Source organism: Leptonychotes weddellii, chromosome 14, assembly GCF_054177405.1.
Source record: "Leptonychotes weddellii isolate Sample4059 chromosome 14, ASM5417740v2, whole genome shotgun sequence".
NCBI lineage: Eukaryota > Metazoa > Chordata > Mammalia > Carnivora > Phocidae > Leptonychotes > Leptonychotes weddellii.
The window spans coordinates 48,322,729-48,436,737 of NC_138382.1; the positions used below are offsets into that span (position 1 = coordinate 48,322,729).

The following is a 114,009-nucleotide window of genomic DNA, read 5'->3' on the forward strand; positions in this document are numbered from 1 at the left end:
TCTCTCATGGTTCATCTCTCCCTCTGATTTCCCCCCCTTCATTTTTCCCTTCCTTCTCCTAATGTCCTCCATGCTATTCCTTATGTTCCACAAATAAATGAAACCATATGATAATTGACTTTCTCTGCTTGACTTATTTCACTTAGCATAATCTCCTCCAGTCCCATCCATGTTGATAATAAAAGTTGGGTACTCATCCTTTCTGATGGCTGCGTAATATTCCATTGTATATATATATATACCACATCTTCTTTATCCATTCATCTGTTGAAGGACATCTCAGCTCTTTCCACAGTTTGGCTATTGCGGACATTGCTGCTATGAACATTGGGGTGCATATGGCCCTTCTTTTCACTACATCTATGTCTTTGGGGTAAATACGCAGTAGTGCAATTACTTTTCTTAAAAAAAAAATCTTTTGGTATCCTTTCATCTCTGATACCTTTTTAAAAAATCTTGTAATTTTGGGGCACCTGGGTGGCTCAGTCATTAAGCGTCTGCCTTCGGCTCAGGTCATGATCCCAGGGTCCTGGGATCGAGCCACACATCGGGCTCCCTGCTCGGCGGGAAGCCTGCTTCTCCCTCTCCCACTCCCCCCTGCTTGTGTTCCCTCTCTCACTGTCTCTCTCTCTGTCAAATAAATAAAATCTTAAAAAAAAAAAGAAATTAAAAAATCTTGTAATTTTTTCTTATTACAAGAGTAATATACATATCATTGAAAATAGAGTTATATAGGGGTGCCTGGGTGGCTCAGTCAGTTGAGCATCTGTCTTCGGCTCAGGTCATGATCTCAGGGTCCTGGGATCAAGCCCCATGTTGGGCTTCCTGCTTATGGGAGAGTCTACTTCTGTCCCTCTCCCTCTGCCCTTCCCCCTGCTCATGCTCACTCTCTCTCATTCTCTCTCTCTCAAATAAATAAATAAAATCTTTAAAACACATCTTAAAAAAGAAAAAATTCAATTATTTTTTTTAAAGATTTTATTTATTTGACAGAGAGAGAGACAGCGAGAGAGGGAACACAAGCAGGGGGAGTGGGAGAGGGAGAAGCAGGCTTCCCGCCGAGCAGGGAGCCCGATGAGGGGCTTGATCCCAGGACCCTGAGATCATGACCTGAGCCAAAGGCAGACACTTAACAACTGAGCCACCCAGGTGCCCCCTAAAATACAGTTATATATAAAAGTCTAAACCATACTATCCCCAAGAGATAGCCATTCTCAGCACTTGGATTTATACTGTTCCAGATGTCTACTCTGTGTGTGTGTATTTTTAATGAAACTTGGCTTGTTCCATACATGTTTCAACTTTCTGTTTTCACTTAGTGATGTGTGGTGAACAATCTTTGATATCATATATATCTGAAACAATGTTTAATGGGCTGCTCAGATTAATTATGTATGAATATAACAGTTTAATTATACAGTGCCCTATTATTAGAAATTTAGATCTTTCCTGATTTTTTTTTATTAGTATGAACAATGCTGTGTTGGGGATCTTTGAGGCTAAATCTATGATTGGTTTCTTTAGCTAAATTCTTGAAGTGGAATCGATGGATTAATGGTAAACATTTTTTTATTTTATATTTATTTATTTCGGTACAAATATTTTAAAGATGTTTGATGGAAATTGTCAGGTTGCTCTCTAAAGTTGTATCAGATTTAGGGGCGCCTCTCTGGCTCAGTCAGTAGAGCATGTGACTTTTGATCTTAGGGTAATGAGTTCAAGCCCCACATTGGATATGGAGCCTACTTTAAAAAAAAAAGAAGGGGCCCACCTGGGTGGCTCAGTCATTTGGGCATCGGACTCTTGGTTTCGGCTCGGTTCATGATCTTGTGGTTGTGGGATTGAGCCCCAGGTTGGGCTCTGTGCTCAGCGTGGAGTCTGCTTTCGGTTCTTTCTCCTTCTCCCTCCCACTCATTCTCTCTCTAATAAATAAATAAATCTTTAAAAATAAAATAAGAATGAAAAATTATCCTCATTATTGAAGTTGTACCAGATTGTACTCCCACAGGCTGTGTATGAGAGTACCATTTTCCTGCACGCTTGCTAATATTAGGTATCATTACAAAAATTTTTTCTATAGGTAAAAAAAGTAGTCCTTCATTGTTATTTCAATTTTAAAGCCACTCTAAAAAATATATGTATATGGTAAATATACTAGTGGTAAATACTTATCCTTTGAAGATAAATTTTATTTAAAAAGCTAAAAATTATTCTGAATTGATTTAATGAAGTGAATGAACAGTCTGCATGCTATTGTTTTTGACTGAATGTGGATGTTACTCTAAAGTGATCATATCCTAGTTCTGTCACTTCCTGGGTAGTCTTTGGGTAACATCTCTAAGCCTCAATGTCTTTACCAGATGGGGACTATAATAGTACCTGTCTTAGAGGATTGTTAGGCAGATTAAATGAGATACTAGATGCAAAGTTCATGGCCCAATAGTTGACATATGGCAAAAATAAATATTAGCAATAATTATTGGTGAGACTGATTTTCTTGTGTGACTCTTAAGCTGAAAGGAGCATCAAAAGTGGAGTTGCAGGAACACTTTTTATTTTTTTTTTAAATATTTTGTTTATTTTTATTTTAGAGAGAGAAAGAGCGCACAAACAGGAGAGGAACAGAGGGAGAGGGGGATAATCTGCAACAGACTCCATGCCGAATGCATAGCCCAATGCAGGGCTTGATCCCAGGACCCTGAGATCATGACTTGAGCCAAAACCAAGAGTCAGTCGCTCAAACGACTGAACCACCCAGACTGCCCCTCAGGAACAGTTTTTAAAGACATCATCTTAGGAGTAATCATCTAGACTCTGAAGGATAGTGTTCTTCCCATTAACAAATACTGCAGGTGCTAAGGGGGTCCAAAGATGAATAAAAAGTGTCTTCTGTTTTCAAGTAGCTTACTGCCTAGCAGGAAGAATGAGATATACCCATATTGCTCTTATATGAGGCCAAAAGTTAAAGCCTCCATGGAAGAGAGGCAGATAAAACACTGTGAAGGTTCAAGTAAAAGACAATTCTCTACAGAAGGCGGCACTTGAACCAGACTTTGAAGCATTAGGATTTGAATATGCAAAACGTGGGATGGGAGTGGGGAGGGTATTCTTGGCAGAAGGAATCACCTGAGCAAGAAGGCAAAGTAAAGTTGGACATGGAAATGTAGGCATTATTAACCTCTGGCACTAGCTAAAATCATGGAAGTGGGTAAATACGTAATTGCAGAGTCACAGACTTGGACATGCAGAGATTTTAACTTTTGTTTTTAGAACTGATGTCCTCCACCCCACCCCACCCCCGCCCCCCAACTGATAGAAGAAAACTTAGTGTTGTATGTTTCCGGTATATTTGGTTCAATTCAGTGGGGTGTGTGTGTGTGTGTGTGTGTGTGCGCGTGCATGCGCGCGTGTGTATGGAAACTAAGATTCATGATTTATAACTCCCAGTCCAATTCAAAGCTCCATCTCTGGGCTTTCTGCCTGTTCCCTGCCTATTTGGTTCTATCTGTCAGAACTTGTACACAGCCAGGTCCTTATAGGGGAGGCTTATACTCTTGTTATTGGTCTCTTCTTAGTTGTTTCCTTTCTCTCTGCAACAGCTTGTCATGCCCTCCCCTCTGCCACAGTTGGTTCTAAGATGATGGCCAGTGGTGGTTTTGATGGATGATGATTTTGATGGATGGTGCTTTAGCTTTTTCCATATATGGATAACCCTTTGGAAATATATCCACTGTAAACCTTACCACCAGCAGGTGACCCCTGCACATCCTCTTGCTCTTTCAGAGACCCTTAAGGTTGGCACACCAGCTGACCTTCCCTTCTAAAGCCCACAACTCCCTCTGGGCCCATGTGAACTTTTCCCTTTTCTCCACTCCTGGGTCCTCAGATGACTCAGCCTCCAACCCCCTGCACCCCATAGAAACCTGTGATGCACCATCCCCGAGAAGCTGGCCACTGGAGCTGTGGACAAGGCAGGCTACACAGAGTCATCACTGGATGACCCAATGGGCAGACTAAGTGTGTGCTTAGGATACCAGCAAAGCAGGGCTATCAAATAGATTTAGAGGATAAGATTTGATATATTTTTTAAAATGTGAAAGTAATTACTTTGGAAAGAAACCAATTTATTGTACTTCGTGTAAAGGATTGATTTTATTTATTTGAGGGGGGGAGGGAATGGAGTACTATAATATTTCAGTGCTTTGGGTTTCTAAAGGCCTTCTAAAGACCCTGTGCAGGTCCACTCTTTGACTCATCCCAGATTTTAAGGAGAGATTCAGTTATGTCCTTCAGCCCCTTCCCCATATTATCCTGAGGACCAGAAGTAGGAAACCCATAATGCTCCCATCTCTCTCATTTCCCCAAACTCTTTTTCTCTCCTGTGTTCTTTTGGGAAAAGAGGAAAATCAGTTCTTTCTCTGCACCTCTCTGCATAACTCATCTGGACTCACACTGATAGCAGTCAACTTTGAATTTAGCAGATTTTGGAATCAGGGTCTTTGCTCTCCATACCAGTAAATTCATTTTTGATTTAGTTGCCACATTTAGGGTCCAGCCGGGAAAACAGAAATCACTCTAAGTGTTTAAACCCCAGAGGGAACTTCATCCAGAGAAACAGCTATAAAAGTGAAGGAAGAGTTGAGAAGCCGTTCAAGGGAAGGTGAGGCAACCCAGAGAATTGCAAGAGCAAGAATCTTCTGTCATCCCTAGGCGGAAGGAACAAGAGGAGGAAGCCCAGAGGCCAGGGTGGGTGAGAAGCTGGAACTTTGGAGGGCCACCTAGGGCCGCTGGAGCCATCCACGTCATACAGCTTCTGTCAGAGCTGCTGGCCAAGACGCAGGGAGGAGGGGAACAGAAGTTTGGCTTCTGGCTTCCTCCCAACTCCAGTCTTCTGCCAGTGCCTCTCATGGACTGAATTTGGCATGGACTCAGTCTGTGAGTGCCGGCCTCACTGGAGAGGGAGACGAGTGGATCGGGTAAGAAACAGACCAAGGACTGACCGGGGTGGGTTGGACATAATCATGTAATCACTTTGCCACATAAATGGGCTTTTGTCTCTTCCTAGTTAGTACACTTCTTAAGGGTGGGTGAGGCAGGGAACTGCATTCTTACTTAACTTTGTATCTTCTGAAGGCCCCTCAACAAATATTTGTTCTATTGAACTGAACTTCACAGTTTCTAAACTCTTCTGGTCACGTGTCACTGACCAGCTCCTCTTTTCAGACTTTGCAACGAAGAGATGAAAAGTTGAAAACCTTGTGCACTGTTACAAAAACAAACACATTCTTTTAAAATACTTCACCTTCCAGAAGATGACCTCAAACTGCTGATGGTGGGGTCTAGTTCATTTTTGGGTAGGAAATATCCCTGAGAATTACCATCATAATTAACACGTATACAATGCTTGACAATTTACAAAGTACATTTACATTTGTTTTCTTTATGAGGAGGTTTTAGTCTGGAGATCCTGGAATCTGTTTATTTGACCCCTGTCAGGTTAGTGTAAAGCTTAGATTTGAAAGAAAAACTTTAGGGTTCTTTTCTTCTGAACCTCACATGATGGACAACCTTCTATGCCCTTTTTGTTAGACAGTTTAGTTCCTCTCAGTAGCTGATGAGGGCTGTTCTCAGCTGTCATTTGGCTGGAGACGCCCGCATCAGATTACCACTCCATTTTTCTCTTTCAGGGACCTAGCAGGTGTTTGAGGACGATGACTGACTCATCTACTCACATGGAGTAGTCATGTAGTCATACACATCACACTTGTTGTTTTTAGCGCCCTGTTCTCATCTGACTGTCCATGAATGTACTTACGTGTTTTTTTTTCTTTTTCTTTTTTTTAAGATTTTATTTATTTATTTGCGAGAGAGACAATGAGAGACAGAGAGCATGAGAGGGAGGAGGGTCAGAGGGAGAAGCAGACTCCCTGCTGAGCAGGGAGCCCGATGCGGGACTCGATCCCGGGACTCCAGGATCATGACCTGAGCCGAAGGCAGTCGCTTAACCAACTGAGCCACCCAGGTGCCCCGTACTTATGTGTTTTAATAATCAGGCTCAGTCCTCAAGAAAGAGTCTAAATCAGCCTTACAGTTCGTGTCCGGTGTTTGGTCAAGATTTGGTCTGTGGAAAAGCAGACTGCTTTCATGACTTTATTCTTGGGCCAGAGATACCCCAACCAATCTTAACTTTGTTTTTATCACATTATACATGAAGTTATCTAAATCATGTTTGGAGAGTTTAAGTACCCATTTCTTGTAAAACATTCTAGTCCTAATTCCAAAGATCTGCTAATATTGGATTATACTTATTTATTTACACTTATTGGATTACACTTACTTATTACTTTATTTTATTTTATTTTATTATTTATTTATTTATTTATTTATTTTTAAAGATTTTATTTATTTGAGACAGAGAGAATGAGAGAGACAGAGAGCACATGAGAGGGGGGAGGGTCAGAGGGAGAAGCAGGCTCCCTGCTGAGCAGGGAACCCGATGCGGACCTCGATCCCTGGACTCCGGGATCATGACCTGAGCCGAAGGCAGTTGCTTAACCAACTGAGCCACCCAGGCGCCCTACTTATTACTTTATTATCTTTTTGCCCCTAGTTACTGGTTTTCAGAAAAAGCCTCTTAGCTCTTGTCTTAGTGCATTCAGGCTGCTTTAACAAACCACCACAGACTGAGTGGCTTATAAACAACAAACATTTATTTATCACAGTTCTAGAGGCTGGGAAGTCCAAGACCAAGGTGCCGGCAGATTCTGTGTCTGGTGAGGACCTGCTTCCTCATAGACAGTGATCTTTTTTTTTTTTGTCAGTGATCTTTTTGTTGTGTCCGCACATGGGTGAAGGAGCTCTTTGGGGTCTATTTTTTTTTTTAAAGATTTTATTTATTTATTTGACAGAGAAAGACACAGTGAGAGAGGGAACACAAGCTGGGGGAGTGGGAGAGAGAGAAGCAGGCTTCCCGCCGAGCAGGGAGCCCGATGCGGGGCTCGATCCCAGGACCCTGGGATCATGACCTGAGCCGAAGGCAGACGCCTAACCATCTGAGCCACCCAGGCGCCCCTAGGGTCTATTTTATAAAGGCACTAATCCCACTCATGAGGACTCACTCTCATGACCTAATCACCTGCCAGAGGTCCCACTTCCTAATACCATCACCTTGGAGGTTAGGATTTCAACATAGGGATTTGGGAGGACACAAACATTTAATCTACAACAGCTCTGATGTCACCATTCCACCCTCTAATAATTTAAATATTCCTAGTGCAGTTATGAGGAACTCATACGTGGATTTACCTATTTAAGGAAATGCCATCTTTCTCTTTGATGTCCCATTACCTTCCTGTAAAACATTTAAAGTACCGAGTACCCTATATCAACATTATATTTTTTACATTTTTTGTTTATGATTAATATTAATTTTCAACTGAAGTTTTTGAGTAATACTTGCACATGTTACAAAATTAAAGAAATACAAAATGATATATAATAAAAAAAAAATCTGTCCCTTCTTGCCCCTTAGATTCATGGAGGCAATCAGTGTTACTGATTTCTAGTCTAACAACTATATTTAATTTTTTAAAAATTTTTAATTTTTTTAAAGATTTTATTTATTCATTTGAGACACAGAGATACAGAGAGAGAGAGACAGCATGAGCAGGGAGAGAGGCAGAGGGAGAAGGAGAAGCAGGCTCCCCGCTGAGCCAGGAGCCTGATGTGGGGCTCGATCCCAGGACCCTGGGATCATGACCTGAGCCAAAGGCAGATGCTTAACATTCTGAGCCACCCAGGCGCCCCTAACAACTATATTTTAAGGCATAATCAAATACTTGGTCCTTTTTCTGAAGTCCCTCAATTATTTGTTATATTTACTATATAGAAGGATGCATCATGGCATGATACTGAAAAGTAAGTTGAATAGTGTTAAGCAATCAGAATAGTTTGGATTAAACATTGCATTTAGAAAACTGGCATCTGGCATGGACTGCTTCTGGGTGTATGCATGTCCCTAAATGTCTGACCTTCTAGCATTACTTTACCTGCATAAATACCACTCCTTCCTCCTACATATACAAACAATCAACTGTTACCTTCCTGCTTGCTTTCTCTTAGCCTAAAATTTGTTTATCTGGGGTCCTTTGGCCCCTTCGGATGTTTTAGAGATCCTGGATCTATGTGCCCCTGAAATGATATGCAAAATTTTGTGTGTAATATGTATATGTGCCTTTATTTTTTTAATTGGGGCACCTGGGTGGCTCAGATGGTTAAGCACCTGCCTTTGGCCCAGGTCATGATCCCGGGGTCCTGGGATCGAACCCTGCGTCGGGCTCCTGACTCAGCGGGGAGCCTGCTTCTCCCTCTCCCTCTGCCTCTCCCCGTGCTCATGCTCTCTCTCTCTCTGTATCTCTGTGTCTCAAATGAATAAATAAAATCTTTAAAAAAAATTGGGGGAAAATTATCCATGGCTTTTTTTTTTTTCTTTTTTAGATTTTGTTTATTTGACAGAGAAAGACACAGCGAGAGAGGGAACACAGGGAGAGTGGGAGGGGGAGAAGCAGGCTTCCCGCGGAGCAGGGAGCCCGATGTGGGGCTCGATCCCAGGACCCCGGGATCATGACCCGAGCCGAAGGCAGACGCTTAACGACTGAGCCACCCAGGTGCCCCTATCCATGGCTTTTATCTGATGTTCTGTCCACAGTCTGTGTCTGTCTTCTTTATTCTGCCTGAACTTTTTTTTTTCTTAAAGATTTTATTTATTTATTTGAGAGACAGAGAGAGAGAGCTAGAGAGCACAAGTGGGGGAGACAGAGAAGCAGAGAGCCTGCAGGGAGCCTGATTCGGGGTTCGATCCCAGGAGGGATCTGAGCCGAAGGCAGGTGCGTAACCAACTGAGCCACCCGGGCACCCCATATTCTGCCTGAACTTTTAACTCCTGGTTCTTTCTCTCACTCAGAAGATGACCTTGCCTCCTTATTTAGGAATGCAGCTGAGCTGCTTATTTCATACAACCTTTCATTCAGTTCGGCATATTGTAGCAGATATTGAGTTGAGTCCTTCCTTTTGCCCTGTAATTGGTGACTAGGGTCCAAAGATGGGGACAAAGAAACACTAAGTAACACACATTCTAGAGAGAGTTGCTAGTAATTGGGATCAGTCACCCTCTCGAGGGCTTACAAAGAAGTATCAGAACTGGCCCTGGTACCTCCAACCACTAGCCCCACCCATTCCTCATTACCCCACCTCATTCTCAGTCTATATAAGATATAAGATGACTCAAGGGGGAGGGAGTCATGACCCTAGCAGGGAATACTTTCCCCTCCTTTAGCCCCCAGACCAAGCAAGAAGCTGTCAAAGAGAGTCTGCATAAAGGAGAGACTGATTTCTCATTTCCTGGTTAGATTGTTTGGACAGTGGATTTGTTCAGCTCTGCATTTATCTGAGAAGAGGAAAGGCAATTAGAGGTGGAAGGACAGGGAGGGGGGTTAGCAGTGGAATAACCTTTATTCCTTCTGTTTGGCTTAGCAAGGTTATTTGTGTTTCTTGTGGTCAAATGGACCTGAGAAGGATAGCTCACTTCATCCATCTTGCTGGTAGCCCATACAAGAGGCTGCCTACTGGACAGAAGTTAGGAGGGTTAAGGGAAATGACTTGGAACAGGATTGTCTACATTAGGGCACAACTCAGTGGAGAGTCCTCATGGGACTTTATAAAGAACTCACTGTATGAGAGATCTGGTATTTTGATATCTGCCAAGCAACAGGCTGGAATGGCCTGTCATCCACGGCCGGGAGTGGTTTGCAATAACTACCTCGTTTAGTAAAGAGACAGTTACTTCTTTCCTTTCTGCTCTCCTCCTGGTTCCCAACCCCTGAAGAGCTAGAACCTTCCTAGAGAACCTTCTAGAGAACTAGAAGAAGAGGAGAAGCCATAGAAGGGACCATACTCCCCTTCCAACTTCAGGTTCCATAAGCCACAGCTCAAGCTTGGGCTGGAAGAAGGGAGGAGATGAGTTCTCACTGGACCTGAGATGGGCTTTTAAACCAGTCGGATTGGATTGAGTTTTTACAAAACCTAAAAGGGAACAGAGAGTTATAGAATCTGTCCATGCAGGTGAGTGAGAAGGAGAGACATTTGTCATGGCACAGATCAAGACTGTGATAGGGTGGGAGGTTATGTTTATGCCCAACTGAGTTCAATGCTCAACAAAGAAGTTAAATTTACCTGCCTATCACTAATTCCATCCTTGAATCCATTGTCCCATCTTTCCCTGCCATCTCAGAGGAAATAACTCCTTTTCTTGTAAAGCGAATCCCTTTATCTGTACTCTTGTTTATTCATTGATAAAACATTTCTATGAGATCTAAAATGTCTTGCTCATGTTGAGGTACAAAGATTAACCATGACAGAATTATTTCCCTCATGGAATTCACAGTCTAGCGGGGTAGGTAGAAAGTAACTACCTACTTTAAAGACAATGTAGGCAGTGTTACAAAAAGTGGCCTGAAAGGCCTCAAAAGATGAGCGGTTAGTCAGAAGGCAAGGAAAGAGAAGACCTTTTAGGCTGTTGGAAAAACCGTGGGCATGGACTAGTGTGGCCCACTCAGGGAACTACAGATAGTTCTGTATGTTTCGAAGGCATTTTCGCTGCAGAGGAGGCTGGAAAGAAAAGCAGGCACCAGACAATGATGGGCTAATGAGCTTGTTCTTTATCCTGTAGGCCAGCAGTTTGTAACAGCAGTGCTACTGCTCGTGGAGGGGCATTTTGGACATTGGTGGGACATTTTTCGTTGCTATAGTGATGGGAGGTGGGTGCTACAGGCCTTTTAGTAGTTGGGGCCACAGATGCTAGACCTCAATGGGAGAGCAAATCCACCTAAGTAAGAATATTGTTTTTTTTGTTTTGTTTTAAGATTTTATTTATTTATTCATGAGAGACAGAGAGAGAGAGAGAAGCAGAGGGAGAAGCAGGCTCCCAAGGAGCAGAGAGTCCGATGCAGGACTCGATCCTAGGACCCTGGGATCATGACCTGAGCCGAAGGCAGACGCTTAACCATCTTAGCCACCCAGGCGCCCAGTAAGAATATTGTTTTAAAGCAGGTATTTCCTTTTCTAGCTATGCTACTAGGTCATGCATTCCACAAGAGAAGGAATTTTGTCTTGTCAATCTTTGTACTTCAACACTGGCAATATATTTTGGTTGTCAAAAGCCCTGGATTCTTCATGATTTAGATCTTCTGAGTTCTGTATGATTCGCAATTGTTCCACCAAACATTTGTGTAGGGTATCATATATAAATAAATTTGGTCTGTTATTAGTTATCCTAACACTGGTGTTTAATCTAGGTTTTTTTTTTTTTTTTTTTTAATGGGTTGGCTTCTGATCTTCTCTTAAATCCTTATTTACTCATTCCTTATAATTAGGTGCAAACATATGAGTGCTTCCTTGAGTGTTCTATCATAGTCCTGTCCAACCACTTATGTATTGAAATACCTATTATTTTACCACCAGTTATTGTCTTTTATTTGTTTTCTGTTACAGCTAGGACATTTTATTGGTGTTTGAAATTATGTGTATAGATAGCTTATATTATCTATGAATTTCATTTTAGGTTAGTAAGTTGCTGTTATTTAAAATATTTATTAGCAGAAGAGAGACTAACATCTGATAGGATCAAGAGTCACTATGTAGCTGTTGATTTTCAAAGTGTTGTTTTATTTTATTTTTTAAAGTGGGCTCCATGCCCAATGTGGGGCTTGACCTCACGAGTCACATGCTCTTCTGACTGAGCCAGCCAGGTGCCCTTCAAAGTGATATTTTGAGCCACAGACCTCCATCTTGTTTGCTTGTAGCTCCCTAAAATAATAACCCCCTTACACATTTTAAAGTTGAAATCTCACATTTATAATCCAAGCTTACCTTTATATATTGTTAATAGGCGATGGAAAACGTCATTTTACAAGTTGGAATGAACTGAGGATTGACTAATTGTAACAGATATCTCATGGCAATTCGATAAAGTAGACTTTTAACTATCTTATAAATAAAGCACACTAAATACTAAATAAGTTAACTGTTTACCCGTGGTTTTTATTTAATGTATCTGAATTTTTTGATGACCTGCAGAACTTTCCAGTTACAATTTTTTGGCTTATTTAAGTTAAGTTACTGGGGTATAATTTATATATAGTAATATCCAATTATTTTAGTGTATTTCAGTTACTTTTAAGACAAAATATGTCACTAATGTATCCTCTTTTGGCTAATGAATCCCAGCCTGGGCTAAACATGCCATTTCCTTTCTCTTTCCTTTTTTTTTTTAAGATTTATTTATTTGGAGGGGGAGGGGCAGAGGGAGATAGAGAGAGTCTTAAGCAGACTCTGCACTGAGTGCGGAGCCCAACGTAGGGCTTGATCTCAATCATGACTCTGACTGAGATCACGAACTGACCTGAAACCAAGAGTTGGACACTTACCCAACTGTACCACCCAGGCGCCCCTAAACATGCCATTTCCAATGCTTTTTTACCCTTTACAGAATTATGTGTATGGAGGGAAAAGGCAGGAAGCCCTATCAACTTAAGGCACCTTGATTCATCTTTAAAAGTTTTCCTAGATCAATGTCTTCATTTATATATCCCTTTGCTTGGTGTCCCAGCATTTTTCACACCCCAGAACAACTCCTCATAATTAGCTTTGGCATGAGCGAGGGACATGGCTTTCTTTTGTAAAGTGGGAGGTCTCTGTGAGCGCAAGGTCATTCTTTGGCAGATCAGTTTTAGGAAAGAGTACATATGGAAGACGAGGATCTGGAAGTGGATTCCTTGAAACCATCTTACATACATACACTTTGGAAAATCTGTGCTCCGCCCGTTTGAAGGGTAGAGGCCCAGAGGCTTGGGGGCTGTGTGTGAAAAGGCACTAAGGGCAGGCGGGAGGGAGTCTGGGCCTGCTATTGCATCTGGAACAGCTGTGCTTCATTTCTGTTTTACATTTAAGTTTGCGTTTGAAGGAAGAGTTTTGATGCTAAAAATAACAGTTTGAAAAACACATCTTCCATGGAGAACCATTTAAGGATTTTGAGCAGGGAAGCGACATACTTGGGTTTTTGTTGCAAAAGGTCACTTTGGCATCTGAGCACATTGTGGAGGATGGCTTGGAGGGAGGTGAGACTGGAGGCCCAGAGAGTTGTCCCAGAGGCTGTCGAAACAGTCCTAAGGAAAAATTATAACAGCTGACAACTCTGGGCTCCATCCCAGAGTGGGGGCATCCACATTAGATGGAGCAGGGGCTTCACGGTTTGCAAACCCCTACTCAGCTGCTTCTCACATTTACATTTTCTGCCTGGCCTTTGCCTGTGTGCCCCCGACCTTAGAGTAGTCTTTGACTCCTTCCTCTTCATCCTGTGGATCTAGTGTGCCACCAAGTCCTGTTGTTTCTTCCTTCATATTATCTCATATTTGATTCTCTCTCTCCATTACTCTTCCATTTTCCTAAATCAGGCACTTAGCAGTTCATGCTCAGATTTCTCCAGGAGCCTCAGAATGGTCTTCCTGCTTTTAGTCTGTCTCCCAACCAATTCTATGTTGCCACAGCTAGCTACTCTTTTTGTTTTTCATGACATATTGTAGCCATGCAAAAAGAGTACAGTTTTGTCAGATCCTGTTTCAGATTTCTCCTCCTCTTCCCAGTCTTTGGTTTCTCTAGGAAATTCTAAGTAGAGCAAAAGATTTAAAAAGTGATTAATACATTTCCATTCTCTAGAAGCTGTTGTGGTCATGTTTCCTTTGCTGCTTCTTTTTTTTTTTTTAGGATTTATTTATTCATGAGAGACAGAGAGAAAGAGAGAGAGAGTGAGTGGTGGGAGGGGGAGGGACAGAAGGAGAAGGAGAGAGAGAGAATCTCAAGCAGACTCCCCACAGAGCACGGAGCCCGATATAGGGCTCCTTCCCAGGACCCTGAGATCATAACCTGAGCTGAAACCAAGAGTTGGATGCTTAACCGACTGAGCCACCCAGGCGCCCCTCCATTACTTCTTTTTATGTGACGTATTTGTGGTGCAGGGAACATATGCCTCTTTTTCTCAGTGAAAGACTTTGTGAAGAAAGTAGACTTTTAAGTGGAGTGGAGAAAGAAATATAACAGAGAATATTATATCTGAAGCTTTATGTTAGCAGGTGCTCCCAGCGGGTGCTAAGTAATTACTGGGGTTGGTAATAATGGTGAAGGGTGGTATTAGGAACATAGAGAAGCAGTATATGTACCTGGGAAAACAGGCCATGTGTGGAAGAACAATGGAAACCACTGGGAATGCGTAGAGGTGGTGATCCAGGCTTTGATGGAGTAGATGGGTAAAAAATAGGGTTCACCTGGAGCTTGAATTATCATGAAGATAAACATATACAGTTGCTTCTCCTGACAATTCTTAAACTTCTCAGGAATTCCTTGAAAAACTACCCATGTGGACTGTCTTTTCACAAAACCAGTATTTCTGGCCCTCAGAGTATGGTACCAGTTCAACTTCCAGCATACATATTGGGACAGGTACCTTAGAAGCTGGGATCTGATTTGAAAATATTTTAAATTTAAAACCTTTTCGACTTATAAAAGAAAAAATGATGTGTGAATTCAAAGTAAAAACCCTTGATCCTTTAAACAATAATAGCTGCTCTTGGAGGATATTGAATATTATGAGAAGGTGAACTGGACCCAGGGTCTAGAGCCATCTTGTACACTGCTGTATAGAGCATGAGGGAAGTAAGGAGGTGGAGGGGAGTGGGCTACATGAGCAATAATGGGGTTTGACCTGTTTTCAGGATTCTGTCTCTCCTTTACTGGGGCTAAAAGAAACAATGCAGAATTTTTGTAAAGTCTCTCTTTGCCGGGCGCCTGGGTGGCTCAGTTGGTTAAGCCACTGCCTTCGGCTCAGGTCATGATCCTGGAGTCCCGGGATCGAGTCCGGCATCGGGCTCCCTGCTCAGCAGGGAGTCTGCTTCTCCCTCTGACCCTCCTCCCTCTCATGCTCTCTGTCTCTCATTCTCTCTCTCTCTCAAATAAATAAATAAAATCTTTAAAAAGAAAAAAAAAGTCTCTCTTTGCCTTCCGTATGTTTCACTTGTATGTATTTCTCTTTTTACACTGCCTCCTCCCCTCCCTTTATTGAAATGCTGCATTTGAAATGTATCTTTTCTCCTTTACTTTATCCTACTTTCCATGGCTGTTCTCTGCCCTCTGTTGGCAGGTTCCTTTGGACCTGTCTGTCTTGTGTGCAGGAGAAAGTTCACAAATAGTTAAAGCCCTTTTCTGCAGATCGGGTCAGTCAAGCAGAGAGAAGACTGGAAGGTGTGTGGTTTTTGTTTTTTGTTTGTTTTGTTTTTGTTCTTGTTTTGCTGGAATCCTTCAGGTCTGGAGGCATGGTCTGGTGTAGAGCAAACCTGGTGTGGTCCAGAGTTAGCTGTGAAATCAGGTAAGTTGTAAAACTGTTCGGTGCTGAACTGGGAGTCAGTTTGGGGCCTCAGGCCCTGCCATGGAGGGGATTAGCATGAGCCCAAATCCCATGGTGGTCCCAGAACTCAGCAAGGGTCTTGAGCCTCCTTTGGCCTGAGTGTGACTGGAGGTAGGATTTTTTTTTTTTTTTTTTTTTTCCTGCTAAGGAACTGGGCATTTTGGAAAACACAGCAGCTTCTAGCAGCTAGCTGATTTGATGCTCGGCAGTTTAGTTCTGAATGAGAAAAGAGGTGTTTGGGCTGGTCCTATCCTAGAAGAAATTATAGGTGGTGTCTGCGAAGTAGTGGAAGGCCATACCAACCCTATAGAGAGAAAGGTGGAGCCTGGCTGGGTGCTGCTCAGGCTAGCAGTGTCTTTAGATTTCTCAGGTTTTCTATGAATTACAGTGGGGTCACCAAATATTACAGCCAAAATCTTTTTGTCCACATCAATGAGAGCAGTGATCACTTAGATAATGGGAACTTAGATAATGGGAATATATAGATAACCGAAGTTCTCATTTATATAATATTTTCAGCCTGTCCTCAAAAATGAAAAAACAAAAACCTTTCACTGGATGTTAATAAGAAGCTGCATTAAGCAATTAACTTTTATTTCCCTGCCCTTTCCCACTTTCTAGTATTAGTGGCCAGTTGGAAAGAAGAGGGCAAGATGATTGAAAGTTTAATCCCTAACATAATCAAGAGTTGTTCTTAATATTCAGAATAATGACCTATCATGTACTTGAACTTGTGTGGGAATCTAGGCAACAGAGGTGTTGGTGCTCACTAGGGTCTGCAGGTGTTCCAGAGAGACTTGTCTGGGTCTTTGGTGGCCATTATCCTAAAAGCATGGCTTCATACCGTAAGTTCATGAGTTAGCACAGTATCTATACAGAGCCCCACCTTAGAGAATATCTATATAGAGCCTTGCCTGGATTCCAGTCTCTCCTGTTAAAAAGCCATGTAGGGTTGGGGGAGGAGTGGTTTCCCTCTCTGGGACTTAGTTTTCTGTTAACTTCTTTTTTTTTTTTTTTTTAGTAGGTTCTATGGCCAACCTGGGGCTTGAACTCATAACTCCTAGATCGAGAGTCACATGCTCTACCAATTGAGCCAGCCTGGGATCCCAGTTTTCAGTTATCTTTAAATAAGGGAATTGAACGATGTATTTATAAGACTCCTCCTAGCCCTGAAATTCAGTGATTCTGGCAAAGATTGTTTTACAGATTTGCTTCTCTTATTAAGCTGTGTATAGTTGCTTAAAACATATTTGGTTGATGTGATCTGAAGTTAGAACCTTGTCTTTTTCAGGTTGTCCCATCCCCTTTTGACTGTTTTGTCCTTCTCTTCCTTGCTCAGATAGGATGAAATTCCTTTTTACTAACAGTGTCAGGAGCTGGAATTGGAGTTATCATCCCTCTGTGTTAAAGAAGTCCTAAGGCTTCCATTTCTACTGCACTTGGGGCAAGTTGTTGCTGGGGGCTTGCCTTTGGCCTCTGTGCCCCATGGATTCCAACTACATGCTCCTCCAAGGTAAGGGCTGTGTTATTCAGCTTTTCTTGTATTCATCCCTACAGCTTGTGCAAGTCAGCCAGTGTTCAATAAAGAAATAATCACACCTAAGAATAAAATGTCATTGTCCTTCATTTCCCCCCCAAACCACTAGGTGTCGCCTTCATCTCAGAGAAACTAGGCCCCTCCTCTCTCCCTGCACACCTACACCCCTCCCTCTACTTTTGGAGCTCTCAGCTTCTTGGCACTGTGATTTCTGGAGGAGAGGCTTGAAGGGGGGAGACAAACTGTGGCGCTCAGGAGGGGGAGGAGAATGGATTTATATGCATCTCCTTTATGACCGTTTGAGAGAAACTCCCCAAGGTCCCATAGCAGTCCCTCCCAGCAACCATGATATCATCCCTCATAAGCTGTTCTCAGGATCAGATTGGCATGCCAGATATGGGGTATCTGGGGAGAGCCTTCTAGGTTGGAGGCTTGGGAGCAGGGTGGAACCCAAGGGGGATACAATGGGCTTCCATTGCCAGGGGGGAATGTTCTGCTTAGTCAGTCCATGAGCTGTTATCAGGTGCAAGCCTGGGCTGGGCAGGGAGACAAAAGAGGAGAGGCTGTTCCTGGCCTGGGTCCCTGGAGCAGATGGTGTGGTAGAGGCCTAGCAGGCTATGGAGGGCCTCTGAGGACTTGGGAGACTACAGAAGGGAGCATGGGGAAGGAAGAGGGAGGTTGGAGAGTTGAGTTCTAAGGAAGAAGGAGACCCACCCATGGACTTTGTAAGGACTCAGGAAAAATCAGTCATCGGAGTCCCTTGGTCCCGGAGGGGTCAATCTTCCAGGTAGCAGGCATGTCTTCCTGGTGAGGGAGTGAGAGGTTCCTGCAATGGGAAGTGTGCTATGGTTTACTAGGTGGAGGACTAGTGAGGATACCAAATATGTGGGGATTCCTGACTGCTTCCTGGAGACTGGAGTGTTGGAGGGACTCAGGGGAGTAGAGAGGGGACCCTAAGAACAACGGGATACGCGAGTGGGGAGAAGTTCTGGGCTCGTGGCACTGTGCAAGATGGGCAGAGAGTGGTGGAGTGGGCCAGGGGCTTGGGGGAGATAGGGGTAGGCCCTTAAAGTGAGAGGACGCCCAGGAACCTCGCCGGCCTGAGAGGCCCTTGCGCGGAGCCCCCGAGTTGTCACTGGGTGGGTATGAGACCTGGGATGTCCCTGGGCGCCAGGCAAGGGGGTGGGGGGAGACAGCAGGCGCCGGAGGGTGGGGCCGGAGGGGGAGGAGGAGGGGCCGCGGGGGCGGGGAAGGCGCGGGGCGGGGGCGGGCGCGGGCGGCCTGCCCGGGGAGTCACACTCGGCCGCCGCCGCCGGCGCAGCGAGCGGAGACGGGCCCGGCCGCGGCGACCTGACCTGGACGAGCGGCGCGCCTGGGGGCCCAGGCGGGGGGCGGGAGGAAGCGCCGGGCAGCGCCGGCCGCGCGGGCCCAGGAGGAGCGGAGCAGAGAGGAGCTGGGACACGGGCGGGGCCGCCGCAGCTCCGGATGGGACCAGCGCCCTGGGCCCGTTAGTCCAAGCAGGAGCTTCAGGAGAAGCCTTCACAGGGAGATTCACCCCTGCCTTTCCTTCTCCTCCGGCCCAGGCCTCGCTTCGCTCCCCGCCCGCCCATGGTCCCAGTCCTTCCGCGGCGCGGGCCCCCTCCCACCTTACCCCCTTGGTCCTCCTTTTTGCGGCTCTCAGCCCTCCTAGTCCCTTCAGCGGCGAGGTGCCCCCGGGCCTTTTCTTTGTACCAGCCTCCCCCCCACCCCCACCCCATCCCAGCCTCGGATCCCCCTTTCCTCCTCAGCTTTATCAGGCTCCTTCACCTCTCACTGTCCCCATCCCAGGCGCAGGCCCCCTTGGTCCCTCCCTTTTCCTGCCACCCTACTCAGCCCTCAGTCCTCGCCCCAGGCTGGTAGACCCACCCCCTGCCTCTACCGCTGGGGCTTCCTCCCATCGCCTCCTCTCCCGTCCCCAGCACTTTCTGTACCCCAGCCTACCTAGCTGCTCCGCACCTCCCTTCCTGGCCATCTTCCCCCCAGGTTCCAGGCTGGGCGGCGCTCGTGCCTCCCCCGGAGGCCAGAGTGGCGCCGGGGCCTGGGGGTGGCGGGGCTGCTGCTTCCTCCCCATGGCACTGCCATCCCTGCTGCTGGTGGTGGCGGCCCTGGCAGGTGGGGTGCGTCCTCCCGGGGCGCGGAACCTGACCCTGGCGGTGGTGCTGCCAGAACACAACCTGAGCTACGCCTGGGCCTGGCCCCGGGTGGGTCCTGCCGTGGCCCTGGCGGTGGAGGCGCTGGGCCGGGCACTGCCCGTGGACCTCCGGTTTGTCAGCTCCGAACTCGACGGCGCCTGCTCTGAGTACCTGGCACCGCTGCGCGCCGTGGACCTCAAGCTGTACCATGACCCCGATCTTCTGTTGGGCCCCGGCTGCGTGTACCCCGCTGCCTCCGTGGCCCGCTTCGCCTCACACTGGCGTCTTCCCCTGCTGACTGCGGGTGCCGTGGCGTCTGGTTTCGCGGCTAAGAGTGAGCATTATCGTACCCTGGTGCGCACTGGCCCCTCGGCTCCCAAGCTGGGGGAGTTTGTGGTGACCTTACATGGGCACTTCAACTGGACCGCCCGCGCTGCCTTGCTGTATCTGGACGCTCGCACGGATGACCGGCCTCACTACTTCACCATCGAGGGCGTCTTTGAGGCCCTGCAGGGCAGCAACCTCAGTGTGCAGCACCAGGTGTATGCCCGTGAGCCGGGGGGCCCGGAGCAGGCCACCCACTTCATCCGGGCCAACGGGCGCAGTGAGTGTGGCCCGGGCTATCTTAGGGTCAGGGGGAGGAGGGTCGCCGCATCCCTGGAGCTCAGCACTGGGAAATAAATGGTGCATGGACGTGGTGGTTGGGGTCAAGAGGCACCTGTGGACAGAGCACCTGGGACGAAGGTGAGGGCGTTGGATTGGGGGAGCCCGTGGATGGCACAGGCAGATGGAAACCAGGGATGAGATTTCAGGTAGAATGAGAAGCGACTCCTGTGTCAGGGAAGAATGTGGGATTGGGCAGAAATTGAATTTGGGGAGCAATATGAAACGAGTGCCCTGGCGTAGTGAATGTGTATCCATCTGTGAGCAGAGACTTCTTAGACTGGGGCACCAAGAGCCCTTGGCCGCAGAAAAATCGTGAGGACTCCATAAATGAACTTTCGGGTTCAGCAGATTTGTTTGGGAAAGACGGGGTAAAGCTGACACTGAGAGAAATTCTGAGCAGTCAGTGCCTTTGAGCCTAGGGAAAGGCAGGGCAGAGTGGGGCAGTGAGGAGGGCTGGGTGGGGGGCAACAAGCAGAGCTCTGGGAAGAGGAGGGGCTTGAAGCTGATAGCTCCCTTCCTCTGGGGTCTGGTGTCAGACTCTGACCTCTGCCAGATGGTCCATAAGGCCCCAGGGTACTTACGACATAGACTCCAAGGGGGAGGGTTGGGGAGCATATGTTGGGTGGTTGATAGGTTAGGGCACTCTCTTCCTTGCTAAAGATGGAAATGCAGATGGTTCAGAGAGGGGGCTGTGTGGGGACCGGATCCTTTCTCAGAATGCCCCTCTGTCTTGTACCTGTTCCCAGTCGTGTATATCTGTGGCCCTCTGGAGATGCTGCATGAGATCCTTCTTCAGGCCCAGAGGGAGAACCTGACCAATGGGGATTATGTCTTCTTTTACCTGGACGTCTTTGGGGAGAGTCTCCGTGCCGGCCCCACACGCTCAACAGGCCGGCCCTGGCAAGACAATCGCACCTGGGAACAGGCCCAGGCCCTCAGAGAGGCCTTTCAGGTATCAGTTGAGCCAAACTTGGAGGAGGGGGGAAGAGGAGCTTCTTTGAAGATTCTCTGTCTCTCATAAGACCCACAGAAACCCCGGGAACAGGGCAGGAATTATGAGCTACAAGGAGGGAAACGAACAGAGGCTTTTTGAGTTTCATATCGTTCTTTCTTACTTCTCCACTTTTGTGACTGTCCTGAGTGTCAGCGCTACCTCCCAAGATCCTGGAACACCCTCCTAAAGTCCCATTAGTAGACTATACTGTGAGGGAGAAAAGTTCTAGAAAAGACCTGGTCCCAGACCCCGAGAGGACTTCCATCCTTTCTGGATAAGCGAGGCATGATTGCGGTGCAGTTAACTACAAGTCTGCGAAAGAAAATGATTATGTGTCCTGGAACAGATACTAAGAACTTCAGGGGGTTCAGAGGAGGGAGAATCAATGTCAGCTGGGTTTAGGAAAGCCTTTTTATAAAGGAATAAGAATCTGCTGTGACTTGAAAGGTAGATGTCATATTCCTAGTCTGAATGGGAGACAGGATCCAGGCCGCCTGAGCAAAGAGAAAAAGATAGGAATGGGCATATTTGGGGGACCAAGAAGATACTGACCTGCCAAGAAAGAAGGGTTGGCTTGAGGCAGATATAGGAAATAATGTTGCAGAGGTATAATCAAATTAAGGAGAGCTCTGAACCTAAGATTAAGGTACTTGGACTTGAATGTGAGGTACTTGAGATTTTTTTGCAAAGAGAAATAGAGACAGAATTCAGGTTGGATTAGGAGAGGAGTACTTGGGTCTCGAATGGGGTGAGGTGATGCGGGCTCCCATGCCAGTGGCAGTGGTAGGAATGCAAAGAAATGAATTTACGAAACAATTTGTAGGGGTAATTGACATGACTCTGTTCATTTCACTCCTCTGCTCAAAACTGTCAATGACTTACTTTCTACAGAATAAAGTCCTGACTCCTTAACATGACATTTCAGACCTTCTACGGTCTGTGTTCAGCTCAGTTTTTCAGTCTTGCCTCCTGGTGCCCCTCATACCCTGTACTCCAGCCAACCAGACCTCTCTCAGTTCCCCAACCCCTGGGCCTCCCCGTCCTCTTGCCTTTGTGCTCTTTGCTCCTTTTTTTCTGGAACGCTCTTCCTTCCTCGTCCCAAATCTCTGCCTCTTCAAATCACACCCATGAACTGTTCCCTGATTCTCTCACCAATTTTTCACTAATTTATGTATATGTGTTTCTTTCTTTCTTTCTTTCTTTTAAGATTTTATTTATTTGACAGAGAGAGACACAGCGAAGAGAGGGAACACAAGCAGGGGAAGTGGGAGAGGGAGAAGCAGGCTTCCCGCTGAGCAGGGAGCCCGACGCGGGGCTCGATCCCGGGACCCTGGGATCATGACCTGAGCCAAAGGCAGCCGCTTAACAACTGAGCCACCCAGGCGCTCCTATATGTGTTTCTTATTTATTTATCCATATCTCTCCTTTTCCTGAAAAGGATTTGAGGTGGCCTATGGGATAACTTTAAGGTCTTTTCACCTGGGATTCTTTGAGTCTGAAATTCAGTAGATGTGTATAAGGGCTGGACTTTGGTGGTCATCATCTCCAGTGAGTAAAGTTTTATGTGGCTGTCATTATATATTTGGTTGTATCTGACTGTGAATGACATGTCTGGGTCTGAGTCCGTGACTGTCACACTTGAACATGGGCAGTGGCAGGACAGGTTTCGTTTATGCTGTAACTTTTGCCTGAAACGACCTTCTCACCTTTGTCTGTCTGGATAATGTGTGCGTATTCTCTAAGACTCAGATGAGTTATTTTCCCTTTGAGGAAACAATCCTCGAATCCCCAGGTTGGACTGAATTTCCTGTTCTTGTGCTTAACTCTGTCTCCTGTAGAATTTACCACATCATTCGGTCGATATTTGATTCATTTGAAGATTGACTCATTCTATTAGTATCTATCGAGTACCTCTTATGTCCCAGTCACTCTGCTAGGTGCTGGTATACAGTGGAGAACGTAACAGATGTAGTCCTTGCCTGGAACTTACATTTAATAGGATGGACAGACACTAAATAAGCAAATAAATACAAACATAGGGCAACTTGCGATGAGTGTTACTTAAAAAACCCACAAAAAACGAAGATCAAAACAAAACCAAGGCCTCTCACGTGAAGGGAATAACGAGGGAATTGTACTTTAGCTAGTGTGGTCGAGGAAGATCTCTATGGTGCTCCTAAATGGGATGACTCCAGAGCCTTTTGGGCTGTATTTTTTTTGGTGGAAGGAATACCTTTCTTTCTCATCTGGGAATTCCTACCAGTCAAGGGGCCCCAGCACTTCGGGTGGGGGAAATGAGATCTAGTCAGCTGACAGTTAGATAAATTAATTCTCAGTTTTCACACTCACTACAGGCATTATTCAGATAGAAAAACATAGGGAGATTTTGCTAGGACACAAGAGAAGGGGGGAATCAGCAATCAAGAATATGCTGAGGGGGGAATCAAGGCTTTGGGGTGGGGTGAAGGTTAGGGGGTAACGAGGTGTTCTCTGGAAAAGCTACTTATCCTGTTCCAATGCTGGAGCAGGGCAGGGGGTGAGGGAAGGTGGGTGGTCAGCTACAACCAAGGGTGAAAGAGCAGAGAGCCCTTACCCCAGAGATACCTGGCCTACTGGGGGGAGAGGGCTCTGAAATTAAGTATATTGATATGACTTTTCTCTCATTAAGCCATAGCTGCGTGATCATGCTCAGTTTTGTATTCTACGTGCCTAGCATGGACTTACTAAACTGCATTAAGGTGCGTGTTGGGGAGAAGTGGGGAGAGGACTAGGAATTCATTTACCGAGGAGTAGGGCTAGCAGGTACCGTAAACCAAGGTGATCAACCAGGATAGGGAAGAATAAGTGGATACAATAGAACTAAGTAAGCAAACGATGGCTAAACACGTTTTTGGCAGCCTTTGCTTGTTTTTCTTCTCACCTGGGGTCCACTGTGAAAAGGGCCACCATTACTTACCTTTACCTTCTTCTCTCTATGTAGCCCTGAGCAAGCACAGAAATTCTTTGGAGGTTCTTCTTTTTTCTTTTCTTTTCCTTTTTTTACATAGCTAGTAACCACAGCAAAAACAGTCTAGCATAGCAGTTTTCAAAATGTGGTCTTGGAACCCTGGGGGCCTCTGAAATCCTTTCAGAAGGACCGTGAGGTCAAAACTATTTAAAACATAATACTAAGATGTTTATTTGCCTCCTCACTCTTATCCCTCCGCGATTGTACAGTGGAGTTTTCCAGAGGCTACATGACATGTGATGCTCTTGTCAGCCTGGCAGCTGGAGAAGGTGTACTTGTGTATTCTTGTGTTCTAAATATTTGTAAGTTTTAATTTCCAAAATGTAAATATTGATAGATATAATCCGTGTAATCAAAAGCTCTTTGTGGTCCTCAGTAATTTTTAGTAGTGTAAAGGGGGTCATGAAATCAAAAAGTTTGAGAACTGCTAGTCTAGCAAACAGAGAAGCCTAGAGAATTATGAAGTGTCTAAAAAGCATTAAAAACCTGTTATCAGCCTTTATATTGAGATATAAATTGTGTTAAGCACGATCTTTTTGGGCTCTTTTACTGATTTTTTAACATTGTCAACAATATCCTACCCTTCTATTTTTCTTTTATTCTTGAAATAAGTGTTACTGAACAAACCCTTCCAACCCCATCCTCAGCCCCCTTCTCCTTTTAAATTTTACCTGAGGGTGGGAGAGTATTACAAGCGCGTGATCAAGGACCCAAATGCTCCAGGAAGAATAATTACATTATGAAGCAAACGCTAGTCTAATGTAATGACTACATATTAGAGATTAACTTTATTATTTCCTACCTAGAATGAGTTAATACAAAGTAAATCACATATATGTGATTTATCTAGTATCTCCATGTCCATACGTACTTTCAGTGACAGGAATGAACAAAACTGGTAGAAGTGAGTAGATTTTAATCTATCATTTCACAAAATGCATTGATCTGAATGAAGTCTTGCCCTGAAGTTGCGACGCCAGTTTCCCATCCAAGGCAAAGGCTGGTCTCAGTCACTGTGCAGGCCTGAGGTGTAGACAGAGGCCAATATGTCCATCAGCAAAGCAAGGGGAAATGTGTGAGGTCAGTGGGCGCCAGGAGGGCATCCCAGAGAGAGACAGAGATGCGCTGACCCAAGGCCAGTGATGTGGGCCTGGCTGAGATCACGTGTGTCATTTGCGTAGCTATGAAATGTGTGTGGGCATGTGTCTATGTGTTTTCTCTGTGACACATGTCTATTACTTAGTGACGTATAGGACCATGCCCGTATGCAGGACAGTGCTGCTTAGGGTGGGTATTCCACACGCGTTCAGTGAATGGGCCCCACAACTTTTCACTGATGGACTCATTGTCTCCAAGTGTTTCCCTCAGGTGTCCTGAAATCTGTTTAATTCACTGGGTGGAGGCACTGTGTCCAAGTGGCCCAGAGGAAAATATCAATACTTTACTGATCACCTTAACAGTAATTAACACCTCAGAGAGGAGCTGTTGATCCGTGTTGTCCTTGATAGTGAGTATGTCCCCAGAAAGGATGGGACAGAGCAGCTGTGAGTGCCGTGGCCGCCTGGAAGGGGGAGGGGACAGGGAAGACAAGGGCACAGGTTTGGGGGATGGAGCGGGTATCTCTATTTCCCAGGCTCCACCTTCCCAGAACCGTGCACTTTTCATGGTGGGTGCCACTCCCCTCTTCCCAGATGTAGTAAACGTGCACTGCACGGACCCCTCACACACACAGGTGCATGCACAACACAGAGCTTAGTGTCCTTTCAGCCTTCAGACTCATCTGTGTATATTTTGTATCATGAATATTTCACCGAGCTTCCCTGTCCTGCTTCCTCTCTTCCCCAATGCCTATCTTGAATCCTGTTCACTCTCCCCATGTGCTGTTGGTGCAGACAGTATTGGTGATCACTTACCGAGAACCCCCAAATCCCGAGTATCAGGAATTCCAGAATCGTCTGCTGATAAGAGCCCGGGAAGATTTTGGTGTGGAGCTGGCCCCCTCCCTGGTAAGTAGATCTCTCTTTCCTGAGAGTCGGGCCAGGCTTTGAGGAAAGGCTCTTCTCCCTAACTCAGCATCAAGCCTTGGCCTCGGAGCCAGCCCAATTTGGGGACTGTCTGCTGTCATCCAGGCTTTTTCCTTCTGCTCTTCTGTCCAGTGGAAGTAGGGATGGCATGTTAGGAATGACAGGAGGGAAGGAAGCAAACCAGAAGAGAGAGAAGAGGTAGAAGGAGACCCCAGAGACGGGAAAGGGGGCTGGGGAGGGGCCTGGCAGGACATTTGGAGACCCCTACTGAAGTTGCCACCCCTAGATGAACCTCATTGCTGGCTGCTTCTACGATGGGATCCTGCTGTATGCTGAAGTCCTGAACGAGACAATCCAGGAGGGAGGCACCCGGGAAGACGGACTTCGAATTGTGGAGAAGATGCAGGGACGAAGATACCATGGTAATGGAGAGGGTCAGGCAGGGGCCAGAGCGCAGCTGATGGGCCTGCGAGCGGAGTAGGCAGAAGAAAATACAGATGCCAGGGGCAGAGGAAGAGTTAGGAGGGGTCAGAGAACATGGTGGAGGTGGATGTGTATTAAGAACAGGGGCAGGAGGGATCTGAGGTAATCGGAGGAATCGGGGCACAGGAGAGGGGCCGAGGGTAGATCTCAAAGTAAGGGCTGCTCTTTTCTATCTTAGGTGTAACTGGACTGGTTGTTATGGACAAGAACAATGACCGAGAGACTGACTTTGTCCTGTGGGCCATGGGAGACCTGGATTCTGGGGACTTCCAGGTAATGGGGGAGGAGGCAGGGAAGAGACTGTGGGCCCTGAATATCCAGCTTTCAAGGGTTTGGTGGGGCAGAATCAAAGGTACTAGAGGCAGGGACTTATTTGCTGGACCTCTATCCTGGGTGGGTGGTAGGCTGGGGAGAAAAGCAGCCAAATAGCGGGGGTCTGGGGGAGAGGCTGGTGGGAGCAGGCCCGCGGGCCCAGTTTTCTCCTTCCTCACAGCCTGCAGCCCACTACTCAGGAGCTGAGAAGCAGATTTGGTGGACAGGACGGCCTATTCCCTGGGTGAAGGGGGCGCCCCCCTTGGACAATCCCCCCTGTGCCTTTGACTTGGACGACCCATCCTGTGATAAAAGTGGGTGTGTGCGGGGGCTGGGAGTCACCCTTCCTCCCCTAACTTCCATCCTTTCATCTCCTCTCCCTGACTCCCCACCCTTAGCTCTGTTTCCTCCTCTACTTGCAGACCCCCTCCTCACTCCTTTCCCTCAAGATATCTGTCTGCTCCCTGCACCCTGAGCACTGCCCCCTCCCGGTCCACAACTCCACACAGTCTTTCTCAGGGTCCCCTCTCTCCTTCAGCTCCACTTTCAACTCTGGCCATTGTGGCACTGGGAACAGGAATCACCTTCATCATGTTTGGTGTTTCCAGCTTCCTCATTTTCCGGTGAGTCCTGGGCTTCCCACTGACCTACCCCCTTCCCTCCCACTGCTCAGGCCTTCTGGGGGTTAGCGGGATTCTTAGTTTGATGGTTGTCTCTTAGGCCTAACACCTTCCTCTCTAGCCTTTCTCGTTAAGCTTTTAGCCTAGGTGTAGTTTTCCCACTTTTGGTCCAAGCCTGGGTGTCCTAACGACAGGTTTCACGTGGGGTCTTCTAAGGGCAAAGGTGAATTTTCCATGAATGCTACCATTTTAAGAAAGAACTTCTGCCTTCAGCCTCTGTGTTTTCAAATGAGCACAGGGCACGTATCCCACGTGTAGAGAATGCATCCTCCTCAGGCAGTCCTGCACCGAGTCCCACCTCGAGTGTAATGGTTGCAGCTTCTGGCGCTGCAGGGAAGCCCCCCACAACCCCACTGTTGGCTCCCGGGGTGGTAGGATCGGGCTTGCCAGTCAACTGAGGTGTGCAGTCCTTACAGAAAGCTGATGCTGGAGAAGGAGCTGGCTAGCATGTTGTGGCGCATTCGCTGGGAAGAACTGCAATTTGGCAATTCAGAACGATATCATAAAGGTGCAGGCAGTCGCCTCACACTGTCTCTGGTGAGCTCTGGTCTCAGCTGTCCCTCTGCTTCCCTCTGAGTGCCTGTCCTTTCGTGCCCTGGACCTTTCCCAGCACATTGGCTTGTAATGATAGCCCTTGCACTGCCACCATCATCTAATGTTCCTTTCATCCTTCCGCCTCCATGTTGCCCTTGGCCCCAGCGGGGATCCAGTTACGGCTCGCTCATGACAGCCCATGGGAAATACCAGATCTTTGCCAACACCGGTCACTTCAAGGTGAACAGTCATCCGCTTGTTCTGGTCCCCACCATTTCATCCTCTCATCCCCATATGTCACCCCTTGCCATGAACCTCTGCCCCTCATAACCTTCCTTTCTGTGTCTAGCTGAGCTCCTGGATGTTCCCATGCTTCTCCAGGATTTCCTAGCACCTGGGAACTCCTGATACTAACTTCCCTTTTCCTCTTTCACTCCCACCATCAGGGAAATGTTGTTGCCATCAAACATGTGAATAAGAAGCGCATTGAGCTGACCCGGCAGGTTCTGTTTGAGCTCAAACACGTATGTAATGTTGTATGGATTAAGGGTGAGGGGTAGATAGGGATGGAGAAGAGGAGAGGGGAATAGTAAAATTGGCTAGGGAGGCAAGGGGCCTATTTATAAGGGATTTTAAGTTGTAGGTACAATTAAGAGAAAGGTCCTGTCATGCAGTGCGTTATTTCTGTATCTGATTTTTAATCTCCTTAAATTCTTTTTTCCTTTCCCACCTTTTGTTGTTGTTCTTAGATGAGAGATGTTCAGTTCAACCATCTCACTCGCTTCATCGGTGCCTGCATTGACCCCCCCAACATTTGCATCGTGACTGAGTATTGTCCTCGGGGGAGTTTACAGGTAAGGGAAAGGTGGAGATTCTAGGGATAGGGCAGATAAGCATGTGATAGCTAGTGGGACTAGAATAGTCATATAATCTATTCCATGTCACTACCAGGATATTCTGGAAAATGACAGCATCAACTTGGACTGGATGTTTCGTTATTCCCTCATTAATGACCTTGTTAAGGTGAGTCTTCCCTGCTCTTCCATAAGAGTTCATTTGCTTTAAAATGCCTTTCTTTTTTTTTTTTTTTAAGGTTTTTATTTATTAGAGAGAGAGTGCACATGTGCACGAACGGGGCGGGGAGGGGCAGAGGGAGAAAGACTTCTCGCTGAGCAGGGAGCCCGATGTGGGGCTCCATCCCAGGACCCTGGGATCATGACCTGAGCTGACGGCAGATGCTTAACTGACCTAGCCACCCAGGCACCCCTAAAATGCCTTTGTTTCTTGATCTTTGCTTTCAATTTCTCCTTCTAGTCCTGTGAAAGTCCTGTTCTCTCCAGTTCCCCTTATTCCTATGGTTGGATAATAATGGGTAAAGGGTCTGGAGTTTTTAACTGGGGGAGATTTATCTGCCACAAAGAGTCCTGACAAAGAATTTTTGTCATCCTGCCCTAGATATCTCAGATCTCTCACCATCATCTTTTTTTTTTTTAAATCTCTAAGAGTTTATATTAAGATTTCTCAGCAGGAAAAAGATGAATGGGGTCTCCAAACAAACTGAAATTTAAAAAAAGAACATTTACTAGTAAAACTAAGAGAAATGAAGGAAAATTATACTAGACCTTTGGTATCTTCCCATATATTAGTTTTTAGCTATTTTCAGGTGACCCAGTGGTGCATGGATTTGCAGAGGTATGAGTTTGAATCTTGGAAGGATTGGGCAAGTGTTTAGAGCAATTCTTATAGCCAGTGAGCTAGCCTAGTGGATCACTTGTACCACACCTGAAGCTGGCTTTGGTTTTTCTGTGTAATTCTCATGAGGTTATTTAAAAAATTTTGTGTGTGTGTGCGTGAAAATTTGCCATCAAGTGAGAGATAAAATATTAGGTAAAGTTGATGTGGTGGCTGACTGTGATGATAAATATAAGAAAAACAGGACTCTTGAGAGTACCATGATTTGATGGAAAAGTGATTTAGGAAAAAGCCAGAAGCCTAATCCTTTCTGTATTCACAAATTTGGTGATTCCCAAATTTGTTGATATCAAAAGGAATAAAAAGGAGGAGTTCACAGAGACTAGAGTTATGATTTTTTAGGTCCAGAGCTAAATATTTAGACAGAGGTGTTTTGGTTAGCATACAGATCACTGCATCCTTTTTCTGTTCCACCTGAATTGACTGGGGCGGGCGCCCAGGGTTTCATTTTGGGAAGCACCACTCTGCCTTCTTGGGACCTGCCTGATAGTCCCTCATAGGCAAAGGTTTTTCTCTTCTGGCTCTGCATTGGCTTGGCAGCTGTCTCCCATTTTTTCCATTGTCCAGGGCTTTACTAATTTACTATTTTTTCCACTTTCTCTCTGGCCTAGCATTTTCTCTAGTAGATTGCTTTCCTCCTCCATGCTGACTCGCCTGCCTACACATGGCTATATGTTAAAGTTTACAGCTGGCTAGTCTTCCTTGGTGCATCTAGGTACTCTTGATACCTGGGTCTCTAGCCATGTCTTCCTAAGTAGTGGCCATACATTTGAGGCCATCATGGATGTCAGACATATAATTTTTGGAGTTCACCCTCATAGTTCTGTTTACTACTCAGAAGACTGACTGCCCTTTCCGGTCCTCCCCTTGTCCCTCCCCTTAAACATTTCTCCTGTCCCTGGTGCCATGGTGCCAATATACTGTTTATGGTACCAAGAAGGGATGACTCTCCTATTCTGCCTGCTTCTTTGGGTAGGAACTTACTGTAAAGGATGCCTTCCAAAAGTAGCTTATTGTTTTTATGGTCCCGAGATCTTTAGACAGCTAGCTAATGCCCATCTCATGGAGAGGGGGGTATCTTAAGCTGGATATAATCCAAACCCATGACTTGATCTGTATCCTGCAGGGCATGGCCTTTCTCCATAACAGCATTATTGCATCCCATGGGAGTCTCAAGTCCTCCAACTGTGTGGTGGATAGTCGTTTTGTGCTCAAAATCACAGACTATGGCCTGGCCAGCTTCCGTTCAGCTGCTGAACCCGATGACAGCCACGCCCTCTATGCCAGTGAGGCCTTCCCCCACAACCCCCTTTTATATTTCGCCTCTGGCCTTGATCATTTCCACCTAGGGAGGGTGGGAGAGGGAGATGGAATGACAGTAATATGGGGAGCATTATGGGCTTGGGGATACTCTTTTTGAGGACTTGGCCAGCCTTTTCCCTTTTCAGAGAAGCTGTGGACTGCCCCAGAACTGCTTGGTGGGAACCCACTGCCAACCACAGGCATGCAGAAGGCTGATGTCTATAGCTTTGGGATCATCTTACAGGAGATAGCACTTCGCAGTGGCCCTTTCTACTTGGAGGGCCTGGACCTCAGCCCCAAAGGTAAGAGTCAATCTACTGCCCATAGACTCCTCTACCTGGGGGACCCTGTTCTTCATCCAAAGCCTTTATCACCCTCAGAGATTGTCCAAAAGGTCCGAAATGGTCAGCGGCCATATTTCCGGCCAAGCATTGACCGGACCCAACTGAATGAAGAGTTAGTATTGCTGATGGAGCGATGTTGGGCCCAGGAACCAGCTGAGCGGCCAGACTTTGGACAAATTAAGGGCTTCATTCGCCGCTTTAACAAGTGAGAGGGCACTAAGGGGCGAGGGCTCCCCAGGGATAGAAGCCTCATCAGTGTTGGTGGATGAGGTGGGGCTGGTGGGGCCAAGAGGGTGGGTTGGGTAGGAAGCCCTGGGAGTCTTGAGAGTCTGGGAGCAGGTACCATATCCTGGCCTCCCTCCAGGGAGGGCGGCACAAGCATATTGGACAACCTGCTGTTGCGCATGGAGCAGTATGCCAATAACCTGGAGAAGCTGGTGGAGGAGCGCACACAGGCCTATCTGGAGGAGAAGCGCAAGGCTGAAGCTCTGCTCTACCAAATTCTACCCCAGTGAGACTTTGGTCACCTTCCCAAATTTTCCTTTAGTATTCTACTCTATTGGGTTCTCCCAGATCAAGCTCCTGAGAACTCACTTTCCAACTCTTAGAACCCTGTTTTGTTTCACCTTGACACAGTGAGCCTTTCTGGCTATAGACCGTGTGTTTTCATTCTGTCTCCAAATGAGCTATGCTGCCTTCTTCCTGGCTTCCCAACCCTTCCTTTTAGGACACGGCTCTACCGTGCCTTTGCTCTAGCAAGTGGATGTAGAACACTCCCAACTTGAGACATTTAGCCCCCATCCCTACGGGTCCCCTTGCAACCCCCCACCACTTAAATACTTTACCTTGAGCTAGTCCCAGTCACCTTCCTTCTCTTCTACCCGGCTTAGCTTTCATGTTACAACGCATCTCTGCTCCAGCCATGCACTCCTTGCCTCTCTCTCCTCCACCCATCCTCTCTCTCTGAGTTTGGCCCTTGCTTCCTAGTTCAGTGGCAGAGCAGTTAAAACGGGGAGAGACTGTACAGGCTGAGGCCTTTGACAGTGTTACCATCTACTTCAGTGACATTGTTGGCTTCACAGCTTTGTCAGCAGAGAGCACCCCCATGCAGGTGAGAACCAGAAGTGAGAAGTAGGGGGTGGGATAGGGATCTGGGGGAGCTTCGTTGGGGCATAGGGAGCCTTGATAGTAGGGGAGATTCATTTGTTCTGGAGTTCCCATATTTTGTTAGGGCTTATGGGTTAAGAATTCTTAGAAAGTTAGGCTCAAGTCTCAGGGGCTCTACTTTCCCATCCTTGTTAGGTGGTGACACTTCTCAATGACCTGTATACCTGCTTTGATGCCATAATTGACAACTTTGACGTCTACAAGGTGAGAGCTGGGGCTACCCTTCTCCTGAGACCACCTTGAAAACCCAGTCTCCCTGAACCCTACATGCCTTACCCCGCTCAATGGTCAGTTTGCCCTCCTGGGGGCCCTTTGTAGACAAATGAGGCTCTGGCACTCTTATTGTATCTTTCAGTCTGATTTCTTGTGAATCTGAGGCTGCCCTAATCAGAACCATTACAGAATTTAGCCCCTATCCGCCACTTTTTGCCTAGGAGTATAAACACAGCCTATCCATTTTTTCTCATCTCTCCATCCCTTCTAGACGTGGAAGAATCATATGGGATGTCGGTACAGAATAATTTATTAGGGTGAGGGACATGCTACCTTGTAAAAGATTTTGTTACGTCATTGAGTTGGCACAGAGTGGGCTTTATTGCACTTCAGAGTAAAAACCATTGGGATTTAGGTGTTGATTTTGTGACTAATTGTGTGGCCTTGGGCAAGTAACTGGAAAGCTCCTTGAGCCTCAGATATTTTACCTGTAAGTTGGGAATAATAGATTTATTGTGGAAAGTGCACATTGCACAGATAATACTATTCCTGTCTCTTTCCTTTGGACTTACTCTATCATGTCTGTTGTTACTATAACATAGAACTACCGTAAACCCTTTACCAGATTCACCAGTTATTTATATTCACCCCACTTGCTTTATTTAAAAAAAATCTATATATCTATGTAATTATTTTCTGGACTATTTGAGAGTAAGTTGCAGGCACGGTGCCCCTTTATCCCTAAAGGGTTCAGTGTCTGATTCCTAAAAATAGGCCATTCTTTTGTATAGCTTCAGCACAATTAACAAAGCCAACCGGCTGCTTTCTTACCTTGCACAGTTCAGGCTGTCTGAGGCCTAGTTCAGTGGGCCTGCCTGCCCTCCTCACTAGCCTCTGTGCTCTTCAGGTCAGCCCTGTTTTCTTGCTTCCCATTTCCTGACAGCAGAACCTATTTGTCCATGTGTTGTTGTAGACAGGGTATCCATTCATTCAGCAAACGTTTACTGGGTGTTCGCCAGGTACAGGGGTGGGGTAGGAGGATTTAAAGATTCCCTTAATTGCACCTCTCCCCCCTCCCCCCTCCGCCAATTCTCAGGACCATGGCACTTACCTTCTAGTCAGTGTTCTGGCCTCCCAGGCTGTTAGGATGACTCATAGTGGTGTTCAGCTTATCTCCTTCTACGCTTCCCCATTCCCACTGATCCACATAGAGGTGACATTTTCATCCCCATCTCAATCAGGTAGAAACAATTGGAGATGCCTACATGGTGGTGTCTGGCCTCCCAGGCCGAAATGGTCAACGCCATGCCCCAGAAATTGCTCGTATGGCCCTAGCATTACTGGATGCAGTTTCTTCCTTCCGCATCCGCCACCGACCCCATGACCAGCTGAGGCTACGCATAGGGGTCCACACGGGTAAGGCTGACTCTCACTCCAGCCCTTGTGTCTGCTTTTCCCAGGCTCTCCCAACCTGTTTCTTCTCCTAGGGCCCGTCTGTGCTGGGGTTGTCGGCCTGAAGATGCCCCGCTATTGTCTTTTCGGAGACACGGTGAACACTGCTTCCCGCATGGAGTCTAATGGTCAAGGTAAAACATTAGCCCTCAACCCCAGCCTCAGCCTCAATGTGTGTTGTCCTTTTCTTCTTTTCAGAGTTCCTCCAAATCTCTCAGTCTGAGAGATCACAGTTCCTGACTGCCCCATCCTTGGACATATTTTGGTTCTAGTGCATGCCCTGGGAAGACTGAGAGCCTCCTGAGGGGTGGTGGTTTGGTAAAGCTCTCTCCGATACCGCCAATTCTTCTATTGTCTTTTCTTTGATTCATCTTCCCACCATCCCTGCAACCTCATCCCACCCCCAGCCCTGAAGATCCATGTCTCCTCTACCACCAAGGATGCCCTGGATGAGCTAGGATGCTTCCAGCTAGAGCTTCGGGGGGATGTGGAGATGAAGGTGATGGCAGGCCATGGGGAGGGGTCATGGAAAGGGAGGATGAAAGCAATTATGGGAACCATGGGGAAAAGAGAGAGATAAAGAGAATAACATCAAAGAATTTGAATTATTTTCACTCCCCCACTTCTAGGGAAAAGGAAAGATGCGAACATACTGGCTCCTAGGAGAGCAGAAAGGACCCCCTGGACTCCTGTAAACCCTACTTCTTCCCAAATCAGACAGTCTCCTGCTGCTGGGACCTGGGTGGGCAGTGGTCACCATCTCTCCACACACCAGAAATGGACATTGTCGTGTAAGATGGAAACCAACGTGCACAAAAACCCGACCTTATATGGAAATTGTTGCTCTTTGCAGCTCAGCCTTGTACATATACCTGCTTCGCTCTGGCCTGGTCCCCTTCTTCCTTATCTTCTGTAAATATCTGTATCTAAACCAGAATATTTTGGCCAAATATAAAACAACAAAAAATTTCATGGTGTCAGAGTCTGGGTTAGGGGCAAGTCCAAGGAAAGGTGATGGGGTGTGAACATGGTAACGCCTAGAATAACTGAAATCGCAATCTCAGGACAAGAGAGAACCCTTTATGGAAAGCCCCTTCACCAAGTACAGACAGAATGTACTTCCTTCCCACCTCTCCAGTACAGACGGAAATAGATTCCATATTCCACATCCCTCTTCCCTCCTCAACCCTTAGATAGTGGTTCTACGCATTTCACCACCCTGTTCTCCCTGACAGGCAAGGGAAGATCTTTCTCCCAGTTGGTGGGAATAATTCTCAGGTTCATAGGGCAAAGGCTGCCCCAGAGACAAAGGCACTGGTGTTGAGAAACTGCAGTTCTTCCGGAATGGCGTGTCCAGTGTCTTGATGTTACTGACACCCTGGAGGAGGGCCAGAATGAGGACAGATCCTGCTCTGCGCCAAGCTGGAACAGAAGAGCCTCTTCCCCTCCTTCTTCTCCCGCACTCCCAACACCCTCACACACCGGTAGCTGTGGGGCCCTCTGCATCCAGAAGGTTTCAGGCTGCTCCTGACGGTAGTCATGAGGCTGTAAGGGAGAAAACCTGAAAAGTGCTTGGTTTGAATCTACCTCTCTTAACCTCTGCTACTTTCCCACAGTCCATTAGAGCCCAGCTGTACAAGTGGGATGGGATAAGCTCTCACCTTGGTTGGGGCAGGAGGCCCGGCATGTACCAGCTCCTTTCGGTAGTCACGGTGTGTCACAGACTCGACCTCAAAGTGCTTCCTTGTGGGTTCCTGCTCTGCCTGCACCTCTTTACTATACAGTTCTGGGGGGCATCAGAGCCATTCTTCCCAGATTTGTCTTCCCCCTCCCCTTTACCCTTCCCCCAGCCTCTCACCAGATCTGATGGTGCAGGAGCATCTCCATCATGGCTTCACGCTTTCCTGTGGGAGGGCAGGGAGGGAACAGAATGGGGGAGTCTGGTTAAAAAGCAGGCCCAGAAGAAACAAATGTGAGAAAAGGAAGAAAAATCATGGGGTTTTACCCTTTTACCCATTGGACAATCCATAGTCCTACTAGAAATTCCTTCCTCTCTCTTTTCTCTAATGGGCTCATGCTGGCCCGTTCTCTCATGCTTCCCACCTCGAATTGGCTGATAGTAGTTTCGTGGGGGCTGGTATGAGTCTTTCTGGGTGGTGCTGAAGGACATGGGTGACTGTGGCTGCAGGGTCAGCAGTCCCTGGTGTCCATGTCGGAAGAAGAAACTCTCAGAGCCATCCTGCATACTTGGAACTTGATCCAGGTGGTTGGTGGCTCTCTGTGGGCCCCAAGTTGAGTGACCATGATATCCTTTATGGTACCCACCCTCATCATAAACTACTGCCTCCCCCAAGAAACTGGGGGCAGTCTTCAGGAAAAGGGAGCAGGTCAAAACAATACCTCCTCCTCCCAGTTGTAGAGAAGGCAGTGGCCCCGTGGCAATGTTTCACTGAGAACCTTACAGTTCCCTTCAACCTGGGGGGTCTTCCATTGCCCTCGGGCACCAGGTTCTGAGACTTGCAAAAATTTCCAGGGTTGTTTCCGAGGTTCCCAGTGGCAGTAGTGATTCCAGGAGGCATAATTAGGGACCAGCTCTGCCCTGAGGTTTCTGAAGCTTGGGAGATTGGAGGGGCTGAGCTCAGGGTCATGGCCACCGTCTGGACTAGGCCCAGAGTCAGTGGCAGGACCAGGGCCAGAACCAGGACCAGTGCCTTGACCAGAGTCACAGCCAGGGCCAGAGCCATGGCCAGGACCAGAACCGGAGCCAGGAGCAGGGCCAGGACTAGAGCTAAGGTCATTTGTAGTACAGGGATCCTGGGTGAAACGGGAAACATAGACAGGCTCAAAGCCAAGTCTCCTATGGCCTGTCTTGTGGGTAAAGCTGGCTCCAGTGCAGGGCTCCCCAGGAAGACTGTCAGAGGAGCGGTCCAGGAGAACGCTCGGCTCAGAGTAGCGCGCTAGGGTCTTCGAAGATAACGCATCAGTTTTGGCGGTGGAGGCGGCTGCAGCTGCAGTGATGGCGGCTGCCAAGACCGACCCAGGACGGCCATCCGAAGGAAACGGTTCTGAAGCAGACCTGAGCCCTCCAGCACCAGGCTGTATGTCCAAAGATCTAAAAGAAAGCGAATGCGTCAAAGTCCTCAAAAGCGCAGCCCAGTAAGTCCTCTGACCCTTCTTGTTTACACCTGCAGCCAAAGCTGCCGCTCTCACCGAGACCGCGATCCCTTGGTAGACTCGGTGGTCTCCATCTTCAGGCACCAGCTACCGGGTTGCCATAGAGACGGCAAATAATTCCAGGAGACTGCGCAGAACTAGAGTTGGGCGGAAGTGTTGGGTGGGGGTGGAGGCAGATTCTCTGCGGGGCGGAAGTCTTCAACCTGCCGCTCTCTGGGAGGTTTGCTTTCCGTTCAGACTCCGTTCCGCCTCAGCCCAGCTTTTAAGGTTCCGCTGGCCTAGGGCCCTGCCTTCTACGCGTAAGCATGGTTCTTTTTTTTTAAAGATTTTATTTATTTATTTGACAGGGAGAGACAGCGAGAGAGGGAACACAAGCAGGGGGAGCGGGAGAGGGAGAAGCAGGCTTCCGGCTGAGCAGGGAGCCCGACGTGGGGCTCGATCCCAGGATCCTGGGATCATGACCTGAGCCAAAGGCAGACGCTTAACAACTGAACCTCCCAGGCGCCCCAAGCATGGTTCTTTTGAGGCTTTCTAAGGTGGTTCTTTGTGTTGGAGACAAGCACAGGGCTGGGGTATCAGAGTAAAGCATACCTGGTGTGCTTGTGTAGGGGCAACAGTAACTTCCCCTTAGTTCATTCTCAAAAGTGGAGGGAGTCTTTTTAAAATGTTTAAGGTTGAAAATACATCAAACAACTCAAAAGCAAAATGGTGAGACATGGGGATCTGTCAAAGGGTAGAGGCCTTTTTTGGTGTGATTAGTTCTCCTTCAGTAAAAGGCCCTCACATTGACCATCCTCCTCTCAGACTCCCTTAGCACTTGGCTTGGCATCTGAGTGAGTGCGAGGATTGAGCAAGGCTCACTCCTGGGTTTCAGCCTCTTCCTACTCACACAAGCTTATTCCTACTGCTACTTTTCTAGAAGCTTGATCCAGGTGGACCATTAGTCATGAGGACTCACAGATCTATAGGCAAATGCTTCTTTAACTGCAGGATGGGCCTCCTTAATGTCTCTCACTGACCATAGTCAAGAGAGATGATTATCTTTAATCAGTTTTCTTTCCTATTTGTGGTATCTTTATATATTTAAGACAGTGATCCAAAATCGAGGGAGAGTAAGTTTATTAGCATCATAGGGTCCCTTTCCCCCCACCCTCCAAGCATCCAGGTCTGAGGTTCTTGGTCAGTTGGTAGGTTCAACCTGGAGGCCACTGGAGCTGTCGGCCCCCAAGTACATGAATGTGCAGATGATACACAGACTGTGCGCCCAGCTTCCCGTCATTGATCACTGAAACAGAACTTGGGGTTAGGAGGTCAGGATCATGGAAAAGGTCAAAGATTAAAGATCATATTGAGGGGCTCAAGATCATTTATACGTGAGGGGCTCAAGGTCCAAAAGTCACTCACCAAGTCGGTATCCATCTCCCAGGCCCTCAGCCTTTGCTGTCTTCTTGGCCACAAGGAGAAGGTGTCCTAGAAGCTACAGGGAAAGGGGTTGGAGACAGGTGGCTTCATTCACAGGAAGCAAAACCTCTAGCTCCACCCCCCGAAGCCAAACCTTGGCCCTGCTCTTCCCACCTGCTGGTCCTCTTCTTCAGCCTGGCTAATCCGAGGAATGGGCTTCTTAGGAATGACCAGGAAATGCACAGGAGCTTGAGGGGCCACATCACGGAATACGAGACACTGGGAGTAGTGACAGGCCAGAGGCCACCATGTTACTTCAACAGGCTGATGGTATCTCAGCAGTTCCTAAGGGGATGAGTCCTAAGGGCACCCCACCTGCTGGTCCTCATATAGAATGTCAGCTGGGAGACTTCGATCCAGGATCCGGGAGAAGACAGTTGGGGCTGCTCCCCTAGGAGCTTTCTGCTGGGCCTTGGCCACTTCATTTCCGTCAGTCACACCTGCAGCTCCTCGGACCTGAAGGTGGGTCAGACATACCCAAGGGAGGGGGCTGACACTACCTATCCCATATAGTGAGTCGGGGCTGGCAGAGGCTGGGCTCTGTTAGTCATTAACTTCATCCTTCTAAGAACCTATTTGTGGTTCTCATCCAAAAGAAAAGTTCCTCAATTTCAGAGCATCAGTAGCGGAGAGTAGGGTCAGATAGTGCTGAGCTTGGTTAGATAAAGGCTGTATTACAGTGCAGGACTCAGCAGTGCAAATGATTCCTGTTCCTAATGTGTCTAGTAAATTTAGTTGCTGTTCAGAGGAAAGGACACAGGATGAGAACTGGAAACTTAGGTCCCAGTTCTCCTTTTACCACTGAATTACCTTAGATAAATCCCTCCTCTTGGCTTCAAATATAAAATAAAGGGAGTGGTCTGTATCACCTTTGAGAAGACTGGAGCTCTTCCCATTTACTCATACCTTGTTACTAAGTTTCCACTAATTTCCATTACTTGTTGCCTGATCTTTAAGCTATGTTACCCGTTTTATTCAGGTTTGACACAGCACGTCTAGGTGTCACATCCGACCTCTTACTGTGAATTTTACCTCCAGTCCCTTAAACCAGTGAAGGGAAGAATTAAGTGAACTCAGCACCCCCAGCCCCAGGGGATTGTGGGTAGGGAAGCCCCAGTTTCCCAGGGGCTCAGAGAAGGCTGAAGTCAGTGCTGTCACACTGTGGGAGAAAGAGCTGGGATGAACCTGACCCCTCTGACAAGTGGGGAAGATGAGAGGTTAACACTTGTGCTCAGAAGGCCAGGGGCCTGACAGAGGCTGGAGACTGGCTCCGAGAAGACAAACCTCACTTCCTGCAGGGGGCGCTGAGGAGGCTGCCCGGAGCAGGCGTTCGGTCAGCTGGGCTTCAGGTAGGCTTAGAAGGCAGCAGCCAATGCACTGACCCCGCGGCGACCTCGGCGCCCGAGACGGTGCACGGTGCTGCCGCCGCCCACCAGCCCGATCTCACCGCACAGCCCCGGAGCTTGCACCTCGGGAGGGGCGGCGTTCCCTGCCCGGCGTTCGGGCTCCGTCCCCGCGAGGCCGCAGGGCCGCGCGCGCCTGGGGGAGGAACGCCGATCCCCCGGCCCGGAGGGGCGGCCGAGCCCGCGGGACGCCCTCCGCGCGCCTACGGCCGCTTCTCACCTGTGCCCCCCGCGGCCCCGCCACCGCCACCGCCACCGCCCTGCGCGCCACGCGCACCCCGGCAGCCAGCACCGGGGCTGCCGCCATCTTGCCCCTCAGCCGCCGAACCTCTCCCCGGGCCAGTACGCCGGCCCCGCCGCCAGGCCGAGGTGGGGCTGCCACGGAGCCCGCTTGCTGCCCTTTAGCCCAGAGGGTGGCGCCGTTCACTGCTCTGGCTCCGCCGCCACCGTGGAGGTGGAATCTTTTCAGCCCATTGGCTTCTTCTGCCAGCTGGAGGGCGAGCGTTCCACTCCATTGGCTTAGACTTCTGGTCAGAGTGACGGTTCCTTCGCCATTGGGCCCCCTAAGTAGTTTCGCCAAGAGAGTGTCTCACTCCATTGGAAGGATTAAGAGACCCAGAGGTGGGGTTTTCCTCCAGTTGGCTCCGCTGCAGCACACTGGTGTGGCACCGAGTCCCGAAGGTCGTAGACCGTCTCCCGGCATTGGCCGGGGGGAGGGCGGGTTCTGAGGGCGCTCGGCGCTGGCTGGCTCCGGGAAGCGCCGCAAGCTGGGGAGGCCAAGGCCACAGAGGGGGGGGCCGGGCGGGGGCGCCAGGCGGGTGGGCTGAAGGTGAACTGGGACGGGGTCCTTTCTTTAACTGGTGGGACGGATACCCAACTTCTTCCCTACAAGGGCATTTCAGCCCCTTGAGCATTTCAGAGATTTTTAACTTACTCATCTAAGGGCAGTTCCTCCTTAGTTTATGTTCTTGTGTACATACTCCAAGATTGAAGATTCTGCAGTTTGTTTTCAGGGCATTTTTTCCCTTTCTTTTTAAACGGGGGTGCGGCGGGAGTGTCCTGTCTTTGCCACACGACTAATAAGCAAAGTAATAGGTATCCAGTGTTTTTTCCTTATCAGAAATGGTGTGTGATGCAGTTAGCCTGGCACCTGGCATTTTTAGGTAGACCTGTTTGAAGGTCCAGGGAAATGCATCATGGCTAGGTCAGAAGTATATTTCGTTTTGCTGGAATGTATATTTTTGACAGAGGAACGGGGGTCACAAAATGCTAATATTCTCACACAGCTAAGTTTTAGTACGACATTTAACACTTAGGACAGAAGCCACCACTGTATCTTTAGGGTTTTTTGGTTGTTTTTTTTTTTTTAGCACAGGTCCTTGACATAGATAGGTGCTCAATGATTGTGGAATGAATAACATTTGGTGTTTCATTTGCTTTCATAATATGTAATACATATGTATTGCATATATATTCTTATTCTGCCCCTTACAATCAATTTTCCACATTATTACATAGCCTATGTAAATATATTTGTAATGTCTGCATTTTATTTATTTACTTATTTTTAAGATTTTATTTATTTGAGAGAGAGAGAGAGAATGAGTGGTGGGATGGGGTAGAGGGAGAGAGGGAGAGAGAGAAGCCGACTCCCCACTGAGCAGAAAGCCCTGATGCCATGCAGGGCTCCATCCCAAGACCTGGAGGTCACAACCTGAGCCCAAGGTAGATGCCCACTGACTAAGCCACCCAGGCACCCTCTGCATATTATTTATTTGAATGAGTTTATCACAGTAACCATTCCTTTATTGTTGACTATTGAATTAGTTTTAATGAATGGTCATTATGGCGCTCATTGCGTATCACCCGTCAAGAACAACTCTACTTCCAGAGATAGTAACAATCTTTGCTATAGCCATGTTATTGTTAGAAAGTCCTTTTTCCCTCCAAAGGGCAGACATTTGACCCTGTGATTTCCCCCTAGGAGTTCTAGCAGTCCAGATTGCATCCCTTCCTTTGGAAGTATAGACAGCTTCCCCAAATGTGGGGAAATGTAGACTGGCCTTTTCTGTGCCCCAGAGGCTACATGCAGTTCTCTGTGGTGTCTCTGAGACCACATGGAGCTGCTCTGGAGAAGCGCAAGAGATAAGAGGAGCTGGCATCTAGGAAGGGGAAGGAAACCGGCCAGGCACGGTAGACCACGACAAAGCACTTTGAAACTGGTTATTTCTTTGGGTTCTCAGGGAGAGCAGGTAGCACAGAGATTATTCTTTTACAGAGCCAGAAACTGAGGCCCAGAGAGTGACTTGCCTAGGATCACAGAGCCCATTAGTGCCAGAATCTCCTACTCCTCAAAAAATAACTGATTTTGATTTTGGCCACAGTCACTGATTTTGGCTGCTCGCCCACAGTTCTTTACTCCAAGCCTTTGTGATACCTGGCAGCTGCTCTCTGAGCTGCAGCTCTCTGGAGGCTCTGACCACTGTCTCCAGTACTGATCCCCACTGCTACATTGGCTGCTGGACCTCATTAGAGACTTCTGTTCCTTTGTTCTTTTTTTTTCAATTTGTCAGTTGCTTCCTGGCTTTACTTTCTTTCCGTTTGTATGGTCAACTCTCTCCACATTCTCAAGCCTTCTTTGTGCTTTCTTTTCCTGATCATCCTCCCTGACACCCTCCCATCATCAACCATCAATCTAACTATTGTGTTTCTTTTCCTCTTTAGGTTCCTGCTTCCAGCTGTACCCGAATCCTCAACTACCCACTGATTAGGTTTTTCTGTGATTCCCCACATTAGCCTTCCCAAACCTTCTCCTCTCTCTTTCTATCTCCTACTCCCCACTCTTACCCCTTTCCTTCACAACCAGCAACTGACCTTGTCTCCTATTTCACAGGGGAACTTCCACAAGATCCTGCTTCCTGCAGCTCCGTGAAGGCCCATCATTTTCTTTCTCTCTTCCTCTTGGTCTTAGGGGGTGGTACTTCTCCTGTCCAGAGCAAATCCCTTCACCTCTGCCCTGATCTCATTCCTTCCCTCCATCTCTGGGATGTCTCACCAGGCATCTCTCTCTCTTCTGCATCCTTCAAGATCTTTTTCTCTACTGGTTCCTCCTAAAAAATGCTTCCTTGACTCCACATCTCCCTCTGGATATTGTCTGACTTCTCTCCTGCTCTTTTCATCCAAGCTTCCTAAACAAACTCTTTCAAACTTACTGCTGTTTGGTTTCTGCCTCCACTGCACCACTGAAACCACATTATCTGAAGTACCCAAAGACCTAATTATAAAATCCAATGGACATTTTCCAGTCTTTATTACTGACATCCCCCCCTGCATCTAACATCAGTGTTCACTCTATCCTTCTGGAAACCCCCTCCCTCCTTGGCTTGCTTGAAGCCACTCTGTCCTTCTGATGCCAGAGCTAGCATCTTGAATGTGGGTTTGGTGGAGGCAGGTGGCTTGATCCAGCCTGTCTCCTGTGTGGTGCTCTCTCTTGGCCCCATTAGGTGCCAACTCTAAGGTCCTAGGGTGTCTATCCCTGGGCTGGGATCTATCTGCCCCATACAGAACCAGGCCAGATTCCAGAGGCTTCCTTTTTATTGCTGATTTGAGCCAGGTTCAAAGAGGCCTGCGCCAGGTGTTGACACTGTCTGTCCCTGGAGGAGGGAAAAGCAGAGGTGAAAGGGTCAGGTATGGGGGTCAGACACAGGGTCAGGCCAGAGGCTGTGTGGGCCAGGAGGCCCAGGGGGTCTGGGGTGGGAGCCAGGACGGCCAGAGGGCCCCTGCTCCTGTAGAGCCTCAGAGTCAGAGTTGCTGACAATGGCTTCTCGGAGGGTAGGCATCTCTGCAAAAGGCACATAGTCTGCTCCTGAAGGTGGAAACCAGGGCAAGTATGGGGTGCAGCAGGTGAGAGGGTGAGATAGTCCTGGATGGGATGGTTGAGGGTGGGAGCACCTTCCTGCCCAGCCTTCTGACTATGACCGCCCCCGTTCTAGGTTGCCCCCTCACCATGAGGCCTCCCTCCTCGTCGCCGGGTCTCCTCAGTCTCAAAGAAAGTCTCGTGTTCCTCCCAGCGCCGGTCACAGGCCGCACAGAGGAAATTAGACTCAAAGCAGTTGCAGCAACAGCCTAGGGCGAGGAGGAAGCCAAGACAAGTATAGGGAATTGGGGCTTCCTCATGGGCTGACTGTATTCTCATCTCTTCCGTACCAACCACAAACCCGAGTTTCTTCTACCAGTTCCCCTATCCTTATCCCCAAACTATTTGCATCCTACCCATGCCCACCCCTGTACTCCCCTCACCCTAGAAATTACCTTTCACCCTGCAGGGATGGGACCCAGTAGCTGCATGGTCTTCATGGCTGTGTTTGCAGCGACATTGGGCCCTCCAGGCCTTGGGGTCAAAGGTAGTTCGTCTTTTGAGCCAGAACTCACCCACCTCCTCTGGGCGTGATGGGATAAAGCAGAACATGAGGCAGCGACACTGGCCCACATTGCAGGGCACAGATATGTCTGGGGTAGTGGGGAAAGATGGAGGATTAGAATGGCACCTAGTAGGGCCTGGCCTTCCTGTGCCAACCCCCTCCCTCATACCAACACGCACACTTTCTCTCATATGGCCAGAGTATAGTTATCCCTCCCTGCTGGCAGGGGCTGGTCAGTTCTCCCTACCTGAGATGATCTGGTGCTCTTTCAGCAAGTGTCCACAAAAGCATTTGGACTCATCTCCAATCCGGAAACAGTCCCATAGGTAATGGGGGCAGCGCCAGCCAATGTAGAGACCTGAGTGTGGAGGGATTAACAAGGAAAAGTGAGAAGGAAAAATAGCCTACGCCTCCTACCCAAGGCGTTCTCACCTCTCCCCCTAGGTGTATTCACCTCCACCCATGAGTTCTCATCCCCACCCCTTTAGACATTTTCTCGCCAGGTTTTCTCAGGGTTCCACAAGTGTTTCAGTTCCTTTTCCACCCCAGGATCCACTCCATCTCTGTTAGCCTGTCAGAAATGACTGAGGACAGTCTTCAAGATTATAAATGAAATTTTATTTGAAGATAAACACGAATCTCGCCAAGTTCTCTGTGACTGTGAAGATTCCCATCTCCTCCCCTTCCCACATTAGAAGCCAACTTTGTTTTGTTTCCTTGAAGTGTCTAAGGTGAGGGAAGGGAAGATGATTGGCCAGGGGTAGAAGAGATGGTGAGGACTGGCACCTAAGAAGCATGGTTGTTGACGGGACCAGAGGCAGAGGAGGAGGAGGTTGGGCAGCTCTGGGACCAGGAGGAGGGCTTTCCTCACTTTTCAAGGTTCGCACCTTCATATTTCCTTTCTTTGTTCCTGGTGTTACTGAACGAACGCTATCTATGAATTTGAGAAGGGCTGCCTATGGTTCTCTTAAGAATCAGGAGAAAGAGGTAGGCCGGAAGTCATGAGTGGTGAAGGTCAAGAAATCGAAGCTTGTGAGGCTAAGAAGTATCCCTGAGAGCAGGCACCAGCAAAACACCACAACCCTTAAGAGCCTGGTTTCAGCCATGGGATCTGAAACTGGCTTCATGGTCAGCCTTACTAAAAGGCAAGGGTGGAGCCATGTAAATGTGGGAGGAGAACCAGAGAGCACATCCCACTCAAATTTTCTCACCCTTCAGGAGACCTGAGAGTACTCCAACTTCTAGGCAAGAATCCTAGATGAGTCCTCATGGAGTGGGACCTTCGCCGTAGGACCCATTCCCATTTAAAGGCTACAGTGAAGTGTTACCTCCACCAAAAAGTTGTCCCTGACTTCCTCTGTCTGTTTAGGGGCCTCTTCTCTTTCTTTGACTCCTTGTGCTACTCCTGTCACAGTACTATACATGAGAATGGACTTTCCACTTGTATTCCTCTTAAACTGTAAGTTCCTCCAAGGAAGGGTCTGTCTTTTCGCCTATATCTCTAGCCCTAGCTTAGGGCCTGGCCAAAATAGGTGCCCAGAGAGCACAGACTCCTTGACTGACGAAATGAAGGAGCAAGTTCCTTCAGGAGGGAAGACAGACCCAGTATTCCAGGCATAGCCCTGAAGTTAGTGTCCTCTGGTCTTTGACTCTGGTCAGGGCCACAATTCACAATTTTGTGCCTAATTGTCAGTCTAGGTTTTCTTGCCTCACCCATGGTCTTTCAGGGTCTAAAGCCTGTCCAGATGTGGCTTTTGGCTTTGCTACTTCTGTCTTGATACTGACAGCCTATAGTACGACTGCCCCATCACACCAGCGAGTCTTGGTCAAAGGGGCAGAGTACAGGCAGAGTCATAATGGAGGTGAGTGGGGGCCAGAATTCCACTAGAGGAATTCTGAACTCTGTCCAGAGCAGCAGGACAGGCTGAGCAGATGAGGTGTGGAGGTGAACGAGGGTCAGTGCCCATAGATCAAGGTCCTGCCTGAGGGCCTGGGAGAGTCAAGTCCAAGCACTGATATGGGAGTCAGTGTCCAGCTCTCAGATGAAGACTAGAGTTTAAACAGACTAGCAACTATACCTCAGATTCCATTATAGGTGTCAGTGGTCTTGAAGTGGGACAACTGACATCAGGCCATGTAGTCCAGAGTGGGACCCTCTTCTCTCTGCTCTGATTCCAAACACTCTTAGGACCGGCAGGGTGAGGAGACATTACCTGGGATGCCATTTTGACTCTGTATAAGGTGATTCTACGTAGTTAAGCCTTAAGAATCTTTGCCTCAAGCATTTTCACTGCAAACGTTTTCACTGCATGATTAACTGGCCATAGGCAATTTTGCCACAAAAGAAAAAATTATGAAAAATAAAAGGGCATTCATTAAAAAGGACATAATGAAAAATGGAAAATGAATATCAAAATTAAAAATGGCTTTATTGCAAAATGCAATATATTTGAATTTAAAATGTATAGAATAGTTTCATGGCAACACTGTACAAATAACTGATTTTATTTTGTGGATTGTACCTAAGCACTTGTCTTCAAAGTCTTTCATTCATAGTATTACACGTTTTTGGTTTTTGTTTTGTTTTGCTTGTTGATTCATCTCCTTGTTTGGCATCACTCTTTCTCTTTTTTTGCTAAAATTTCTTCCTTCATTAAGAGAGGTATCAGTGTCCAAATACTAGGATACATATTTGTAACTGACCTTTGTATTGTGTTGTGAAAGCTTTTCTACACTACTGTTTTTTCTTGGCAGATTGTCACATGTCCATCGATAGACATTCCAAAGTTGTATGGGAAGTTGTGTGGGTTCAAAACTCTGTGTCACTGTGTAGACAATTATGAAGGCTAAGATCTGTGTAATATACAAATGGGAGTACTGTGTCAACAGAGAAATGAAACCAAACTGTCAACCAGTTGATGAAACCAACCGTCAGACCAAACTATCAACTAGTTTATCTTTTTTTAAAATCTTTTAAAAAATATTTTATGGCAAATTGCCTTATGGTTAATTAATTTTGTGGCTCCCTATTTGTGGCAAAGGTGTCTACAGCACAGATGCTTACTCTGAAAATACCAGACAGGGTACAACACAGTCGATTCCATGGTCATATAATCACATTTGCATGATAACATCTATTTGTGCTTAGAACATCTCCATACAACATACAGTTGTCTTTACATGAAGGGTGTCTCCAGTCCAGACCTCTCTCCTGAGCTTCAGACCCATATAGCCAGCTGTGTCCAGACTCTTTCACCAGCATGTTCCACCAGCACGTCTGATGTGGTACAGCCAATTATTCCTTTCAAACCTGGCCCTCATCCTTTGTCCTCTGTTCATCCAACACATACTTATCATGAATCTACTCTGTTTTAGGCATTCATTAATGGTATCATCATCAAATCAGTCTCTAAGCCAAAAACCTAGAGGTCATTCCAGGCATGCCCTTCTCTCTTATCCCATACATCCAAAGATCCAAAAGTCAGTTTTACCTTCTTAACATTTCTTGAACGTCCTGTTTCTCTCCACCTCCACCCATCTACTTCTTACCTGGATTATTATTACCAGTGACCAATGTAGTCTTCCTATGTCCAGTCTTATCTTTCTCCAGTGTACGATACTGCCAGAGCAGTCTTTCAAAAACACAAATTTGTTCATGTTATTGTCCCACTTAAAATCTTTTAGTGACTCTCAGCTACCCTTAGATATAATCCCAACTCTTGAGCTTTGCACAGAAATGCCTGTACGGTTCTGCCCTTCCAGAGCTGAGCCCTGTCCAACATTTCTTGCACTTTCCTACTGATGCCTTGCCCTGTCAGATCTCACCTGGATATATCCCACTTTTTACCTGGCCACCTCTTTTTACTCATCTTTTTTTTTTTTTTTTAAGATTTTGTTTATTTATTGAGAGAGAGAGAGAACGAGTGGGGGGGGGGTAGAGGGAGAGGCAGACTCCCTGCAGAGCAGGGAGCCCGATGTGGGGCTTGATCCCAGGACCCTGGGATCATGACCTGAGCTGAAGGCAGACACTTAACTGACTGAGCCACACAGGTGCCCCTCTTTTTACTCATCTTATAGATTTCAGCTGAGGAGTCATCCCTTCCTAGGCTTATTCCCTGAGCCCCCAAGATTGGGTGCCCTTTTTTTCTGCTCGTGCAGCACTGTGGGCTGACCTCAATCATAGCAATTAGAATGAATTATAATTATCCTTTTACTTATTGGTGTCTCTCATTAGAGTACAAATTACTTGAGAGATTTTGTTTTTGACATCCCACCAGCCACTGCCTCCACATCTGGCTCAATGACTGGCACACAGTTGATGCTCAGTAAATGCTGAATAAATAAAAGAAAAGCTTACACTTGATCCTTCTCTACACAGCACACATTCTGATTCTGGGGACCCAAGATCCCCAATATTAGGGAACCCTAAATACCTTTTTCAGGATTGAATGACACTTAAATTACTACATAAAACTGCCCGTTTAAACAGGAAAATGAACAAGTTCCATGTGAAGAAGTATAGCAGCCTTGAAGAGTGGGGAGCAGGCAGGAGGTTCTGAGAAGGAGATCAGGGACTGAATGACCCTGTATTTGCAGGAAGAATAAGAGTGACAGAAGATGTTAAAATAAGCAAACAAAGCCATTTAAATGCCTGAATTGAGACTGAGAAACAAATGAGATCATTATGACTTTCTTGGCCAGGGGTGGAGGGGAAGGGTCCCAGCATGAGGATGAGGAAAGTAAATTGCATGGAGAAGGGAGGACATAGGATTGCCTGGTTGTCTTTATATCTTAGGCCCATCTAGTTTCAACATAACTCTCTTCCTATCATAAGGGGAAAAGGAAGTATAAAAGACAAAAGTAAATGCACTGATGTCTATTGAATTCAGTTTAGAAGCCCCCAGAATCTGCAGAGCAGGTCAGGGTGGCCTGCTTTCTGAAGGTATTCGCTATAGACACGAAGTTCAGCAACACAGGTACACATGCTCGCACCGGACGGCACGGGTTTACATAGTACATCTGCACACCTTTTATATGCAGGCCCAGATAAGCATAGCGTGCCACTAATGGGGCCGGCAAGGGTACTAATTCTGGGCTGAGACTTGGAATCAGTAGGGCTTGAAGATATGACGCTTCTCTTTGGCGAAGAGACCATAGCTTTTGGGTACCCACGTGATAATGGTCTGGCATGCAGGGTGACAGCCTTTTAGTGGCGTTCCACCAAGGGGACCAGGGCCTTTTGCCATGTCAGAGCCACAAGTCTCCTGGACTGTCTAGGGTCCTGGGCCATCTCTGCCTTAAGGTCGGTTTGGTGCAGGCTCTCAGAGCCCTAGATGTGGGGCTGGCCTATGACCCTTCTTTTTTTTTTTTTTCCTTTTAACAACTTTAGTTTAGCTGCCTGTCCCTACCTGGGCTTTATATGAATATCCCCACTTTTTTCTGTACTCATGCTGTCCACTTTGGCCCACCTGGTTTCTCCCCTCCTAGATTACAGGCAGTTAGCATTGCCATTTCCACAAGGGGCAGTGATCCATTGATCAGGTCAGGATCCCCGATCCCGTCAGATTGGAGGATGGCCACCGGCCTGTCACAGGCTTCTGAAGGGCTTTCTGGGCTCACCTGTCTGGATGGTACTTAGGGCTGCATTCTTCTCCCATTGGAAAAGATAATTCACCTGAGCACCAAACTTCTCTCTGGGCATTGTCTTAGCCACTTCCACCAGCTCTGCTCGCTTGGCAGGGACCACTGGGTGGACTGTGTAATCTGGGAAGGGAAAAGCTGAGTAACCAAGGGGAAGTGAGGAGGAGGCCCTAAAACTAAGAGAAGAGGCCAGGTTAAAGAGTAACCCAATCCCCTCCTCCTGGGGCAGGTGTAAGACAGTGATGGGAACGGGGAAAAGCACAGGCACAATTACGGCTAACTCCTTTCTCCTTCGTCTTGCTCCACTGTTGTCCAGGCTGCGCCATGGCTGCGGTGCTGTCCGTGGCATCCACCCGCTCTTTGTCTTCTCCTTCCTCTTCCTTTTCCTTTGCAGATGTGTCCAGGTGGACTGGGGCTGAAGGGCTTGAAAGGGAGTGCTTTTGAAGGATCTCAGACTCAGAGATCTGGATGGACCTCCTTGACCATGAGACCTCACTGGGAGAATACTTAGAGAGGTCTTCCTTCAGAGTATCAGGGGAGGATACAGGGACATAATCTTGTGATGAGGTAGGAGAAGAAAGGTGTTTCTCTGGGACCTTAAAGATGTGAGTTTCCAACAGGGTCTCAGAGATAAGGGTTTCTAAAGGGATCTCAGAGTATCCTATAGGTATCTCAGAGATGGAGGGCTCCAAAAGGGATTCAGAGGTGTAGTTCTCTAAAGGAGCCAGGGAAGTGGATGGAAGCATATGAGATTCAGAGGTGTGGGCCTCTAAAGGGGTCTCAGAGATGGAAGGTTCCAAAGGGGTTTTAGAGGTGTGGGTCTCTAAAGGGGCCTGGGAAGTGGATGGAACCAGATGAGATTCAGAGGTGTGGGCCTCTAAAGGGGTCTCAGAGATGGAAGGTTCCAAAGAGGTTTCAGAGGCATGGTTCTCTAAAGGGGCCTGGGAAGTGGATGGAACTAGATGAGATTCAGAGGTGTGGGCCTCTAAAGGGGTCTCAGAGATGGAAGGTTTCAAAGAGGTGTCAGAGCCATGGTTCTCTAAAGGGGCCTGGGAAGTGGATGGAACTAGATGAGATTCAGAGGTGTGGGGCTCTAAAGGGGTCTCAGAGATGGAAGGCTCCAAAAGGGTTTCAGAGGTAAGGGGCTCTAAAGGGGTCTTAGAGATGGAAGGCTCAAAGCCTGTTTCAGGGATAGGGGGCTCCTGTGAGTCCTCGGCGGAGGGGTCCTTTGAAGAGGGGTGCTTCTCTGTTTCCATGGTGGTATGAGGCGCTTCTGTGACCTTGTCTGCTTCCATCTAGTGGTAGAAGAGGGTACAGTCTTCATTAGGTTGGGACTGGAGGGTCTGCAAGTCAGAGTTCGCTGGGGGTTATGGAATTAGGATAAGGTTTTCAGTGCACCTGAGATATAAGGAGGAAGCAAAATGAACTTTGGGTCAGGGTATGGTGCCAGGAGGTTCACCTGTGTGCCTAGACCCCATGTGACATGTGGCTACAGATTGTGAGGGAGCTGGAACTTAAAGACAGAAAGGCTGAAGCAGTCAGAATCCCATCAGTAGATGGTAGCAGAGGACCGTGACCCAGGAGGGAGCCTGAACATAGCAACTTGACTAGTCCAAGAGCAGGGTCCTGGGCCTTAGGACCATGGAGGTCAGGCAGTGGAGTTCTAGAGACTGGGATACCAAGCTAAAGTGGGGGTTTGCTCCTAAGAGTGCAGGACAATGCCATGATGCATTAGGCAGGGCCCTGACTGCAGTCTGGTTTTGTCTAGGGACCACATACACCCTCCCTTGATGATGTCACTCATGTTCAAGGCTTCAGTTACTTCCAGCTGGTATGCGGATGATTCCTAAATCCATATTTCCAGTTCAGACCTCTTTAAATCCCTGTGTTTAACAGTCATACCCAACTGCTTGCTGGACATTGCTAAATGGATGTCCCCCAGGGCATGAAAGCTGAACTCTGGGAATTATTTTGGCCTTCCCTTTCCCCTCAAACCTCATCTTCAAATAGGCACCAAGGACTATATTTCCTATCTTCTAAATAATCCCGAAATCCATTCTCTTCTTTCTTTCCTCTCTAATTTTGTTTAAGTTCTCATCATTTTCTACCTGGATTATGTAGTAACTTCACCCCTCTGCCTCCTCCAGCATATTAATCCATTCAGCCATTCTTTCATTGATTTATGTAACTTATACTTTTATAAACAACCGAATCTTACACTTTTGCCCAGGCACCGTGCTAAGCACTGGACTCAGTTGAAAGAATCTGGGAAGGAGACCAGGCTAACCAAAATGACAATACAGTTGAGTTGGTGGTGTGCTGGGGTAAGCTTAGGATGCTGTGGAGTAGGGTGTGACAAATTTGTCTTGGAAGGATGTCCAAAAGAAGTCAGTCCTCCATAATGACCCAATGGAGATCTTTCTTTAAAAATGTAAACCTAACAATGGCGTTCCTTTGCTTAAAAACACTCAATTGTGTCAGCCTAAGGATTAAGTCTAAATTTCTTGGCCCTGACATTCAAGGCTTGTCATTATTTGCAACACTGCCTAAGGATTCCAGCTTTAGCCTTCTGTGCTCCCTACTTTCTTCCCATGCTCCAGAGATGCTAAACACATCACTTAACATTCATTAGAGTCTTTGCAAAGGGGAAGTTTGGGACAAGAAGTAGGGAGAGAGGTAGGATGATAGGAATCTGACCAGACATTCAGCAAGAGGAAAAAGATACTTGAAGGTGGAGAACCAAGGATGGGAGGAGAAGAAGGATAAAAAGAAGGGGAAGAGGGAACTGGGCGGAGAAGCGTGGTGGAGGGGGAGTGTAAGGATGAAAAGTAGAGAATGGGAGGGGTTTCGACTGAGGTGGGAAGGGGCAGAAGGTGTTAGGAGCGAAATGAGATGAGAGTTTGGAGGAGGAACCTTTGGAGAAACCACATACCTCTGGGCTTTGGCTTGGCTATTACAAGTCCTTAGGTCACGATCTCGTCTGAAGCTGGGAAGGGGAAATGTTAGGGAAGGATGGAAGGCTCTTGGATGAGACTCGCCTTGCAGTTGTTATGTAATGAGAGGCCTTGCCTTCAAGTCTACCACTTGGGGAGGGAAGTTGGACACCTGCAGAAATTCGCAAAGGAACTCTGGCCAGATCTGGGGGAGGGTGGGAGGGGAAGGGACGAGGGGTTCCGCGGCGGATGAGGGAGGAGCTTGACTGAAACCTCTGGAACCCCAGCCGGGAGAGGAGGGATCCGTCACCAGGGCAACCAGACGCCCAGGAGTCTCCGTGGCAACAGCACTGGTCTCCAGATGAGGCTGCATTGGACCCAGAGGGGACGAGCCTAGAGGGCTCACTTTTAAAGGGGTTTTGCGGGATCTCTGTGAGAGTGTTCGGGTAGTCTGCGGACGTCTGTGGGGACGTCCGTAGGTGTCTGGGTTTGTGAGGGTTCCTATGAGATGTGTGTGGCTCTATCAGTGGGGGCTGTGAGCATCTGAGGTTGGCATCGGGGCTCCGAGGTTGGGGTGAGAAAGGCAGGGGATCAAGGAGCTGGGGCTGGGGCGGAGTCTGTCCTCGGAGGCCCGCAGAATCAAGTTGGAGACCAATAGCATAGGGCAGAGGGTGGGCTCTACTGACAAGAACCAATCGAGGTGATAGATGGGCGGAGCGTCATAACTACGTCAGACAGAGGCCGCAGCCGCGGGGCCTGGTTATCGCCGGTCCAGCGCAGCCCGGAGTCGCCCAGGCCTGAACTCCTACCCAGGTCCCCGGCCCGGCCTTAGCCGGCCGGACCCCGGCCCCGGGCCCACGAGGACACCGAAAGCCACCCCCTTGGGGGTGGGGAGCGGAGCCGTGGGTCAGCTCTGAGCGCACCCCGCGCTGGCCTGTCCGGCCCCGCCCCCGCCCCGGGCCATGGCCCAGCCCTGGTCCCGGCCCCTCGTCCTATCCTCACCCAGCCCTTGGCCCCCAGCCCCGCCCTCGCCCCGCTTCCCAAATCGGCCCCTGCCCCGGCCTGGGTCCCAGCTAATGCCCAGATCCGAGTCCCAACCCAGGCCCCCCCTCCAGTCCCAGTCCCAGTCCCTGTGCCTGTCCTGGCCCCCAACCCCTCCTCTGCCCTTGTTCCACCTCCTGTCACAAATCCCAGCCGAAACCCTGTCCCAACCCCATTCCCAGTGTTTGCTTAAACCCGGTGCCCAAACCCTGCCCTTGCCCCAGTCCCCATTACAGCCCCTCCTTCAATCCCATTCCCTGCCCTTGTTCAAGCCCCAGTGCCCAGCACAGCCCAATCCATTATCTCAGCCTTTGCCCTCATCTCTGTGTTTACCCAAGTCTCTCCCACTATCCACCCCCCTCTCTCATACCCTGCCCCTCTCCCAGCCTCGACTCAGGTCTGGGCTCCAGCTGCCGCCAGCCTTATTGCTGCTGTTGCTGTTCTCGGTCCTTGGCCCGGGGGCTGGTGAGTGCAGAAGCAGGAAGCACTGAGGCAGGGAGGGGTGGACTGGAGGGATTCAGGAGAGGTGGGTCCTGGGCAACTAGATCACTGGGGAAGAAGTCCGGAGAAATAGGGAGGAGAGAGGTCTTACACAACTGAGAGAAATTGGGAGGGTCAGAAGAGAGGAAACCGAGGGCTTGAGGCTCAGCAGGTGCCTAATAATCCCCAGGACAGAGACTCCAAGGTTTTCTTTCCTAGTGGCCATCCTGACCACGCTTTGACTCTTGCTTTTCCAAGGAAGGAAACTTGGAACTTCTGCAAGGGAAGTTTGATGGGGGAGACATAATCCTATATCAGAGAGCCTCTAGTCCAGTGTGGGAAGTTCTAGCCTAAACTTTGAGATATTGGGCATGCATTAAAACAGGGTTAAGAAAACAGTTTTTTTTTTTTTTAATATTTTATTTATTTATTTGAGAGAGAGAGCACATGAGATGGGGGAGGGTCAGAGGGAGAAGCAGACTCCCTGCTGAGCAGGGAGCCTGATGCGGGACTCGATCCAGGGACTCCAGGATCATGACCTGAGCTGAAGGCAGTCGCTTAACCAACTGAGCCACCCAGGCGCCCAAGAAAACAGTTTTGAGAACAATGTAGCAAACAGTTGGACATGGGTTAGTTTTCTTCTTGTAATGAGTCTTGTTCCAGATAAGTTTGTTTTGCTTAGGAATAATTCCTGACACTTTTAGAGCAATCTTGAAATATAGAGGGCCATTTTATAGATGGGGAAACTGAGGCTCAGTTGGGGGGCAGTTTTCCCAAGGTCATACAGCTTGTAAATGGCAGTACTGGGGCTAAAAAAAGTTTCCTAGTTCCTGTTTTATACTAGTTTTTTTTTTTTTCACTGCAACATATGCCTAATAGGAAAATAGACCCAGTTGAGAGAAGACTCAAAGCACAACCTATCCTCTCCCATGTCTGCCCACAGTGGGGCTTCCACATTTGCCAGTTGTCAGCCTAGGACCACCATCCAGGGAGGAAGTGATTCGGAGAGGGGGCGGTCCAACTTCTTTTTTTTTTTTTTTTTTTAAGATTTTATTTATTTATTTGAGAGAGAGAATGAGAGACAGAGGGCACGAGAGGGAAGAGGGTCAGAGGGAGAAGCAGACCCCCTGCTGAGCAGGGAGCCCAATGCGGGACTCGATCCTGGGACTCCAGGATCATGACCTGAGCCGAAGGCAGTCGCTTAACCAACTGAGCCACCCAGGCGCCCGAGGTCCAACTTCTTAATGGGTGGAATGTGGGAGCAGGCGGGGTTCCTGGCTGTAGGAGATATGCCATAAAGTTGGCCCCATCTTAAGGAGATGACTGTGGTCTTCACAGCCTCAGCCCCCAGTTCCCTCTGGCACTCTAGATAAGATGGAGATATACCTAAGGGAGTCTTTGGCAATAATAACAGAGCAACTGGGGTGGGAGTTGGGTTTCAGTGAGCTTTGGGGGCCTAGTTCAGTGTATAAACTTGAGGAGATCGGTACATGCCAAAGGTCATGCCACTGCAGAGGTGTCCAAGCTCTATATGTATGTTCACTGGCATCTGGGTACCTATGTGTTTGTGTACCTGAGGGGTCTGGGGGAATGCTTGTCATGTGCAGTGCGTATACATGCTTATGTGTTAGTATGTTCTGTGGCATGCATGGGAGCCCCTGCGTGTCCTCTGAGTGCCTATGTGATTACGTGAGGGGGAGAGTACATGTTGTGGCCACACATGTTCCTCTTCAGCAATTCTTGCTCCTCCTATAGACAGATCACCGAAGTGTCACCTTCCAAATGGATTTCTTAGTTGGAGGCAGTGTTTGCTGCCTCCCACAACATATAGGATAATCCATGTGCCCCTAGCCTGACTCTTTGAAGGAAGGAGCTATAGAGGGGCTCAGTGTTGATGAATGCTGCTGGCAAATTAGGCAATAGCCTAATTTGGTAATAGCCAGGCCAGTTTTTCAGTTTAGGTGAGGGAGAATCTACTGTTGAGCCCAATTTGTAGCATCCATCCCTGCCACCATGGCTTCTTTGTTCACGAGCCCATTGAGCAAGCCTGGGCTGGCTAGGGGAGGAGGGTGGCTGATAGCCACAGAACTGTAGGAAGCTGAAAGATGTGGATTAAAAGATGATTGTCCAGAAGCGGGTTCAGGTGCTTTGGGGAGAATTGTAATGAAGTTGGAAAAGAGCTCTGAATGGGCTCTACTAAGGGCTGCCCTTGGTGTTGTTAATAATCCCTGCCTTGGTGGCTGTGGCCTGGCCCGCAGGGGTGCTCTGTGACCTGGTGGTGGTGACAGGTTTCACCTGAGAAGAGGCTGGCAGTGTCACAGGACCATCAGAGCATATCAGAGCGCATAGCGTAGTCTTAATGAATGCTTATTGTTGGCTTTAGTCTCATTTCAGGAATGGAAGGTACCTCCTGGGTCTCCTGGTCTACCCCAATCCTTGGGTCTTTTCCTTGGGCTCAGCTGACTATAGTTGCATAGCCCAGGGGTGCCTTGCCATCACAGGAAGTCGCCTTTTGTTCCACCTAGTGCTATCACTAGCAGGGCCAGCCTCTGCCTGTATGTGTATTTGCGTGTGTGCATGTGCGTGTGCGTGTGTGTTTCAGACGGTGGTGGAAAATCACCCTAGCTTCATGTGGAAGTATGGAGCATCCAGGACGGGTTCCTCTGGGCTTGACTAGGGCTTTACTCATGCTTCCTTTGGGACACAGCTCTGTAGGCCGTTGTGAAATGCCAAACCAAAGCTTGGAGTGAATGGGGCTGTAGACACTTTCTCAAGCATCTGCCCTTAGAACTTCTAGGCTCCTCCCACCATGTCAGTTGCTGCTCACTCGCTTTCCCACCAGCCCATTCTGTGACCTCTGTAGCCCCTGGCCACTTTTCGGGTGGCTTAACCAGTTTCCCAGTTCTCCAGGCCATGCCATGTTCCTTTGAATCACAAGGGTTTTTTGTACTTGTACTTTTGTACTTTGTACTTACCCATTTTTTTCCAAAAGTCATTAGCTGCTTTTCACCACCAGTTCTCGGAGGGTCTGCACTGGGGGACTGGCCAACATTTCTTCCTCACAATAGCAGTGGCCCTTCCGATGACCTGGTACCAGCTTTGGGGAGGAGAAGCTCTCCCCTAACCCCAGTAGAGGGTGCTCCAGAGCTCCACTTTCTTGTAAACAATAGCAGCCAAGCTATTCCGCTCTTGGCTTTCTGCCTCCATTATCAGTGCTCAGCTCGCAAAGGTGGTAGGTTTTCCTTGCTGACTGTTGAGGCTCATCATGTGGTCTGAACTGGACTGACTAGTCCTTGGGTCTAGCCATGGCTTTGAAGATGAGCATAGGCCAGTCTAGGGCCCGTGGCCTCTACATACTTAGGGCAGCTCCCTGCAGGGTGACCTTGAAGTTCAGTGGTGCCTTCCTTACCTGTGTTCCCTCCTTCAGCAGGCTCCCTTTCCCAGATGCCTCTTTCTCTCTTATTTCAAATACCTCATCTTGAGTTATAGCTCCCATTTCTGGAAGGGAGATTGTCAGACTAGGTAAGCCCTGTGTGTATTTCCTGTTTGGCTGAAAGCTCCCCTCCACGGTCTTCCCTCTACCCCCTGCTCTGTCCTGAAGCTGCTGGAGTTCCCAGCCTTCTTGTCTGTCCTGGGGGCATCCTTCTGTGCTTCTCTAGGGCTGATCTTAGGTCTCCAGAGCAGTCAGATTCTCCAGAACTTTGCCTGCCATCGGGGACACTCTTCTATGCAGCTGAGCTACTGGGTTATTTTCACTGTCACGGCAGTCCTAGTGCCCATGCATTTGCCTGGAGAGCTGCTGACACCAGACTTTTTTGCTCACCTTGGCTCTGCTCTGAACAACCATGATCAGGTACTTGTATCTTGGCGCTTCAGTTAGAGATAACCAGTGCCCCCAACCCCAAGTGTGAATATTTCCAAGTGGTTTGATATTCTCCTGAGTCGCCAGCTGACTGCCTCACCGGGCCTCCCTCTGGGGAAACGCCCTCTGATTGCTCATTCTGAATCCTACAGGGCCTGATGACTCCCCTCCTCTCCTGGGAGTTCTCATGGTGGCCTACCAGCTCCTGTTCTTGCCTCTGCCACCCAAGCAGGCCCCTTGCATCCTCACCACACTTTCCCCTTCCCCCTCCTGCCCTGAGCCAGTATACAGACAGCTTTTGTGAAGCTTCTGAGGGTTTTTACTGCTCCTGGAACCACAGGGGAACAGAAAGGGGAAGAAAATAAACAAGGAAGTTACACATTCAGTGCTGACTCCCAAGCTCCACAGGTGGAGTTCTAGCCTGCTCAGTGGCCAAAGAGCCCATGTCCCCCACCCCCCACCCCAGCACACGTCATTCACACCTCTTTTTTGTTAAGCTTGCTAGGAAGAGAACAATGACTCCTCAGTGAGGGACAGCTGTGGGGGCATATAAAGGGTCCTGGTTTGGGATGTAGATAGATCTAAGTTTGAATCCTCAGTTGGTCTAGGTTTGAGCCTCAGTTTCCTTATCTGTAAAAACAGGTCATTTTTCCCAAGGTCATTATAAGGAGTAAAGCAGATGGCTAGGGCAGCATGAGCCCCAGCTCTTGGCTCAGAGGAGAATATTTGTTGAGTTGGTGCTATTCCTGTTGCTTAACGAACGTGCCCTGTGTCCTACCCTGCTCCTTTCTCTCTTGCCTGCTCCCCAGGAGGCCTCTTCCTGACTGACTACTCCACCTGCTCACCCCGCAAGCTGAGTCCCTTCCGCTCCTTTGCCAGCACCGAGCTCTTCCACTTCCATGTTCCTGAGGACACATTCCTGGCTGTTTGGAACCTCATCATCTTCAAGGAGCAGGGGGGAACCTTTGGGGACCACTGCCCAGACCAAAGTGTGACTGTGTGAGTGTCCGAGTTAACATCCTGACCCCCACCTCCAACTCCAGAGCACTTTCCAAACTAAAGTGTGACTGTATGAGTATCTAAACTGACCCAACCCCTCACCTATGTCCAGATTGAAGTATGACTAAGTGAGGGACCTCTGGCTCCTGACTCCTGTTTGACTGTGTGAGAGCCTGAGCTGACTTATTCTTTATGCCCTGACTCCTGACCTGGAACCACTTTGCTGTATCTATCAGTATAGGGAATTCACTTGTGTTATTGGTGATGAGTGACAGTTCTTTCTTTTCCCCATTTCCCATCTCCCACCCCATTGCCTGTTGTCTTCCTCTCCTCGTTCTGGTCCCCCAGGTATTTCCGGTCCGGGGCACCCCCTGTCATCAATCCCCTGCACACACATTTCCCAGGGGACACGGCTGTGCCTGGGGTTTTCTCACTGACCCTCAGCTGGACACTGCCCAACCGCACCTCAGGCATCTTTAACGTCAGCAGCCCCTTACCTGGGGACTGGTTCTTGGCTGCCCACCTTCCCCAGGCCCATGGCCACATCTCTGTCAAGGTGGGTTGATGCTGCCCAGGGTAGGAGGGGCCAAAGCTGCTTCTCCATGCCTGCAGAATCCCCCTCAGGCTACCTGGCATACCAGCCTTGTTCCAGGGTGGGCAACAGCATAAGGGTGGCGAGGGTGGGGTGTAGCTAGAGGCCGGCAGGTGGGCCAGAGGTCATGATCTGTAGGAGGCAATTTGGGAGCCTTAGGAGGACATAGTGGGTGCAGGTAGCTGAAGGGAAAGTGCAGAGTCTGGAATCGGTCAGAGGCCCTGGCACTGTGGAGTAGTGTCCCTGTTAGAAGGTGTGAGGGTTATTCAAGGTGATCAGAAGCCAGCCACGGACTGGTCATATGCTGCTGCACAAACCCAAGACTGGTCTTGTTCTACATCTTGATTGGTGATAGCCCTGCAGACTCTCATAGGCTCCAGCCCAGTTGTTGGTCCATCTGGGAGAAAACTTTCCTCTTCTATCATAATTTCAGCTCCCTACACCCTCTGGAAGTCCATAGGAGAACACTTGGGGGCAGGGAAGCCCTTTCCTGTTAAAAGGAGGCCTTGGGCAGCTGGTGTCCATCCCAACTGTTGCTTCCTTTTCTCCAAATGTCAGCTCTGATTTCATAGAACAGAGGTTTTTAAAGTCTGAAGTGTAGGTTCAAAGGTCAGTATGCTTCTCCATTCTGATTTGGAGGGGAAAGAAATGCCACAAAGTTTTCCTGCCCCTCCCAGGTACAGGCCAGATATCCTCCTTGTAGTGAGAGGATCTATAGGTTTCTTACTCTTGTCCATTGGCAGGAAGGGAGGGTATGATAAGCTGGCCCTTGGCAGAGTGGGATGGCCACATGTGTGGGGCCAGTGGTAAGGGTGAAGGACTGAGCATAAGCAGAGCAAGGATTTAAAGAACAGGATGCTGAGGAACACGAAAGCTAGTGGGACTTGGCCATTGAGAAATTTCCAGTTGGGAAGATTTGACTCAGCTGTATCTCTCCAGGCTGAGTTCCTTGAGGGCAGTGGCTCTTTGTCCACGCCAGACTCACCTCTCCTCCTCCTGCTATAGCGCAGTGCTCAGAGAAGGTGTTATGATGCTTCTGAATGAGTTGAGAATTGTACAGGGACAGGTGCACTGGTCTGCTGTTGTCAGCGATGGGAACTATGGCTGAGAAAGCAACTTGAGGCCTCAGTGATAGGCCTATCTTTCCTGAGAGGGTTGTACCAGAGAATTTCCTGTCAAGGCCTGGGAGCCCTGTGGATGACAGCATGTTGGGAGCTCACCTGGAAATGGCTCTGGGTTCTAGGTAGATCTTGACTCTCATCAGAACTAGGGGTTATTCTATTCCAAGGAATGCCTTAGGTCTTTGGCCAAATCCCAAAGAGCACATTCCTGATTGTAACTTCGATCCTTGATTCTCTTTGTGAGAACTGACAGGGAAAATCTTTCTGAAGCCCTGCTCTAGTCATCCAGAAACTTTTCTGGTTGAGTAGGAGGAACTGGGGGCCTGGTGAGGAGAGGTCAGAACCAGCCTTGACGTAGCCATTTGCATCTAGATATAGCAAGTGGGGTCTGGGGACTCGGAACTGCAAGCTGGAGGGCTAACTGGCAGAACTCCTGAGGTATGGCGATATCAGAGACAAGGGGACACTGTTACACCTTGCCCATGAATGACAGCAGGCCTGAATACCATGAGAGATATAGATCTTTAGTTAAGGCGTCTTCTAGAGGCTTGGGGGTGAGGGACGGGCAAGAAATCATCCTTGTGGTTTCTCTAAGAATTTGATTATCTTTTGGAATCTTATATGGGCCTCTAAGGATTCTTCTTCTCTGGTTAATTCCCTAGACTCCAGCCTGTGAATTAATTGTCCAGAGCATTCCTCCAGGGCTCCATCTTCTTGACTTACTTTCTCCTCATACTGCTGTCCTGACTTCCTGTGAGGCTTGGCCTCAGGTGGGGACTGAAGAGTCCCAACCATAAGAAGGCAGCACTGTTTCTACGGCCCTCCTCAGCTTTGGGGATGAGCTCAGACCTCCCTTTAGACCTTAGTCCTTGGGCACCTGCTTTGTCCCAGACCTTGGGTGTGAGGGACACAGATAAATAAGATGTATATTAGTGAGATACAGGAGATGTTTTAAGAGGACAAAGGAGAGATGGCTAACTCAGTCTGGTAATATGGTAGAGGTGGTTTTAGGAAACAGGAAGGGAGGCCTGATGTTGAAAAAGCAAGGGAAGCCATTCCAGGTGGTGGGAGTAGCATGGGCTAAGGCGCAGAGGGGAGAACTGAAGCGGTTCAGTGTGGAGTGCTTGTTGGACTGGGTAAGGGAGCTGGGCGGGTGAGCAGAGGCCAGATCACGAAGGACCTAGAAGTTTGAACTTTATCCTGAGAGTGATTGGGACCTTTAAGAGGTTGTAGAAGGGCAGTGACTTACCTGATCCATGCCGTTCTCCTGCGCTCTGGTCGCACACGTCTGCAAGCTCCTGTGTCTGTGCCACTGGCTACTGTATTCCTAGCACCTGGCACAGAGCCTGGCACACAGCGGCGGCATGGCCAATTTTCATTGTTCTTCTGCTATCTTCTCAAATTCATAGGGTCCCAAACTGATCTCACTTCTCCTTTCCTTTTCCCCTTTTCCTTGTCAACCTCTTCTGTCTTGACCCATGTTCTCCATTGCCTTGCCCTCCCTGTCTTGGAGCATGTGTTCATTCTGTGGTGCCCAGTCTGCCCTGAGGGACTGACCTTTGGATTATAGGTAACATCTGGTACCACCTGGCTCATTAGGGGAAAGTTTTCCAAATTTCTGGAGCAGAGTTCTCCTCAAATGCTTCCTCTTTCCAGCTCCAAGATTTGAAAGTAAATGAAAGCAGGTAAAGTAATGAAAACAAGGATAAGGAAAGCAAAGAAGCAGATGGTAGGGAAGAAAGGATCCGACTGAATCCATCAACCAGACCAAGTATAGCTCTGTATCTCAACTTGAAGAGATTAAAATCTGCTAACAGTGCTCATTCTGCTCTTCCTCCTCCTTCTAAATTATTATATTTGTGTCTCGAATAGGTAATATATGCACGTGGTACAGCATTCGAAAGGTACAAAAGGCATACAGTGAAAAGTAAGTCTTCCTCTTCCCTTCACTCCTTCCAGTCCCTACTTCCTCTCTCCAGAGTTAAGTAGTAACTAGCTATTAACGAGTTCCTTCTATTACTCTTTCCTTCTTAAAACACTTTCTCCTTGTGGCCTTTATGACTTTATAGAACTGTCCTGATTTTCCTCCTACCCACCACTCCTTCTCTGTCTCCTTTCTTGGTGTCTCCTCTGTTTGGTGCATTTTGTGGGGCCCCAATATTTGGTCCTGAGACAGTTCCTTTTATTCCTTTTTATTTCTCCATTCTCTTGCTAGGTGTCTCCAGTTTTAAATACCACCTATAAGTTATGTTTTCCAAGTGTATTCATTCCATGAGTCCTAATTTCTTTAAATCTCAGACTTTATATTTAACGGCTTGGTATCTCTGATTGGATGTCCAAGAAATGTCTCAAACTTAGCATGTACAAATCAAAGCAGAGCCCAAAGTGAAAATCTCATTGATTCTCATTTTACTTCTCCCAGCCCAAGCCTCTTCTCTCTAGTCTTCTTCTCAGTCAGTGGCACTGCCATTCTCCATTTGCTCAAGCCCCCAATTTAGGTGTCATACTTGATTCTTCTTTTCCCTTTATTTCTCTATAGCTAGTCCGTAAAGAAAAGGTCTTGTTGATTCTACTTCTAAAGTATGCTCTGAATGCATCTGCTTCTCTCTTTCCATTCTGAGCAAACCTTCCCTGAGCTTTCTCCAGGGCCACCAGTCATCTCTCTGCTTGCACTCTTGCCCCCTGCAGGCTGTCCAGCACTCTTCTGTGTTGATTGGTGCTGACTGACTGTGGGCCAGGGGCTGTCCTGGGTATTGGGATATTCCTACAGGGAAGGGCAAGCGTCTTTGGGCATCTTAGTCCATAAGCCCTATCCAGAGTCTGGCACTGGCCACCCTGCTGAGGCCTTCCACAGGAAACTCAGCCTTGCTGAGGACAGTCTGGGGTTCAGTCAAAGGCCTTCCTCCCTAGCTCCTTTCAGACTAGTTCCCACTTTACTTTTCACTTTGGCCCTCCTGGTTTCTCAAGTGTCCTTGCTTTGACCCCATTCCTTACATGACTGCTGATGTTGGCTCAGTTTGGACTCTCTCACTTGGCTTATGCCTTGGCAGCTCCTGAAGACCTGGCTTCTGGCGCCCTTTCTCTGGCCCTGTCAAGGGTGAAGGCTGCTGCATCTCTGTACCTTCCCTGCTCTCCACTGATTGAATGCTTCCCTCCGCAGTAAGGGATGTGCGCTTTATACAGTTTAAGGAAGGAGCACATTTTAACCATTGAGGTCATGTCCATTGATCCTTCAGTAAGCCAACAACAAGAAAGATGTAGAGCAAAGTGTTTCTTCCCCCTGGATTGTCCATCCAGCAAGGAAATGGGCCACCTCCTGCGTGTGAGCCCCCACCTTTGGGGCTCGCTTACTGCAAGGTTATTGTGGTGGTGACTGCTCCCGTAGGAAGTGGGGTGATGAGATGACTTGTGGTAGTACTTCTGGTCCTTAGGGTTTGACACCAAAAATGAAGGACATCTGCTTTGGGTATCAGAGATGGAGGTCTTCGAGCAACTAGGTAGGTTGAAGAGCTCTCTGAAAGGACCCTCTTTTTGTCACCCACTCTTTAACTGAACAGATATTTTCTTAGTGCCTAGTATTTGCCATGTAGTGTGCTGGGCATTGGGGATGCAGTGGTGCAAAAGGCACAGAAGAATTCCAGGCAGAGGGTAGTGAGGTCTTTGGCCTGGCCTCATCAAGGCCTCCCTGCTTCCAGCCTTGGGGAGCTTTGCTGGAAGTCTGTGCCTTGGCTGGCTCGTTCCACGGTATGGAACCCAGAGGGATGTCAGAGCCTGGAACTTCTGTCAGAATGAGGTTTAGAGGTTTGTCTCGGTCAGAATAACCACATAAGTAAACAGTGGCCTTCAGTTTCTTGGGCCAGCATAAGGCCATTTGTCCAGAAGAACTGAGAAGCCTCATCAGGAGCCCTGTCCTCCTCTGACCTGCTGGGATCAGAGGGCTTAGGTAGCTGCAGATGCTGCAGAGGAGGGGCCAGAAGGGACTGTGCCCATAGAGGAGTGAGGAGGCTGTGCGTGCCAGGGCAGTGCTAACTCAGTCGACAAGGGTCAGGGATCTCACCCAGAAGAGCAGCTTAGATGTGGCTGTCGCGTCCAGTAATGGAAGAAACCCAGCTTGATTCAGAAGGAGCAGATGTATCTGTGGGTCCCCTGAGGCAGAGCAGTGGGAGGGGAGACAGAAAACAGGCTCTGGCTTCATAAACATCAGAGCTGCCCACAGCTGTGTTGATTCGTTTATTCATTCATTTATTCAGCCGACGTTCATCTGTGAGGCATGATTAGGCTTCATGTCTTGGGGAGCAAAAATAAAATAAGACAAGGTTCCTGTTTTCAAGTAGCCTACAGTCTGGAGATTGCCTAGAAGGTAGAGTGGCCCTTCCCCGGGGGTTGTTAATGCAGAGGCTGGACAAACACTTGGGAGGGCCGAGTAGGGAATAAAGGAAAGATTCAGATTAGGAAGGCTGGGTTGGTTTGGACTAGAGGCCTCAGGGAGCTTTCTAACCCCAAAAGAGAGCCAGTGTTCTAAGTTCTTGAGGGCTTGGAGGGGAAACGGGGTGTTTTGAAATTACCTCGAGGGGCTGTCTGGGAGTGTCCAGGGGGAGGGGTTAGAGTGGAGGAGGTGCAGGCCTGATTGCCTGGGGGGCGTGGCTTCGAGTCCCCAGACGTCAGCCAGTGCGGAGGATCGGAGTAGATCCTATGCACCTAGAAAGACAGAAGTGGAGACCAGGCAGGAGGGACCCGGAGCTTAGAGAGACCTCAGTCCTAGCCCTGGGAGCTTTGTCCCCCACCCTTCGGCAGATTCTGTTTGCCTTGCTTTAGTGGCGCCCTTGCTGTCTCTCCTCCCACCACTCCTGCTTTTGTCTCAGGGTCTCCAGGATGAGTGTCAGTACCTCCTTCAACCACAGCTGATTGTCCGGCGTTTGCTGGACGTTGCTGTGCTGGTGCCTGGCCGTCCCTCAGAGCAAACCCTCTCGGCCCACAATCGCTCAGCCCTGTACAAGTAAGTCGAATACTCCCCCAAACCTGACCCTTTCCCTCTTCCTTCCTTGGCTTCAAACAGGGAACAGGGTTCTTTTGGCTTCTCAGCCTGTCTACCTGTTCCTACTTTTCCACTGGCCAACCTGGGCTACGGGGCCACCCAGAGCCCCCAGGGGGGGTTGGACCCCTGCCTCCCTCTCTCCCGGCACAGAGGGGAGGAAGCAAAAAGGCCTCCTGTTCTCCTGTTTCCCCTGTCCCTCCATGTCGCCTTCTTCCTGAGTGTTTGCCTCAGTCTGGTGTCCCTCTCAGCCTCTCGCCTGTCCTTTCTTACCCCCAACCTCCCCTCTGCCCAGGGTCTTTGTGCCCAGCTTTACTTACAGGGTTTCAGCACAGCTGGCGTGTGTGGGGAGCCGCGGGGCATCAGCCTGCCCCCTGACGTTGCGCCTGCGCCCCAAGGCCCCACCCCTGCACAACTCAAGCTCTTTGTCCTGTGGAGGTGCCTCGGTGTGCCAGCTGGAGCTGGCACTGCCCCCCTGGGGGCACTGGGTCTACGTGCGTGTGGAGATCCCATCCCGGGGTCCTGGCAGGACCATCCGCTTCCAGCTCTGTGTGCGGTTGCAAGGTCAGAAGCCCCACATCTGCCTTGGCCACTCAGCCTGTGCCGACATCTGTGGCTGGGAAGAGGCAGCCATGGTGGTTGTGTTCAACTGACCCTCTGCCATGGCCCTATAATCTCCCTAACCCCCCAGGCTCCTTCACACTCCCAAAAGCCCTTCCACTTGAAGCTTCGATTCATTGGAAGGCCTTTAGATAATTTTTTGCATTTGACTGGGGCTAACTAAGGGACCTCATTACTGTCCTTGATTTAATCTCGTTCAGTTTCCTGGGGGTAGGCAGGGGCATCTAAAACCTCTGGGACACTGTCCTTGCCAAAGCCCATGCAAATCAGTGAGAGAGCCCATCATCTGTTTCTACAGTGTCTTCACTGTCCTTGGGGAGGGAGAGATGACCTTGATTCCCTCCACATGACATTCCGTTGGTTGTGACCACTAGGAACCCCCTGGGCCCTATCTTGTGACCCTGGATGCCCCATACATCCAAAGGACATTTGATTCTAGTTCTCATCCCTCCCTACTCTTTGCTAATTCCTGTCTGGCTCAGTCTGGTTTGTGGTGGGGCTGCTGGGCTTGTGAGGGCGGCAGTCCCCAGCACTGATTTCCTCTGCCCACAGAGTGCCCACAGCCCAGCCTGTCCCGTGTCCTCGTCCCTGGAGCTGCCATGAACATGCCCCAGTCACTGGGCAACCAGCCACTGCCCCCAGAGCCGCCATCCCTGGGGGCTTCTGCGGAGGGGCCTGGGGCCACATCCCCACCAGAGCACTGCTGGCCAGTGCGCCCGACACTGCGCAATGAGCTGGACACCTTCTCTGTCCACTTCTACATCTTCTTTGGCCCCAGCGTGGCCCTGCCCCCTGAGCGCCCCGCAGTGTTTGCCCTGAGGCTGCTGCCAGTGCTGGACAGTGGAGGCGTCCTCAGCCTGGAGCTCCAGCTCAATGTGGTACTCTTGGTGGAAAACGGGGAGGCGGGGGGGGGGTTGCCCTGGAGGGGAGCTTGAAGGAGAAGATGTCAGGGTTGCTTTGGGCCCACTTTACGATTAGGGACAATGCCTCAGCCCAAGTCTGATCAATAAACATACAGACATTCCCCTGAATGTTGACTCTACTACAGATAGGGCTAGGTCAGCCAGGGCGACTCACAGTGGGCTAAGTTATCCCAGTTTTATAGGCTAACCTTCTACTTCCCAAGGGCTTCTATGGCAGGTGTTCACTTTTCTTGCATATCTTCTGTGATGGGGAGTTCACCACCTCTTGAGGCCATGCGGTCCATATTTAGACAGCTCTGATTGCTAAAGGAAGTCGTGACATTCCATGAAAATCTGCCTCCAGGATTTCTACCCACCAATCTTTGTTTTGCCCCGGAAGCTATATCCAGTAAATCTATCCTTGTCCTTTTTTTTCTTTTCTTTTTTTAAATTAATAGACTTGATTTTTTCAGAGCAGTTTTAAGCTTACAGAAAAATTGGGCAGAAAGTACAGGGAGTTCCCCTATCCCCCCTCTTTCCCTGCACAGTTTCCCCTGTTATATTACATCTTCTGTGTGGTACAGTTGTTACATTCCTATCCTGTTAAGTAGTCCTTCAGATGCCCCTCATCTCCCCAAAGCTGAACAACCTCAGCATCTTAGACCTCTCCCCATCCTCTGCTGTCTCCTCTGGTCCTAGTGTCTCTGAGATAAGTGATCCAAGGGGGTCTGACCAGCGTGGCAGGTGGTGTTTGTGCAGCCTGAGGTCAGGTTCCCTCTTTGAGCTGCCACATCACACTGGGGGATCACCTGGGGTTGTGGTGAACTAAGATTTCGGAGTCTTTTCCTTTTTTTCAAACCAGTTGTGTACACTTACTTTTTTATTATAAGAGTAATAGGACCACATGTAAAAACTTTGGAAAATTGAAGAAGACCTAAAACTGTGTGTCTTCTCAGTCCTTTTTCACATTAACTTCTTTTTTTTTTTTTAAAGATTTTATTTATTTATTTGAAGAGAGAGACACAGCGAGAGAGGGAACACAAGCAGGGGGAGTGCAGAGGGAGAAGCAGGCTTCCCGCCAAGCAGGGAGCCCGATGCAGGGCCCGATCCCAGGACCCTGGGATCATGACCCGAGCCGAAGGCAGACGCTTAACGACTGAGCCACCCAAGCGCCCCTCACATTAACTTCTATGTTTATTTACTCGTCACTAAGGGACGCACACATTTTTGTGCCCTGAGCTGGTTCATGTGAACTCCTGCCAATTCCCACCTCGTATTTTTGCAGTGAACTTTTTAACTTCAGTGAAAGAATTCATGTCCATCTTTGAGGCATTGCCTAGTACTAGTTTGGGTCTTGGGTCTTCCCTGCTTTATGTAATTCACACTTGAAAAGCCAGCCTTCTGTACCTCTTAGTTATTATTTTCAGCATTAAATAAGACTGGGCTTAGGGCAGAGCCCTGTGTCAGGCCATTAGTGACTGTCTTAAATTGACATTGATCCAATAATTTATGTACTATTCCCCAGCTCTGGGGAGCAGGCACCATTTCCCTACCAGCCAACCTGAGACCTGGTCTGTGGCTAGATGTGGTCTTTTGTAGGACATGGCTCAGAACTTTTTAGTCCTCCTGCTGGTCAGGACAGATCAGATTCTTAAGCCCAAAGACATTCCTTATTTTCATACTTAAATTCTCTGTGACTCTTATTGCCTTTGGGCCGTGACAGTGAAGTCTTGATTTGACCTTGAAACTATAGAGCCTGTTTCAGAGACCAGTAAGACCCATACTTGTTCTTCCTCAGTATCTTGAGAGTAGAGGCCCAACCTCCCTGCAACCTCTCACCCTGTCCCTTTGTGCATTCATCTGCATATATTACACCCATCTGCATGCCATGACACTTGTTACACACCTCAAACAGCCTATTATATTTATTCTGAAAGATATATTGGCTCATCTACTCTGATTTTTCCCTCCGAGTATTTTGATTTTTCCCCTTGGAATCAAGAACTGAACATTTGGATCAGAGAACTGCATACCTAGAGGACATTTCCCCCCCTTTGGCTTCCAACTAGAATGACTTTTATGGTATAATACTTGGGTATATTACCCTGGCTTGCATTGAGGGAAGTTATAAACAAGTTGTATGAAATTCACTCTTGTGGTTGAGGACAGGATGCATGACAGAACACAGTGCTTCTTTGATGAGAATTTTCCTGAGAACCACCGGTTTGGATGCTGTGCTTCTCTTGAGACTCTAATTAAATTTTATCTTATGGACTCGTAAGATAAAATCTGGTAACTCATTATGTTTCCTTTTTTTGCTTTGGTTGCTTGGAAGTTAGCATCAAATATATGGCTCACATCTAAGGACAGACTTTATTTTTTTATCTTGATTTTTAAATTTCCCTCATGCATTTATTTTATCCTATTATATGCATTTAATAAGCTACCTCAAATCCTTTTTGAATGAGGTGAGCTTATGGCATTCTGTTACTTTTATTCTTGTAGACACTCCTTACATTTACTCCTGTGGATATCTGGTTTCTTTAAATCCCAGACAGGTTGATACACTAACCCCCGAGGTGTTCTATTACCGCTGTTCAGTACCTAGGATCATTTTACCTGGGGAAGAGTACATTTCTTTACACTCCTCCTGCCTTCAGACCCAAGTGAAGATATTGAAAACCTTACAGTTTCCTTTGTTCACAACTAGTTTCTACATCCAGCAACAGCCCCCCTCTCACTCCCCCCTCAGTAAGCTAGATGGGACTGAAACAGGGTGTTCTCTCTTGTCTGGACAGAGTTTAAACAATTCTGCTCAATGACAATGTTCAGAACTGGGCCTTGCCTTCTCGTCAGTCTTTGAAAGATCTCTGCTGTGGAGGATCTGGTGTTCTCCAGTTTTTCTGTTCTAAGAATAGGGGTGAGAAAGGAAGAAAAGAGAGAGAAGGACAGAGAAAGAGAAAGAGGGAGAAAGAGAAAGGCAGGCTTTGGTGTGGAGAGAACCTGCAGGAATGGGATGTTCAGTGAGCTCCCGGAGGGGTTTCTGGAGAGGTGTTAACAGGTATAGGAGTCTGGGGGCGGTGGGGTGGTGGTAGGGTCTGCAGGGTGTGACCTCTTCGTTTTCATACTTGCCCTCGCAGAGCTCCCTGCTCCAGGAGAATGTGACGGTGTTTGGATGCCTGACTCACGAGGTGCCCTTGAGCCTGGGGGATGCAGCGGTGACCTGTTCTAAAGGTGGGGGTGAGGAATGGGGGAAGCAGAGGAGGCTTTAACTCTGGGGCTGGGGCCGGTGGGGGATGGTATGGAGGAAGGATGGGCTAGGGAAGTGTGGTCAGGTGGGTGAAGGTTCTTTAGGTCTTGACCCCACACTGACTCCTCCTCCCTCTCGCTGATACCCCCTCTTCTCCCTTCTCCCCTAAGAGTCCCTGGCTGGCTTCCTCCTGTCCGTCAGTGCCACTTCCAGAGTGGCCAGGCTGCGAATCCCTTTCCCACAGACTGGGACCTGGTTCCTGACCCTGCGCTCCCTGTGCGGGGTGGGGCCTCGGTGAGCGGGGCGGGGCCGGGCGGGGCCGGGCTGGGGAAGGAGCGGCTTGGGACCCCGCTGACGGCCCGGTGTGTGTGCGCGCAGGTACGTGCGGTGCCGGAACGCGACGGCCGAGGTGCGGCTGCGCACTTTCCTCTCCCCCTGCGTGGACGACTGCGGGCCCTACGGCCAGTGCAAGCTGCTGCGCACGCACAACTACCTGTACGCGGCCTGCGAGTGCAAGGCCGGTGAGCGGGCTGGGCTGGTGAGGGAGCCGTGGGCGGGCTTCCTGGGTTGGAGGGGCGGCCTGGACGGGCGGAGGCACCTTGAATTGAGGATGGGTTTGGAGAGAATGGGAGGGCGGAGACCACCCTTCCCTGGCAATGTCTAGGGCCTGGCGAGAGGCCGCCAGCAGGAGTGACGAACCTGTGGCTGCCTTGGGCCCTCTTCCACCTTCCACCTTGTGCCCTCCCCACTCGCAGGGTGGAGGGGCTGGGGCTGCACCGACAGTGCCGATGCGCTCACCTATGGATTCCAGCTGCTGTCTACGCTACTGCTCTGCCTGAGCAACCTCATGTTTTTGCCACCCGTGGTCCTGGCCATTCGGAGCCGATATGTGCTGGAAGCTGCTGTCTACACCTTCACCATGTTCTTCTCCACGGTATGCGGTGCATCTGTGTCTTCACCGAGTCCTTATGGTGATGGGTGAGGGTCTGCATTTCCACCGTGTTTTCCACGGGTTTGGGGATGTCTATGCCTTCATTACATGAGGATGTCTCCCTCCTCACAATGTCTTCTACAGCAGGGTCACGGCACGCCTGGAATATGGTAATTTTTGTAAGGCACATCAGGCTAAATGAACAGGGCTGTTTGTAACTTAAGATAAGCAACAGCCGCTTGAAATAGTGTGTGGTCTCCGGCTGTCTCACACACTGAGGGCCACGGGGACCTTTACCTCAATATACTGGCTGTCCTACAGTATGGAATGGTGTCTACAACTTCCCCTTTTCTCCTCCTTATGGTGACAAGAGATCTGTACTTTCTCCCGTGTCTCTCTATGGAGTCTCCACTTTCATCTCTCATGATGTGAGGGCTAGCTATACTGTGCCCATGTTCTTCATTGTACTGGGCATTTCTGTATCTTTAGCTTCTTCTTTCTTATGGTATGAAAAGGTGTCTCCCCATTCAGTCACCATGGCCTCCTTGATTTCTTATGGGGACTTTTGGAAGACAGAGAGGCTCTCTATAACTGGGTAATTTATAGAACATTCTGGCTCTTGGGATCCTAAGACATTTTATGGACTCAACTATGTCCTGAGACAACATGGGAAGTGGCAGTGTGATATAAAATTCCAGCTCAAAGGAACATATTTTAATGAAGCTTAATATAGTTTTAAATTCTTCCCTTCCCATTACAGAATGTCCACAGTCCCTTCTCTGTATTTTCCCACTCCTCCATAATCATAAAAAGTTCATATTAACCAGCAAGCTTCATAAATAGTATAAGGAAAAGGTAGAGGAGTGAGTCTGCTAATGTGACTTAACCCCTGTGTAGAGTCTCCCCTTGAGATGCTGCATCTAGGGATCTTTTCAGCTCATCTCTGGGCTCTTGGCATCTCATGACATACAGTGCCTGCCTATGAGCCCTGCAAAAATCTTAGATGGACTCAGACTTTCTTCATGTCTTGGCAACAAGAATATCACAAAAACCAATATGTGCTTCCCTTTTGTTCAGCATTAATGGATCAGACATATGTCCAAATTACAAAAATCCTACTTATCATTTAGCAGAAAGTGGAGGGGGGTGAATGCTCTGAAACTGAGGGGCATGTTGTCAGGTCCTCCAGGATGTTCATGCACAGGTGAGGAAGAGGAGGCTAGAACCATGCTGTGTAGAGAGACCTTCTCTTTAGCTGGGTGAGAAGAGCACACTCTAATTTTGCTTGGCTGCCCCCTTTTTTAGACCTGCTTTGACAGTGCTTCATTCTATTTTTATAGCAGACACTGTTTCTCTCTCTCTCTCTCCTTTTTTTTTTTTAACTGCCAGATGCCCTTTATACTGTGGCTCACCAAATCCTCTAGCAACAGCTGCTCCACCAGCCTACTCTTGGCTGCATGCAGATCTAATAGGAGTCACAATCAGTAACAGTACCTAAGTGTATCAGGAGCCTGGAACATGTGGGGAGAGTATGTTCGTTCTCCTGCACTTTGCACAAGCATCCTGGATGTTGGCTCTAGAGTGTTTAGTACCAGATGACTCCTTATATTCTGGATACAACGGCAAACCGTCCTTGAAAGAAAAGACCTTTTCCCCAGTTGGAACACCAGAGGAGCGGGCTACAGTGGCTGACGTCACATACAGAGCTTCCACTTTCTTAACGAGGATAATAAGCAGAGCGCCTGGCTGGCTTAGTCAGTAGAGCATGCGACTCTTAATCTTGGGCTTGTGAGTTCAAGCCCCATGTTGGGTGTGGAGCTAACTTTTTTTTTTTTTTAAAGATTTTATTTATTTATTTGAGAGAGAGAATGAGATAGAGAGCATGAGAGGGGGGAGGGTCAGAGAGAGAGGCAGACTCCCTGCTGAGCAGGGAGCCCGACGTGGGACTCGATCCCGGAACTCCAGGATCATGACCTGAGCTGAAGGCAGTCGCTTAACCAACTGAGCCACCCAGGCACCCGGGTGTGGAGCTAACTTAAGAAAAAGAATAGGATAATCAAAAGATCAAGGAAAAGATGCTGGCTCTGCGGTATTGCCTGAAGTCTTGCTCTAACTCCTCTTCTTTTTGCACATGGGCCAAAATGTAGAGCTACTGGTCATCCAGTTTTCCTGGGCAGGTTCCCCATTGCTCTTCCTTTCTGATTCTTTACTTAGTTTAGACTTACTTCATTCCTCAACAGTCTCCATTTAAGGACCCACTGGTCATACTGCAGGTAACAGTACCAGGGCGTAGATGACAGTCTTCTTCCCTGTCTTCAAAGCCAGGACAGTCTACAGCTGGAGTGGTGCATCGATTCCTATCCAGGGCATGGGAGCAGGCAGTAGGTTTGTTCTTCAAGAGTTTAGAGTGTAAAATATTTAAAATGCAAAATATGTTGCATAATATGTAAAATATGTTAAAAGAAAAACAGGTCACAAATCCAGCACTTGATTTTGTGTATAGCCAGACCAGTTCAGATCATGGAAACAGCAAAATAACATCTAGTGTGTCAGACACTGCAAATTGAGTCCTCACAATACCCCTAGAGCAATAGATAGGTACTTATATCATCATCATCATCATCATCATCCCTTTTTGCAGATGAGGGCAGTTTAAATACTTTGAGGTGTAATGTGAGTGGTAGAACCAGAATTCTCGTGCAGCCTGACTCTAGGTTCCTTACATGTAATCACTAAGCTATATTGTCTCCTCCTACCAGAGCAGAGAGGACACGTTGGTAAATTTCCAACCTGACGTCAGTTTCTCAGAAGTCCTGGAGTCTGTAGAGAAACTTATGACCTCAGTTTAATAGTTCTCACATTCTTCTTTAAAAATAGTTCTCAAATTCTTAAAAGATAAGAAGAGCCAATCAAAAGATCAAAAAATATAACAAAATGCAGGAAGTCATCAAGGGAAATCTATCAAACATTGCAGTTTTACAGCTCTAACCCATACAGTTCAAGCCGTGAATCCTTCCCAGTGCTAGTTGAAGCCTCATAATCCGTTCCCACGAGCTGACGTCCTGGGGCCCCACGGGGCCTTTCTCACTGATTGCTAACATCCTGGCTACAAGCACACCTTGCAAGTAATTCTTAGTGGCCCCTGGCAATATCCCATGACTGTTTCCAAGAGGAAATGGAGGCAGATAATAAGGAAATAGCCATAAATTCCATTATATCCTGAGTGCAAATATTCCAGCCACTGCGTGGATTGAATGTATTTGCATTTCTAGTTTTACATTCTGTAGTGCCTGGATACTCCATTTTGAAGCATTAGATGAACTATATAGTTATGTTATAAAACTATGAAATCTCACAGAAAACAATTTAGGTTAATTTTAAAAAAATTACCTCATAAATGTCCAAAGCTGAGGGAGGTGTCAAATTAGATTAAAATTATATTAACAGAAGCCAGTTTGTAGTCTAAATTTGTTTTTTTAAATTTCCCAATCTTTGTGTTATTTCTATCACTTCTTTTTATTTCTGTTGACAAAAGGAATACCAATGTAAAAATCAGCCCATAATTTTCAGTGGATCGATAATGTTGCAAGTTTCTGTCTTTGCTTCTGCATGGAGGAAAGTTTATTAGTGTAGGGATGTTCTCTCATGAGCATACATGGCATAAAGTATGAGATGACTAAAGCTTACTTTAGCTTTGGTAAGCTTACTCTTCTATATATTTGGCACACACTGTGCACCAAACATATAGGAGAGTATTACAGACTGTATTACAGAGTAGAGTCTCCCAGGTGACACCATAACTGAGCCTTCAGTAGGCCATTCCAGTGTTTCCTTCCGCTGGTTGCTCCTAGGTGTTGGGCAGTGTGTTTACACCAGTGAATTCTATGGTGGTGAGTGATTTGCTTTACTTTGTTTACTGTCAGTTGTATCTCCTGGTTAAAGGTGGTAATGAGTGGGGTGCCGTGGCAATGGAGAGTGGATTCTGCTCCATGAATAATAAAGCAGGAGGAAGCACTGCAGGTAGAAGGGACAAATATATACCCAGAATATATGATGACAAGATGCTGTCTTCTCCAGGTTGAGAAGTTTCAGTGAAGTCAGCTGACACAGGTTGTTGGTTGGTTTCCCTAGTGGATTGAGCCCCATGAAGGAGTCAGTGGTGGACTTCACCAGTGATGTTTTTAGACATTCAGCAACGACCATAGCCACATCAGGATTGGTGAAAGGTCCATCATCTTGTTCACCTCACACTGCAATTTTTTTTTTAATATTTTTTTTAATTTATTTATTCATGAGAGTCAGAGAGAGAGAGAGGCAGAGGCAGAGAGAGAAGCAGGCTCCCCGCCTAGCAGGGAGCCCGATGCGGGACTCGATCCCAGGACCCCGGGATCATGACCTGAGCCGAAGGCAGACGCTTAACCATCTGAGCCACCCAGGCACCCCCTCACACTGCAATTTTAACTTAACTCTACTCCTGTAGGTTTTCTACAACCTTAAAAATCTCTCTGACCTTTTAGTATGCTTAGACAATAATCAGTCATAGAATACTAGTGCAGTGATTTCTCCCCAAACCTCTCTATTCCAGGGACAATCTCTCCATTATCCCCTGCTCTTTTTTCATTGCAGAGAAATTCCTAGGAGGACAATCAGCCTTCAATTAATTATTCCCTTATATGTGTCTTCAATATTAGGTGATTTAGCTTTGCTTTTTTTCTGATATAGATCTTCTCTTATCTGAGATTGAAGGATTTATTACAAGTCCCTCTTCCAGAAATGTTTGGACATTTCCTTTTATATACTTGAAAGTCAGGCAGATGGAGCAAGCTTGGTGAAGGCTGAAATGTAAAATTAATGTTTTAAAATAAAATCCAAGGGGCGCCTGGGTGGCTCAGTCGTTAAGTGTCTGCCTTCGGCTCAGGTCATGATCCCAGGGTCCTGGGATCGAGCCCCACATCAGGCTCCCTGCTCAGCGGGAAGCCTGCTTCTCCCTCTCCCGCTCCCCCTGCTTGTGTTCCTGTTCTCGCTCTCTCTCTCTCTGTCAAATAAATAAATAAAATCTTTAAACAAAATGAAATCCAAATCAGAAAATAGTAATGGGTAATTTAGTAGCTATAGTACTTATATCTGATTTTAGACGTAGAGGATAGTCAATATCCAATAGCTAAAATAGCAAAAGACCAAAATACTGATTTGCCTAGAAACTAAATTAACTCCATCAATTGATCAGCACATACAAGAGAAAGAAAGAATTGAAAAAAATCAATTTTTTAGGTGTGTTCAGATACTAATTCTAATGCAGATGTGAACTCCCATGAAAGGTCTCTCAGTTTCCCAGTAAGAGCTTACTTTCTCAATTTAATAATATGTAAGAGGGAGCCATGGTTGCTAAACTTGCAAGCCCTTTCAGAAGCTTGGAGTACTCAAAACCTGATCATTCCAAAGCAGTCTCTTCCTGAAGGGACAGCATTCTTTACCTCCAAAGTGAAGGGAAAGACAGAGGATAGGTACACAAGCTTAAGACTTTAAAATTTGAAGGACTCAAACCCAAGGTTTCCCAATGCCAATTAATATCCCTAAGTTTTCTTTTTCTTTTTTTTTTCTTTTTCTAAACTCCTAGCTTCTCCCTGTTCTTACGTTATTCACCTTTTCCAAAGTTACAAATTTTGCAATTTGAATGACTGGGTAAACTCTTCAAGAGGTTCAAAAGAAACTTAGCAATTTCTTTCTCATCCTTTGTCTCTAGAGACTGAACTTTCGAGTCTGCTTTCCCACTCTGTTATTGGCAGCTCGGCTCCTGGACTGGATTCTGCTAGTTTTCACAACAGACTTGCTTCAGTTTCCCACCTGCTTTTTTTCTAAGGGGGATGCTGTTTGATTAAGGTTGGGGTGTCATGATTTGTGATTTGAGTTCAGGATAGAATGCTCCTTTTCCATCTTCCTGACCTCACCTCTACCTTCTCATTCTCAACAGTAATACAGTAATACATCCAAACAGACCAGGTTCTCCCATTTCCATTCTTCCCCAAAGTTACAGAGACCCTTGCTGCCAGACGTGAATGACCTGTGATATTGCTCAGCTACCTCTTTCCTTCGCTGTGGGCTAGATCTCCCTGCCCTCCACCCACAGTTAAGGATACGCCTCTGGAGCGCCGGGCTGCCTGTCTCACTGAGGTCTGTAAGGCCATCTCTCTTCTGGACTCAGAGCCCTTGTGACTTAGGGTTGCTTTTCAATAGAATGATGAAGAAATTGACCTGGGCTGAAAGTAGTACCTAAAGGCTCCCTTCAGTCAAGCATCAAGCCACTTCCAATGCCATGTTTGGGTGGTACAACACGTAGCCTTCCTGCCCCGGTTTCAGTTCAGTCTGATGAACTTCAGTCCAACCGTGGCAACTCCAGCAGCTTGTTCCTGCTATCAAGAGATGCCCTCAGCAGCCATGGCTCTCTAAGGACCAGGTGTAACACGCAGGGGACAGAGATAAAGCAGATTGAGTCACAGGATCTTAAGAAACTTTTTTGATCCTGTAAAATCTGCTGGTATGTCTCAAGGTCAGCTCCAATGAGTAGATTTTCACCAAGTTTATATAGGTCAAAAACTTTTTCTCTCCCATTATAGCATTTTAATTTTCTTTTTTTCATCACTATAACAGTCTGTTCTTCCTGACATGGAGCAGGGGCAATATCAGGTGATGGGGGGAGTGAGCATGCCACTGTGATGTTTGTTCTTGGTCTGGAGTTGTTTGTCCTCATAGGTCTTACCCAGTATCTTGTCTTGGGGTGGGCTCATAGGGATACATGATCCTGTCATCTTCACACCAAAGATAGTCTTAAAACCATACATGTTCTTAGTGTTTGCCATCAATAAAAAAATCACATAAATTCTACACAGCAGTTCAGAGAAAGGTGACAGCAAATGTTCTAAGGTAAAAAGAACTCAGGTCATTTTTGGGTAGCCCCTTTTACAAGTAAGGGAACACAGGATGCTCGAGGCCATGATAGCATTGTCCAGAGAGGCACAGGAGTTGGGACCACAGACCAAGGGGGGCTGACTGCAGACCTTGGTTCCTTAATTGGGGTGCCCACTATAGTCTCATCCAATCCCACCTGTGTCCCCTGTGCCTCCTTTGTAGCTCTTCTTTACCGTCTTTCCCACAGTGGAGGATAGGTGGGCATTCTCCCTTCCCTAGTTTCTTCTCCATGCTGTAAAGTGACATGCTCTTCTCCATGGCCCAGAGACTACCTTTTTTCTTACTTCCCTCCCCCCCCACGCCTCCACCCATGACATTGGGTGGGAGGGGATGAAGAGGGCCAGTTAGTGTAAGGCCTGAAGATGAATCCTAACTTAGAGTCTGAGCTATCAGGGGAGACTGGGATATGCAGGGGAGGCTTAGGGTCTGGGTTGGCCAAAAGAGCAGCGTCTAGCCCCATAGCTTGGGCCAGGGATGGGGATTATAGGTGGGACCCATGGTGAGCATGAGAAGTAGGGGAAGATTGGCCTCAGTTTGATGGACCTGGAATCCCCACTGGCCTGGTGCTCTCCATAGTACATTCCATAAGCAGGAAAATCAGGAAGGTAAGGACAGGGTCAGGGCTGGCAGATACATAGGGCTTGTGAGGCAGACCAGGCTTCCCTACCACATTCTTCTCAGGAGCAGGGAGTCAGGCATGTCCCAGTTATGCTCAGCCTGTGACCTCTGACCTCTGCTTTTCTGACAGCAGCACACCACCCTCGTGACCTCTTTCTCCTGTTTCATGGACCTGGACTGTTGACCCAAGTTCTCTCAATGCCTGTCATTTCTTCCTCCAGTTTTACCATGCCTGTGACCAGCCAGGCATTGTGGTTTTCTGCATCATGGACTACGATGTGCTGCAGTTCTGTGATTTCCTGGGCTCCTTAATGTCCGTGTGGGTCACTGTCATTGCCATGGCTCGTTTACAGCCTGTGGTCAAGCAGGTCAGTCCAGAGTGGGCCCTGGGGGACAACTGTAGGCAAAGTCTACTTGAAATTCACTCCCCACCTCTCCCTGGGGGCATTGCCAAGTGCTTCCTGCCCACCCGGCCCAGACCCTGGAGTCTTCTTTCTCCAGGTGCTGTATTTGCTGGGGGCTATGCTGCTGTCTATGGCTCTACAGCTTGACCGGCATGGACTCTGGAACCTGCTTGGACCCAGTCTCTTCGCCCTGGGGATCTTGGCCACAGCCTGGGTAAGGTTGGGAGGGCTTCGGGAGGGGGGCGTCCCAACAGGACTTGGGTGCAGGGCCCTAAGGATCTGGTCCCCAGTTTAAGATGGGCTTGGACCCTGTCATCATCACTGTGCTGTTCGTGGTGCCCACTCCAGACTTGGCAGGTGCCTTCAGGTCATGACCAGGGCTCCAGGGAAGCCTGAGAATAACCAGTTCTGGCTTGGGTTCCAAGGCCTTGTATTCCTGAGTCCCACTTCTCTGCTTCCCCCAGACAGTACGCAGCGTCCGCCGCCGGCACTGTTACCCACCCACGTGGCGCCGCTGGCTTTTCTACCTGTGTCCTGGCAGCCTTATTGCAGGCAGTGCTGTCCTACTCTATGCTTTTGTGGAGACCCGAGACAACTACTTCTACATTCACAGCATTTGGCATATGCTCATCGCTGGCAGTGTGGGCTTCTTGCTGCCCCCACGTGCCAAGACTGACCACCGGGTCCCATCTGGAGCCCGGGCCCGGGGCTGCGGTTACCAGCTGTGCATCAATGAGCAGGAGGAGCTGGGCCTTGTGGGCCCAGGGGGGACCACTGTCAGCAGCATCTGTTCCAGCTGAGAGGGGCTTTGGGCCTGGCCCTTGGGGAACATGAACCCTTCCTAGGGGCAGAGAGCCCTTCCTGGGAGTGTGGAACCCTCCCTGGATAAGAGACAGGTTGTATTTTTGAGGACATGGTGTCTTTCTTTAGGACATGGAGCTCTTCTAGGGACCTGGCGCACTCCTGAAGGCCTGGAGTCTTCCTGCATCCATGGAGTCCTTCTTAAGGACTGGAGCCTGTGCAGGCCCCTAGAGCCCCTCAGGACCAAGGTGTCCCTCCTAGGGGTGTGGAGTCCTTCCCAGGGATGTGGAGCCCCCCTAAGGACATGGATTCCTTCCCAGGGAGACAAAGCCCTCTCAGGACGTGGCATCATTCTCGAGGAAATGGAGTCCATCTTGGGGAAACTGAGTCTCCAGATCTTCCCAGCATCTCAGCAACTCTGGCCTCAGGCTTTCTTCCCAAGGCAGCGTCTGGGCCGTGCCGTGCCGTGCTGGGAGGGGGATTGGAGGACAGCTGGGGCTGGGGCTGGGGTGACTGGTATCCTGAGTTGATGCAGGCGGAGTCTGGTGTGTCTCCAATGAAGTATTTGCTGGTTCTGTGCTGCCTTTTTTCCTGGGGCCAAGGGTGTGGGGAGGAGAGGGAAAGAGAGGGTCTGAGGAAATCAGCGGGGGTGGTGGGAGCCTAGCTGGAATGAGCTGCTGGAGCTTTTGCCGGAGCCTTTTGCCCCATCACGGCAGGCTGCAGCCCCTGGGAGTAGGGAGTTGTGTGTGTGTATATGTGTGTGTCTGTGTGTGTGTACGTGCTGGGAGGATTTAAGTTAGTGAGACAGACCTCCCTTGTGCCCACACCCAACAGGAAAGGAAGCTGAGGTCTCAGGAAATTGGACTAGCAGGTACAAGTCACAAATATGCAAGAAATATCGCAAGAATGTAGCTTCTATTTTGAGCCCCCGTTTTGCCTGAGTGTCATCTTTTTTGCCTGAGAGACATCCTTTGTCATTTGGGATTTCTTCTCTTTCTACAAGGGTCACAGCTGAGTCTTGAGGATCTTAGATAATGGGAAGATGTTGGGAGGTTGTTTTCTGGTTCCTGGGGTCCACACTGCACCCATCTCCTGAGAGTTCCATCATTCCACCTGGTCCCCAGTCAGCGGCATAGGCAGGCCATCCCAGAGTGCTTTCTTGTTCCTGTCTGCATAACCATTTTCAGTGCTGAGGCCCTCCCCGACTTCTGTGCTACCCGCAAAGACCTGTGAGGCCTGGGCTGCCCAGACACACCTTGAAGCCATTTCTACTCTGGCGGCCTGCTCTGGGTTTTACTTGGCCAACAAGGCGTGAATTGCTCCATCTTTCAGTCCTACAAACCTGTCCAGGGGTTTGGCGTAGGGAGTGGGGCTCAGGGCCCCTTCTTCTTGGGGCCCTTCTGTGCCAGGGCTCTTATTGCATCCCCTCCTTTCCTTTTCCCTAGCTTAGAGCATTAATCTGGAGGTGGGGAAACCTCCCTTTTACTTAGGTTTTCTCCCAAATCCTATCTGGGCCTTCAGCCTCTCCTGTTAAGACTTCAGAGCCTAGGCTTTTGAAGCTCAAAAGCCAGGAAAAATCCCTTTGTTCTCTGCTTTCTGCAATTCTGTCTCTTCCTTGGGGCCCTGAGCAGAGTGATGTGGCCGACTGAATGGTGAGCCAGGAGGTGTGGGTTTGGTGTTTGTTCTGGCATCAGAAATATTAGCCCTTCATATTAGGATGTATAGAGTCAGGTCACTAGGATGCATAAACCCAAATAGCTGGGATTCAGGACAGAGTCAGCAGAGTACAGAAGGCACTAAGGAGGGACATAGAGCTGGGACAGACCTCACCCTGCTAGGAGGGGTCAGAAGGGTTTTCTGGAAGAGGGGGGCAAATTTGAGTAAGGATTGAATGAGTTTCTGTAATGCCAAGATGTTGGGAGAGGGTTCTCTCTGGTCACCCTGTCCATATTGTATTCATCCACTGAGATTTCTCTCATTCCAAGTGGTCCCCAGTCAGTAAAGCACTTAGGACACAGAATACTTGGCCTGGTCTGTGGTCCAGTACATATTAGCTAAAGGTCAAGAAGCATCTGGACATGAGAGGGAAGAGCAAGGGGGAGACAGAGGCAGGAAAGACTGATACTTGCTGGGGAACTGGGAATAGTTCGGGGGGCCCTGGACGCAGAGAGTGTGTGTGGGTGGCGTAGGCCTGAGGCAAGCAGCTGGGCTGAGGTTGGATGGAGAGGTGCGGTCTGGTTTTTATCCCATGGGAAATGAGCCATTGAAAGGATTTAAGCAGGAGAGTGGCTTGGTGATTGGTGTTTTGTTTTTTGGACTTTTTTCTGATTGGCGTTTTGACGGCCTGTGCAGAGGGTGGATTCTGAAGGGAGTTTGCAGGATCAAAGTGCGGTGACATAGCTGTTGCAGTATTAGAGAGAGAGAGAGGGAGAGCTTCTTGAGGAGGCAGTGTCAGTAGAAAGGAGGGGACCCATTTAGGATTCTCATGACTGACTGGATGTGTGGGGCGGTGATGGTCCGAGAAAAGGAAGGCAAATCTCTTGTGGCTCTTGGGTTGACTGTAGGATAGTGTGGCAGCCATTAGACCATTCACACATTTCTCAGTCTTCCTGCTCCTTCCCGACAAATGTGAACGTGCTTCGCCTGCCCCTTGATGTTGGCTGTGGTACGGGCTTGCGTTGGCGGATGAAGTAGAGGTGGAAGTGAAGCTCAGAGAACCAGTGCAGGCTTTGTTATGGTGACCAGTAATGTTCCAGATGGTGGCTGCTTATCATCCTGACGCCACAGGGATGAGGACCGTGTATCAGAGCAGACCCCACCCACCCAGTCAACTGCTGATGGACCTGCAGTGAGAATGAGAAATAAACCCTTGTGGGTTTCAGCCCCTGCAATTCGAAGGCATTACCATGATGGACCTAGCCTGCTGTGCATTATAGAGCTGAAGAGCAACAGGGAGGGTGGGACATTTTCCTGGAGAGCAGGTCTCCCCACAGCAGGGCTATGGCAGCCGCTTTCACCTCTGCGTTCCTCAGGCTGTAGATGATGGGGTTCAGTGAGGGTGTCACGACCCCATAGAACAATGCAATAATCTTATCCAGGCCAGGGTTCTTGGCCTTGGGCTTGAAATACATGAAGGAGATGGTTCCATAGAAAACCACCACCACTGTGATGTGGGCAGAGCAGGTGGAGAAGGCTTTGTGCCGGCCTGCAGCAGAGGGCACCCTAAGGATGGTAGCAAGGATGAAAATGTAGGACAGGCAGATGAGCAGGAGCGGGGCCAGCGTCAGGACCGCTGTGGCCACCATTAACATCAGTGCGTTGAGAGAGATGTCCCCACAGGCCAGTTTCAGCACTGCCAAGATCTCACAGAAGAAGTGGTTGATGATATTGCGGCCACAGAAGGGGAGGCTCCAGGTGAGAAGGGACTGCAGCAGTGAGTTGGCAGAGCCTGTCCCCTAGCTCAGCACTGCCATCCGCACACACGTCTGCCCTCTCATGATCTCTGGGTACCCAAGCGGCTGGCAGATAGCCACATAACGGTCATATGCCATCACGGCCAGGAGCAGGCACTCCGTGGAACCCAGCGCCAGGGTCAGGTACATCTGCAGGGCACAGCCAGGGAAGGAGATGGTCTTCCGGGCTTCCAGGAAGTCGACCAGCATGAGAGGCACAAAGGAGGATGTGCCACAGATGTCCATGAGGGACAGGTTGCTGAGAAAGAAGTACATGGGGCTGTGCAGGCAGGGGTCCAGCACGCTCAGCCCTATGAGGAGGGAGTTCCCCAGCACATTCACGGAACAGATGGCCAGGCAGAGCACAAACAGGACCATCTCGAGGTTATGGTGCTCGCGGAGTCCTAGCAAGACGTATTTGGTCACAGCCGTCCAGTTTGCCATCTCATTCTCCCTCCTTCCTGTCTAGACCACACAGGTGTCAGAAAAAGCTCTTGCTGGCCTGGAAACCAAGCAGGTCATCTCTGCCTCTGCGATTAAGTTTCACCATCTGAATAATGAGAGGATTGGACTTCAGGCCTGCAAGCTGGCCCTCTCAGCTCTGCAGCTCTGATGTAACTTAGGGAGATGAGACGCATTCTAGCCCCTTAGGATCCTCATTGTTCTCCCCATGGTGGGGGCAGGGGAGACAGGAGAGGAGGACTCATGTTTGGCACACGCTGTTGTAATCTAAAGAGTTCTTGGCTGTTAAAGGAAGCTTCTTTTCTAGGTTATGACTCCATATGGCTGAATTATGCTCATGGTCTTTTAGATTCATTCATTTGCTGAATGTGCTTTGAATACTTATTCTGTGCTAGATCTTGTTTAGGTGCTGGGGTACAGCAGTAAGAAAAATAAGTGGACAGAAACATACCATACCTATCATAAGGCTGTCGTCCCTTCCCTGAACTAGGTGATATGAGCTCTTGCAGGCCCGTGGGTGATGGATGATGCTTACCTGGTGGTTCTTTTGGGCATTAAGGGTCAATCATCCTCACTCCACAGGATGTGTAAGCTTGAAGTGCAAGACCATTGTTGATCTTTTTTCCCTTTCCCTCACCTGTTGATTTTTTTTTTAAAGATTTATTTATTTATTTTAGAGAGACAGAACATGAGCAGGGGGAGGGGCAGAGGGAGAGAGAGATAAGCAGACTCCCCACTGAGCGGGGAGCCCAATGTGGGGCTCGATTACAGGATCCTGAGATCATGACCTGAGCCGAAATCAAGAGTCAGATTCTTAACCGACTGAGCCACTCAGGCAGCGCCCTCATCCGTTGATTTTTAAAAGAACCTACAAGAACATATATATTCCAGTGGTCATGCAAGCCAAATGACTCCCTTCTTGGCCTCCATATTGCCTTGTGGGATAAATGATATTGGCAGTGATGTCACAGGAGGAGGGAAAACCAGGTTCTAATCTGGCAGGGGCATTGTCAGTCAGTGACTAGTTTTAAAAAGAAGGGGGAGTCACGGAGGGTCTCAGTTTTCTCCCAGGTGGCTTTCATTGCTCTTCTGAGCTGGTCTCACTGCCTCCTGGGGAAATGCCAGTGTCAGGCATTCACAGGAGGGGCCCTAATGTCCCCAAGGCACGGCAGTCTTGTTAGGCAGGAAGGCTGTCTTATGGACCGGGTGACCCCTGGTCTAAAGCAGAAACAGGAGCTGAGTATGAAATTTAACATACAGAAGATACAGTCACCTCCTCATTCCTGGGTTGGCTGAGAGGCTGATGTCCTGTGACAGCACTGGAGCCCTGTCTGTCCTTTAGGGCTAGATTTTCCTCCTCATTCCTCCTCTCCGGTGCATCTAGCATTTGTTAGGGGCTGGTGGCCTCACCCTCTGCTGAATAAACCTTGTCTTTTCCCAGTGCTACATCTTGCCCAAGAAGTTCCCTTTTATTTTGTTTTGTTTTAAAGTTTATTTATTTTAGAGAGAGAAAGAACGAGCAAGCAGGGGGAGGGGCAGAGGGAGAAAGAGAATCCTGAAGCAGACTCCCTGCTGAGCGTGGAGCCCAACTCGAGGCTCGATCCCAGGACCCTGAGATCATGACCTGAGCTGAAATCAAGAGTCAGCAGCTTAACTGGCTGAGCCACCCAGGTGCCCCAAGAAGTGCCCTTTTAGAGGCATGTCCTCCCTTCCTTACCCCTGTGGGGGCTTCCTGCTCGTCCCTCAGAGCACAGTTCCATCTCTCTGTCTCCCCTCTCCCTCCTGCTCCTTGAGGGGTTACCTGCTCCCTTCTTGCACTCCCTTAGCCCTTGGCTGTCCCTGTGTTCATCTACCATGTGCTGTGTGACCATCTCCTCTACTACACTTGAGAGCAGGACCCTGTCTCCTTCCTTCCCACACTCCCACAGTGCGTGCTGCCAAGAGCAGTCACTCAACAGATATTCAAGCTTTGCACCCCAGTGTCAGTGACAGTACTAATTAGCTGTGTGAGGTTGACTAAGTCACGTGGCTTCTCTGAGACTCAGTGTCCCTTTGAAAAATGGAAGTGCTGTGTAGCTCAGAGGAGACATACCCGCAAAGGTGCTTGTGAGCCGCCCAGCACTACCTGTTGTCTGAGGATCCTGAGCAAAGACTGCATATCTTCAGCCACAGGGCTCCTGCTGGATCTGCGCTTGCCACCTCCCCACAAGCTCCAGCTTCTGTCATGACCCCCTCCATCCCCAGAGCCTGTCACTTTCCCCTCGTCCGGCCTGAATCAGGGGGATTATTAAGGGGGTTTCTGGAGTGTACGGGGGCCGCGGATTAATCTGGGTTAGCACCTGACTTTAAATCTTAAACACACGAACAACTAAGGGTAAGGTTTCTCTTGCTGAGGTTTGGCAAAAAGAGAATTGCCTGAGTGTGATGGTGGCTCATTCATTCACTCATTAAACAAATAGTTGTGGGACACTTACTATGTGCCAGGCCCTGTGCTAGGAGGTGGGAATACAGCAGAAGCAGATGTGGTTTCCGCCCTAACGGAGTTTACACTCATTCCCTCATGCTAGGTGAACTTGGACACGTCCCTTTCTCTCTCTGGACTTTAGAAACCGGAGGTTCTCTTTGAGAACTTGGGATTCAAAGACAAAGTAAAACTTGAAATCTGTAAAGAAGTTAAAAGGAAGCACCTTTTCTAGGTTATGACTTCATGTGTCTAGATTATGCCCACAGCATTTCAGATGCAAGTATAAGGGTTTGGTCCTTATTGGGTGTGTTATTACAAAATGACCTATATTAACCTCGAATTCTGACACCTGACATAGGGGTGTGTGTGTGCGGGGGGCGTAGGTCTCAAGTAGGTGAAAGGTGGGAAACCACCTGTCTCCATATTTCTCTTCCTTGCCCTTGTCTCTAACAAAAAGACCAAGACGGAATGGCAGAGGCATTTAAGGGCTTTTGAGAACAGGCTCCGGCCTGCCCCCTTGCCTCATCTCCCTTCCATCCCTTCACGTACACCTGCTCCAACCTCACCAGACCACCTCCCATTAATGGTCAAACCCGCACACTCCTGTCTCGTCCCTCTTCTCATGTTCTTTCCTCAGCCTGGAGCGGCCTTTCCCTTCCACTCATCCTTCGAGGCTCGGCTCTCACACCCCTTCTCTGCAGTCTGCTCAGATGCCCTCCTAGGACTGACCAGCCCAACAACACGATGCTCACAGCTCTAAGCACAGGGTAATCGCATTCTGCCTTGCATGGTAGTGTGTGGTCTCTCTCTCAATAGACTGAGCTCTCGTAATCAGAGGCTTGTGTCCGATCCATCACTGCTGCCATTGAGATCCCGTACTGTTCCGCTGCCTCAAATCCGCCCCCCCCCCCACAGCCCAGTCCCAGACGTCTAGCCTTGAGAGCACCTCCCCCACCAGCACACACAGCAAGCGAGGAAGCAGCTGTTGTCATTGCTGGAGAAGAGCAGGGGGGTGGGGGTGGGGGTACCGGGCTTCTCCCTGCTCTTTCAGAGGAGCTACTCAGAGAGGAGTGGGTCTCCTGACAATTTAAGAGTCTGATCATCACACATTCATGGAAATTAGAACCCGCTCATGGAGCCACAGGCTTATGGCCCCAAAGAAACAAGTCTGTGTCTAGGAAATACCATGCTTCCGGGTAACCGACAGCTTTGACTCTGCACCCTGGGCATGGGAGGGGACGTCAGGGAGCAGCTGCTGTTCCCTGGGTGCGTCAGTGACGATGAACTAGGTTTTGCTGCAGTAACACACATCATCTTAGTGGCTTACCATGACGACGGTTTCTTTCTTTCTCATGCTCCATGTCCTTTGTAGCTTTTCAGGGGGCTCTGTTCCATGTCGAGCTGCTCAGAGACCCTGGCTGAGGGAGCCTCCGCCATCCCGACGTCACCAGCTGTTATGGCTGGGGAAGGACACACTAGGTGTTCATACCAGCAGTTACATGCCCCGCCCCAGAAGTGGCATGGGTCACATCCGCCCACACCCCACTGGCCCTGGGTGATCCTACAGACATGCCAGGAGAAGGAAAACCTGAAATCTCCTGAATATTTGGGTATGAGGTGGTTTCCCAATACACTCGGAAAACCACTCTGACTTCTATCCGCCAGTGTCTCACACGCGAGATAGCAAACCGAGTGTCTCTGAGAATAATTGTCGAATTCCACACCCCAGTTTTAGACCTCCTGAAAGGTAGGGTGATGCCATGAACCAGGACTGGGAGCCGTGGGACAGGAGTGAGGGATCCAGGTTTGATTGTTGCCTTTGTTCCGATTCTGCTGTATGACCTTGGTCAGATTTCTCCTGTGAATGGAACCACTCAATTAGGTGACCTCTAGTACCCTGTCACCTCTAAAACATTTCCTCACTCTGTCTAGCAACTTCCAACCCTGAAGTCTGACAGACCCAGGGTTACTCTGCAAGGTAAATATTATATCAATTTCATTGGCTGGCGAATCTAGTTTGAACCATTTAATATTTTATTTTAGGCTTCACAAATTATTTTAAAAGAAAGGGGATGGGCATAAAAGGACCGAAGCTTCTGTTGCAATTTCCCTGACATGCCTGGATCTAGGATTCCCGCTTGCCCACTTCCTTGCTGGATGGCAGAGCAGGTGAGTGTGGGCTTTGGAGTCAGACCCACCAGGGCTCAAGTCCCAGAGCTGCCACTTGCTAGCAGTTTTCTCAGCCTCACCTCCCTTACCTGTAAAGTAGGGATAAGCATAGTGTTTCCTTGTGGGGTTGTTTTGAGGATCCAGTGAGATGAGGCGTGCAGAGCTCTTAGCACAGAGCCTGGCACATGGTAAGTAATCAGTACGTGGTAACCAGTATCGCTTGTATCATTATGTCCTCTTTCACAAGCAGATATTCTAGTTTTCATATGTTTAAAGAAGATTTCATGAGAATAGTCCACAGGCTAGATGGATCGTCCTTACCTCATCGTACCTATTGCCCAGTGGCATGAGCACATGCAGGTAGCTGGAGCAGGCTGCCAGGTGTCCTGACCCAGGGCTTGGGAGAGCAGAGCCCGCAAGTGCTGAGCTCATTACCGGCAGACACACTGTGCTGGGATGGGCCAGGGCCAAAGCCTCGAGGACCAGCCTCCTGGTCCCTTGCCACATAGCTCTCTGCTCCGTGCCCTGGGGAACCTCTCAGTCCCTGCCCAATTTAAAGTTCAGACTTTGGAACTACGCAAGTTTGTGGGTTTGGCAGCTGTGGGGCTCAGAGACCCCAGGATTCTTGTGCTTCCCTGGGAGGGCCTGGCTGCGGCGAGATGGGTGCAGGAGAAACACTGGACAGAATCTGATCGGGTCTCGGTGCCACCCTGCCACTTGGATCCGAGGATTGAAGTCTGGGGCCCCCTGTCCTAGGCAGGGGTGTCTTGGTCTGTGAGAGGGGGTGTCTCCATTCGAGAATGTTGCGAGGATCGGGACTAATGAAAGTTCCGGAAAGCGCATTGCTGTATAGAGTATGAGGCCACGAGCACTTGTGAGGGACTTTAAGTCAGGGATTCAGTCAGGTGCATGGGTCTCTACAGGTTGCCTCTCCCTTCCCTTCATAAAGACTAACAACCGACACAGTTGTTGTAAAGACTACAACACAGCCTTAAATAAATCAGCAGCAGCGACAGAGTTTTCCCTTATACTATGATTTGTCCTTCTGAATCTTTATCAAGATTCCAGGTCAAAGTCAAACATTCGAAGACTGTTACCACTTGTTTTCTCCGTGCTCGTGGAACAGTGCCCTCTTGCCACCCGTGGACACCTGGAACTCAACACCATCCCCCTGCATCTCTCATCTTCCCCATCTCTGTCTCAGCGGGCGGCAAATAAGCCAGAAACACAGGCTGCACCTCACAGGCCTCTCTCTCCGTCTTCCAGCTCTGCAGTCGTCTGCGTATCCCAAGTATTTCTCAGCTGCCCTCTCTCTGCTTGGTTGCCCAGTGGGTCAGGTTGCCCCTGACTTATTCCCATCCCCACCATGAGAGCCTGGAATAGGGCAGCAGCTTCCTCACTTCCTGCCTCTCGGGCTGGAGGCCTTCTCATCAGTGCTCTATTCTGGAACCAGGTGATCTTGCATTTCTTAAAAATGTATCACCTTATTTTTAAATTCAAAATTAGAACATGACTTTTAAGTTCAAAGTCATGTTCATATTATATAAATATTGGAAATATTGGCATTACTTAAAAAAGAAAACAATTGGCTCTAACCGATCAATCCTATTTAACCCCACCCCCCAGTGGAAACAACCCTTAATATTTTGTCCTGGTTTCCCAGGATTTTTTGCATATATACTAACTCATAAATCCATAACAAAAATACTTTAAAAAATAACATTGGGATCATTTTCTATTAATTACATTGTGAGCATTTCTCATTATCAAATATTCTTCAGAAAATAAGAATTTTTTGAAGGCTGTATCACATTCTATCATTGGACACCACCAGTATTTATTTGGACATTCTTCTATGATTGGATGGTAAGATTCTTACAACTTTTTGTTACTATAAATAATGCTATGATTGATGTCCTCATACATATCCTTGTTCATAAATCTTTATGCTTCTAATGATCATATTAGACTAATTCTTAGAAGTAGATGGCTTAGGTCATAGAGTCTAGCAATTTTTAAAGTCTTTTGGATCATACTTCCAACTGACTTTTCAGGAAGTTTATATTAACTTATTGCCATCCCCACCAGCAGCGTAGGGCATTACTTCTTCACTGCACCTTCATTACCAACAGAAATTTAAAAAATTCTTCACCAATTTCATGGGTGGAAAATGGTATCTAATCAGTGAGCTATTTAAAAGTAAATGTGATTGGGGCGCCTGGGTGGCTCAGTCGTTAAGCGTCTGCCTTCGGCTCAGGTCATGATCCCAGGGTCCTGGGATCGAGCCCCACGTCTGGCTCCCTGCTCTGCGGGAAGCCTGCTTCTCCCTCTCCCACTCCCCCTGCTTGTGTTCCCTCTCTTGCTGTGTCTCTCTGTCAAATAAATAAATAAAATCTTTAAAAAAAAAAGTAAATGTGATTGTAAACCCCAGTGCCCACATGATAACGTCCAAACTCCTGTCGTGGCCTCAAAGCTGGACATCTTGGTGGGTAGGCTTCAGTGTGGCTTGGTCAGAGAGGGTAGAGCTTCAGGGGGCAGGCTGGGCTTCTCTCCTACCAACATGGGAAGCAGAAAGAGGGACTGGAGCGGAACTGAGGGTCCTGTCAAGGACTGGGCTTCCCCGTGGCAGAGGGCAGGAGAGCTGGACTGCTTCTTGGAGGCCAAGGCCCGTGTCCCCATCATATAGATGGTGCAACTGAGGCAGGGTGGGGGCGGGCAGGGAAGGAGTTACTCTGTGAATCTGCATCCGTTTCTACTGCGTGCTCGCTGAGTTGTCAGAAAGGAAAGCTGGGAAGAGGCTGAGCACCAGGAAGGGGCAGCTCTGGCAGGATCCCTGTGATGAGGTACGGAAGGGTAAAGCAAGTCTCCCCAAAGCGAGGTGAGGCCTGGATGCTGGGCTGGGAGGCATGGCAACAGCTGCTGTTCCTGCTCAAGACCGATGTTGGGAACACAGGTCCTGGGCTGCTCAGCGTGACTGGTACCCCCGTGGCTGGACTACTCTGGGGATCATGGACTCTGGGCCTCATCACTGCCTCTACTGTCACCTTCCAGGGCACCAGGCCATGCCTGTCATCTTTGAACTCTGTCTCCGCTCTGCTCAGGTTCAGGAAGGACGCCAGGCTCTGCCACCATCTCCCCTACACTGTTGTGTTCATGTATTTATTTACAAAACCTATGGGGGGCCTACGGTTGGGCAGGGCTGGACCTTGGGACAGAGTAGATTCTGACCATCCCTGCTTTTACAGTAACACTGAGAATAAAACAGGAGGAGCTCAGTGAGGAGGCTTCCTGGGGGAGGTGGCATTTGAGCTGGGCCTCGAGCGTCCGGCCATCCTGGAGGTGTGTGTTGGGTGTGGCTGCCTCGTGGGAAGCACAGAGCTGGGCAGGGCTGGGCAACACTGGGGCTCACACCTGGCTGGTCAGGTGGGAGAATGTGGGGCAGAAGTTTGGGGGTTAGTCAGGACCAGCAGGGCCAGCTTGTGAAGGCCTAGAATGCCCCACGGAGGAGCTTACACTTTGTCCTGAGAGTAGGGGGAGCTTTTTGGGGGCTTCAATCAGGAGAGGATGTGATCACATTTGCCTTTCACAGAGGTCCCTCTGGATGCCCCAGGGAGGATAGAGTGGAAGGACCACTAGGAGTGCGGTCTTGAGGCCAGCCAGGAGCTGGCGTGAAGGTACAGGAAGTGATGTGGAGAGCCGGCCAGGGTGATGCCAGGGAAGGAGCTGAGGGTGCTTTGTGAGCAATTCTGGTGCAGCATCAGTGGGACTCGGTGCTGCCTTTCTGGGATGAAGATTCCAGACTCAGCCCTGCACCCCACCTGTCCTCACTGTAGGCCTATGAAGGCCTCACCTACTAATCTGAAGATCCCAGGCCTCCCTCACTGGGACGTCCAACTCCTACCCCACACTTTCTTGGCAGCCTCCCTCACCTCCTTGTTCCTCAAGCTATAGATGACAGGGTTCAGCATGGGCGTGACCACGGCATAGAGGACCGTGAAGACCTCATCAGAGATGCGGGCCTCCTTGCTCTTGGGTTTCAGGTACATGAATATGACGGTGCCGCTGAGCAGGTGGAGAAGGCTTTGCGGCGTCCGGCAGCTGAGGGCACTCTCAGGACGGTGGCCAGGATAAGTGTGTAGGACAGGCAGACGAATGCCAGGGTATAGGCAGCAGCAGGATGGCCCCCACCAGCAGGAAGACTTCACTGACAGAGGTGTCACTGAATGCCAGCTTCAGCACTGCCAGGATCTCACAGGTGAAGTGACTAACCACATTGTGGCCGCAGAAGGACAGCCTCATGGCAATGACTGTCTCAGTCACTGACTTGAAGAGACAGAGGACCCAAGCGGTTCCCACCAACGACAAGCAGAGCCGGGGGCTCATGAGCACGGGGTACCTGAGTGGCCGGCAAATGGCCAGGTAGCGATCATAGGCCATGATGGCAAGAAGCAGACACTCTGTGGAGCCTGTGGAGAGGCTCAGACACATCTGGATTGCGCAGCCAGTAAAGGAGATAGTCTTCTGGGCTGACAGGAGGTGGACCAGCATCAGAGGCACAAAGGTAGACGTGTAGCAGGTGTCCAGGATAGAGAGGTTGCCCAGGAAGAAGTACATGGGCGTGTGCAGGCGGACGTCCAGGACACTCACTGCCACGATGGCTGTGTTCCCCAGCAGGGTCACCAGGTACATGGTTGAGCACAGAGGGAAGAGCAGGTGCTCCAGGGCTGGGTAACCAGAAAATCCTTTCAGAAAGAACTCAGAGATCTCTGTCCTATTGACCCGCTCCATATTGCTGTGCTCAAGGGGGCACATGGCTGGGATGGAGGGAAAGAGGGTGCAGGGTGGTGGGAGAGCCCACAGAGCCTCTTTTGGGTGGGGGTATGTTGCTAGGGCCTTTTCCAGTTCTTACACACACTCTGTTCTTGAGTTTGGGCAATCTGTGCACTTCTGGGCTGCAATTCATCCATGTGAAAAGTGAGCATTGATCTGGATCAGCATTTCCCTGAGAGAGTGTTAATGAAAATGTAAGTAGGGGCGCCTGGGTGGCTCAGTCGTTAAGTGTCTGCCTTCGGCTCGGGTCGTGATCCCAGGGTCCTGGGATCGAGCCCCGCGTCGGGCTCCCTGCTCAGCGGGAAGCCTGCTTCTCCCTCTCCCGCTCCCCCTGCTTGTGTTCCCTCTCTCGCTGTGTCTCTCTCTGTCAAATAAATAAATAAAATCTTTAAAAAAAAAAAAAAAGAAAAGAAAATGTAAGTAGGCAATCTGAAAAATTAATTTGAGACAACACTAAATTAATTGAAAGTAAATAAAGCCCTTTACTGCAGGACTTCTTATATGCCAATGTGATTTGTGACCTTCCAAAAGTGGTATAGGGCAAGTAATTCCCAAACTTACTTGACCATGGGTCCTCTTTTTATTTTAATCTACAGCAGATAAGTATTCTTTTTTTTTTTTTAAGATTTATTTACTTATTTATTTATTTGAGAGTGAGAGAGAGTGAGAGAGAGTATGTGCACAAGAGGGGAGGGGCAAAGGGAGAGAGAGAATCTCCCGCAGACTTCCTGCTGAGCATAGCTGGACACAGGGCTCAGCTCACAACCCTGAGATCATGACCTGAGCTGAAACCAAGAGTCACCCTGACACCCCTACAGCAGATAAGTGTTCTCCTAACATAGTTTGGGGGAAAATCAGAGGTCCTCAAATCTTAATGTGTAGCAGAATCACCTAGAAGGTTTGTTAAAACACAGATTGCTGGGCTCCATCCCCAGAGCTTCTGATTCAGTTTGTGTGGGTGACGCTGCTTCTGCTGGCCACAGTAGCACACTTGAGAATCCCTGGGCTAGATGGTTCCTGAGGGTTCTCCTGGCTTTCAGGAAGCCTCTGAGCTGCTTTACACTCTTCCCACTGTTGGGAATGCCCTTCTCCTTTATTTCTCAACCTGCAGACGTCTGGTTGTGTCTTCAGCTTGGCTCTGGTCTCCATGCATGAGGCATGCCTCTCCTCGGAGGGGCTGCTGAACTCTGAGCCTCTCAGCAGGCTCATCCACCTGTCCCTCCACAGGGCCTGTTCGTCAGCTACTGTGTGCGGACTGACCTTCAGAATCTGCCTTCATCGTGGGCTTTGGAGCTGCAATTTGAAGGAGTAGCTGGACTGGCCCCCAAACTCCTATTTTCTCTGGGTCGGAGCCAGAGCCACTTTGCCCCCATGAACTTGTAGGGCATCAGTGTGGAAAGCTCCCTGAGAGGCGAACCTGTTAGATCTCACTGAAGATAGGAAACTGAGATCATGTCGTGGGTCCGTGGCAAGGTGAGTCTAGAATCCAGTCCTCCCAACTGTGTGACACCTACAACATGCTCACAGCAGATGTTTGCTTCTGTCAAGGGCCAAATGTTGGTGGTCCTTTTATCATACTGGGTGAACATCTTTCTCCCACATTCTCCCCCAATCTTCCCACCAGGTAATAAACATAAGTCAACTTTTCCTTAGTGTTTTGGGCACCTGGCATTGATGTCAGTAAACCCATGGGACACGCTGCCCACACCTGGGTCTGGAGGGAGCCCCAATTCTTGTGAGCGCCTCACTTGCATGAGGTAGTTCCCTTTTATTCGTCCTGCGTTTATCCGTTCCAGAATGAAGAAGAGATTGAGTTTCTACCACACACCAGGCACCGTGCTAGGCATTAGGGGAACGAATGAGGACATACGTGCTCCCAGACTACTAAATTCAAAGCATTCCTAGGGAGAAATCCTTTCCAATTTCTGTGGCTAGCCTCATCCTGCTTCTGTCTGCAGGCCCTTAGTGATAAGGAGCCTGTTTCTCCCATGGACATACTTTTCTTCTCCCCCCTCCCCCTTTTTTTTCTCTTTCTGTCAAGCCATGCTAAGGGTCACAAAAATCCTTCCTGATATGGAGTCTTTGAGCGTTCCTGGGCCTACACCATCCAGCAGGGTGCAGGCTGAGTGGCCCCTGTGGACACTTCCCTCTCACACAGAACAAACACAGCGTGCTGGGTGCTGGGCCAGGCACAGGGTTGAAGGGCCCTTTCTGCAGCAGGGAGAGCTCTGCCCTAGCCTTTGGACCTCAGGTAGAAGGTCTTGCCTCTGCTTGACTGTGTCTAGAGACATTGTGGGGTCAGGGGAGCGTGATCTGCAACCTCCCTCCAAGATGCCGCTGGGAAACCTGAGACTGGGCTCCTGGAGGGGCACCTCTATTTAACCGAGTGTCAGTAGCAGTAGACGTCGTGCCAGGGGCATGGGTGGCAGAGAGGTGGCATTGTGTGCAGCCCCATTAGTCAGGTCATGCACAGCTTCCTCTTCGCACAGTTACACATACTATAATCTATACCCTAAAGTCACTAACAAACGTGGGCGGCCATTGGCTCTCTGTTGCAATATACACACAGCTACATCATGTCCCCACATATGGCCCCCAACTACAAGTGTATGCACAAACAACTGTTTGAGCCCCACGTACACACAGATGTGCCTGTGTGAATACGTGCCGCATATCGGCTCGTGTGTCCCTGTACGGTCGTTCATGTGAAGGTGTGCACACGTGTGGCAGGCACTCTCACTTTCTTGTGCACTAGCTCTCTCTCTCTCTCACACACACACACACGCACACACCAGTAGTGCAGACATTCGGACTTGTGGCCAGGGCTTCAGAGGACCAAGCAGGATGACTAGGATGAGTGGAGACCAAGCAGGGGCCATGGAAGTGCCAGGAGAGAAGGAACAGCCCTTGGGGTGGGGAGCATACTTTGTCTGGGTTGAACCAGGAGGAGAAAGAAACATCAGAGCAGGGACATGGTCACGGTACCAGCTCAATGTCTTGTCTGCTTTCTAGCCTGAGTGCTGAGTTGCTGGGTTTCCCTGCTCTGCTGTCTCTCCTTCAGCTGGGGGATGGGGGCCTATAGGAAGAGGGGCCAAGAAGGGATGTGGCTGGATGCTGGGGAACTCTGGTTCCCAAAGCAGGGCTAGGAAGCTTTGTCTGCAGAGCCCACGGTGTCCTTTCTGCCTTCGCCTCACTCCTGGACATAGGCTACTTAAAAAAAAACAGTTCAGATGCCACCTCCCCCAGGAAGCCTTGTTTTATTTCTCCCAGGCCAGCTTGAACCCTCTCTTCTTTGTGCACCACGGCCCTGTGTTGGCATTTCCAAGGTGGTGCTCACCTCTCTCACTCGCTCTTTGCCTCTTGCCTACCCTGCCAGCCCATAGGGATGCCACCTCCTTCCCCTCCTCACCCAGGTTCTGAAGGCCAAGTTGAAGTCCCCAGCCTGACCACAGCCAACTTCTTCCTGTCTTGCTGGGACTTCATGGGGCTAAGACAAATTGGGAGTGAGCAACTGGGTGACAATCATGAACTGTTCCTAATCTGGAAGACAGCCTGGCAGAGCCCGGAGGGTCTTGCAGCTCATGGAGACCACCCTCTTTTTACATATGGAAACTGAGACCCAGAGAGGAGAAGGGGCTTGCCCAGCATCATCACACACTGAGTTGGGGGGAAGCCAAGGCTCCAGTAATTCCTTGGGGCTCTTGACTCCCAGCCAAGGCCCCTTCCCCTGTCCCCACATCTCCACTTTTTTACTTACCTTGAGGCTCTTCCAGACCCATGTTTCCTGTTTCCCAGAAGATAATTCAGAGACCAGGAGCCTTCTTGGCTCCAGCTTGGAGAACACAGTTGAAAGAAGCGGGTGCACAGGGAACCCTGGTGGGCAGGACAGAGGGTTTCACACTGACCCAGCTTCCCAAACTAAGAACACATGCCTAGATTTGTGCAGAATTTAGGGAAGTATTTGCAACTTGATAGAATTAAGTGGAGCTTTTAGAACTGGGTGGAATTAGGCAAAGTACTCAGAATTCAGTGGAGGTTCTCTAAAGGGTGTCAGGTTTGGTGGAATTAGGAAATGCTGACATGCTCAAGGCTGCGCAGGGTCCTCAGTAGCTTACTGTGGGCAGCCAGGGTCTCCCTGACCTGGGCAGCTTCCAGCTCCATCGTGACTGACAGCCTCCCAGGAAGTAGGCAGGCCAAATGGAGTAGGCAGTTTTCAAAGCTCCCTATGTGCCAAGGGACTGTGCAATCCCCAAGGCAATTTAGAGGGAGAAGGGGAAATGCGCCCTGCTTAGAAACTTTGGGGTGCTTCAGGGATGATGTCCCAAAGACCCAATTACACAGAGTCTAGTTGGAAATCTTAATTGGTGTGAAAAAGTTGGAGAAAGTGACTCAGGGTCAGGATCCACACTCATAGGTCAGCCCCCAATCAGTGTGGCTTGTGCACGTGTACAGAATGAGTAAATGAGTGGAGGGATGAATAATTGAATAAATGCATAAACACTTTTTGGTGAATAAATTAAAAAAAAATTGATGAACGGCTGAGAACACAAATGGGAGGCAGAGGTGCTTTCCAGGAGTTAGAGGTCCTGCCAACTTTCATAGGGATCTCAAGAAAATGCAAAATTTGGAAAGAGTATAACGGGGAGGGAACTGGGTGAAGAGAGACAGAGAGAATTACAGAATATCAGAGCATGGGAGTCCGTATCTACCATCCTGGCACACCCTCATTGGATGGACAGGAAAACTGCTCTAGGGAGGCGGAGCAGCTGGCTCAGGGTCCTGGGTTTGCTCTGTGACGCTGATGTGTCCGCTCTTGAATGCATCACCCTCGGTCAATGCCAAGCAGGTCTGCCCAGGTCAGGTAGTGACTGGGTGCCTCTCACTGCACCTGGCTCCTCCTCTCCACGCTCAGCACAAGCATCCTGATCGTGGCTCCTTGAGGTTCCTTCCAGTTCTCAAAGTCCATGCTTGGGTGGGGCTTGAGGGCCTCGTTATCAAATATGGTCATATCTATATCTAGATAGCTATGCATATCTACACAGAAAGATTGATTTTGTAATCATATGTAAGTATGGCTTTTAAGCATGCTTTCTTGTTGCAGTCTCATTGACAATAAGTGATGAACAGTTGCATATATTTAAATCATATAATTTGATGGATTTTAACATAAGTGTACAGTCGTGAAACCATCAACACAATCAAGACTGAGAATTTATCTGTCATCCCCAAAGTTTCCTCATGCCCCGGTGTAATCCAGTCCTCCCAACCCCAACCAGGCCACCTCAGATGTGTTTTCTGTGACTAGATCACTTGCATTTTCTAGCATTATATTTGTTGCAGCCCTGTTTATCAATACTCATTTTTAATATATATATGGATTTCTTTCTAGACATGACATTAGGTTTAAAATAAATTTTATTGTTTCTCACAGTCCTCATACCATACTCTTATAATTACTGTAGATTACTAGTGTATATTGATATTGATATCTGCTAGATCAGATTCCCTCTTACTAGCCTTCTTCAATAGTGTCTTCGTTATTCTAGCACATTTCCTTTTCCAGAAAAGTTTTTCAGTCAGCCGTCAAATTTCATGACATCTCTTCTGGGATTTTGCCTTTAATTCATTGACGAATCTGGGGGGCAGAATTGACATCATTGTAAAATCAAGTTTTCTTATCCAGGAACATTGTCTCTCCATCAATCCAGGTCTTTTACTATGTCCTGGTCATATAACTGTTCTTCTAATAGGTTCATGAAGTGATTTCCATCAATATATATATTTTCCTCAATGTCAAATTCTCCTTGTATTTCTGGATAAACCCTCTTAGTGTTTTATTCTTGTCATAGGTGCAAGATTGATTTGGGGGGTGAGCTGATGTCTAGCTCCTGGGCTCCAACTGGTGGACATCAGTCCATTCTTGATGACCTTTGGGGAGGTGGGAGGAGGTGGTTGGAACAGCCATGAGGCCCTGAATTCCAGGGCTCAGGCCTAGGGAGATCACTCTGGCAGCAGGATGACAGATCGAGGACTCTGGGGGACATAAAATCTGTGTGCCCTAGTTATGTGGCTGTGTATTCTCTACTAGCTTCTAACTGCTAGGAGACCCTGAGGGAAGAGATTAAATCTGTATTCAAAGAATCTATTCTCTCAGAATCCAGCAGTTGATTCACTAATATGTCCTTTCTCTAAGCTTTGTAATTATCTTTATGTCATTTCCAATGAGGCCAAAACCTCAAATATACTTTCACTTTTATGAATCTGGATGGCCTTTCATATCAATAAATTTATAAATCAGAAAATTGTGTTTCATCTTTGGTCCAGAAAGTAAGATCCTGAGTCCTTGGCACCAGCCAAGTTTGGAGACTCAATACGTGTGTGGAGGTCTTACCAAAAAGTTGTAGAAGATAGAACTTGTACATGTTTAAATAAAAATAAATTCTTAACAGCCCTGAAAAATCAGGGAGAGTGCTACCTACCAGCAGACCAGAAATGTTGAGAATTGCTGAGAAATGAGAAGCCAATGAGATTGGATTATTAGAAGAAACCACAGCCAAACAAAGTAAGGAAGGGATTACTGCAATAAGGACAGTGGTTTTGGGGGTTCTCGGCTCACAGGCAGTGGTTACAAGGAGCAGGAGGAAGGGCCTGAGGGAACCATCAGGATGACTGGTAAGGGACTGTATGAGCAAGCAGGCAGGTCCAGATAGTGGGCACGGGAGATACGTGCCCTCAAACTGAGTCAGTAATTGTCAATACTTGAACCAGAGACACACAGAGAAGTCCTGGGAGGAATGGGGAGCCACCAAGCCCAACTGACATCCTCTCAGTAACTTCTTCAGCCCTTCAATCATCATTCCTGGAGGTGGTAAATGGAAACTGAGTTCATAGACAAGGCAATAGGGAATTGTAAATAAGAAGACAAGCCTATAATACCATGTGGCGTTATACGGTATTTATCTTTTTTGTGACTGGCTTATTTCAATTAGCATAATGCCTTCAAGGTTCATCCATGTTGTCGCCATTGTATTCCATTGTAAGGACATACCACTTTCTGCTTATACATTCACCAGCTGATGGAAACTTGGGTTGCTCCCACGTTTTAGCTGCTATGAACAATGCTGTTATGCTAACGTTAACCCTACTTTCAATTTTTTGGGGGGGTATATACCCAAAGTGGAGTTGCTGGCTGGTATCGCATTTCTTTTTTAAATTTTTGAGGAACCTCCAAAATTTTGAGGAGCCTCAACTATTTTCTACAATGGCAGCACTATTATCTTACACTCCCATCAACAGTATGCAAGAGTTCCAATTTCTCCACATGCTTGCTAACACTTGTTAATTTCCATTTTTTCCTTAATAGTAGCCATCATAATGGGCGTGAGGTGGTATCTCATTGTGGTTTTGGTTTACATTTCCCTAATGATTCGTGATATTGAGCATCTTTTCATGTGCTTATTGGCCATTCATATATCATCTTGTAGAAATGTTGGTACAAGTCCTCTGCCCATTTTTATTTTCTTATTTTATTTATTTATTATTATTATTTTCTGAGCAATAGCTTTTTTTTATTATGTTCAGTTAGCCAACATATAGTACATCATTACTTTTTGATGTAGTGTTCAACGATGCATTAGTTGTGTATAACACCCAGTGCTCATCACAACATGTGCCCTCCTTAATACCCATCACCCAGCTCCCCCAACCCCCCACCCCCCTTCCTTCTGTAACCCTCAGTTTGTTTCCCGGAGTCCAGAGTCTCTCATGGTTTGTCTCTCTCTCTGATTTCTTCCCATTCAGTTTTCCCTTCCATCCCCTATGGTCCTCCACGCTATCTCTTATGTTCCACATATGAGTGAAACCATATGATAATTGTCTTTCTCTGCTTGACTTATTTCACTTACCATAATCCCCTCCAGTTCCATCCATGTTGATGCAAATGGTAGGTATTCATCCTTTCTGATGCCTATGTCCATTTTTAAATTAAATTGTTCGTTTTTTTGTTGTTGTTGAGTTTTAGAAGATCTCTAGAGATTCTAGATATTAATTCCTTATCAGATATATGATTTGCAAATATTTCCTCCCATTTTGTAAGCTGCCTTTATACTCTGTAGATAGTGTTTTTTCGGTACACAAAGTTTTAAAATTCTCATGGGGTCCAGTTTGTCTAATGTTTTTTTTGTTATCTATGTCCTTGGTGTCCTCTCTAAGAAATCATTGCCACATACAATGTCATGAAACTTCTGTCCTATGTTTTCTTTTAAGAGTTTTATTGTTTCAGGTCTTACATTTAGGTCTTTGATCCATTTTGAGTTAATTTTTGAATATGGTTTTAGGTAAGGGTTTAACTTCATTCTTTTCTTGTAGATACCCAGTTTTTCTAGTACCATTTGTTGAAAAGACTATCCTTTCCCCATTGAATGGTCTTGGCACCCTTGTCAATAGTCATTTGATCATATGTGTGGGGGTTTATTTCTGCACTCTATTTTATTCTATTGGTCTATAGATCTCTTTTTTTGCCAGTGCCATACTGTTTTGATTGCTGTAACTTTTTTTTTTTTAAAGATATTATTTATTTATGGGCGCCTGGGTGGCTCAGTCGGTTAAGCGACTGCCTTCGGCTCAGGTCATGATCCCAGGGTCCTGGGATTGAGTCCCGCATCGGGCTCCCTGCTCTGCGGGGAGCCTGCTTCTCCCTCTCCCACTCCCCCTGCTTGTGTTCCCTCTCTCGCTGTGTCTCTCTCTGTCAAATAAATAAAATCTTCAAAAAAAAAAAAAGATATTATTTATTTATTTGACAGAGAGACAGAGAGAGCGCCCAAGTAGGCAGAGTGGCAGGCAGAGGGAGAGGGAGAAGCAGGCTCTCGCTGAGCAGGGAGCCCAATGCAGAGCTCGATCCTGGGACCTTGGGATCATGACCTGAGCCAAAGGCAGCCACTTAACCGATTGAGCCACCCAGGCACCCTGGATTGCTGTAACTTTGTAGTGAGTTTTGGAATCAGGAAGTGTGTATCTTCCAGTTTTGTTCTTTTCTTTTTCAGGATTGTTTTGGTTACTTGCCATTCTTTGAGATTCCATTGAATTTTAGGATGAATTCTTCTATTTCTGTGAAACATGTCATTGGGATTTTCTTAAGGATTGCATTGAGTCTGTAGGGCACTTTGGGCAGTTTTTTTTTTTTTTTCTTTTAAAGATTTTATTATTTACTTGTCAGAGAGAGAGAACACAAGCAGGGGGAGTGATAGGCAGAACAGGCAGAACAGGCAGAGGGAGAAGCAGGCTCCCCATGGGGCAAGGAGCCCGATGTGGGACTCGATCCCAGGACCCTGGGATCATGACCTGAGCCGAAGGCAGATGCTTAAGTGACTGAGCCACCCAGACGTCCCTGGGTAGTTTTGATATTTAAATTATGTTAAGTTTTCCAATCCAGGAACATGGGAAGTGTTTCTATTTATTTATGTCTGTTTGAATTTCTTTCAGCAATTTTTGTAGATTTTATTGTACAAGTCTTTCACTTCCTTGGTTAAGTTAATTCCTAAGTATTTTATTCTTTATGATGCTGTTGTAAATGGACTTGTTTTTGTGATTTCCTTTCAGATTGTTCATGTATAGAAATGCAACTGAGGGGCGCCTGGGTGGCTCAGTTGGTTAAGCGACTGCCTTCGGCTCAGGTCATGATCCCAGGGTCCTGGGATCGAGTCCCACATCAGGCTCCCGGCTCAGCGGGGAGCCTGCTTCTCTCCCTCTGACCCTCTCCTCTCTCATGTTGTTTCTCTCTCGCTCGCTCTCTAATAAATAAATCAATAAAATCTTTAAAAAAAAAAAAAGAAATGCAACTGATTTTTGTGTGTTGACTTTTGTGTGTAGTATCCTGCTATGTTGATGAGTTCATTTATAGTGCTAATGGCTTTTTTGTGGAGTCTTTAGGATTTTCTAAATATAAGATTATATCTGCCAATAGAGATAATTTCACTTCTTGCTTTCCAATTAAGATGCCTTTATTTCTGGGGCACCTGGGTGGCTCAGTAGTTAAGCGTCTGCCTTCAGCTCAGGTCATGATCCCAGGGTACTGGGATCGAGCCCCGCATCAGGCTCCCTGCTCTATGGGAAACATGCTTCTCTCTCTCCCGCTCTCCCTGCTTGTGTTCCCTCTCTTGCTGTATCTCTCTATGTCAAATAAATAAATAAAATCTTAAAAAAAAAAGATGCCTTTATTTCTTTTATTTCCTAATTGCTCTGGCTAGAACTTTCAGTACTATGCTGAAAGGGGGTCATCCTTGCCTTGTTTCTGATCTTAGAGGAAAGGCTTTCAGTCTTTCACAACTGAGTATGATGTTTGCTGTGGCTTTTTCATATATGAGTTTTATTATGTTGAAGTAGTTTCCTTCTGTTTTTATTTTGTTGAGAGTTTTTACAATGAAAGGGTGTTGAATTTTGTCAAATGCTTCTCCTGTATCAACTGAGATGATGTTTGTCTTTTATTTTGTTGATGTAGTGTATTACATTGATTTTTTTTATGTTGAACTATCCTTGCATTTCAGGAATAAATCTGCCTTGTCGCAGTATATAATCCTTTTAATGTGATGTTGAATTCAGTTTTTTAGAATTTTTATTGAGGATTTTTGCATCTATGTTCATCAGGGTTATTGGCTTGTAGTTTTTGTTTTTTCTCATGGCGGCTTTATTTGGATTTGGTATCAGGGTGATGCTAGCTTCATAAAATGAATTTGCAAGTGTTCCCTCTTGTTCTATTTTTTGGGAGAGTTTAAGAAGGATTGGTTTTTTGGTTTTTTTTTTAAATTTTTTTTTTTTTTAAGATTTTATTTATTTATTTGATAGAGAGAGACACAGCGAGAGAGGGAACACAGGCAGGGGGAGTGGGAGAGGGAGAAGCAGGCCTCCCGCGGAGCAGGGAGCCCAATGCGGGGCTCGATCCCAGGACCCTGGGATCATGACCTGAGCCGAAGGCAGACGCTTAACGACTGAGCCACCCAGGCGCCCCAAGAAGGATTGGTTTTAATTCTTTGGGTGTTTGGTAGAATTCACCTGTGAAGCCATCTGGTCCTAGTCTGTCTTTGATGGGAGGTTTTTGGTTACTGATTCAATCTCTTTATTTGTTATTGGTCTGTTCAGGCTTTTTATTTCTTCTTGATTCAGTTTGGGTAGGTTGTGGGTTTCTAAGAATTTATCCATTTCTCCTAAGAATTTAGAAGAAATTTCTTCTTTCTAATTTATCCATTCTTCTAAGAATCTATCCATTTCTAAATTATGCAATTTGTTGGTATGTAATTGTTTATAGTAATTCTTATGTTCTTTTTAATTTCTTAATTAAAGAAAAAATCATTTGTTGTAGTGTCTCATCTTTCTGATTCTATTTATTTGAGTCTTTGCTCTTTTTTCTATTAGTCTAGCTCAGGATTTGCCAATTGTATTTTTTTTTAAACCTCTTGATTTTGTTGATTTTTTTCAATTGTTTCTCTATTCCTTATTTGATTTATATCTGGTCTAATCTTTATTATTTTCTCTTTTTCTGCTAACCTTGGCTTTCTTTTTCTCAATTTTTAAGCTCATTAAATTTCAGACTTTATTTTTTCTAATAAAAATGCTTTTTTAATTTCACTCCACCTATTGTTTTTTTATTTTTATTTTTTTTAAGATTTTGTTTATTTGACAGAGAGATAGAGAGCACAAGTAGGCAGAGTGGCAGGCAGAGGGAGAGGGAGAAGCAGGCTCTCTGCTGAGCAGGGAGCCAGACGTGGGGCTCCATCCCAGGACCCCAGGATCATGACCTGAGCCGAAGGCAGCCGCTTAACTGACTGAGTCACCCAGGCACCCCTCACTCCACATATTTTAATATGTACTATTTCTAAATCTGTCTTGTTCTAAATAATTTGTAATTTCCACTATTATTCCTTTTAGTTATTATGGAAGTATATTTCTTAATTCCCAAACAAATGGAGGTTGTTGGATAAACCTTTAAGATTATCTCAGCTTGATTTCTAATTTAACTTCATTGTAGTCAGAGACTGTGGTCTGTATGATATCCATCTTTTAAATTTGTTGAGACTTGCTTTATGACCTATTTTCTGGCAATTTTTCATCAATAGTACCTGTGTGCTTGAAAAGAATGTGTCTTCTCCGCTGAGGGCATTGATTCTATATGTGTCCATTTTATCAAGCTTCACAGTTAACTTTGTTCAAATCTAAATTCTTACTGATTGTTTTGTCTGTTTGACCTCTCAATAATGTAAAGATATGTGTTAGAATCTTTTTCTTTATTGTGAATTTGTCAGTTTTTCCTTATAGTTCTAGAAATTTTTTTTTTTTGAGAGAAAGAGAGAGAGACAGAGAAACAGCATGAGAGGGGAGAGGGTCAGAGGGAGAAGCAGGCTCCCCGCTGAGCTGGGAGCCCGATGTGGGACTCAATCCCAGGACTCCGGGATCATGACCTGAGCCGAAGGCAGTTGTTTAACCAACTGAGCCACCCAGGCGCCCTAGTTCTAGAAATTTTTGCTTTATATACTTTCATACTGTGTTATTAGGAGCATATAGCACTATCATTGGTATATCCTGCTGGTGAAAAATGATATTTTATGTTTATATATGGATCCTCTTTATCTCTAGAAAATTTTTCTGCCCTAAAATTTACTTTGTTTATCATTATACCAGCTTTCTTTTGCTAGTATTTGCTTAACATATCTTTTCTATCTTTCTGCTTTCAATTTCTCTATCACCTTTTTAAAAACTTTTGTAGTAAATAGCATATAGCTTAATTTTTTAAAAAACTGAGCAGGAAGGAAAAGGAATGAGGCCCAAGGAGGTCACTTCAAGTACCTAGTTGGTTGGAGACTCATGATACCAGGAACTGAAGCAGGGAGTCAGTCTCAAAATATCCCACTCCACCCCTATTCCTGACCCTAATCCCTCTCTCCTCCACAGGAATATCATTCCATGAGTCACTCCCCTCCCTTGGGGATTCCCATGGAATATAGGGCTCCATCTTCTTACATCTTTAAAATAAAACCTTCTTTGATGTAATTTCCTCTTGCAGCTGCTGCCTCATCTCTCTTCTCCCCTTCACTGACAAGTTTCTCGAGAAGTTATTCCTGCCTATTCTATCATTTAGTTGTTCATTCCAGATCCCTTAATTCTCCTTATCAAATGTGTCAGAAAGTCCTCTTAATGCCATCTCAGCAATATATTTTAAGTCTGTTCCACCTGCTTTTCTCCCAGATACTGTTGTGATGCAGGCACTTATCATGTCTTGCCTGCACCTTGTTCTAGGAAGGGATTACTGATCCTTTCACAGGCTAGCAGTGATACTCACCTATCAGAGTCCTTACACCTTACCTGGTGCTCACCTAAGGCCTTCTGGGGATCTGTGGAGTTTGAGGACTTGTCCTTTAGCTGAAGTTATGTAGGACACCCATCCACACTCCTCATCTCCCATAGCTCCAGCCCCTGAGATCAGAGCAAAGGGTTGGCTCGTTTTCACTGGTCACCACCTCCAGAAGTGGGCTGTTCCTGTGGCATTTTGGAGCCTGATGCTGGAGAGTGGTCCCTGAGCTCTGGGTATAGGCTCCCAGATGGTTAATTAGGCTGGCCTAATTGAACGCTGCCTTTGGCAGTCTTCATAATCAGACAGGTTTCCTGCTGGGAGCCAAACCCTTGGGTGTCCTTAACTGTCCCAGGGTAGTTTTCCTACCTTTAAGGAGATATAGAATTGGGTTATGTGATTTAGTACCCCAGGAAGCTCCTTGTTCTTGCCTGCATAGAAATATTGGTGCTACCTCTGTGTGGGTTAGGGAACAGGCCTCAGAGTCCTTATCCAGCAGGTAGAAACAGGTGTGACATTCTTCCTGTACTAGGTTTCTCAACAGGTACACTATTGCAGTTTTGGACAAGATAATTCTTACTCATGTAGGACTGTCTTTAATGTGGGATGCTTACCTTCCCTGGCTCTTGCATGTGAAATGCTGGCCCCCAGTTCTGACCTCTTCAAACACCCCCACATATGTCTAAATGTGCTCTAGAAAAGTTCTGCTCTCAGTCTAATCAGAAAGGTACCACATGGACACTCACAAGCAAGAAAGTCACTGAGATTACCTAGATGCTGAAATCCTATCATGTTTTCAGTTCTGTCTTGGCTTGTCTCCCGGACCTAGACCTTCAGCTGTCTGAGGCTGTGACTGTGATTCATCCCTGCCTGCCCTGGCACAGGACTTGGTCCAGAGCAGGTGTGAATGAGCAAAGGAATAGGATCTGTGGTGACTGGATGCTGTAGGTGACACTGTTCAGTAGAAATGCTATACAGGGTGTGTGCATGTAAGTTACATGTGTAGCCACTTTAAAAAAGTAAAAAGAAGCAGGTGAAATTAATTTAAATAATATATTTTATTTAATCCAAAAACCAAAAAATTATCATTTCAACCTGTGAGTAGGATAAAAATTATTAATGAGATATATTCCATTCTTTTGTGTACAAGTTTTTGAAATCTGGAGTCTCTATTACATATACAGAACCCCTCAACTCAGATTAGCCACATTTCATGTGCTCAGTCGCCATGTGGCTAACGCTACCATACGGGACAGCACTAGAAAACTCTATTCTCTTACTTCCCTGCCCAACTATTGCTTATTTCCCCCTGCCTACAACATTGTGCGTGTGTGTGGGTGGTGGTGGTGGTGGGTGTGTATGTGAAAATTTTCAAACATATAGAAAGGCTGGAAAAATTGTAGTGTGAATAGCCACAAACTTAAAATCTAATTTCGACAATTGTTAACCATTTGCTATTTGCATTATCACATATGAATTCATCTATACCGTCTTATTTTTTGATTATTTTCTACTTTAAGAAGACTTTTCTTGGGGCGCCTGGGTGGCTCAGTCGTTAAGCATCTGCCTTTGGCTCAGGTCATGATCCCCGGGGGCCCTCCGCGGGAAGCCTACTTCTCCCTCTCCCTCTCCCCCTGCTTGTGTTTCCTCTCTTGCTGTGTCTCTTTCTGCCAAATAAATAAATAAAAATCTTTAAATAAAAAAAAATAAGAAGACTTTTCTCTCTGGTGGAGGATAGGTTGGAAAGACACTCAGGAAACTGTTATCTCTTTGAACATTATTCTACACAAGTCTAATCAGAGTTTTTCAAATTTTCAGGGCAGAGGTCTTGAAAGACTCTTCTCTTTTTCTCTCCATTATCCTCCCATAGTCTCTTTTTCCTCTCTGTGGATTCCCAGAGACACAGCTTCTCTTTCCAAGGGGTGGGGGTGGCTCTTGCCTCATTCAGTTCCCTCTCTCAGTCTAGCACTAGGGTAGAGGTAGGCTTTGTGGCCAGGCAGGCCTGGGCTCCATTCTGGCCCTGGCACTCTCTAGCTGTGTGCCTATATGTAACACGAGGATAATTGAGTTGTGGGAGGTTTAAGTGAGATCAATTTGTAAAGTGTAATTATTCTAGCAATTATTAAAATAGTAGGTTGGGGAGAAAAGGGAGAGAAGTTTATTGCTTATGAGTAACCCTCTCTTTTGCACTTTGCTGGGGCCTTGTGAACACTTAGGTCCCAGAATTTACCTGGTACATTGTAATCATTTCTATTTCTGTCTCCTATCCAAGGTAAAAAGCTCCTGGAGGGCAAAGACTGTGTCTTCTCCCTAGCCTTAGCACCAAATGCAGGGCCTGGTTAAATAGATATTAGTTAAATAAATGAATAGAGTTCTAAGTATCCCAGTTATCTTTTAATGGTAGTTTCAGAAAGTTATAGAAACTTGAAAAGTCAGAAAGGAAGGCAACTTAGACTGTACAGATTCAATCTGTCATCAGTCTTTCCCTCATTGTGCATTAGGGGAAAGTGAGGCTCAAGAAAATTTACTATGTTTACCTGAGTATGTGTGGCTAAATGCCCAGGACACACCATCCAGGAGGGTTGGGGAAGAGCAGTCCTCTTGGATTAATCAGCTCCCTCACATTCCTGAGCACAGCCAATCTGGTATACTTCTTACATTTTTTGGCTTCTTTAAGCTGATACCAGTTGAGTTTATGATTCTGGAGTCTGGCTGTTCTTACCTTTGGTGAATGAGGTGGATGGCTTGGCTGGGATTCAGGGCTATTCTATTTGGGTGGGCATGGTTTCTGAATATTTATTTATTTAATTAAGGGAGAGAGGGAGCACGAGCGAGCGCTAGAGAGCACGGGGCGGGGGAAGGGGCAAAGGGAGAGGGAGAGAGAAACTCAAGACAACTCCACGCTGAACACAGAACCTGATACGGGTCAAGACCCTGAGATCACGACTTGAGCGGAAACCAAGAGTTGGTCGCTTAACTGATTGTACCACCCAGGTGCCCCCTGAATATCTTTTCTAAAGCTGCTACAACTTTTGTTGCATTCATTAATATACAAATAAGGTGTTTGTTGTCAAACGTTAAAAATATAGATTGCCAAAATAAAATTCAATCACTGGTAACCCCACCACTCAGTGAGAAGCACTGTTAATATCACATGGTATAGCTCTCCAGCTCCCATCTGTGCATACATTTATAAGGTTACAACTAGAACATTCCCAGCCCTAACTGCCCTGTATGCCCAAATGAGGTCACATTTTTATGAGTTCCCAGATTTTGTAGACTGTATTTTTTATCCACATAATGTCAGTGTGTACCCCCATCTTCCCGGTCTCGCCACTTATTTTTGGAATTCCCTAGGGGCTGCCTAATGGAGTTTATACTTCACGTCTCTTTCTTCTGTCTCTCTTCTCTTTTCCATCATCACTTGGGGCCAGAAGAGACTAGGCTTCCCCTGGCCCTGGTTATCATGGCCCCCCTCTACCTTAGAGCTTCAAACCTCTGCTATTCGGCGGTCACAGGGGAAAGTGGGGAGCTTTCTGCACGATGGGCATTATGGGGGAGCTCTGGGGGCTTGGTTCTTGATTCAGTGTGCTGAAAGGCAACTTCAAAAAACACTCTCAGGACAGTGGCTTGACTTATAAGGAAGAGGCCTGCTCTGAATGTCAAAGATTGCATATTCATTCCTTCTCTTTGTATTCTTTCTGTAATAATTCAAATCTTCCCCCAGACAGATGCTCTGGGCCCCCAAGGAAGAAGCTCACATATTTCCTTCCTGAGCAAAATGTTGTCTCCCCCACCCCCGCTAGCCCCCACCATTAGTATTCTTGCTTAATTTATTCCTAGAGATTTTATATTTTTGGCTGCCAATTTCAATGATATTTTTGCTCTGTTGTGTTTTTAAATTAATTATTACCATTATGTAGGAAAGTCACTACTTTTTGTATTTTTTAAAAATAATCTTCTTTATTAAACTCTTATTAGTGTGAATAGTTTTCAGCATAATCTCTTAAGCTTTCTAGATATGTAATTACATAATACATTATTTTTACCTTTTATTTTATGCTCTTTTTAAACTGTGCTAAGTGAAAGTGGTAAGAGTGAGCATTCTCACTTATCCCTGGTTTTCATGGGAACATGTTTTCTTACCATCAGTCATGATGTTGGCTACTGGTTTGAAATATTTTTCTTTTTAATCACGTGAAGAGAGTATCCTTCTAATACTGCACTTATTTTTTTTTTGTTCATTTGTATATTTATCAGGAATGAATAATGAATTTTATCAAATGCCTTTCTGCCCCCCATTGAGGTGATTATATGGTCTTATTCTTTTTTTTTTTGCTTTAAAACGTTTTAACCTTTTTAAATATAATTATTTGCTGGCCTTCTTACTATGCAATCCTTTGCCCTCCCCTTTTTTTCTTTGCCTTTTTTCTTTTTTTTTTTTTGTCTTCATCTTTATTTATTTATTTATTTATTTTTTATTCTTATGTTAATCCCCATACATTACATCATTAGTTCTATGGTCTTATTCTTTTTACTTATGTATATAACTAATCACAACAATAGATTTCTAAAAGTATCAAACCACCCTCACATTCCTAGAATAAGCTATATTTGTTTATGGAGCATTAGTCTTTCAATGTTCTGCTAGGGATATAAATATGTTATTTATTTTTTAGAATTTTGATATCTGTTGTGTTTTTATGCGATAGTTGTCAGGGTTGGTATCAGGGTTATGCTAGTTTTAGAAAATAAATTTTGTAAATTAAAAAAAAAAGGAAAGTTCCTACCTTTCTCTATTCTTTGAGATAGTTTGAACAGCTCCAGTTGTTTGTAGGATCATTTCTTAATCCTTTTACTTTTTTAGAATAGACTATTTTTTTAGATCAGTTTTAGTTTCACAGCAAAATTGAGTGGAATGTACAGGGATTTCCCATGTACATCCTGGGGATTTCCCGTGTACATCCTGTCCCCGCTATCATCTGGCACCACGATGGTACCTTTGTTATAATCCATGATACATCAGAGTCAACCAAAGTACATAGTTTACATTAGGGTTAACTCTTGTGTTGTACACTGTAAGGGCTTTGACAAATGTATAATGACATGTATCCAACATGATAGTGTCCTGGGAAATAGTTTCACTGCCCTAAAAATCCTCTGTGCCCCACCTGTTCATTCTTCTTTCATCTCTGGCCCCTGGCAACCACTGATTCTTTTGTCTCCAGAGTTTTGCCTTTTCCAGAATGTCATATGGTTGGAATCATACAGTATGTAGCTTTTTCAGATTGTGTTCTGTCTCTTACTAAGATGCATTTAAGATTCCTCCATGTTTTTTAATGCCTTGATAGCTCATTTCTTCTTAGTGCTGAGTAATAGTCCATTGTCTTAATGTACTTTGGTTTATTTATTCATTCACCTATGGTAGGGCATCTTGGTTGCTTCTAAGTTTTGGCAATTAAGAATAAAACTGCTGTAAACATCTATGTGCAGGTTTTGTGTGAACATAAGTTTTAAACTACTTGTGTTAATACCAAGAAGTGCGATTCCTGGATAATATAGTAGAATGTGTTTAGTTTTGTAAGAAACTGCCAGACTGTTTCTATATAGCTGTACCGTTTGAGTTCCTTTCTATATTTTTTTACATAATATTTTTAATGTTAAAATTTCACCTGGGTATACCTAGATGGTCTGCTCTGGCCTCTCTAAATAGTTTGCCTAGTACTCAGTGTGACTTTTCATCTAAACACTCAATTCTTCAGCTCAGGAAATTATCTTTATTTCTTTAATGATTATTTCTCCATGGGCTCTGCTCTCTACTTCTAAAATGTCTATTATATAAGCGTATTTGAGTTCCTGGGCATTTCCCCTCTCTCTCTATTCTTTTTTTCCTCCAGACTTATGAGATAGGTTCTCAAAGTGGTCTTTCCTGATTTGATTTTTAATCTGAAAGTAAATTTCCTGCTTTGCATAATTTCCCCAAATTCATGTATGGATTGACTTTTGAATATTATTTAAATAGAATAAATTTTGGGATTTTACTATTTTTCCATTATTTAGATTCTGGTAACCCTGGTAATAAGGTACAATACTTGATATCTTTTTTCATATGTCTAGCAATTTTTCTCTATTTGTTCACTTTAAAATATTTTTTTTAAAGATTTTTAAAAAAAATTTATTTATTTGAGAGAGAATGAGATAGAGAGAGAGAGCATGAGAGGGGGGAGGGTCAGAGGGAGAAGCAGACTCCCTGCTGAGCAGGGAGCCCGATGCGGGACTCAATCCCGGGACTCCAGGATCATGACCTGAGCCGAAGGCAGTCGCCCAACCAACTGAGCCACCCAGGCGCCCTATTTGTTCACTTTAAAGAGGGACCTAGATCTATGTTTGTTTGGTATTGTAATTGAAATGGTTCTAGGGGCGCCTGGGTGGCTTCGTCGTTAAGCGTCTGCCTTCGGCTCAGGTCATGATGCCAGGGTCCTGGGATCGAGCCCC

General features: G+C 47.5%; 6 protein-coding genes and 1 pseudogene across 31 annotated transcripts; 2 read left to right on the forward strand and 5 right to left on the reverse strand.

Moving 5' to 3' along the window:
• Positions 1–18,338: 18,338 nt before the first annotated feature.
• On the forward strand, positions 18,339–35,119 carry NPR2 (natriuretic peptide receptor 2). 9 transcript variants are annotated; one of them, XM_031039574.2, is made up of 22 exons: positions 18,339–19,823; positions 20,632–20,837; positions 25,779–25,892; positions 26,197–26,332; positions 26,572–26,666; positions 26,887–27,019; positions 27,244–27,328; positions 27,793–27,922; positions 28,085–28,159; positions 28,366–28,443; positions 28,669–28,773; positions 28,871–28,942; positions 30,798–30,957; positions 31,120–31,275; positions 31,354–31,522; positions 31,682–31,828; positions 32,305–32,428; positions 32,620–32,688; positions 33,939–34,113; positions 34,185–34,283; positions 34,557–34,648; positions 34,779–34,982. In XM_031039574.2, the coding sequence occupies exons 1-22, from the start codon at positions 19,157–19,159 to the stop codon at positions 34,842–34,844; spliced, it is 3,153 nt and encodes a 1,050-aa protein (XP_030895434.2). In that variant the 5' UTR covers positions 18,339–19,156; the 3' UTR covers positions 34,845–34,982. The 9 variants fall into 9 exon arrangements, 8 of the variants coding, with proteins under 8 accessions (XP_030895434.2, XP_006743786.2, XP_030895430.2 ...); XM_006743723.3 differs by having other exon boundaries at positions 27,802–27,922; XM_031039570.2 differs by lacking the exon at positions 34,557–34,648 and having other exon boundaries at positions 34,779–35,119.
• Positions 35,120–35,209: 90 nt separating this feature from the next.
• SPAG8 (sperm associated antigen 8) lies at positions 35,210–37,520 on the reverse strand. 4 transcript variants are annotated; one of them, XM_031039588.2, is made up of 7 exons: positions 37,360–37,520; positions 36,550–37,261; positions 36,253–36,427; positions 36,008–36,053; positions 35,811–35,925; positions 35,632–35,694; positions 35,210–35,527 (listed from the first exon to the last, which is right to left on the reverse strand). In XM_031039588.2, exons 1-7 carry the CDS (start codon positions 37,395–37,397, stop codon positions 35,339–35,341), a joined length of 1,338 nt encoding a protein of 445 aa, XP_030895448.2. In that variant the 5' UTR covers positions 37,398–37,520; the 3' UTR covers positions 35,210–35,338. The 4 variants fall into 4 exon arrangements, 3 of the variants coding, with proteins under 3 accessions (XP_030895448.2, XP_081659286.1, XP_081659287.1); XR_014140047.1 differs by having other exon boundaries at positions 35,489–35,527; positions 35,632–35,710; XM_081803160.1 differs by having other exon boundaries at positions 35,210–35,694; positions 36,253–36,349.
• TMEM8B (transmembrane protein 8B) lies at positions 37,490–103,937 on the forward strand. 13 transcript variants are annotated; one of them, XR_014140045.1, is made up of 14 exons: positions 53,440–54,687; positions 59,374–59,563; positions 59,912–60,119; positions 66,139–66,272; positions 66,604–66,872; positions 67,482–67,807; positions 70,972–71,065; positions 71,252–71,375; positions 71,460–71,602; positions 71,837–72,015; positions 79,818–79,964; positions 80,098–80,214; positions 95,406–95,651; positions 103,776–103,937. XR_014140045.1 is itself a non-coding variant. In XM_031039580.2 (13 exons), exons 6-13 carry the CDS (start codon positions 67,529–67,531, stop codon positions 80,832–80,834), a joined length of 1,449 nt encoding a protein of 482 aa, XP_030895440.1. In that variant the 5' UTR covers positions 37,534–37,622; positions 59,374–59,563; positions 59,912–60,119; positions 66,139–66,272; positions 66,604–66,872; positions 67,482–67,528; the 3' UTR covers positions 80,835–81,376. The 13 variants fall into 13 exon arrangements, 12 of the variants coding, with proteins under 12 accessions (XP_081659280.1, XP_081659282.1, XP_030895440.1 ...); XM_031039580.2 differs by lacking the exons at positions 53,440–54,687; positions 95,406–95,651; positions 103,776–103,937 and adding exons at positions 37,534–37,622; positions 80,469–81,376; XM_031039581.2 differs by lacking the exons at positions 53,440–54,687; positions 95,406–95,651; positions 103,776–103,937 and adding exons at positions 40,089–40,133; positions 80,469–81,376.
• Positions 38,426–40,544, reverse strand: HINT2 (histidine triad nucleotide binding protein 2). Of its 2 annotated transcripts, none has more exons than XM_081803162.1 (5): positions 40,408–40,544; positions 39,100–39,240; positions 38,899–39,003; positions 38,728–38,800; positions 38,426–38,608 (listed from the first exon to the last, which is right to left on the reverse strand). In XM_081803162.1, exons 1-5 carry the CDS (start codon positions 40,492–40,494, stop codon positions 38,517–38,519), a joined length of 498 nt encoding a protein of 165 aa, XP_081659288.1. In that variant the 5' UTR covers positions 40,495–40,544; the 3' UTR covers positions 38,426–38,516. The 2 variants fall into 2 exon arrangements, with proteins under 2 accessions (XP_081659288.1, XP_081659289.1); XM_081803163.1 differs by having other exon boundaries at positions 40,465–40,509.
• FAM221B (family with sequence similarity 221 member B) lies at positions 41,734–54,734 on the reverse strand. Of its 2 annotated transcripts, XM_081803158.1 has the most exons (8): positions 54,593–54,734; positions 53,181–53,234; positions 50,523–51,543; positions 50,228–50,371; positions 44,856–44,966; positions 44,499–44,696; positions 44,193–44,312; positions 41,734–43,840 (listed from the first exon to the last, which is right to left on the reverse strand). In XM_081803158.1, exons 3-8 carry the CDS (start codon positions 51,541–51,543, stop codon positions 43,803–43,805), a joined length of 1,632 nt encoding a protein of 543 aa, XP_081659284.1. In that variant the 5' UTR covers positions 53,181–53,234; positions 54,593–54,734; the 3' UTR covers positions 41,734–43,802. The 2 variants fall into 2 exon arrangements, with proteins under 2 accessions (XP_081659284.1, XP_081659285.1); XM_081803159.1 differs by lacking the exon at positions 53,181–53,234 and having other exon boundaries at positions 54,593–54,711.
• On the reverse strand, positions 83,730–84,697 carry LOC102728298 (olfactory receptor 13C7-like; annotated as a pseudogene).
• Positions 91,769–94,360, reverse strand: LOC102727990 (olfactory receptor 13J1-like). The gene is given in 3 exon segments (XM_031022186.2): positions 91,769–93,414; positions 93,417–93,506; positions 93,509–94,360. Coding segments are annotated over 3 exon segments (930 nt in total). The 5' UTR covers positions 94,161–94,360; the 3' UTR covers positions 91,769–93,226.
• Positions 103,938–114,009: the final 10,072 nt, after the last annotated feature.

Excerpts from the sequence above, each read along its gene's own strand:
- NPR2 (XM_031039570.2), top strand. The coding sequence starts at position 19,157 with ATGGCACTGCCATCCCTGCTGCTGGTGGTGGCGGCCCTGGCAGGTGGG. Across the intron at positions 26,667-26,886 it reads TGGATTCTGGGGACTTCCAG|CCTGCAGCCCACTACTCAGG; the intron begins GTAATGGGGGAG and ends CCTTCCTCACAG. Across the intron at positions 32,689-33,938 it reads ACAACTTTGACGTCTACAAG|GTAGAAACAATTGGAGATGC; the intron begins GTGAGAGCTGGG and ends CATCTCAATCAG.
- SPAG8 (XM_081803160.1), bottom strand. The coding sequence starts at position 37,397 with ATGGAGACCACCGAGTCTACCAAGGGATCGCGGTCTCG. Across the intron at positions 36,350-36,549 it reads TCTACAACTGGGAGGAGGAG|GGACTGCTGACCCTGCAGCC; the intron begins GTATTGTTTTGA and ends CATGGACACCAG. Across the intron at positions 36,054-36,252 it reads CTACTATCAGCCAATTCGAG|GAAAGCGTGAAGCCATGATG; the intron begins GTGGGAAGCATG and ends GCCCTCCCACAG.
- HINT2 (XM_081803162.1), bottom strand. The coding sequence starts at position 40,494 with ATGGCGGCAGCCCCGGTGCTGGCTGCCGGGGTGCGCGTGGCGCGCAGG. Across the intron at positions 39,004-39,099 it reads TTCTATATGAGGACCAGCAG|TGTCTCGTATTCCGTGATGT; the intron begins GTGGGGTGCCCT and ends CACTACTCCCAG. Across the intron at positions 38,609-38,727 it reads GGGAGATGGATACCGACTTG|TGATCAATGACGGGAAGCTG; the intron begins GTGAGTGACTTT and ends GTTCTGTTTCAG.
- FAM221B (XM_081803158.1), bottom strand. The coding sequence starts at position 51,543 with ATGGAAGCAGACAAGGTCACAGAAGCGCCTCATACCACCATGGAAACA. Across the intron at positions 50,372-50,522 it reads GAAGGAGAAAGGAGTTAGCC|ATTACACAGTCCACCCAGTG; the intron begins GTAATTGTGCCT and ends TTCCCTTCCCAG. Across the intron at positions 44,697-44,855 it reads AGAGCACCAGATCATCTCAG|ACATATCTGTGCCCTGCAAT; the intron begins GTAGGGAGAACT and ends CCACTACCCCAG.
- TMEM8B (XM_031039577.2), top strand. The coding sequence starts at position 54,144 with ATGGCCCAGCCCTGGTCCCGGCCCCTCGTCCTATCCTCACCCAGCCCT. Across the intron at positions 66,273-66,603 it reads AATCGCTCAGCCCTGTACAA|GGTCTTTGTGCCCAGCTTTA; the intron begins GTAAGTCGAATA and ends CCCTCTGCCCAG. Across the intron at positions 79,965-80,097 it reads TACAGCCTGTGGTCAAGCAG|GTGCTGTATTTGCTGGGGGC; the intron begins GTCAGTCCAGAG and ends TTCTTTCTCCAG.